The 144,179-nt window shown below is 36.6% G+C and overlaps 5 protein-coding genes across 9 annotated transcripts; 3 read left to right on the top strand and 2 right to left on the bottom strand.

Annotated features, from left to right (window-relative positions):
* Window positions 1–2,275: 2,275 nt before the first annotated feature.
* Window positions 2,276–27,076, bottom strand: LOC121372611 (splicing factor 3A subunit 3-like). Its single transcript, XM_041499033.1, has 17 exons — window positions 26,900–27,076; window positions 21,908–21,955; window positions 20,772–20,824; window positions 20,262–20,367; window positions 19,342–19,414; window positions 18,846–18,937; window positions 17,502–17,584; window positions 17,009–17,081; window positions 15,173–15,238; window positions 14,630–14,698; window positions 12,420–12,487; window positions 10,510–10,620; window positions 8,552–8,786; window positions 7,507–7,617; window positions 6,820–6,910; window positions 5,914–5,969; window positions 2,276–2,520 (listed from the first exon to the last, which is right to left on the bottom strand). Exons 1-17 carry the CDS (start codon window positions 26,993–26,995, stop codon window positions 2,443–2,445), a joined length of 1,509 nt encoding a protein of 502 aa, XP_041354967.1. The 5' UTR covers window positions 26,996–27,076; the 3' UTR covers window positions 2,276–2,442.
* A 6,008-nt stretch (window positions 27,077–33,084) lies between these two features.
* On the top strand, window positions 33,085–54,107 carry LOC121372610 (3-oxoacyl-[acyl-carrier-protein] reductase FabG-like). The gene is made up of 9 exons (XM_041499032.1): window positions 33,085–33,195; window positions 35,440–35,573; window positions 45,072–45,164; window positions 45,891–45,976; window positions 47,628–47,721; window positions 48,362–48,431; window positions 50,125–50,161; window positions 52,701–52,764; window positions 53,881–54,107. The coding sequence occupies exons 1-9, from the start codon at window positions 33,138–33,140 to the stop codon at window positions 54,037–54,039; spliced, it is 795 nt and encodes a 264-aa protein (XP_041354966.1). The 5' UTR covers window positions 33,085–33,137; the 3' UTR covers window positions 54,040–54,107.
* Window positions 54,108–56,653: 2,546 nt separating this feature from the next.
* LOC121372609 (adrenodoxin-like protein 2, mitochondrial) lies at window positions 56,654–81,570 on the bottom strand. The gene is made up of 4 exons (XM_041499031.1): window positions 81,350–81,570; window positions 71,380–71,492; window positions 65,413–65,545; window positions 56,654–63,259 (listed from the first exon to the last, which is right to left on the bottom strand). The coding sequence occupies exons 1-4, from the start codon at window positions 81,526–81,528 to the stop codon at window positions 63,163–63,165; spliced, it is 522 nt and encodes a 173-aa protein (XP_041354965.1). The 5' UTR covers window positions 81,529–81,570; the 3' UTR covers window positions 56,654–63,162.
* A 2,054-nt stretch (window positions 81,571–83,624) lies between these two features.
* LOC121372608 (radial spoke head protein 3 homolog) lies at window positions 83,625–109,145 on the top strand. 5 transcript variants are annotated; one of them, XM_041499025.1, is made up of 9 exons: window positions 83,625–83,853; window positions 87,814–87,901; window positions 88,447–88,734; window positions 90,105–90,308; window positions 93,304–93,466; window positions 94,586–94,833; window positions 99,633–99,647; window positions 101,565–101,594; window positions 108,442–109,145. In XM_041499025.1, exons 1-9 carry the CDS (start codon window positions 83,741–83,743, stop codon window positions 108,544–108,546), a joined length of 1,254 nt encoding a protein of 417 aa, XP_041354959.1. In that variant the 5' UTR covers window positions 83,625–83,740; the 3' UTR covers window positions 108,547–109,145. The 5 variants fall into 5 exon arrangements, with proteins under 5 accessions (XP_041354959.1, XP_041354960.1, XP_041354962.1 ...); XM_041499026.1 differs by lacking the exon at window positions 99,633–99,647; XM_041499028.1 differs by lacking the exon at window positions 101,565–101,594.
* A 22,297-nt stretch (window positions 109,146–131,442) lies between these two features.
* LOC121372272 lies at window positions 131,443–141,379 on the top strand. Its single transcript, XM_041498562.1, has 5 exons — window positions 131,443–131,616; window positions 138,040–138,091; window positions 138,557–138,588; window positions 138,764–139,046; window positions 140,154–141,379. The coding sequence occupies exons 1-5, from the start codon at window positions 131,443–131,445 to the stop codon at window positions 141,326–141,328; spliced, it is 1,716 nt and encodes a 571-aa protein (XP_041354496.1). The 3' UTR covers window positions 141,329–141,379.
* The last annotated feature ends 2,800 nt before the right edge of the window (window positions 141,380–144,179 follow it).

Below are 144,179 nucleotides of genomic sequence, written 5' to 3'. Positions count from 1 at the left end.
CTTTGGACATTACCTCAATAACACTACTTGACAGAATTTAGATGTTCAACTGATATACAGAATATGGTACGTGCAGACTTTTGGTTCCAAATGTCTCTTATACAAAACTGGTGGCCCCTTAAATTGACTGAACTTTTTGTTATGTTCTAAAAGTGGTGTGTTTAGAATGTGTTGACAACACATTGAATGTAGTTGAGATGGTATTTTATGGTGTCGAACTATAAGAGCATGTTAAAGATTGTGTATTGTATTGAAGCTTACACTGTTGGCAATGTTTGCTAGAAGAGCTGCATATGCAGGAAGCTGGTGGTTAGAACTATCTCTTTGCACAAATACATATTAATTTTATTGTGTTTCAGAATAAGATATTACACATTGTTATTTGTATTTATTATATATTATAATACGGACATGCAAGAAATTATCCCATTTTGCACCCTTTTTGCAATTGAAACTGTTTTAGCTGTTAGTAAACATGCAAGTGTATCTAAAAGTATTTATGAATGTTTTTAGAAGATAAAAAATGTATCTGCCACACTCTACCCCCATTATTTTGCATTTTTTCCAGCATTTAGGATTTTACAGAAAAGTATTCTGACCCAGTCTTTAGATGAAAAGATTAAAGCAATGTCTAAATTTTCAAGACACAAGTTTCTCAGATTTTCTTTCAATGTCATTTTCATCTCTGTTCGAAATTACTAGAATATTATAAATGTTATTAGTGTATTGGTGTAAAGAGATCGCTTGAATGGTTTTCTTGTTGTTGAGTTTGTAGAGAAACTTCATTAATCTGAACACAATAATATTTCTGAAACTATGTGATTTAACAAATGTATAAAGCCGTAAAGGTTGACGACAGTCAAGTTTCGCACCGTTTTTAGCTTCATATGCAATGAACATATCTTGCCATAATTTCACTCCAAATCCATATTTTTAAATTACATTTTCTTTAAAAAAACAAATTCAATTATAGCAATTTTTCATTAGAATTTTTCCAGTGTTCTGAAAACAGAAACATCATAAGATGCAAAGTGAAATTCAGATTCACAATGAGCTATTTTATTATAATGCTTCGAAACATTAAAAATAAAAACGTTCTACATGTACTTACCATGACATGTCATAATAGTTCAGTTCTATATTGAGCAGGCAACACTATATGTCCATGTTTTTATTTTTACAAAATATTAACTTTTAAAAGATGAACAGATAAAAAGTACCATTTGTCTATTATAAAAAAAATTATCATTGGATATGTTACATTTATTGTGTAGTAGCCAAAATGAGTGAAGAAAATGAATGTCATCAACTGTACTGTTTGATAAAACGGGGCAAATAAATTGATCAATTACTGAATTCAAGAGTGTTCTCATTAAAGAGTCCAGATATAATTTTCTATGAATATGCATACGGAATTTTGTTCCCATAAATATTCATAATCTCTGGTTCAGATTAATGAGGTATCACTGTGTTGAATGTCGGTTTTGACAAGTACCGGTACAAATGAATGTTTTAGAAAACATCATTATATTTCAAAGCTTTTTTCTGTCTTTCACTTTTTTTTGCATTTTATAACAAGATTATTATTTCTACAAAGTTTTGTTGGTGTGTGATGTATCTCGGAGGCAAGTTTTTGTGTTTTTTATATCTGCAATTTTATCTGAAGCAAATTGCACTCAGGTCTATTTTTATATGCCATTTTCAGCAACAATGCTAATAAGTGTGAATTTTATGGGGTTTTTCATTATTGTTTTGGATAATGAATGTTAAATTCATATAACTGTAATTGTAAAATGAAATCATCAACAAAATCTGCAGAATTATTCTCCCATCTAGATGTAGGTGGTGATTTTTTTAGTTTTGTTTCATTTCACCATTTTGCCTCCGAAGAGTCCGATGAGAACACCAATTACTGTTTTGGTTTTTTCTCAATAAACTTTTTTAACGTCATACATCTTTGTTGCTTTGTTACTTGCCATCATATTTAACACACTCATGATGTCCTAGATTGTTCAGCTGTTGCAGTTTAATTCATGTCTTTTGTTAATTTAAGAGGATTGCTCGAGATCCTTGTGTAAAAAAAATCTAACCTCTCAGCAAATCCATTTTTCTTATCCCAAGGAGAAGCAAACTACTGGTATGTCGATGTCTGTGGTATGTTTTCGTCCGTCTGGGCAAAGTCATATAGAAAATAATACATCAGAACACATTAGAGACAATTTATCTTACAAACAGTTGCCAAATATAGAGTGAGCTAAAAGAAAAGCCAAGAAAATTGAGGAAACAGTGTACTTTATTTAAAATGAATTTTAGTTTCCCGTGGGTGTTTCCAAGTACAAATGTAAATTCCATCTGGATACCACATAATTGTTTCTTGTATGAACGAACATGATGGATGAGTTTAAAATGACTGGGTCCACAATGACGTAAAGTCCACCAGGATCACAACAGACCTTGTCTTTTCAAATCTTCGTATGTTTTCTTGCTTACGACATTGCCCTGTGAGTCTTCATATTCTTCCTGGAAAGCAAAACAAACATGAGCGATGAGATATAAAGAGTCCACTTTCAAAGTGAATCCATTACAAACAAGTTAAAAGTTTGTTTTGTTTAGCGAAACCACTAGAGCACATTCTTTTATTAATCATCGGCTACTGGATGTCAAACATTTGGTAATTTTGATATATAGTCTTGGAGATGAAACCCGCAAGTGATTTTACGTATGTTCTGGCATGAAATATATTCAGTTCCATCAAATCTAATATATTATACTTTACCAAACCCTGGGGCAAGTTGGTTTTGGAACGAGTTGACCTGCTCCCTTTTGATATACCAGTTGTGGTGCACTGGCTGGAAGGAGAAATAGCCCAATGGGTCCACTGACCGGGATCAATCCCAGACCTGGCTAGTACTTTACCACTGGCCCCTTACTACAGTGAATCCTCTAAACCGGACATTCATGGGACCAAGTAAAATGTCTGGTTTTCAGGGGTCTGCATTTAGGGAAAGGGATAAAGTGTTTAAAAACAATAACAACAACAATGAAATATTGAAAACATTGTACATTTATGTGGCATTTAGAAAAATATTACACTTATTAACGTAAGAATAATTTTGAACAAGAAATATATCAATAAATCCACAAACTTTCAATCGATTGCTGAATTAAAATTACATGCATTATTAAACCGCCGCTTATTTCCACTAATGCTCTTTTTCAAACTCTGCCTTATTAACCTTTCTTTTCTTGATGATGTCTCCAACTGTTGATTTTCCGATAATAAACTTTTCACTCAAAGATCTTAACGTTGGTTTAGGTATACTTTTGAAACTTTTAATTATTTTAAGTTTATCATCAAGTGATAGTTCAACACAGCGACGTTTAGCTGGACGTTCCATCAGTAAATAAAACGTTGCTGACATCTGTTCGACCATGCAAAGCCAACGTTACTTTTGCTTACTCTTTATTTCGCTAAATAAACATTTTTAAAAGAACAACAAATTCATACAATAGGAAGACCGTGAATTAAATTCATTATTATTTTTGTTGATCTTTGAAGTATACTACTCAAAAGAATTTAAGGGTCAGACGATATTTTCGACATTATTTTCTGAATGTCAATTATATTAGCTAGACCATAATGTCACGCATGGTATTGTTCCATTTTGACGAAAGTGGGTCTAAGCAACCCATAAATGAATTAAAATCCACTGTCACTGACACTGTCGACTAGTTCTAATGGCGAAAACATGCTTACATTTGCACGTAAATTAGGGCGAAAGCGAAAGGTCTGCTAAGTGCCCATAACTTGCTTTTTCACAAAGCGCTTCATTTGCACACTTTGCACGTGTATTCCATGTTCCCAATGCTGAATTTCCGTATAATTGGAGCTTGCGTTCGTGTACGGTGCACACTCCAAATTCGACAATGGTACGACTTCAACTGACTATCGAAGATCGAGGAAGGGCTATTGCTTGGCTTCAGGATGGCAATACGCAAAGAAATGTTGCTCTGAGACTTGGTGTCAGTCAGAGTGTCGTTGGCCGACTGTGGCAACGGTAACAAGTAACGAATTCTGTTCGAAATCGTCCACGTTCAGGAAGACCCCGAAGCACTACAAATAAAGAGGACCGCTACATCACCAATATGGCTCTACGTCAACGCACAACCACTGCACGCTGATTACGTGACAATCTGCGGACTGTGACTGGAACTCGAGTGTCTGATCAAACCATACGCAATCGTCTGAGAGCCAATAATCTACGCTGCCGTCACCAGGCTGTTCGACTACCACGTCACAGAATGGCCAGACGTCACTGGTGCACGCTTCAGTGGGGTCGAGTGATGTTCACTGATGAGTCCAGGTTTAGTCTCCAGTTCAACGACGGGTCGGGTTCGTGTCTACAGACGTCCTGGGGAGCGCTTCGCTGACGTTAACGTTAGACAACGTCACCGGTTCGGTGGTGGCAGCGTCATCTCTATCCACCACAGGACCCCCCTTTATGTGGTGGATGGCAATCTGAATGGAATCCGCTATCTGAATGAGATTATCCGGCCGTTGGTTCTCCCAGGCCTTCAGCAGATTGGCAGTGGGGCAGTTCTGCAGGATGACAATGCCAGACCCCACCGCGCCAGGGTGGTAACGGACTTTCTCAGACAACAAGGTATCGCCAGGATGGATTGGCCAGCATGTTCGCCTGACTTGGCCCCAATAGAGAACGCCTGGGACGAATTAGGCAGGAGAGTTCGGGATAACCATGCCCCTCCGGCCAACCTTCATGTTCTGGGTCAACTTCTTATGGCAGAGTGGCAGGCCATTCCCCAAGAGTTCTTCAGACGTCTGATCAACAGCATGAGGCAACGATGTGTCGAGTGTATTCGCGCCAGGGGTGGATTCACACATTATTAAATGAATGTTCTAATGTGTAAAATCCATGTTTGACAACCTTCAACTTTGACAGCATGTCATGTGACTTTCTTGTATACAGTGACGTTTATTTGTGTTTTTTTGTAAATATGGAACAATAAATAACATTTTTGGTGTAGTTTACATCATCAATCTAATACACTCTGAAACTTATTTGGTTATAAATTTTTGACCCTTAAATTCTTTTGAGTAGTTTAAATCATGAGACACATTTGTGAAGGAACATATAGACCATATATATATATATGTATGCCCACATAAGACTGTCAGATCAAATGTCAGAATTTAACATTATTATATCACATTAATGTTCAAACATGACTCTGACTTGTGCCAGAAAATGTGTCTCAAATGAGAAAACGGGTTAGGGGTAAAAGAAGGCAACTGAAATTTGGGAAAAAGATTTATTAATGGATATATATTTTGTATAATTAATAGCCAAAAACTAAATTTGTTTGCGTATATCCAAATGTTTTATTTTTGTTTGTTTAAATTTTGAACCCGATCTAAAACTAGTCCGAATTTAGAACCTTTTAACTGCCCAATGGCAAGGTGTATACGAGATGAAAACCTGGCTCACCATAAATTCCACTATATATTAGATTTATAATTAATAATAATTAATTACAGACTGTAAATCACATTTGTAACTTAATAAAAACACCTAACCCAAACTCGGCCCATCTTAACCAAAATTACAACACAATGCGTGTTAATTAAATATCAAAGCTGGAGATGGGTCTTTTAATTGTTTATTGCCATGTTGCCAACCTTGCCTACTTAGCTGTCTACATATTCATGCAGGTCGTATGCAAATCAGCATGGCTACACAGGTTGATTCATTATTAAAGTGGAAAACAAAACATTCTTAACAGCTTGTTCAGAATGATTCAAATACAACACAATGACATGGGTTGAAAGACACGGACGGACGAACGGATGGACAGACAGACCAACAGACAGACAAACCGACAAGTATGCATTACCTCTGCTTCTGCTCGCCATCTTTCTTGTTCCTTTCCGTGTTTTATTTTCTGCCACACTAAAAAAACAAATCACAAACACTGTTTAGCTGAAACACTGTAGGCAGGAAGATGGTCAAGACAAACAGGCATTTTTCAATTTTTGTACATTTTGGTACACAATGTGGGAAATTACCAAGGAAATTAAAACAAAACTACACTATTGATCTTTATGCATTTTTCTGCTTTAATAATTGTATAAAGTATTTTTTTAAATGTCAACAACCCATGTTAAAACAATATAAAGTAAGTTGATGATTTACATGACAATGGCTAACTTAAAGCTCACAAAAATATATGACAAGTCTTAATTATTAAAACCGAAAATATATAGCATGAAAATCACAGTAACAGATGTATAACATGATTATAATATTCTGAGTAAATCCTAGTGGGTGTGGTAGGGTTATAAAGTGAAACCCTTTCCAAACCAGACCCTCTGTAAATACTAGTGGGTGTGGTAGGGTTATAAAGTGAAACCCTTTCCAAACCAGACCCTCTGTAAATCCTAGTGGGTGTGGTAGGGTTATAAAGTGAAACCCTTTCCAAACCAGACCCTCTGTAAATCCTAGTGGGTGTGGTGGGGTTATAAAGTGAAACCCTTTCCAAACCAGACCCTCTGTAAACTGGATGTTTTGGACAGTTCCTTTTTAAACAGATCAGGGTCCAAATTTTCGAAGCTATTTTAGCACTACTAAATCATAAAAACCATCGATGCTATGACGTCACTATTGCATGTGGTGTAGTGAAGTCATAGCCTACAATGGTTTTACGATATCCTAGCCTGAACCTCTCTAAACCAGGTACCCCTTACAACTGGACTGTTAGCGTAGTGCTATGGGTGTCGAGTACATACGACAAGGTACGTACAAGCGAGAGCGTCTTCAATGAGTGTGACGTTGGAGAAATGTGCCGTGTTGGGGATACTGAGACACCTCATTCCATGGGCGTGTCGCCACTCCTGAAAACAAATCATACAGTATTCATTACACTCAAGACAACTATTTGGTGTCTAACACACAGTTAGTTTGACACTTGGTCTAGACATCTACAGGGAAAATCCATAATTACCACATATTCAATCTTCAAATAATTTTATTCCAGTTTTTAAATACACATGTAGTATAAATTGTAAATACAAAATGTTCTTAGTTATTTTTCCATTTTTGTCTTGACACTGGCACCTAAAGAGTGCTCACTCTAATCCAGTGTACACCAAATGCAAATGGTCATCAGTGTTTTAAGGTTGTACATAACCATTTAAGTTTACAAAATTTAAATCTGTAAAATCGACAAACAAAACTGACATGACATGATCTCAATTATATTTATAATTAAAATTGTATAGTGAAAAGTTATTTACTTCCATTTACTGGCTTTTATTATAAAATTGGGCATGGGAATTTTTAAATATGTCCAGTGAATTTTCATGAAAGCAACTGTCGCTAATACTGACTTGTTCAAACAGAAGTAACATCAGCTATTGGAATATTAAAAACTTCAGCTATTGTGGTGTCAAAATAAATGAAACTAATACAACGCAGAGTGGTCACCTACAGCGAAGTGTCTCTGGAAGGCTTTTGGTCCTCTGTAGGTGAAGTTTCCACAGATCTCACACGTGTAGCTGATGTTCAAACCGTGCAGCTTGTACAACCAGTACGGAATGGGCTGGAATAAGATACAAAACAATTACAATTCTCACAGAGAAATAAATGAACTTATAGCTGCTATCTAAAACTGGTATCCAATGCTTTTGTATGGAAACATATACACCCTACTTTTCCGTCCCAGGTTATTTGGGTTGTAAGGAATATAAACTCTAAACCTCCCATCCCAGCTGAGTGGCAGGTTTTTTGGGTTGTAAAGAATATGAATTATTACCCATATGGGCTCAAATATACGGGGTAATATTGTTTCGATCTCTGCACAGTGTGCAGATTGCTTCTACAGCCACTGATTGGCTGGCTTATAAATCACGACGCGTGATTGGTTGCTTTCCATGGCTGGAACTTAACTTTCATTCATATAATGTTTCACTTACATTACGTCATGTAATGGGCGTACTATTACATGACGTAATGGCTGATGGCTTTGTTGTAGACTGCAGAGGAATTTTTACATTAAAAATCAGTTAAAACTGACAATGGGTAATAAAGAGAATAACCAACTCGCTACATGGAGTTATGAATTATCTGTCCCTCGTGAATGAATGTGTAACGCCCTTGCCAAAGGCTCGGGTTTACAACATTCATTCACGAGGGACAGATAATTCGTAATTCCTTGTAGCGAGTTGGTTATTCTCTAATTCAATACCTTTTCATCCTTGTCCCAGCCAATCAGCTTATTGTTCAGGTTGTAAGGAATATATAAACTGCATTCCCAGCCGAGCGGCAGATTTTTTGGGTTAAAACGAATATAAACTCTATACCTTCCCGTCCCAGCCGAGCGGCAGGTTTTTTGGGTTGTAAGGAATATAAACTCTATACCTTCCCGTCACAGCCGAGCGGCAGATGTTTTGGGTTAAAAGGAATATAAACTCTATACCTTCCCATCCCAGCCGAGTGGCAGGTTTTTCAGGTTATAAGGAATATAAACTCTATACCTTCCCATCCCAGCCGAGCGGCAGGTTTTTCGGGTTATAAGGAATATCATCTTCATCATCGTCGGAATCTTCGTCCGAGACCTCCTCATCGTCCGATTCCTCGCGCTCCTCACCGGTGCGAGCCTGTTTACGCTGCACATTGTCACGAGTCGCCGCTCGCTGTTCGCTCAACATCTCAGCGAGTCGGTAAACCTGGGCCTCCAGCGTCGCAATCTCCCTCTGTCGCTCCAAGTCTCTGTACAACACAAACAGAAAACATGACAATATATGACTATTTCATGGGGTTTTTTTAATACGATTTTTATGTCAACGAGTGGTGTGTGAAAATATGGTTTTCACACATCACGAGTTGACATAAAAATCGTATTCGGAAAAATACCATGAAATGGTCTATTTATTATATACATATTTCCTAATTTTTGACAATATCTTTCGCTTTTTTGTAATATCTTTCGCTTATCCTATCGAAAACACGTAACGTCGTGATATATTTCTTCCTATGGAACTTTGCCAAAAAAATTACTTTACCATACTTTTAAAAAGAAATTTGATTAAAATTTATCTTTATTAACATTTATTTAACAATACTGCGGTGCAAACATACCTGACAAAGCGATCCTCTAAAAACTCCCACAAAAACAAAACAAGTCGAATGCCGTTAAATTCTTACACTTACACTCGATGACACTACATTGTGTCATCATTATTTAGCTTCGTATTCAATTCGTTTTAGATATTTTATCGTAATTGCACTTCGTATCCCTTTTTTATAGGTACAGTTGTTTAAATTACGTTTTTTATTTTTCAAATACTATCAGATGCATTGGTAATCATCAAATTTAAATACGAAGAAGCGAGACGAAGGGAGATAATTTAATCATGCACTTTTACAAAAAAGTAAATACGACTTCTATATTTTCACTGTAGCTAAAATGCAGTGAAAATATGACTTTTCACCGGATATTACTTTTATGGTTTCCGTAGATCTATATATTTCATTGCTATGTATATAATAAATATATATATATATATAATATATATATGGTTTAAGCTGTCATTTACTGAAATGTCATCTTTTTAAAAATACAGGATTCAAGATGTTATTTACCAAAATATCATGTCTCTGTCAACATGAATAACAAACATGACAGAATATATATATATATATATATATATATATATATATATATAATTTTATATATACATAGTTCAAGCTAATCAAAATGTAAATAATGAGTTGAAGTTCAGGAATAAATTTGCTAATATACTTGTTAAGAGTTAATTTGAGGATTGTGTCATGAGCTCTTAAAATGGCTGATTTTGTATGATTTTCTTTAAGAAAAATGGAATTTAGCTGTGTTTTGAAAATTTAATCATCAAATAGTTCAGGTAAATTACTATTAATTTTCTTTAGCATTTCTTAAACAAAACATGTAAATAATTTCATTGCTTTCAAAATCCTGCAAAACATACATGAAAAGTATTTTAATGACGCTGAAAGAGGGGATGTTAACAAGACTATTATGTACAGTAATTGACAAATTTATCAAAATTCTCTTAATTTTTCTACATAATCTCTTCAAACTTTGATGATGGTAGCAATGTCATTTTAACTTGATTCAAATCACTGTTCCGGTTGTACTCATACTTGTATGTGTATTGTGTTTACTTGGTTGATCTATTTTTAAAATCAACAAATGTTGCAAACTGCATGTCACTTATTGTGTTCGCATCTACAAAATGGACACAATAACCTGCTTACAATAACCTATATCCCCCTCGGGTTGGATTGGTAGCAGATTAATAAAACAAACAACGAAATTGTAAATATAATACTATCTGCTCAAGAACCAATTTTTGCGACTTTCTTGATACACAGTAATCTGAACAACTATTCTCAACTTATTTCAATATCTTTAGTGGAGACACATGTCAATTTATGTGTTTAACAAACAAACCTGTTTTTGCCCTGTTTTCCGGGCTTGGACTTGGCAAACAGAGACGGGTCAAGATCTTCCAGATTTTTTCCCTTTGTGTCAAACAGTCTCTGGGCCCTCTGCTCAAGAGTCCTGCAAGAAAACAAACACATCAGAAGGGCTGATTTTCAAGTGAATGGTTTTTAGTTCATCGAATCCAGAAAAGAACCATATCAAAAAAGTAATCTTTTGTTATAATCAATAGCAGCATTTTTATGAGCAACGTGAAACAGGTCAATAAATCCAAACACGGAACTATACATGAAAACAGAGATGATACAATAATAAAAGTGGCCATATGATCAGTAAGTACTTTAATATTTGACTGCTCTATACTACTGAGCACAAATAAATGGTGATTTTTTTTATTACCAGGGTTTTAACCAGCAGAGAATGGGTGAGGATAGTTAAGGCTCTGATATGAAAAGAGTTTCCTCATAATTTTAGAAGCACCATGTTTATCTTGTTGAAGAAAACCTTCTATTACTGTGAAAGATGGTCACTTTACTAAACAACCTAGGGCTTAATACAGGTGTGAATCCAGGGGTAGATGTTGGAGATGTGGTTTCACCCAAAACTTTGTGAAGTGCTCCCAAAATTCAGTGTTTAAAAGATGAATATAATGAATTTATCTATTGTTGAAGGAGAGATAATGCTGGCTATGTGTTTCTGAGAAGGACTCTCCATCAGGGGTGGGGAAAAGCCCTTTTCTTCCGGTCTGGGACCGATTCTCGATCTCTGAGACCGAAATTATTTTTAAAAAACACGTGTTTGCCGGTCCCACTTTTGTCATTCTTGTCGGTCCGAAGCACCTGTCCATTTCTATTATTGGAACAAATTCTTATCCGTCAAGTGGACCGGTCTGCCCAGACATCGGTATTTCATGCATGATTTAAAATAATAAATAAATAGTGGTCAGTATAGCTTGTGTTTCAGACGTCTGTGATTTTAAAGACTGTCTAAGTATATATCGTCAGTCACTGAAGTTGGACCTACAGTAGTGTCAATCCACAGCCACTAGGCTAGACATTAATTTTGTCAAAATTGCTGAGCCAGTCAAGAGATAAAACAGACGTTAACAATAACACCATTCTTGGTGAGAGAGCCATCAAGGTATTACACTCCAATTAAAACAAAGGACCCAGAGTTTGCAACTGGTTACAATCAACATGTCAACACCTATGTACGAAGCTTTGTCGGGTCGAGTGTCCCAGTCCGAAGCAAGAGACTTTTGTGCAATACTAACTGCTTGAAATAGCATAAAATATACTGAAATAATCTATAAATGTATTTATTGTTGACTGTTCAATGTAGTCTATCCAATAATTATAGAGGATTTTAAAATTAATAAAAGGTTTCCACTTTTTTGTTAACAAGTGGGAGTAAGCAGAACAGCTACATGTACTGGTTATCTCGAGAGCCAGTAGAGGTCAAATGTCGTCCAATCAGTGATGATGTTATTAATCTCTTTGTCTAAACATGCTGGCTCAGGCTGTCAAACGCTTCAACGGTGCGATCTTTTATTAATTTTCAAGACACAGTACTGAATACTCATACTTTTTATACATATATGGGATTTAAATTCATAACTTTTATTCCTTTTTTATATTATTTATTCCATTATGTAAAATATATACAATTTGTGGGGTGTTTTTTTTCCACTGTGATAAAAAAAAAAAGTTTTTTTTTTTATTCCTTTCTTTTTTTCCCTGTCACCCCCCCCCCCCCCCCGTTAATGATGACATCAAGCGGGACCGATTAACAATTTAATTTTTCCCCACCCCTGCTCTCCATATTCAATGCATTTTGTTTTAAAGTTGAAGCCACTCCATAGACAAATCCTGCATCTGCATTTTGTTAACACATACAAAAATCTATAATTTGATACTGACCCACCACACTTGAGACCGAGAGCCATCAGCGCAGACTTGAGACGATCAAGACCAAGAGATGCCAGCTCCTGTCAACATAATCACAGAACATGAATAACACATCAACCGTTACTTGTCTTCATACTCACAGTAAATTACTTCTTATAACACTGATAATCACACAACATGGACAACACTTCAACCGTTACTTGTCTTCATACTCACAGTAAATTACTTCTTATAACACTGATAATCACACAACATGGACAACACTTCAACCGTTACTTGTCTTCATACTCACAGTAAATTACTTCTTATAACACTGATAATCACACAACATGGACAACACTTCAACCGTTACTTGTCTTCATACTCACAGTAAATTACTTCTTATACACTGATAATCACACAACATGGACAACACTTCACCCGTTACTTGTCTTCATACTCACAGTAAATTACTTCTTATAACACTGATAATCACACAACATGGATAACACTTCACCCGTTACTTGTCTTCATACTCACAGTAAATTACTTCTTATACACTGATAATCACACAACATGGATAACACTTCAACCGTTACTTGTCTTCATACTCACAGTAAATTACTTCTTATAACACTGATAATCACAGAACATGGATAACACTTCAACCGTTACTTGTCTTCATACTCACAGTAAATTACTTCTTATAACACTGATAATCACAGAACATGGATAACACTTCAACCGTTACTTGTCTTCATACTCACAGTAAATTACTTCTTATAACACTGATAATCACAGAACATGGATAACACTTCAACCGTTACTTGTCTTCATACTCACAGTAAATTACTTCTTATAACACTGATAATCACAGAACATGGATAACACTTCAACCGTTACTTGTCTTCATACTCACAGTAAATTACTTCTTATAACATGGATAACACTTCAACCGTTACTTGTCTTCATACTCACAGTAAATTACTTCTTATAACACTGATAATCACAGAACATGGATAACACTTCAACCGTTACTTGTCTTCATACTCACAGTAAATTACTTCTTATAACACTGATAATCACAGAACATGGATAACACTTCAACCGTTACTTGTCTTCATACTCACAGTAAATTACTTCTTATAACACTGATAATCACAGAACATGGATAACACTTCAACCGTTACTTGTCTTCATACTCACAGTAAATTACTTCTTATAACACTGATAATCACAGAACATGGACAACACTTCAACCGTTACTTGTCTTCATACTCACAGTAAATTACTTCTTATAACACTGATAATCACAGAACATGGACAACACTTCAACCGTTACTTGTCTTCATACTCACAGTAAATTACTTCTTATAACACTGATAATCACAGAACATGGACAACACTTCAACCGTTACTTGTCTTCATACTCACAGTAAATTACTTCTTATAACACTGATAATCACAGAACATGGACAACACTTCAACCGTTACTTGTCTTCATACTCACAGTAAATTACTTCTTATAACACTGATAATCACAGAACACGGACAACACTTCAACCGTTACTTGTCTTCATACTCACAGTAAATTACTTCTTATAACACTGGTTACAAACAGGGCTAGCTATGCCACTTAAAAACTTTAAAATTGGCAAATTTTATTTTAATATGGCAAAATAATTTTAAGCAATGATTGATGTTTTATTGGAAAACAACTCAATTTCCACCATTTTTTAAGTTTTAATAGATAATTTGGCAAAGTTTTCTGCTTACCTGAAAGCTAGCTCTGACAAGGAATCATGTTATTTCAGTATTTCAAAATTTACGTTTTTTATTATTACATTAAAAAAAGCCTGTTATGACTTTTGTCTTGATACAAGAGCTGTACTTAACCAATATCAATATATCAGTAATAAATTAACAAACATACAACAGGTACCAATTTTAGCTAAAATGTTATTATCACACAGGTTATGTGCTACATATTATACTACAAAAAGGTCCTACCACAAATTTAACTGAAGATTTTGATGACCAGTTACTATGATCACATGACTATGAATATCTCTGTAAAAATAGAGTGCATGTGTGTAAAATCTTACCTCCCATGATGAGAAAGCCGACAGATCAAGATGAAAATAGAGTGCATGCGATTTTGTGTAAAATGTTAACACCCATGGCGAGAAAGCAGACTGATCAAGATGAAAATAGTGCACACGCAATTGTGTGTAAAATCTTACCTCCCATGACGAGAAAGCCGACAAATCAAGATGAGCCCCGGAGTGTGTGAGTGCTCCAGTCGCTTCTTTCTGGAAGTGAATGAAAACTGAACATAAAAATGTTTTCTTAGCAGCAAGGGATCATTTCATTTGTACTTTCACTTCTTATATCAATTTTATGCACTTTCCCAAAGACATACCATGGCCGCTGATATATCAATCGTAGGTTACCGATTGGAAAAACATGATGAGTTTTGCTCTGGGGTTGAGTTTGCTGAGGGGTTCAATCAAGACTAAACATAATTTCAAACACAACAGTCCTAAATATTTTACTAGAACCAGTGGCGGAGCCTCAATGACATGGCCGAAGGAAACAAACATTCCTAAAGGGATTCGTCAGATTTTCCAATGTAAACAATTAAAAATAAATAAATATATAACTGTCAAAACATTTTGTGGCCCCCTTAGATTTGCCACTAAGAACACCTAACATCTAGAGGTGTACATCTTGATCCATTACCCAAGTTTAAAACATTACAACTGACACATGAAACCGTTACTGACCGGCCAGCCAGGAAACGAGCCTTCTGTCCACAGTCTCTCAAACTCAAGATGCACGCTATCCATCTCCTGAAATAAGGAAAACAAGAAGTAGCAATTAATATAGTGCTATGTAAAAAAATTCACAAATATATATAAAAATATCACAAAAATATGAATATTAATTAACAAAAAATTTAATTTAATTCATATATTATTATAAAGTTTAAGTTGTTTTTAACATACATTAAGAAGATCAGTCAACTAAAAGCTGAATGTAATTAAATGATGTCACCATTACTGTCAGAAAAATAGGAAGGTTTGTTTATTTAACAACGCACTCAATACATTTTACTGGAGCAAGAAATAGCCTAATGGACCCACTGACAGGGTGAGAAAAACAGCGTATATTTTGCTGGCTGACTTTGTCAAGGTAGAGGCGAGATGTAGCCCAGTGGTAAAGCACTCGCTTAATGCACGTCAGTTTGGGATCAATCTCCGTCAGTGGGCCCATTGGGCTATTTCTCAATCCAGCCAGGGCACCACGACTGGTACATCAAAGGCCGTAGTATGTGCTATCCTGTCTATGGGATGGAGCATATAAAAGATCCCTTGCTGCTAATCGAAAAGAGTAGCCCATGAAGTGGCGACAACGGATTTCCTCCTAAAATATCTGTGTTGTCCTTAACCATATGTCCAACGCCATATAACCGTAAACAAAATATGTTGAGTGCATCGTTAAATAAAACATTTCCTTCCTTGTCAAGGTAAGACCTTAAACACACAACTTCTCTCATAAATATCTTTTTAAAAACTATAAACAGGCACAAATAATACCTTCAGCTTGATTGAAAATACAGTGTACTGAATAAAGAACAAAACAATTAGGCCCAAATTTATGACTTGCTGTTAGTGATGATGCCAGTGGGAAATCAACTAACATTATGACCGTGTTGTTTACATTTATAATGACATACAATAACAAGTCTTACGTTCAGATTATAAAAAATATAAGATGTGCTATTTCCTAATACAACAGTCTTATTTCTGTGGACAAGTCCAAATTACTGTGTGACTGCTACTTGGAATCGAGGAAAAAACAGTAGCATATGTATAAGTCAATGTGTTTAACCTTCTGACTACTGCAGGCGAGATATCTCGGCCGACATCAAGCCATTCAACATACTGTACACCGTGCATTCCCCAATTCATATTTGCTGCTGTTTTGCTCATGACACTGACCGGAAGCGATTTATTAACCAGAAATGGACAAGTCAGCTTCCTGTTTCTTTAGATTTTGTTTTTTCAATGGATTATACTATAGAATTTTGAGTTGCAAAAGTGATTTTCGGCAAGTATTTTCGCTTGACAACAATGGCGGCACGTCGCTGTCATTTTCAGGGATCGATAGCTGATTGTGACAGCTAATTTGATAATAAATTTGATTGTTTTACCAATAACAAAAATGACCAAATATTGGGATATGAATCGTAGCTCTTTTTTTTCTTTTTTTTAATTCTGGTCAGAAAACCACTGTTATTTTTAATAATGGACATAAATACTGGACTGCTGGCCACAAATGCCCATAAGTAAAGGAAACTTTATTTTTTTTGCTTAATTCTAATCAACATCAATCAATTTAAAATATCATAAACATGAGAAAACCTCACGAAAATAATACTTACAGATTCAAATATGAACTTTATTTTATGTATTTATAAAACATTTAAGTGAATATATGTGAGTACAAATTATAAAATTGTACCCACTCAACGTGGTTTTTGTCAAAAATTTATCCAGTAGCCTAAAGGTTAAGCACAGAATATTAGGAGAAATAAAGACAATTAGAAAAATGCTGACGTCATTCAAGTCAAGAAGTGGCTTCACTCTGCTAGTGTAGTCTGCCAGATAGTCCAACAAAAACAGAAGGTATCTGGAAAAATAAAACAAAACACATTTTACACTTCTATAAAGATTAACAACATTTGCCTAAAATAGCATTTGATAAAATTTCAAAAGCAATGCATACACTGTCATGACTATAACATCTGATGAATGAATGCAATAACATTTATTTAGTGTTTGTCTACTTGAATAACCTAACGCTGTTAAGTTTTTCATAAACAAAACTACATCATACCCACAATTTATTAACCTCTAAATTAACAACAACTCTGCATGATGTATGAGTGATGCATACTGTGACCTATGTCATCAACCAAGAGCATTTTCTTAACAGATCTCCACAATAATCCTCTTGATACCATCACCAGATTTATTAATTTGCCAGTGTCAGATTTGCAAGCCATTCTCTCCAACATTATCAAAACATCTTAGTCTACTTCATACTTACTCTCTGTAGGCAGAATTTTTCCTGTCCTTCGGAGTGTCAAACAGTCGGTCAAATATTGTCAAGTATGTGATGTAGTCAAGTTTCTGAAAATAACCAAACTCAGTTTACTGTAAATGCAAATACTTCAGCACTACAAAGCAACAAGCATAAATTATGTAAGAAGTACACAAGAAAATTAAGGTTTGAAACTGACAGGGAGCAAGAGGCAATTACTACTCATAATACACAAAATGGCTTCTGATAATTAATTTCACAAGCTCAGCTTTTGCTTTCCATCTTAAGAATAAAAAAACCCTCAACTTTAATTGAATTTGAAAGCAGGGATTTTTACAGAGGGTGAAATGGTTACAAATCTGAGGGTATGGATCTATCTGTACCCTCAGAACTGAACGACTTGTTTGTAAAAGTGTTAAAAGGTAGTCTAAACATTCCCATAGTCTTTGCCAAGAGTCAGTGACATGCAGCAGAGTAACATCATATCATCATTTGTTTATCAGTAAGTATGCACTACCCATCTTCAATCATCATTTGTTTATCAGTAAGTATGCACCACCCATCATCATTCATTTATCAGTAAGTACATGTATGCACCACCCATCATCAATCATTATTCGTTTATCAGTAAGTATGCACCACCCATCATCAATCATCATTCATTTATCAGTAAGTACATGTATGCACTGCCCATCATCAATCATTTATCAGTAAGTACATGTATGCACCACCCATCATCAATCATCATTCATTTATCAGTAAGTATGCACTACCCATCATCAATCATCATTCGAATATCAGTAAGTATGCAACACACATCTTCAATCATCACTTGTTTATCAGTAAGTATGCACCACCCATCATCAATCATCATTCATTTATCAGTAAGTACATGTATGCACTGCCCATCATCAATCATCAATCAGTAAGTACATGTATGCACCACCCATCATCAATCATCATTCATTTATCAGTAAGTATGCACTACCCATCATCAATCATCATTCGAATATCAGTAAGTATGCAACACACATCTTCAATCATCACTTGTTTATCAGTAAGTATGCAACACCCATCTTCAATCATCATTCGTTTATCAGTAAGTATGCACCACCCATCTTCAATCATCATTCGTTTATCAGTAAGTATGCACCACCCATTTTCAATCATCATTTGTTTATCAGTAAGTATCAAAAGAAGAGGTGATGGAGGTTTTTAAGGGGGAGGGGGATGGATAGAACCACATAAAAACTAATTCCTGGCAACATCTTGGAAAAAGATTTGAAACAAATTCAGTTGTACACTTTTTCAAAACAATGCTATCATGTACATAGTAAACAGCCAACATACCTCTGTTCCTTTCAGATTCAAATACTTTTCATAGCACTGGTGTAGATCCAAATAGCGTCCGTACCCCTCTTCATCAGTGAACTCTACCACATCTGAAACACCAGACATGTGACACGAGTGTAACTACAAATAACTCGATGGCAGCAACATGTATGACTGCATTTAACAGAATATTTAATGGAAATAAAGTATTAAATTATGTTACAATTATGTTAGAAAAATCTCTTCAGTTCTATCAGAAGTGGTTCCCTGCTAGGCAGATAGACCATTCCTCTCTCGATGTAACTGGATCTATACAAAAGCACTAGTTATAATGTTTTTACTGTGCAATTTTCCGTTGCCACTCTCCGGTGTAATTTATATACATGTGTCAATAATAAATGATGTGGTTCTAAAACAGCAGTATGTATAATGTCTGCTAAACATTCAACAATAGAAAACAGGCATAAGATAAGAAGTAAACCCATTCTAATAATCTGTATCTTAGCTCACTAACTTTGCACTTCATCAGCTGAACTTTCCCGCTGTTTAGCAATCTCCTCAAATTCCATGGACATCGGAACACTGACCTGAAATACACGAAACAGTTTTGAAAGTGCCTCGTTGGAGTGCTGGTAGTAAAAGTGCTAAGAACCTCATGGTAAAGGCGGGGCGGGACGTAGCCCAGTGGTACAGCGCTCGCTCGTTGCGCAGTAGGTCTAGGATCAATCCCCGTCAGTGGGCCTATTGGGATATTTCTCGTTCCAGCCAGTGCACCACAAATGGCATATCAAAGGCCGTGGTATGTACTACCCTGTCTGTGGGATGGTGCATATAAAAGATCCCTTGCTGCTAATCGAAAAGAGTAGCCCATGAAGTGGCGACAGCAGGTTTCCTCTCTCAATATCTATGTGGTCCGTAACCATATGTCTGACGCCATATAACCATAAATAAAATGTGTTGAGTGCATCGTTAAATAAAACATTTCTTTCTTTTCATGGTAAAAGCAGTAACATACCTTGTTGGTGTGTTGGTAGTAAAAGTGCTAAGTACCTCATGGTAAAAGCGGTAACATACCTTGTTGGGGTGCTGGTGGTAAAAGCGGTAACATACCTCGTTGGGGTGCTGGTGGTAAAAGCGGTAACATACCTCGTTGGGGTGCTGGTGGTAAAAGCGGTAACATACCTCGTTGGGGTGCTGGTGGTAAAAGCGGTAACATACCTCGTTGGGGTGCTGGTGGTACAAGTGGTAACATACCTCGTTGGGGCGCTGGTGGTAAAAGCGGTAACATACCTCGTTGGGGCGCTGGTGGTAAAAGCGGTAACATACCTCGTTGGGGTGCTGGTGGTAAAAGCGATAACATACCTCGTTGGGGTGCTGGTGGTAAAAACGGTAACATACCTCGTTGGGGTGCTGGTGGTAAAAGTGGTAACATACCTCGTTGGGGTGCTGGTGGTAAAAGCGGTCTATGGCGGTGAGACGAGAGCGGAATTCAGAATACTCATTGGGGCCGGCCAGTGCCTGGATCTCCTCCTTCCTCAAACTACAAGTTAAACAAAACTAGTAAAACACTCCGACATGTGCCACATCAACTGCAGTTGTATCAACACTGACCACGGAATCTAAATATCTAAATGATTTAATGATTAAAACACACACACACACATAAATTGTAAAAGGAACAATACTGTACTTAATGATTCAAACTGTTCTAGACAATTAAAGAAATCCCACAGCTGAAAAATGCCACTTTTAGGTTTTAACTGAAAAAAACAAACAACTAAAATTTAAATTACTGCGTTGGGTTTTCTATGGGGCGGGAGGTATCCCAGTGGTAAAGCGCACGAAGTAGTTTGGTGTACTGTCACCATGACAGTATCAGTGCTAATTTAACCATAGATTATGGAATAAAGACCCGGACATTATCAATATCAATTTAATTCTTACCCATCTTTGTCTTCATAGAGATCCTTCAGTTCTGTGGTACAATCCATATATCTCTGAAACAAGTAACACAGAAACTTAATTCTTTAATTTCTTCAAATCACTGATGAGATAAATAGAGAATACTACATCAAGTGTCCATTAGATACAATCTATCTTATGCAGTTGGATACGTTTTTAAACAATGAGTTGTAAGATAAATGATATCTAATGGACACAAGTATTTGTTTCATATCTCCTCAAAAACCAGGTTTTAAACATATTTTTTGACAAAACCTTATTTACAGCTCTTGCGCATATAGGTAGCTTATATGTCACAAACATATCAATTTCTGGTTAACTTATACATCACAATGTACACAATATTAATTTATTGCATTTTATGGTACTGGCGACCTGGTCATCTCCTAGGAGTAACCAGTCATATGTTTTTAAACTGTTATCACACGTATATATGTGTTAACAGTACGTGTTATAACAAATAATGATCAATGTTCTCACCAATGGGTATGTAAGAAAATACAAGACTGAAGAGAACAAGTCAAATCATTCAACGTATAAAAATAGTACTCATAGAGTAGGGTTTCTGCCAGAGGGTAAAACGGGCATGGTGCCATACTCAAATGTTTTGGCAGATTTTACTTTTTTTAAGTTAACTGTTTGACAAAATTAATGACTCTTATCATTATTGTATGATTTTCTTAACCCTAACCCTAAACTTAACCCATTTTCTTTCTGGGAGAGTCCCCCCATATTCTCTGTTGACTGTGGTTGCATTCAAATTCCATAGAGCCAAACCCAAAAATTTCTTTGTGGCAGAAACACTGCATCTTTATTTCTTCCAATCACTAGTTAATCAGGATCTGATAGATGGAATAAACAATCAGCAATGTCTCTCAACAAGTGGTGGGAATCAGAACTTTGGAATGTTTTCATCGATCATCGGTTATAATCAGTTTGCACCAACAGTTCAACTTTTAATTATACATGTGTGAAAAAAGTAATATTAATAAATGATTTTTAAAACTTAAAAATCATCTTAAAAATATAGTGACATAATTTGTGATAAAATATTATGTTATATATATCAACTACATTTTTGACATTTGTTTAAAACGTGGGAAATATTTAATACTCACATCCAGTAAAAGTTTCAGACGATGATCAGAATTTATCTGTTCTCGTTGCTGAAAAAAAAGTGAATCATCTTGAACCATCAGTTTTACCAATCTGATTAAAATTAAATCAAAATTTTTTTAAAAGATATCCACCAGTTACCCTCATAATATTGATATAAAGAGGGAACCGTACCATAATTCTACAACTAACACTAAAATTAACTCAGACCTTGTCTTTGGTGCGCAAGTGCTATCACGCTCGTACAGCACACGTAATTTCACACGTAATTTCAATCTGGAGAGTGTGAAAAATAAAGCATGTTACACTTAACAAACAGCGCACGTAAAATACTTTTGTATATTGATTGCCTCTAGCTGATAGAAAGATCCGTTTAATAATACCAGAAAAAAATGTTACGACAATGGTAGCATCCATGCAAGATTTTAATATATGACTGGTACTATACAAATCAGAAAACACTGGTTTAATAGACATCTTCAAAGACGTACCAATCCGATAAAAACGTCTTTGCCTATTTAATTTATTATTAATTAGAAACAGTCCACTTTTGTAAGATAATAGATCACAACGTCTGATAAGGATAACTCATTTATAAATACTGTTAATATAGTTATAACAAAAAGAGAAAAGGAACTGAATTAAATAGTAGCCCACACAAATGAACTCGTTACGGAAATCCGTTAACGTCCCAAAAATGGCAAGTGTGTAACTTTCTACTTTCTTTTTAACAAAAAGAAATAAAATTTAGACTAAGTCAATTCAAAAGTATACGGAATAATAAAAAGAAGGAAAAGAAATGATAATAGGTATGTAGGAATAAGCCTAGGAATTTGTTTTTACGTCTATTATTTTTAATTTTTATCTTTAAAAAAATCAAACAATATTTCATTTAAATATCTGTATTTCAGCCAGAGGTTAATGAATGTACATGTTATTTATATATGTATATATGTACACAATATATAACAGTAATCAATGATCATAGCTGACTATTTAATTTCTGTTTGTTTCAATTAGAGCTGTCGGGGTCAGACTATTTGTACATTTGCAGGGTTTCTAGATTATGGTAGCCCCACTCCCATGGCTAGTATAATTCAATGTTGGGCTAGTAAATAAATACTATTGCCATGCCCCACAGCTAGTGAAAAAAAGAAGTTGTCAAATATTATATTTAAATGGTTTGTTTTTTGGGGTTTTTTTTATTATTTAAAGTTTTTTATTATCATTTTTGGTCACATTTTCACACTGTATATATATTTTTATACATACATACACTTATCAAAATTAGTTATCAGTGTTCTCGCTGCTACATTTAAGCGGGGCAGCCCGCCCTGCTATTGCATTTTGCCGCCCTCCTTTCACGTTATCCGCCCTCCTTTATTTTTCTGCACCCCTCTTTATTTTCCAGCACCCTACTATATTTCCCAGCACCTATCTCCGTTATTTCCAAATGCACACTTTTTTTCCCCACATAAAAAAAACCCACAATGATCAGTCTGCACACTGGACATCAAAGGAAACAAGCCACATTGTGTACAAAAAAGCAACTGACGAAACATTTATGACAGTTACCGTAACGTAATTTAATAGTATTTTTAACAGCCTCTATTTTGTCCCATACCTGTATCCATTTGTATGTTTAATATACACAATAAAAGTTATATTTTATTTGAGCAATGAAAACATTTTTATTTTTTATGGATTCGGCAATCTTCGACTGAAAACCCCCACTTATTTGGCGCCAAATTGGTCACGTGATCAGAACAGTCACATCTTCGGTTCAATTAAAAGATGAGTCTGCTTGTATTTCGTATACATTTTTTGTAATCAAAATAAGGAGTTTGTCTTTCCACAAAGTATATCAACACACAACAACATGGTAACCACCAAGCTCTCCCTCCAACCATTTTTTTTTTTCGTTTTTGTTTTTTTGAAGGGTGTGGTTCTGCGTGGCCACCCTCCTTTAATTTCACCCAGCGAGAACACTGTTAATATAAAATAAAACAACAAACCTCTTGCCAACACGTCATTGAACCTCACTCGGTACTAAACACTCAAAATTTCTTATACATGTATATATAGTAATAAATACTTAGATACTGTCAGTGGTGGATGACGTCAGATATTTATTCGAACAACTTAAGGTATATACACTCCATCTTTTAATAAATTCATTATATTTGATTTTACTGGAATACATTTTTTTTTGTAATATATAATAAGAATGTATATGAATTTTTAATATTTTAATATCTAGTGATTTCTTCAGAAATTTTGAACTATATATATATAAATTGCTTTGTCAAAAGAGCAATAATGTCAATTATGATATTGTTCTTTGAGTGACCAAGAAGAAAACTGGTACAAGAGAAGATAACTATAATGTCTGCAGCTTCTTTTATCCATTGCTCGACTTGTTTAATTAAATTTTGGATGTGTACACAATCAAAAAATAAATGAGTATACAGTATTTTAGTTTATTTAGTAACTATGAATATCCTCTCCCCAAAATCTAAGGGTTTTTAAGCTCTATCTTCCTCTTTAGGTGATATATCTGATTATTATTATGAGTAAAATTGTATGTACTTAAAAGTAGGACTAGTGAATTTTTAACCATGGCTAGTAAATGTTTAAAATCACTGATCCCATGACTAGTGATTTTTATAAAAATTCTAGAAGCCCTGACTTGTAACTCTAGACGTGTTACCCATTTATGATGGTGTCTACAACATTTTTCTATTTTTACTCTTGGAATTCTGGATGCACGCACACGCTGGTCTACTTGACAATTTGTTACGTATTGATGATGCTGTCTAAAATTATAGGGTTTTTTTTTATTACCTTTATTATGGCATCCCACATTTGGAATAAAATCCTCTGTAATGACAGATTTTGTCGGGGGTTTATATATTTTTTATCAACAACATTGGGGCCATCCTAGATCAATAACGTAACGTTGTCTTAACATACATGTAAGAGCTGTTTGTAACTTGAAGTGCTACGTCAAATGACATGTTACAAAATGTTGAGGGAGGGAGACTGGTTGCATAATTGTTGAATTAAAAATGTCATGTGAATGTCAGTGCCCCAACCAACACTATCAACTGAACTATTTGTAGGCATACGTTTCATTAATTATTTTTAAAAAATGTTTTAATAATATGAGGGATCTAATTCAGTCGGTAATGTACACCTGAGATGCTTGGGTCGTAGTTTATGAATCACCTCAGAACCAGTGGGTTTTCCCATCCCAACTATCCTAATCATGTCCGTTGTACTTAACAATGAAATTCAAGACAAGTTGATTCCTATACGTTTAGCTGCATGTTCATCAAACCATCTAACACTAAAAAGGTATCTATAATTGTCTGCATCAGTGTATGTCATAATTATATTTCTATAGCACAACTCCTGAAACTTTTTAATAAGTCAGACTACACTAATCTAATGATCCAAACAACATAAAAATTAGAAGAAAACATTATTGGTTTATTGGTTCATTTTTGCAACATATGTCTCTGCATTTACATGTACCAATTACTTCATAAATGAATAATGCTTGGTTTTCACTCGCCATAGCATTTTGATGAGTGCAATTTTTCTCTCGCCTAAGCGTTTTGATGAGTGCAATTTTTCACTTGCCTTTGTTTTTCAAAAGCCCAGGACTGTTAACTCCAACTCTAATCTTGCCTAGTTGCACAAGTTGTGATTAAGCTTGTTAATGAAAAACAAACGTACATGTACACAGCTTCAGATGTATTTTTAAATTACTCAAGACTTTAACATAACATGGTAATAAAGTAAATAAATGGAGCTCGAAAATGATCCATGTAATGTAAAGGTATATAATGGGGAACTAAGTCAAATATGAGCCATGTGTGTTGGAAATATGCATAATTTTAGATATATAAAAAAAACTTGATTATTCGGGATGCGCTGAATTCGTATGGAAACTAACTCGTATGAACGGAAAACTCGTATGGAAAATGAACTCGTATGTAAAAAATAACGGTGAACTCGTATGGGGATGTGTGGATATGCAGATATACTTTGATATTTCTCTTAAATGTGTATTTTGACACTTGTTTTGTATGCATGCTTCTTATTTATGTCACCATCACTCAACTATTTGCGTGTCAACCGCAGTTTGTGCATCAACAGCAGTCACCTATTTTCGTGTTACCCGTGGTTACCTATCAGTTACAACTGTGTACTTTACAGTTCTTGATATTACAATATATAGATATAAATATTTAGTGCAATTTAATTACTATAAACAAGTATAATTTGATATAGAAAATAAAAATTAAATTAGAGTTCCTTAGCCTAAAACATTATGTGCAAGATTAACTACCACGTGACTTGCCCAGCCAATCAAAACAACCATGTCATTAGACTAATTTTTTGCGACAGAAACCGTAAACAATGCATGCATGTTTTGCGTTTTTCACTAGCCCGAACTTAAAAACCACTAGCCACGGACGTCGGGCTAGTGGATTTGTCGAACTGTGCATAAAAACTACACACAAGTTGCTATACAGTATTGGATATATCAGTTTGTAATTTCCATACAAGTTCACTGCATTTTCCCCCCATACGAGCAAGTCGGAAAAATATCCGCCCGGTCCCCCCCTCCCTAACCCTAACCTTAACCTTAACCTTAACCCCAACCCCTAACCCCAAACCCTAAACCCTAACTAAAAATAATAATGGAGGGGACCGGGCGGATATTATAACCCTAACCCTAACCCTAACTAAAAATAATAATGGAGGGGACCGGGCGGATATTATACCAGCAAAGATTGCACAATGTTGATATAGATTGGTCTCCCGACAGTTAGAGAGCCTGATAACTGTCCAAATGTATGCCTGCCTAGCTTTTTTACAATCAAAGTACTCAGGCTAATATTATAGTTAAGGTAAGAAAAACGGATCCAATATTATTACGCCTTTACGGTAATAGGCTACGTCAATCTGAATTATAAACCTACAACTTTCTTTGGATGCAACATCTCTTTAGTCATTGCATCCATGAGTCTTTCTCGTTCTTCATGGTAACGTCTTTGTTGTTCAAGTAACGATTCCATTGCCTAAACAAAAACAGACAGTTAATCGACGTAAAAAGTAGTTGATCAAACGTTTCTGTATTTAGGAACCGGAAACACAAATATGACCATTTTTAATATCCGGTTCATTTTGAACCAGAGTAATTTCGCCCTTATCCCCAATTTTTGCCTTCCACCTTGGATTGTTTCGTCCTAGAACCGGGTCGTTTCACCCTTATTCAGGTCTCTAGTTCGCACTAAATTATAGGTCATTCAAATATTACATAACGCTCGAAGGGGTGGGTGGGTGTATTTAAAAGTGTCACATTGCTTGCTTCTGAAGTTGCGTTGCGTTGCGTGTGTGTCCGTCCGAGCGTTAAAGGGAGGGTCAACTCAAACAAGAGCCTTATGTGTTGGAAAGATGCATACACGGACCACCAACACATACTGACACTTTAACAAATGAAAAACGCGTAATTTTGGAGTTAATAAAAAAACCATGATTTAAATTATTCCTGCTAACTGGGGCAGCCATTTTGTTTCGTTTTTGTGACGTCCGGTGGTATAGCTTGGGGCGAACTGACGTCAGCTCCGTCCAACTCCTCTATGCACAGTGTAAACAAACGCTCTAATTTACGACAAGACGCTTCGCTTTCATTAACCTGACTTGCAAAACAGTATAAATGACTTGATAGCATAATAAACTATTTAACTAAATATATTTCAGTTTGCATCAATAGAACGAAATGGCGTTATAGTATTTTTCTCTTTTAAAAAATCCAAAGAAAAAAATGCATATTATTAGACCTATTGGTAGGATACGTTCGAGCAAAAACGACCACTCACGATACTCAAGTGATCATTTTTTTTTTCTTTGGGACAACGTAATTGGTCAGTGTTGTGATTTTAGATGGGAAAGTCTACTTAATCTAGGGTTTTACAGAATTACTGACAGTAATAAAGCAGGACGGCTGATAATGTCCATTACGATTTGAGGTGGTCTCCGCGCGGTTATTACACCATACCCTGTGATCTTAATAAAAGAGGCACGTCTTTTTAGTGTGTTTAGACACAGTGTCTAGGGACCGTCTAAATATACATCTGCCAATCAGGAATCACAGGTACAGGCTACAGGAAAAAAAGGACCAATTAACCAAGAAAACACTCCGATTATTATTCCAGTACGTGGGTTAATTTATGTATAAAACATAATACAGTTATTTCAACACTTTGACAATGGTGGTTTATTTTGTATTGAAAAAATATATTATACTTGTTGCTGGCTTACTGGGATGGATATATACATACATGTGTGTGTGTGTGTATATATATGGATGGATATATATATTTATCATATAATATCTTACATTTTCAGTGCAATCAAAGTATGTGATTCCGTTATACGTATAATATTACCAAAATGAGTTGCCGTATAAAATATCAAAAAAGGGGATGCTGCCTAGCAAAAATGATTGATTTTGAATATACAACACCCAATCTTAGGTAGCCTAACAATGCACAAACATAAAATACATCACCTTGAACACCAACATTACCCAGTCGGCGAAATTTGGTTAAACAGCTGCATTGAAACGGACGATTTCAGACGGTGCATGGTTTCACTCAATGTGGAATAGTTATTTGTGGAAGTGATCTAAAGCTTCCTATTTTCACCAATCTAAATGTATCCTTTCTGATGACTTATCCATATTAGCATCTAAGTCCCCAGGTTTATTAGGTTTAAATGCTTCAGGCAGAATTTTGACAACTCTTGCTTTTGTGACAGCCTGGAAAGGAAGGGGTCGTCAAATGAGAAGCAACCTTTTTCACTGCTGTTTCTCCATTACAATTCTTGCTAATAGCTCTATCATTTGGACAGAAATCAGGAGAAGCATTGCTGAAATTATGCAACTAAGTCGGTGTAGCTTCCAATAAAAAAATACCAACTTTTGAATGAAAGATGTAGCTGTCATGGAACAAATGCTAAAACAACCGCTGCAATCTTTTTAGTCATGTTAATAATTAGCCACTAAGTTCAACTGGTGATGTCCGATCATTTCCAGGTATAGCTGAAGCATACTAGTATCCTAGTAAGTGTCATGTTATGTGAGAAATGTTGGTGTCACACGATTATACATTTTGTGAGATAAATTGTCTTGGTTGACACAGTGCAAGGATAAAGTATATATCAATTATATAGAGATAGAAAATGGGAATGATAAAACTATAAGGGATGGCTGAAAGGTTCTGAGCCTAACTATGATATTTACGCTAACGGAGTTTGTTGTTATTCTTTCTTTAACAAAATCCTCTCCGTGGTCTACACACTGCTGCCAACGATGCTCGTGTACCTAGATCACACTAGTGTTGCAGGCTTCCTCCTGGTGGATTTAATGGTCATCCACAGCAGAAATGATATCATCTTTTGCATAATGCTTACCAGCTTTTTCTTCAAGTTTGGGAAGAGGTAGAAATCTGGTGGTGCTAAATCTGATGAATACGGATGATGATGATTAAGAAATTCAAAACTATAATCATACAAAGCAGCCATGGCAACAGGTGCATAGGTGTATTGGAAACAAGCGTGCTGAAACCTTTGTCATACCCAATTTATTCCTTAACTTTCTCGTGAGAAATGCCTACTGTATTGGCTATGTGATGTGTGGTGAGTTGTCGATCATCCTTGTATTTTATCAACATTTTCTTTGGTAGTGTCAGATGAAGACTGTTCTGGTCTTGGATAATTTTTGACGCTTTATTCTGCTCTCGGACTCCGTTACTAACCTCTTAATTGTTAACAGTGACAAAGGGAATGATAAGCATCCCTTAAAGTTGATACCAGTGCCGCATGGATGGCTGTTGGAGTTAGTCCTTTCAGTTGGAGATACTTGATGACAGCGCAGAAGCCAGTTTTGTCCATTTTGTTATCAACAGAGAATATCTAGTCACTTTGATGACTGTAGAGAGATGCTACACGATTATGTATTTGGTTCAAATGCAGCATATGAGCATAAAACATACTGTATTTAATACATGCAAACTGTATACATCATTCGTAATTAATACCAGAACCTTTCGGCCACCTTTCGTATAAACACTAGTGACTAGTGACTTGCGTGCATATGTCCAATTATCACAGCAATGTTGGCACTGTGAACTATTTAATTAATGTCAAGCAACTTATATGTACCCTTAAAACGTAGCAGTTGGTTTCAAAATGATTGTTTTAGGTAATACTAATACCATTTTGGAATCTTGGATTCATGCAGTGATAACATTTATTAGTATTACAAAGTGATTACTAGAATTAAAATGCTTTCCATACAAAAAAACAACAACCTTTGCTTGAAGTTTAAATTATTCATTGGGGAATATATGTAGAATATAAGATATGGCCACTTCTTACTCTTGGCGGCCATTTTCATAACCATATTTGATTGAAATGATAATGCAATATGTCAGTTAGCAAGAGGTTGTTATAAATTAATTCCTGGGTCCATAAAATTAATTCAATAACATAGAAATATCTTCCTCGTTGATGTAAAATGCGATAAATTACGATTTCCTTGTTATAAATTACGATTTGCTTATATATTTCAATGATGATGCAATGCCTTAATTAGCTGGGATAGTTCAAAATCCCGGTTATTGTTGCATTTCAGTTTGTGTGATTAAAATTATATATATATAATTGACAAACAGATTAATACAGAAATGTTTTATTTAACGACGCACTCAACACATTTTAATTACGGTTATACGGCGTCAGGCATATGGTTAAGAACCACACAGATATTGAGAGAGGAAACCCGCTGTCGCCACTTCATGGCCTACTCTTTCCGATTAGCAGCAGACAGGATAGCATATACCACGGCCTTTGATATACCAGTCGTGGTGCACTGGCTGTGACGAGAAATAGCCCAATCGGCCTACCGACAGGGATCGATCCCAGACTGACCGCGCATCTAGCGAACGTTTTACCACTGGGCTACGTCTCGCCCCAGATTCATGGGCGTACGACCCGGGGGGGGGGGAGGGGAGGGGCAATTGCCCCCCCCCCCAAACAGTGGGAAAACAGTGGGGAAAATTCGGGCAGTTTTTATCTGGGTACAATTTCGGGCAAATCAACCCCTCCAGCCCCCCGAAATCAAAGAGTCCCCCATACGCCCATGCCCAGATTAATATAGAGAAACGTTATTAAAATATAAAAAAATACCCCATCACTACTAAAACTAATTTTCTGACCTTAAGCTACTCTGCAAAAAAGTCCAGCATGCTGTTTTGAGATCCAGATACATACACCACAAAAGTATAGTTAAATTTGGTGCGATCGGATGGTAGGCCTACCAATTGGTAAAATTTGGGGTCTCTTCTCATGGACTATAAGACTAACTGGGCGTTCTCATTATGCGTTACGATTTTTGTAGAAACGACAAATCACATGAGACAAGTCGGTACGATTAATGGCATAATGACAACGTCGATTTACGTAATTATTGTTATTATTTATTATTTTTAAATTGGGGTGGGAGGGGGTATGCATTGTCTAAGCTTAGTGTTATGGAGCGTTATAGACGAGAATCTAATTTTTACATCGACATAAAAGGTTACACTATTTTATTTTTGCATAGCCCATTAAATTATTTTGTTGTATTTGTTGTTGTTATTATTATTATTTAATTATTATTATTATTCAGGCCTTACGCGAGGTCAAAATCATGGAGCGAAGTCACTTCTCTCTTAAACTTTAGAGAGGGCAAAGTTTTTAACCACAGGGAGACTTGAATTTTTAATCCAAAAATTAAAATACGCAAAAAGAAGTTATCTAAATACAGGTGTAACTTTTACAATTTGTATTTTATTTATTTATTTTTTGTTTACCGTCTGTACGGCTAATTAATGGATATTAAATCATCTTTCCACATGTCGCCTTCTTTAGAAATAATGAAATGTAATTGAACAGCACTAATTTAACCGTTTAGAATTCTTTCTCTCGTAAGTTTGTCTTCTCATTTCATTTAATAACTACTCAATGCAGAGTATTGTCCTGGTAGATTAATCTACCACGGTCAAGGGTGAAGTACCCAGAGGCGAAATTAAATACATTCCACAGTCACAGTTTCTTAACTGATACACTGTGGAGTTGTCAGACTTAATGGGTACTATATCCGTGAAGGTGTGAAAATTGCTTATCTGCTGCTCATTGTCACTGTTGTTTAAAATAAAAAATTTAAACTAGAAATGTATGTACAGTGGCCGCTTAACCCGGACACTTTAAGCGATGGATCCAGTTTAAGTGGCCGCTGGGTGTGTCGGACAGGTAGCCGCTTATTATGAGTACATAAATGAAAAATCCGCTAGGACGGTTTGCAGGTATTATTTCATAATTTCCACATCTGTTTTGTATGTTGAATTTATTCATTATGACAAAGTCTACGTAAAAGTAGTTAATTACTTCCCGCATTATTTTCACGTCGAGGTCTGCTGCTCCAAACGAATAAAAAAAATTCAAGGTATTTTCTGGTGGAGCATGACCCAAACTCTCTAAAAGAATTTCACTCGCCATAGTCTAGATCTCCACCCTTGTACAATTTCCAGCACATTCGCCTGACAGTACGCTTCAGTAGTCAGTAGCACGTTTAGGCCAACTATTAGAGCCTGACACAGGTGTTGTCTGAGCTAGACCGTCTATTCGTAAGCCTGTCGCATGATTTTGTGGCGCCAGTCTCTCTTTAAACTCTCAGACACTTAACACTTAATTATTATCTATGAATAGGTGTTCCTCAAGTTCTTCATCATTCATCATTCATCCGTGATTGTGTACATTGCAAGTGATGACTTTAATTTTTTTTTTTTTTTTTTTAAAGGCGACACAGATTTCGCCTTACGGTGACTGGCACGGCGAAGTCATGCTGGTCAGAGCCAATCTAATTAAAATTAGCTCCACTATTACATGTGGCAGACCCAGTACAGCTAATTTTAATCAGATTGGGTCAGAGCGAAGTTTGGGCTCACTTCGCCCGGTCGCGTGAGCCCTGGTTATTATTATGCAGGTCTCTATATACAGGGACAACCTGTTTGATCAGGTTTGATAGGCTAATGACTGACCCCGCCCCCCCCCCCCCCCACACACACACACACCCACACACACGCACACACCTAAAAAAAAAAGTGTGTCATAGAAATGGCGACGGGACATACAAGTTTAGGTCGCTTGGATGGCAAGATAGCGCTTGTTACAGGTCACTGCAGTTTTGTTTTTAAACATATGTGCTTGACTTTTTAACTGATCAATTATTGATTTTGGTAACATGTACAATACGTATAATATACTGCAGGTTCATGTTAAAAATCCGTAGTTTATACGTACGTACGGTACACGGTACACTGGATTTCGTACTTAGTGTTGATCCGAGTCGTGACACCCAAGTTATTTCGTCCATTAGTCCCCAGTCATTTTGCCTAGAGCTACGTAACATCATATTTTACTATTGTGTAGAGAACAGTCTCGGTGATGGAGCGGATCCAGTATTTTATAAAGAGGGTTCAAAAATTCAAAGTTTGAGGGATTTTTTTTATTGGATTAAGACATACTCCCCCATAATTACCAAATGTTAAACATCCAATGGCTGATAGTTAATAAATCAGTGCTCTAGTGGTGTCATTAAACAAAACAAACCTAACATTGGGGTCATTTGATTTAGCTCAGTCAGTTGAGCGCTCGCTTGAGGTGCTTGCATCGCAGGATCGAACCACCTCAGTGGATCCGTTCAACTGGAAGGGTTTTTTCTTGTTTCAACCAGTGCACCACAACTGGTCAAAGGCTGTGGTATGTGCTTTCCTGTCTGTGGAAAAGTGCATATAAAAGATCCCTTGCTGCATTAAGAAAATGTCGCGTTTCCTCTATTGACTACAAGTCAGAATTACCAAATGTTTGACATCAATTAATCAATGTGCTCAAGATTTTTTTTTAACTGTTACTGTGATTTTCCTTTTTTATATTTTTAGTTTTAATAATTAGATGTCATGTAATTTTTGGACTTAAATTAGTGGCCATTGTCATGTGACACATCAACTTAGTTTGTCAAATCCACCAGCCATATGGCACTCATCAAAGCTTCTTGATTTAACATTAACCAAACATAACCCATTGTTACTGTTTAAAAATAGTACAAAGTATTATTTTAAACAAACCGGGCCTCGGTGACATCATGGTTAGGCCATCGGTCTACAGGCTGGTAGGTACTGGGTTCAGATCCCAGTCAAGGCATGGGATTTTTAATCCAGATATCGACTCCAAACCTTGAGTGAGTGCTCCGCAAGGCTCAATGCATGAAAAGGTGTAAACCACTTGCACTGACCAGTGATTCATAACTGGTTCAACAAAGGCCTGTGGGAAGCGCAAATAAAAGATCCCTTGCTGCCTGTCGTAAAAGAGTAGCCTATGTGGCGACAGCGGGTTTCCTCTGAAAAACAGTGTCAAAATGACCATATGTTTGACGTCCAATAGCCAATGATAAGATAAAAAATTGATGTGTTCTAGTGGCATCGTTAAATAAAACAAACTTTACTTTTTTTACTTTATTTTAAACAATTAATAAAAGCAGAAAAATGCATAAAGACCAATAGTGTATTTTGTTTTAATTTCCTTGGTAATTTCCCTGATTATGTCTAGCAAAATGTACAATTTCAGAGCTGTTATTCCGCTTGTATGTAACAATAATTTGTGTAAAAAAATCTTCCTGCCTACAGTGGTTCAGCTAAAGTGGGATTTGTTTTTTCATTATGGCAGAAAACAAAACACGGAAAGGAACAAGAAAGATGGCGAGCACAAGCTGATGATTAATATATCAGTGTGCTCTAATGATGTCATTAAACAGAACAAACTACTTATATGAAACACATACCCCCCTCGATGTATTATGCATACCTGAAAAATAAGACGAGGGCCCAGTTGTTTAAAGCATAATTAACCCTGGGTTAGTCTAATATTTACCTTTCAATTGTCGCACAAATACAAAATAAACTAGATTTGTTTATGTGTGTAAGGCTTCTAGATTATGGTAGCCCCACTCCCATGGCTAGTGATATTCAATGCTGGATTAGTAAAGAACTACTATTGTCATGCCCGATGGCTAGTGAAAACAAAATTATCAAATGTTGCAGTTAAGTCTGTTTTGTAAATATGAATGTCCTGACCCCACCCCAACCCCCAATGTTAGTGTTCTTAAGCTTCATCTCCCTCTTTAGATGACGTCTGATTATTACTATTATTTAGTAAAATTGTCTTAACTTAAAGTAATGTAGGACTAGTGATTTTCTAATCATGGCTAGTAAATTTTAAAAATCAATGATCCCATGGCTAATGGATTTTTTTTAATTATAGAAGCACTGATATATGGATACCTTTGATTGTTCTGAAACATTTTCAACATTATTTTTTTCAATTATTATTTGTATGTGTTTATTTTAAATTGGTTTTGTAGGAGCAAGTTCTGGGATCGGTGCAGGAACTGCCATATTGTTTGCTAAACTCGGTGCCAGACTTGCAATCACTGGCAGAAATGTAGACAATCTCAGAAAAACTGCCTTGGAATGCCAGCGTCACGGACAAGAAAAGGTAACTCAGTATACATGTATTCATACTGTACATAGCTAAGCCTAAAATAACTATGTTCCAGAAAAACAATAAAATTATTTTTAAACTTAAATTTAAAAACGAAAGCATATATTTTTTAAACTAGCCCTGTTTGCATGCATATATGAGTAAATATGTAATTTTAAATAATTTTCAGCTGAAAAGAAAGAAAGAAAGAAATGTTTTATTTAACGACGCACTCAACACATTTTATTTATGGTTATATGATGTCAGACATATGGTTAAGGACCACACAGATATTGAGAGAGGAAACCCACTGTCGCCACTTCATGGGCTACTCTTTTCAATTAGCAGCAAGGGATCTTTTATATGCACCATCCCACGGACAGGGTAGTACATACCACAGCCTTTGATATACCAGTCGTGGTGCACTGGCTAGAATGGAAAATAGCCCAATGGGCCCACTGATGGGGATTGATCCCACACCGACCACACATCGAGCGAGCGCTGTACCACTGGGCTACTTCCCGCCCAAGGTAAAAAGAGGAAGCCAGGACATATACAGGAATTTAACCAAAACGTGCTGGATATCCAAGAACATATACAGGAATTTAACCAAAACGTGCTGGATATCCAAGGACATATACAGGAATTTAACCAAAACGTGCTGGATATCCAAGGACATATACAGGAATTTAACCAAAACGTGCTGGATATCCAAGGACATATACAGGAATTTCACCAAAACGTGCTGGATATCCAAGGACATATACAGGAATTTAACCAAAACGTGCTGGATATCCAAGGACATATACAGGAATTTAACCAAAACGTGCTGGATATCCAAGGACATATACAGGAATTTAACCAAAACGTGCTGGATATCCAAGGACATATACAGGAATTTAACCAAAACGTGCTGGATATCCAAGGACATATACAGGAATTTAACCAAAAAGTGCTGGATATCCAATGAATGGAGCATTTATAGTGGGGGGGGGGGGGGGGATACCCCTCATAGAGAATTTTCAAATCTCAGATGATATTTCCTGTATATCTGCAAGTACATTTCAGCATCATAAATTTTCTTCTTGACCATTTTGACAGGGGGTGGTGGGACATAGTCCAGTGGTAAAACACTTGCGTGCAGTTGGTCTGGGATCGATCTCCGTCAAGTTTGACTTTCAGAGCAATTTATCCACTTTTGACAGTTATGGCCTTTAAAATGTGCAATGATAGCTGAGGTATGTATCCAGGACAGCGTGCTTGAACCTTAATTGGATATAAGCATGAAAATAAGTTGAAATGTGCAATGTCTCAAGATACTGAGCTGCAATTTGTTGTATAGCTTTATCATGTTCTGTTATAGACCATGTTTGAATTTTGTAGTGATTGACTCATTTTTTCCACAGAGTTTATGGCCCTTAAATGTAGGAGATAAGAACATTTGTTGAGCCCAGTAGGGGACACGTATTGCTGTGGCAGTACCCTCAGAATGCTTGAATGGATGAATGTTTAATGATACCACAGCACACAAAATACAGTGGCTATTGGTTGTCAAACCCTGTCAGAATGCTTGTTAAGATGTCGACCACTGACACAACACTGTACATGTTCACTTGTAGCCGCTGGAGGTGGTCACCCATACATATGTCTCTGTGAGTGGTATTATTAAGATGTCGACCACTGACACAACACTGTACACATTCACTTGTAGCCACTGGAGGTGGTCACCCATACATATGTGTCTGTGAGTGGTATTATTAAGATGTAGACTACTGACACAATACTGTACACGTTCACTTGTAGCCGCTGGAGGTGGTCACCCATACATATGTTCCTGTGAGTGGTATTATTAACATGTAGACTACTCACACAACACTGTACACGTTCACTTGTAGCCACTGGAGGTGGTCACCCATACATATGTGTCTGTGAGTGGTATTATTAAGATGTAGACTACTGACACAATACTGTACACGTTCACTTGTAGCCGCTGGAGGTGGTCACCCATACATATGTTCCTGTGAGTGGTATTATTAACATGTAGACTACTCACACAACACTGTACACGTTCACTTGTAGCCACTGGAGGTGGTCACCCATACATATGTTCCTGTGAGTGGTATTATTAAGATGTAGATAACTCACACAACACTGTACACGTTCACTTGTAGCTGCTGGAGGTGGTCACCCATACATATGTTCCTGTGAGTGGTATTATTAACATGTAGACTACTCACACAACACTGTACACGTTCACTTGTAGCCACTGGAGGTGGTCACCCATACATATGTTCCTGTGAGTGGTATTATTAAGATGTAGATAACTCACACAACACTGTACACGTTCACTTGTAGCTGCTGAAGGTGGTCACCCATACATATGTTCCTGTGAGTGGTATTATTAACATGTAGACTACTCACACAACACTGTACACGTTCACTTGTAGCTGCTGGAGGTGGTCACCCATACATATGTCCCTGTGAGTGGTATTATTAACATGTAGATCACTCACACAACACTGTACACATCATTTGTAGCCGCTGAAGGTGGTCACCCACACATATGTGTCTGTGAGTGGTATTATTAAGATGTAGACTACTGACACAATACTGTACACGTTGACTTGTAGCCGCTGGAGGTGGTCACCCATACATATGTTCCTGTGAGTGGTATTATTAACATGTAGACTACTCACACAACACTGTACACGTTCACTTGTAGCCACTGGAGGTGGTCACCCATACATATGTTCCTGTGAGTGGTATTATTAAGATGTAGATAACTCACACAACACTGTACACGTTCACTTGTAGCTGCTGAAGGTGGTCACCCATATATATGTTCCTGTGAGTGGTATTATTAACATGTAGACTACTCACACAACACTGTACACGTTCACTTGTAGCTGCTGGAGGTGGTCACCCATACATATGTCCCTGTGAGTGGTATTATTAACATGTAGATCACTCACACAACACTGTACACATCATTTGTAGCTGCTGAAGGTGGTCACCCACACATATGTGTCTGTGAGTGGTATTATTAAGATGTAGACTACTGACACAATACTGTACACGTTGACTTGTAGCCGCTGGAGGTGGTCACCCATACATATGTTCCTGTGAGTGGTATTATTAACATGTAGACTACTCACACAACACTGTACACGTTCACTTGTAGCCACTGGAGGTGGTCACCCATACATATGTTCCTGTGAGTGGTATTATTAAGATGTAGATAACTCACACAACACTGTACACATTCACTTGTAGCTGCTGGAGGTGGTCACCCATACATATGTTCCTGTGAGTGGTATTATTAAGATGTAGACTACTCACACCACACTGTACACGTTCACTTGTAGCTGCTGGAGGTGGTCACCCATACATATGTTCCTGTGAGTGGTATTATTAACATGTAGACTACTCACACAACACTGTAATGTTGACTTGTAGCTGCTGGAGGTGGTCACCCATACATATGTTCCTGTGAGTGGTATTATTAAGATGTAGACAACTCACACAACACTATACATGTTCACTTGTAGCTGCTGGAGGTGGTCACCCATACATATGTTCCTGTGAGTGGTATTATTAAGATGTAGACAACTCACACAACACTGTACACGTTGACTTGTAGCCGCTGGAGGTGGTCACCCATACATATGTGTCTGTGAGTGGTATTATTAAGATGTAGACTACTGACACAACACTGTACACGTTCACTTGTAGCCGCTGGAGGTGGTCACCCATACATATGTTCCTGTGAGTGGTATTATTAACATGTAGACTACTCACACAACACTGTACACGTTCACTTGTAGCCACTGGAGGTGGTCACCCATACATATGTTCCTGTGAGTGGTATTATTAAGATGTAGATAACTCACACAACACTGTACACGTTCACTTGTAGCTGCTGGAGGTGGTCACCCATACATATGTTCCTGTGAGTGGTATTATTAACATGTAGACTACTCACACAACACTGTACACGTTGACTTGTAGCTGCTGGAGGTGGTCACCCATACATATGTTCCTGTGAGTGGTATTATTAAGATGTAGACAACTCACACAACACTATACATGTTCACTTGTAGCTGCTGGAGGTGGTCACCCATACATATGTTCCTGTGAGTGGTATTATTAAGATGTAGACAACTCACACAACACTGTACACGTTGACTTGTAGCCGCTGGAGGTGGTCACTCATACATATGTGTCTGTGAGTGGTATTATTAAGATGTAGACTACTGACACAACACTGTACACGTTCACTTGTAGCCGCTGGAGGTGGTCACCCATACATATGTAACTGGATGTTTTAAATTGCATATCATACACTACAATTTTAAAACAGTTTACATATATTTTATTCCTTCTAACTCTTAATAGTGCAAAGCTGTCTCTTATTTTGTTTCTATTGTTTTCCTGTGTCTTTGGAATTGTCAGCTTGGGTTGTGTTCACCCTCAACTCAGTGTTCAGGCCAGGTAGTCATTCAATAGTAAGCCCATCTATTGTTTCTTTTGTTACCTGGTGTTCTCTGGAGTCAGAGACTTTTAAACGTTCAAGCAAGACAGAGTGTAATGAATTTCGCACTCAAGTAGGAAACGAAATCATGCCACTTGAAATTTTACCCGGGTCCAGCTACCCCTTTTAGTTGTAGACTTCAATGTAATTAACACTTGACATACCACGTCTAAATACTAGTATCAGACAGACTACATAACAATAGAACAGATTATATATTTATTCAGGGGGGTCAACACAAAAAACAGTTCACAACATTTCGCAATACAAAGACAGTTGACATTTAAATTTTAATAGTTATTTACAAATAAATCTAAGTTCCCTTTTAATTAACACCTCCCCATCACAACAACGTTCACCCATACTAAATGAGATTGAGATATCCGCTAGCTCTTCTCAAAACACGGAAAAACAACTCCCTATTATAGTCTAACGGCACCCTTTTCGTTAGCTCCGTTTTGCTAATTCGGAAAGCGTTTCTTCAACAAGTCAAACCCCGAATCCTACTTCCTATTATAGTCTAACGGCACCCTTTTCGTTAGCTCCGTTTTGCTAATTCAGAAAGCAGATTCCTTGACATGCTGCCCTAGATGGATAAACTCCCAACCCACTCAAAATGTGCTGGCATCATTGTTGGGAAAGGAATTTCCTTCAGCCAAATACAACCATTTAGTTAATTAATCTCTTCCCCACCCATAATAATATTTAAATACGTTCTAATGATTTGGAAGCAAGCACAAATTCAATAAAAAAACATCCTACAAAACAAAACACGACTTGCTTGTTTGGAACCCAAAAACCAAGTAAAGGATAATGCCTCGGCCCGATCTGCAAGGACTTTCATACCCTTAAACCTGATTGGCCAGATAATAACGAAGCCCGTAACCTACCGACAACCCCCGAGTAATTTTCCACCACAATATAAATTAGACTGGTCTCATACCATACTTTATAACATGCACAACGTAACGTTCCTGGCATTCCCTTATTAGTACGGTTAATATTAGAGATTAATATAATTAATAAGAAGAATAATAATAAGAAGAACCAAATAAAAATAATAACCAAGGAAATATGAAATGATAGATCGACAGAAAACCAGGAACACTACAAGAGGTGGTTTTCTGCATTGCAAGTTTTCCATTTGATCAAGTTCTGCACGGCACAGTTATTAAAAGCACAGGTAAATACAAACATATATTTTAAGATATAACCATGTGTTTTAAGTAGTAAAGTAGATTAGTGTATGCAGATTTTATGATAAGCCTTAAATTAGAACTTAGCATGTGTAAGCAGTTGATTAAACTTATTCTATAGTGAACGAGTTAAAGTAGTGTTTAATAATGTTTATAATTAGATAGGGATATTTGCCTTCTAAGACGAATATTTGATTAGGTTTGATAATACAGATAAGTAAATAACTAAATCAGTTATTAATCTACTTTATTATTAAGTGTCTATATGGATATATTCTATGTGTATATTTTATGTGCTCCTATTTATAAGTGGTATTTTGTTCACAGGTTATCAATGATGTAGCACAACCAGCATCATTATTCAAACGACCTGACCCACAGTCGGTAGATTAAATATTTACTTATATGTGATGTTGTGATTCTGTGTGTTATAGAATATACAGACATTTATTTATATAGTTTTATGACGTGCTGAGCTCATGCTTATAGCAATGCTGTGATAATTAAATTAACCTTTGAATTACATTTGATTTGAGTCTGAATTGAAATGTATGTGTGTTAAATGTACATTAGTAATACAATATTGAAGTAAATTGTACTTAACCTGGAAAATGTAACTGATTTTATGTTGTTTTGTTATTCCAGGGTCGTTATAGAGATATATATTTGTGTGAGAATGTTTTTATAAACATCGGAATCTTCACATCCCTCCAGGTGATGCCTGAATAAAGACCTTAAAACCCAGCTGAAGTCTTCTGTGCTATATATAGAACCTTCGGTAACACATATGTCCCTGTGAGTGGTATTATTAAGATGTAGACTACCGACACAACACTGGACACGTTCGCTTGTAGCTACTGGAGGTGGTCACCCATACATATGTGTCTGTAAGTGGTATTATTAACATGTAGATCACTCACACAACACTGTACACATCATTTGTAGCCGCTGAAGGTGGTCACCCATACATATGTGTCTGTGAGTGGTATTATTAACATGTAAATCACTCATACAACACTGTACATGTTCACTTGTAGCCGCTGCAGGTGGTCACACATACATATGGTATATCTCTGTGAGTGGTATTATTAAGATGTAGACTACTGACACAACACTGAACACGTTCACTTGTAGCCGCTGGAGGTGGTCACCCATACATATGTCCCTGTGAGTGGTATTATTAAGATGTAGACTACTGACACAACTGTACACGTTCACTTGTATCCGCTGGAGGTGGTCACCCATACATATGTGTCTGTGAGTGGTATTATTAACATGTAGACTACTGACACAACTGTACACGTTCACTTGTATCCGCTGGAGGTGGTCACCCATACATATGTGTCTGTGAGTGGTATTATTAACATGTAGACTACTGACACAACACTGTACACATTCACTTGTAGCCACTGAAGGTGGTCACCCATACATATGTTCCTGTGAGTGGTATTATTAAGATGTAGACTACTGACACAACTGTACACGTTCACTTGTAGCCGCTGGAGGTGGTCACCCATACATATGTGTCTGTGAGTGGTATTATTAACATGTAGACTACTGACACAACTGTACACGTTCACTTGTATCCGCTGGAGGTGGTCACCCATACATATGTGTCTGTGAGTGGTATTATTAACATGTAGACTACTGACACAACACTGTACACATTCACTTGTAGCCACTGAAGGTGGTCACCCATACATATGTTCCTGTGAGTGGTATTATTAAGATGTAGACTACTGACACAACTGTACACGTTCACTTGTAGCCGCTGGAGGTGGTCACCCATACATATGTGTCTGTGAGTGGTATTATTAACATGTAGACTACTGACACAACTGTACACGTTCACTTGTATCCGCTGGAGGGGGTCACCCATACATATGTGTCTGTGAGTGGTATTATTAAGATGTAGACTACTGACACAACTGTACACGTTCACTTGTAGCCGCTGGAGGTGGTCACCCATACATATGTGTCTGTGAGTGGTATTATTAACATGTAGACTACTGACACAACTGTACACGTTCACTTGTATCCGCTGGAGGTGGTCACCCATACATATGTGTCTGTGAGTGGTATTATTAACATGTAGACTACTGACACAACACTGTACACATTCACTTGTAGCCACTGAAGGTGGTCACCCATACATATGTTCCTGTGAGTGGTATTATTAAGATGTAGACTACTGACACAACTGTACACGTTCACTTGTAGCCGCTGGAGGTGGTCACCCATACATATGTCCCTGTGAGTGGAATTATTAAGATGTAGACTACTGACACAACTGTACACGTTCACTTGTATCCGCTGGAGGTGGTCACCCATACATATGTGTCTGTGAGTGGTATTATTAACATGTAGACTACTGACACAACACTGTACACATTCACTTGTAGCCACTGAAGGTGGTCACCCATACATATGTTCCTGTGAGTGGTATTATTAAGATGTAGACTACTGACACAACACTGTACACATTCACTTGTAGCCGCTGGAGGTGGTCACCCATACATATGTTCCTGTGAGTGGTATTATTAAGATGTAGACTACTAACACAATACTGTACACGTTCACTTGTAGCCACTGAAGGTGGTCACCCATACATATGTGTCTGTAAGTGGTATTATTAACATGTAGATCACTCACACAACACTGTACACATCATTTGTAGCCGCTGAAGGTGGTCACCCATACATATGTGTCTGTGAGTGGTATTATTAACATGTAAATCACTCATACAACACTGTACATGTTCACTTGTAGCCGCTGCAGGTGGTCACACATACATATGGTATATCTCTGTGAGTGGTATTATTAAGATGTAGACTACTGACATAACACTGTACACATTCACTTGTAGCCGCTGGAGGTGGTCACCCATACATATGTGTCTGTGAGTGGTATTATTAAGATGTAGACTACTGACACAATACTGTACACGTTCACTTGTAGCCACTGAAGGTGGTCACCCATACATATGTGTCTGTGATTGGTATTATTAAGATGTAGACTACTGACACAACACTGTACACATTCACTTGTAGCCGCTGGAGGTGGTCACCCATACATATGTCCCTGTGAGTGGAATTATTAAGATGTAGACTACTCACACAACACTGTACACGTTCACTTGTAGCCACTGAAGGTGGTCACCCATACATATGTTCCTGTGAGTGGTATTATTAAGATGTAGACTACTGACACAACACTGTACACATTCACTTGTAGCCGCTGGAGGTGGTCACCCATACATATGTTCCTGTGAGTGGTATTATTAAGATGTAGACTACTGACACAACACTGTACACATTCACTTGTAGCCGCTGGAGGTGGTCACCCATACATATGTTCCTGTGAGTGGTATTATTAAGATGTAGACTACTGACACAACACTGTACACATTCACTTGTAGCCGCTGGAGGTGGTCACCCATACATATGTCCCTGTGAGTGGTATTATTAAGATGTAGACTACTGACACAACACTGTACACATTCACTTGTAGCCGCTGGAGGTGGTCACCCATACATATGTCCCTGTGAGTGGTATTATTAAGATGTAGACTACTCACACAACACTGAACATGTTCACTTGTAGCCACTGAAGGTGGTCACCCATACATATATTTCTGTGATTGGTATTATTAAGATATAGACTACTGACACAACACTGTACATGTTCACTTGTAGCCGCTGGAGGTGGTCACCCATACATATATTCCTGTGAGTGATATTATTAAGATATAGACTACTGACACAACACTGTACATGTTCACTTGTAGCCGCTGGAGGTGGTTGCTGATCTTGTGAAAGAGGACAATGTTAAGAGAGTTGTTGAGGAGACTCTCAAGCATTTTGGAAAGCTGGACATATTGGTAAGCTGTTTTACTTTGTTATATAAATATTGGTAAGCTGTTTTACTTTGGTATATAAATATATTGGTACACTGTTTCTCTGAGGTATATATAGACATATTGGTAAGCTGTTTTACTTAGTTATACAGACGTATTGGTAAGCTATTTTGCTTAGTTATCTATATACATATTACTATTATCAGTAATATGTTTTACTTATTGTAAACAGGAAAAAAATCATGTGCATATTAATTTTGCATCATTCGTGCCCAACCTCAAGTTGTGAAATTTATATACACACATTATTTTCACACACATTATTTTTTACAGATGCCAACAGTAATTCTCGAAATTTAAACATCACAAACATGCGCTAAGGTGCTTATTTGCACAAAAAAACCATGTTACAATATTAATCCAGTTTACAGTAGTTACATACAATATATACATATTGGTAATAATTATAAATTCATGTATATTGGCAAGCTGTTTTCTTTCGTTATAGACATATTGCATGGTAAGTTGTTATACTTAGTATAGACATATTGGTAAGTTGTTATACGTAGTAGAGACATATTGCATGGTAAGTTGTTTTACATAGTATAGACCTATTTGTAAGCTATTTATGAACCCTGATTAATTATGTATTCAATGCTTATTTTGTTCTAAGGTTTTGTTTTATATGAATACATGTATATTAATATATTAATTTTTATTTATATTTACTTGAATGTGGTTGGTGTGTAGGTGAACAGTGCCGGCATTGTTGCAGTGGGAGGTATAGAGACGACATCGCTACAGCAGTACGACAACGTGATGGACATCAACACCAGGTCTGTGTATAGACTAGTTGGTGGAGCGGGAGACCCAATATGTCATGGGATCGGTGCCTGATACCCGTCTCCCTGTGGTTAGACCCATAAGCTTTTCCTGTCTTCCAGCCAGCTTTCTATGACTGGTATACCAAAGTTTGTGGTATGTGCTATTTCATCTGATGGAATGTTCATTATAATGACAGCTTAAGTACACTCTTTTCAAGTCTTCTAACCTGTGTTCTATGACTGGTATACCAAAGTGGTGGTATGTGCTGTCCTGTCTGTTGGAATGTTTATAATAATGACAGCTTATGTACAATTGACCAAATACATCGTTCTGATATGTTAGATACCCAGTACACATTACTGTATGTCGTTAAACAAACTGTCCTTTCCTTTTAGCTCAATGTTAGAGTGCTCACCTTAAGTTCATTGCAATGCAGGATCAATCCTCACTCCCTACTCAGTAGGTATAGAGCGCTTAACCAAGGTGTTTGGATCAAAGGATCAAGAATCCCCTCAGTGGACCCATTCTCTGATTGTTTTCCCCCATCCCAATCAGTGTCCCATGACTGGTATATCAAAGGCTGTGGTATGTGCTGTCCTGTCTATTGGATAATGTATATAAAAGATCCCTTGCTGTTAATGGAACAATGTAGTGGTTTTCCTCTATAAGACTACATGTGTGTGTGATTCAATAATCAGTATGCTCTAGTCATTAAGAATGACACCAAAATTGTATATTAACGTTTGCTTTGAAATAATAGTTGTATTTTCAACTATATGTCCATAAACAATTACAACCAAATAATTTAATTTATTACCATAGTAACAAAACAATTTGGAGAATAGTTTGCGGATGATCAACAGCATTGGGCATGTTCAGTTGCTGCAAACACTCCAAAATGTTATGCTAGTCAAATAATGCCAAGTTTGCTGTCTTTGTGCAACTCATCTGTCTTTGACAGCCCTATCTATTTGCCAACAGTAAACTTGCTAGATTTGGTGCAATCACCGAATTCAGTTTTGTGATAAGATGGGATCTAGTCATACTGAATGTGACTTTGTCTATACGGCTTTAAGCACATTAGTATTTTAATATTTCTGAGTTATTTTTGTCAAAAGATAATGTGTATGATTGATCAGTTAATATAAAAACAATGAAATATGATACTTGTAAGTGTAATAAAGTTTGTTTTGTTTAACAACACCATTAGAGCACATTGATTAATCAATCTTCGGCTATTGGATATAAAACATTTGGTAATTCTGACACGTAGTCATCAGAGGAAACCCGCTACATTTTTCCTAATGCAGCAAAGGATTTGTTTATATACACTTTCCCACAGACAGGAAAGCACATATCATTGCCTTTGACCAGCTGTGGTGCACTGGTTGGAACGAGAAAACCCCCAGTCAGATGAATAGTTTGATTCTGCAACACGAGCACCTCAACCGACTAAACTAAATCCCGCCCTGTGACTATAATACTGCACCTTTAAGGAGTGTGACTAAAATACACTGTTTCTTATATCTGATGCCACAGACATTTTATTTGTATTAGTTGAAAGTGAATTCACTCATAACATTAAAAGTTATGTTTTCAACTAGTACAAATGGCACAAGAGGAATTTGTCAGCTGGTGTTTAGTTTTGTTTTTAAATTTCAGATCCATGTATCACGTTACTATGCTGTGTGTTCCACATCTGATCGAGACTAAGGGCAGCATCGTCAACGTGTCCAGTGTCAATGGCATACGATCTGTAAGTGTATTTCATACGGATGTTATTATATGAGCATTTTATATCATGGTATATTGGATATACATGTTCGTGAACTGTAGAACAATACAAACCATAATATATTACTGTTAATCATAAAATATTAGTGATCTCGAAATTTAGCAAATTCCAAAGTCCCATATTAGCAACATAAAAATTTTGCTCGGTTGACATATAAAAATAAATTAAGCTGAAGTTATAGGATCTGCTGAAAGAATACTTTTGATATATTTTGACGTTGTGCAACATACAGACAACTTAACCATCTTCAGTTCAGACACCCATAGGTCCAAGTAAAAAGAGAGATTGTTTTCTTTACTGATATTTAAAAAGGGACCATTTTGTTTTCAGGGGTTTTACTGTACCCAACTCTCAATTACACTGTACTGTTGCACAATTCTGTTCATTGTGTGATGTTCCATAGGTTTTGAACCATTTTACTGCAATTACTCTTCTTGTAACAGGGTGGACAACCCTAACAATGAAATAAATAAATAAATACTGCAATTATTAGATTGTTTTAAATATTCAATTTGTTTTTGGTTTGTTTGTGTTGTTTGTTTGTTGTTTGTTGTTTGTTTTCTGGCTCCTGCTTGTTTTAATTCTTCATGTTATTTACCAGTTTTCAAATGTACTGGCCTACTGCATGTCTAAGAGTGCTGTCGACCAGATGACTCGATGCACGGCTTTAGGTACGTCTTGACAAATTGCTACATTTATCTCAAGGTATGGGGCGGGACGTAGCCCAGTGGTAAAGCGTTCTTTGATGCGCGGTCAGTCTAGGATCAATCCCTGTCAGTGGACCTATTGGGCTATTTCTCATTCCAGACAGTGCTCCACAACTGGTGTAACAAAGGCCGTGGTGAACAATTAATTTCTAAAATTAAAGGTAACCTATCGGAAGTCAAATTGAAAATCAATTTTGTTTTTAATACATCTGAACCACCAATGTAGCATAGAACCATAGTTCAAGTGTTTTACAGTTATGTAAGTCTAACTCATCCGTTACTAGAACTATATTCATGTAACCGAACAATCGGTTACCAAAGTAAAACTTACTTAAACAGACTTCCGGTTACCTAAGATTTTGAAATATTGTCCCCTGCATTACATATATATACTGCACAAAATGAATTCAGGGTCAGTGGACTATTTAGCCCTACAGTACTGTACATATAATGCATTTAGGCCTATAGTTTTCCAGGATGGTGATATTCATTGAAGGGCTTATTCTTTATAATGCAGACTAGTAGAAGCTACACCTGTAATGAAAATACACTGGATATATTTTCAAAAATATGTGACATGATGACAAAGTGTCTAGGATACGGAGTACCTCCACTTCGCAGTCCTTTTAAAAGCAGCCTAATACCTGAGAATGATATAGCAATGTAAATTAAAGATTGATTAAATGTTAACATGAATGTTTGCTTAACTGGGCATTTACTTCAAATGGAAATCTGTTGTGGGTTTTATTTGTGTTTATTTTGTGTTGTTGTGATTTATTGGGGTGGTGGGTGGGTATTGTTTTATGTTTAGGTCAGGTCAGATCATAGGGCTTTACGTGCACATTCTGAGCAAGTTGTTGTAGTGCACGCCTGTCCAGGACAGGAAAGGTGGGGATGGGAAGGAGGAGGGACCACCTGTACTGTCAGGTGCAAGGGAGCATCAGCAGCCCGACCGTGGTCGGTAACAGGCGGGGGAAGAGGGGTAGTGGTGCTATGGAATTTTGAAGGAGCAAAAAAATGCCAAAGAGAAAAGGTGTGCAATTTTGATTGAGGAAATTTTGCGCAATTTTGAGCGGTCGGTCAAAAAAAGAGAGTTCAAGAGCTAACATAGGTTTTGATTTTAGTGAGTCGAGAGTGGCTCGTTAATTAGACCTCTATGATGCTGGGGTGTCTCCCTAGGTTGCCCATAGGGCCTGACTGCTTCTGGTTGTGGCATGACAACCCAGGGGAGACTCATGCAGTTTGTGTATATACACCGGTAGGTAAGGCGCTGTGATGTTGTCCCGGGGTTTTTATTGGTCTTGTCGTCTTGAAGGCGTCCTCCTCTTCAGTGTCACCCAGTGCCCAAGTAGTCCACCAGCAGCAAGTATTTGGGACTGGGTTAGGGGAGGCCGGTATTCTTTTGTCCAGCTTCCCCTAGCTGCATTGCAATTGTGCTTTTATGTTTTAGATATTTTTTATTTTATAGTTTATAGGTGGGTTTTTTGGTGTGGGTGGATGTATTGATTATATTTTTTAAAAAGGGGTGAGGCTTAAAACTGACAGCATGACAGGACCTATTGACTCACTGATCTTGTACTGTTGTGATTCATAACTAATTTACATGTACTAACTTATTCTTATTGTTAAACCTATTTAAATCTTCTTCTGTTTTCAGACCTGGCTGGAAAACAAGTGCGGGTAAATTCAGTCAAGTGAGTAGATCTGTAATGTTTAGTGATGTTTAGTGATAATGTTTAGTGATAATGTTATGTAATAATGTTTAGTGATAACGTTTAGTGATAACGTTTTGTGATAACGTTTAGTGATAATGTTTAGTGATAATGTTGATAATGTTTAGTGATAATGTTGATAATGTTTAGTGATAATGTTTTGTGATAATGTTTAGTAATAATGTTTAGTGACTTGTTAGTAAAATATCTATGGAGTACCGTTTGTGTGTGAACCATTACAAAATCTGTGGAATAGTACATATAAATATACAGTCATGCACCATTGTTTTGATCATGCTTGAGTCGGTCCAGACCAAAACGTGTATTAGCTATCATGCTTTTATCTCGGTTGAGTTGATCCATTTGAGTCAATATTACAATTGTGTCAATATATTTTTTGGTCCAAGCATAGATTTTTTAATGGAAAAATGTCTGTGTGTGTTAATATTAATATTATGTGTTAAAATAAATAAAATATTTGAAAAGGTAGATATTAATTGCATGATCTGCAATCAATGCCACACCAGTATTGTGAGCATGTAACCAACCATCAAAAGAGTTGCCAACATCTGACTGTAAACACTTGATTTGTACATGTAGTTACTGTAACAGTTCATGTGTAAGATGAACAAATAAAATTATCTAAACAAGGTAAAAATGGTCTTCTGAACCTTAAAAGTAAAAACTAGCAGACAACGATTGTTACAGAATGTAATTAGTCATGTGACTTGTGGCTTTGAGAATTTGTTGACTGGTAAAAGTAGGAATAAATTTGTCTTGATAGGTTAACTACAGTAGTACTTAACCTATCAAGTCATATTTATTTATCATCTTTTTCAATAATTAATTCAGCAACTGTCTTTATAAAATACTCAGAAAATGTATTGTTAATTAATAAAATATCCCTGTTATATATTTTGGCATTCATTTAATAAAGCATGCGCTTTAAATATATTATTTATTGTTATTTCAATTAATTTTTTGTCTCTAATGGGGGAAAAAAAGTGAACTGAAAATGGTGAAAATGCCCCAAAACATTAATTTATATATACCATTCAATACATTTTGTCATATTCAGTCGAGCACCATTGTGTCAATATCGTGGGGGCCACATATAAATATCGAGTTCACCAAATATCGGCTCAAATGTATAAAAAAATTGTTTACACTTAATAAATACTGATATCGCTGCATTTTTTATCAATTAACTACTGTGTACTGTGATATTGACACAATGGTGCTTGACTGAATATGACAAAATGTACTGAATGGTATGTAAATTAATGTTTTGGGGCATTTTCACCATTTTCAGTTCACTTTTTTTCCCCCATTAGAGACAAAAAATTAATTGAAATAACAATAAATAATATATTTAAAGCGCATGCTTTATTAAATGAATGCCAAAATATATAACAGGGATATTTTATTAATTAACAATACATTTTCTGAGTATTTTATAAAGACAGTTGCTGAATTAATTATTGAAAAAGATGATAAATAAATATAGACCATTGAGGCTTGGTACAGCACCATGCTAAAACAAGCTAGAGAAAACACTATAAATATAGGTGACAAAATGAAATGGCTCAATGATCATGTAGATATTAAGTATCAAGGCACTGGAATCTTTTCTCACTGTAGAATGTATGAGAGGAAAAAAACAGAAGTAAAAATTGATAATATAGATAAAAATACTCATAAGTACCATAATACACCTTTGTGACATACTAGATCAAAATATACAAAAGTGCATAATATTAAGTTAGAATTTGTAAAAGTTGTTATTTATTTTAAAGATTCATCAAAATCAGCATTAGCCAGCAATACTGTTAAATGTCGGATTGTTCTTTACAAGTGATTTGTGACAGCCAAACTCTTAGTCTTAATTCACTAGAAACTAATACTGTTAAATGTCGGATTGTTCTTTACAAGTGATTTGTGACAGCCAAACTCTTAGTCTTAATTGACTAGAAACTAATACTGTTAAATGTCGGATTGTTCTTTACAAGTGATTTGTGACAGCCAAACTCTTAGTCTTAATTCACTAGAAACTAATACTGTTAAATGTCGGATTGTTCTTTACAAGTGATTTGTGACAGCCAAACTCTTAGTCTTAATTCACTAGAAACTAATACTGTTAAATGTCGGATTGTTCTTTACAAGTGATTTGTGACAGCCAAACTCTTAGTCTTAATTCACTAGAAACTAATACTGTTAAATGTCGGATTGTTCTTTACAAGTGATTTGTGACAGCCAAACTCTTAGTCTTAATTGACTAGAAACTAATACTGTTAAATGTCGGATTGTTCTTTACAAGTGATTTGTGACAGCCAAACTCTTAGTCTTAATTGACTAGAAACTAATACTGTTAAATGTCGGATTGTTCTTTACAAGTGATTTGTGACAGCCAAACTCTTCTTAATTCACTAGAAACTAATAATATGTAATAATAATACCTACTTATGATTTAGTACCGTACTATAGTTTATACATGTACACTTACAAGTGAACTATGTTTCAGTCCTGGTGTCATAGTAACGGAGATCCACAAACGTGGGGGGATGAATGAAGAACAATACCAACAGGTAAGAATACCAATGAAAGGAATATTTCTTGAACATCTTCCCACATCTTTAAAAACTACTGTATTGTTTGAAACAGCATTCTGAATGGTCATTCACCGTGACTTTATAAAGTTTGTTTTGTTTAATGACACCACTAGAGCACATTGATATGTTAATCATCGGCTGTTGGATGTCAAACATTTGATAATTTTGAGATATAATCTTAGAGAGGAAACCTGCTACATTGTTCCATGAGTAGTAAGGTGTCTTATATGCACCATCCCACAGACAGGATAGCACATACCATGGCCTTTGATATACCTGTTGTTGTGAACTGGGTAGAACGAGCTGTACTTTATAAGTACATGCCTCTAGACATGGAAATTGTCTGACCCGTGTTAAGCAACCACAAAAGGGAGTATCATAAAGTGGCCTTTTAAGACAAGTGGCTGCTTGATACAGGTCAGTTTATACTACATTAGGTGATTTGGATGAATAAAAATGTGGCCTTTTAATAAAGGTGGGGCAAGAGCAGGTTTGGCTTTATATAGCAGAAGAGAACTTGAAGAACCCAGTGATTCTTGTAAACAAGAGGCTTGTTTTTCATCATGCCCCTTAGACTTGTGGGTGGGGACAACAAAGCTTCTGAAACATGTCAGTGGCAGTCAAGTGCATTTGTGTCAAGCTTTGTGATTGGTTTAATCAGCTCATACATATTTCATGCAAATTACAGATGTCCAGTTGGTTTGTGTTTTTTAAATCCCATTGATGTCTGTCAATTATTTTATTTTTCAAAAATAGCTGACAATGATACTAAAAATATTTTAAAAGATAAAATGGATGTCAATATAAATGCCAACTCCCTGCATGGCGTTCCCTTTCTCCAAATGAAATAATTCTGTCTTTTTAGCACCATCCAATTTTCAAATGGCCACTCATTAAACACATTTTATATAGAAATCATAAATTCTTTGTTTCAGTGTATTATACTATGATTCACATATATAATATCTTAATGGTGATGGGTTGTTTTGGGGGTTTTTGAGGATGTGTTTGGCAGGGGAGGTAATTAGTTGCTTAAGAAAGGTACCGTAGTATCAGATGATGATTTTACTTTTTTCATTTATCTTTCTTTAGTTTCTTGAACGAACTAAAACAACGCATGCTCTTGGAAGGCCAGGTCAGGTGGACGAGGTTGCCAAGATGATTGCATTTCTAGCCTCAGACGATGCGTCCTTCATTACGGGAGTCTCAATACCTATTGACGGGGGCAGACACGCGATGTGTCCGCGATAAAACATTTACAGTTATAAAAATAAACATCTGTAACATGAGTCGGACAGCAATAAAGATCTTACAGTGAACATGGTCTTCTCTCCATTCATATATCTGACTAAACCCAACATTGTTTCATGTTTTGGTGACCTTTGTTTTATCCGACCAATCAAAACACTGCTGATGTCGATCTGACAGCAGCTTGATGAATTTACATAGCAACAGTCACAAATGCAAAATATTATTGAATATGTATACCGTAGATTGACAAGTGCAACAGTGGTAGGTAGTGGCCTCTATACTGTAGATTGACAAGTGCAACAGTGGTAGGTAGTGGCCTCTATACCGTAGATTGGCAAGTGCAACAGTGGTAGGTAGTGGCCTCTATACCATATGGAGCGGGATGTAGCCCAGTGGTAAAGCATTCTCCTGATGCACGGTCGGTCTAGGATCAATCCCAATCAGTGGACCCATTGGGCTATTTCTCGTTCCAGCCAGTGCACCATATCAAAGGCTGTGGTATGTGCTGAAAAATGCATATAAAAAATCCCTTTCTGCATTAGGAAAAATGTAGGTTTCCTCTGATGATGTGTCAGAATTATCAAATGTTTGACATCCAATAGCCGGTAATTAATTGTGCTCTAGTGGTGTCATTAAACAAAAAAAACTTGAACTATACCATATGTGCCATTATAAAGATGGATGTGGATGGAACTGGTACCAGCCTCTATGTATCATGTATGTAGATGGACCAGTGGCCTCCATAGGATATGTGCCATTATAAAGATGGATGTGGATGGAACTGTGGTACCAGCCTCTATGTATCATGTATATAGATGGACCAGTGGCCTCCATACAATATGTACTGATATAAGGATGGATGTGGATGGAACTGTGCGCTATCGGCCTCTATGTAGATGGACCAGTGGCCTTCATACGATATGTGCCATTATACGGATGGATGTGGATGGAACTGTGGTACCAGCCTCTATGTATTATGTATATAGATGGATCAGTGACCTCCATACAATATGTACCGATATAAAGATGGATGTGGATGGAACTGTGGTACCAGCCTTTCTGTATCATGTATATAGATGGACCAGTGGCCTCCATACAATAGGTTGGATTACTACAAACATTAGAACAACCAGAAACACGGTGAATATACAGACATTGAAATTTAAACAATACCATTGAGATGTAGCAGTAGTTGTTAAAAGGCTCTACATGTTACTATAGCAACAAATGCAGGACAGTCTCTTTAAGGCTGGTAGTTACTACGCTCGTATCTCAGTACCAGAGGGTGGGACATAGGCCCAGTCGTAAAGCATTTGTTCGATGTGCAGTCGATCCAGGATTGATCAGTCAGTGGGCTCATTAGGCTATTTCACTCTCTAGCCAGAGCACCTCTGTGCTATTCTGTCTGTGGGATGGTGCATATAAAAGATCCCTTGCTACTAATGGAAAAATGTAGCAGGTTTCCTCTCTAAGACTATGTCAAAATTACCAAATGTTTGACATCCAATAGCCGCTGATTAATAATCAATAATCACTGTAATTCTAGTGGTGTCATTAAACAAAACAAACTTCAATGATTGGTTGTTAGTAATTGATGTTGTGGCCTTCCACCCCTCCATTACAACTACTTGTATACGTGTACACCATTACAGCCAGTACCAACTTTTTCTCCCAGTTACAATCAGTTTTGTGGCCTTGGTCAAGCCATATAGAGAAACCTCTGTGTTTGATTAGTCTTTTTCTTATTTGTCCATAATAGTTGCAGACCTGTCAACTTTCCCAGATTCGCGTATTAGATCAAGTCTTCGGTTATCCTGCTGGGAGGGTGTTTCTCCACAAAAATCAATAATTTGGAGTGATGTACGATTGAACACATAGTAATTGTAATATAAACAGTCTCCTGAAACACGTGTGTTTCCTGGTACATCACTGCAACCATTAGGGACAGACGAACAAAAGAATATTAATCAATTATAGTTGTCTAATAACAAGCATTCTGAGAGGACTGCTAAAGCAATACATGTCCCAACACATTTTCATATTGCCTAAGTTCAAAGGCCATATCTTTGTGGAAATGGGTAAATTGCTATGAAAGTTAACTTTTATCTGTAACGGTATATGATAAAGCTATATACAATACTTCATTTTCTTTTCCATATCTGCTAAGTTCAAGGGCCATACATGTAACTGCAAAAAAAAGGTAAATTGCCATTAAAGTCAAACTAAAGTCAAAACAATACACACAATTTCAGCTCAATAGCTCGAGGCATTCTAAAAAATAAACGAACTGGAAAACTATATGTGGGGCAGACAGATGGACTGACAGACCGACCGACAGAAGGATTTCAATGAAACCTAAAGTTTCCTCATGTTGGACTGGTAGGGGACTAATAAAGTCAAAATAATTGAAGTTTAATTTCATTCTCCATTCAGTCAACATTAATTCTTCACCAATTTATAATTTATTTGTCAAGCTAAACTAGAGTTACTGGGGATCGAATAAACCTACATACGGCTGGGGCAGACTATAAGTAAAAAGTTGTTAACAATAATAGCTGCCAACTGATTAACTGTCTAATTTAATTATAAAATGCATTGCACTAACAACATAAACCACTGTATTTTTCTTTATTGCTGATGAGTATATACAGTTCTGTACATGAGTGATAAAAATCAAATTAAAATACTGTAGCTATTTGATAAACAAAACTGGATGAACATGTCAAATAAAGTACAACCTACAAGAAAAACAATACAATTTAGCCTATAATAAAGAGTAAAGCTGTAATGTTATTTTAAAAAGGAAGAAGAAGAAAGCTATTTCAAAATACATACATGTATAACAGGTCTTATATTCATAAAACTCAAATCGAAGTCTTCCCGTTTTTAGTTAACCTTGACCCATACACAGACAGGTTCAAACATCTGTGCAAATTTTCAAATCCATTTCATTAACGTTTGTCATTGGGTATAAAATGCAAAGTTTATGAAACTAAAATCACAAACACCGATAAATCACTTAGTAAAATAGTAGTTACCCAGGAATTTGGAACTGTCTAAGGTTTTATTTTATGTTAGTTCTCAAGATTCCAGTTTGAAGACTAAAAATAAGTTTCGATTTTGAGCATTCTTGCAGAAAGCTTCAGGAAATCCTCACAGATTCTCATTAAAATAACTAAAGGTTTAAACGTGAAATGTGAGAAGAGTTTCAAGACATGAGTTTCGATTTTGAGCATTCTTGCAGAAAGCTTCAGGAAATCCTCACAGATTCTCATTAAAATAACTAAAGGTTTAAACGTGAAATGTGAGAAGAGTTTCAAGACATGAGTTTCGATTTTGAGCATTCTTGCAGAACGCTTCAGGAAATCCTCACAGATTCTCATTAAAATAACTAAAGGTTTAAACGTGAAATGTGAGAAGAGTTTCAAGACATGAGTTTCGATTTTGAGCATTCTTGCAGAAAGCTTCAGGAAATCCTCACAGATTCTCATTAAAATAACTAAAGGTTTAAACGTGAAATGTGAGAAGAGTTTCAAGACATGAGTTTCGATTTTGAGCATTCTTGCAGAAAGCTTCAGGAAATCCTCACAGATTCTCATTAAAATAACTAAAGGTTTAAACGTGAAATGTGAGAAGAGCTTCAAGACATGAGTTTCGATTGTAACATTTTATATGCACAGCCCCAGCAGTCGTTTTCTCCATCACTCCAAACCTAGGAATCTACACTATGACTGGAATCATTTTAGCAATTGTACCATAAACTTAAAAAACCACAGAAAATCCAGATCAAAACTTTAAAGTCACAAACCCTAGTCTGAACCCATGAAAACTTTGGTTAATCTACAAACCAGTACCACATCTGGATAAAGGTACAACCCATGAAAACTAACAGTAAATTTGGTTAATCTACAAACCAGTACCACACATCTGGATAAAAGTACAACAGAGTGAATAAAGAGTCTGTAATGTTGAACAGGAGAAATACCCGTAAAAATAAATACACTTGAGTTGGTCTCCATAACCATGACTCCTCACCATGACTCCTCAGAAGTATGTAGGTTTTAAGAATATGAATATTTCTTGGTATTAGATACACCAGGATGACCAGAAACACTTCAGATGAACGGAAATGGAGAATCTAAACAATAATATCTAAGTAACGTCTGATTTCAATTATCAAAAACCATTCTAAAAGTAAAAAATATGCCTTGGTTTTTAAAAACTAGGGTCTTTAGTGCTTAAATACAAAAGTTTTCAGTACTAACAGAGTTTCTTTGAAGTCAGAGTGACAGAATAATTTCAATGAAGAAGGCAAATATTTAATTATCTGATCTGGTTCATCTATAACCTCACAAAACGGACATAAAACAATCTTCAGCAATTCTCCATGTTAGCCGTGAACTATTCTTGTTCTTGATGTTTTATGAAATGCTCATGAGGACTCATTACTTTGAAGACTTCAACAAAGGTTTCTGGATTTTGTGGACCAAGGTCATTTTCATTGTTTTAAGAACAATTCAACAAATCCCTTTCTTTTATAATAACAATTGAAAAACAAGAAGAAACCACGGTGTACAAACCAAATTTTGAAACATTATCACTGGTATTCTCATTTTACCATACCTCTTCAACTGTCCAAACACACGGACAAGGCAACTTCAAAAAAAGTGAAGAAAACCTAGGGGTGAAAAGGTTAATGCTCATACAGTAAAACATTAATGCTTATACAAAATATTAATGTTTTACCATTTAATACACGTGATTCTCAAACAAGAATGGCTTAATAAGTAAAGTATCTTGAAAAAGTCATGAAATAATGAAGATCAATGAATAATGAAGGTCAATGAAATTAAATGTATTTGAATTTAAAAACAACAAAACAAATTAGTTAAACTATGTCTATTGTATGCTAATGTAAACAACAACAAAAAATAAATTTCACAGCTACATGTATTTAGTACAGTTAAATTCACAAAAAATATATTAATTAAATAAATTAAATATATATATATATATATATATATAAAACTCTGACTATTATTAACATGCCAAGTCAATCACACCTCAAATCAAAACTTTAGAATTTCATAAAGATTTCACATGATGCTGTCAGCATTTCTCCAATATTGCATACCGGATATTCAACAACATGTGCCATATATATACAAATTAAACACTCAAAGAGTTTATAAATGGGCGTGTACCAAGACAGTAATTCAAATTAAATCAACTCAATTAAAGCAATGCATGTCATAGGAGTATCAGACTAGGGTTAAATTATGGACAGTAGCCTATATTTTTAAACCTTGGAGGGGGTCATTGGGCCATGCCCCCAACCTCATTTTCCCTTCGAATTCAATGTGCTCAGAAGGTAGGTAATACCATATTTGTAATTTTAAACTTTCATGGGCCAATTTTTCTCTCTCAAGCCATCACACTGAGTCGCCCCCTCGCTTTCAAATCACACCGGTAGTGACCCACTCATACACACCTTCAAAAACACTGCATCACAATGTTCATAATGTTTAGTATTAATTAACAGTGAAATAATAATAATACATATATTGTTGTTAGTTGTGTTTTCTATAAATGCACCCATATTTTTTTATCACACAGCAAACCACATTTGTGGAAATCAATATAAAGACATCCGATTGGTTGGTTCAGTGATGATCTGCATGTCAAAGCCACACCATCCTCCAATGAAATTAACACTACAAAATCTGATTTCTTTTATACTTGGCTTTTGAGTATACATGTATTTTTTTTAATTAGATTACTACACTCTTGAACGGTGATAAAAAATATTAGAAATTTTCATTTGTCCACTGGACAAATATATCTAAAAACCAACAAGTCTCACAATATTTTCACTTGACCAAATAAGAGGAACATTGTTGGGCTGGAGGTAGAGTTAACAGAAAAAGTTCAAGCCCAGGGCATGTAAATTGTTAAAGTGAATATTTTTCATGGGTTAAGTCAACTACAACAAATTATATACAGATGATGTCATATTTAGTACCGGCAAGGTCACTGGTTTGTAAGCGTCAAACTGTCCAATACTATTGTTCGTTAGACCAATGCTGAATATTTCTCACCGAGAACATATGGAAAATATTTTCCCAGTTATGAGTGACTGCTGGTGTAATATATATATATATATAAAACCATGTAAAAATATATACAAATAAAACTCTACTCACAGACTCACAATGTTAATATATTTGGCCTTAAATGTTTTTTCAAACATGACCTTTAATGTTTATTGCAAATTCAATCCACCGATAACTACATATACTCTGATCTGAAAATCCTCCCCCACCCCACCACAAGACATGGGAAATGTCAGCAGCTGTACCCAGTGTGGACATGCCTGAACCCTAAAGTCTAAAGACCCTAGTTTCAACCTGTGGAAATGGACACTTAATCTACAAACAGGTAACACATGTGGATAAGGTTATAATAAAGTGAAACAAGTGTCCGCGATGTTAAAACGGGAAAATACCCTTACAGACAGCTTAGAACTAGTATCTACAACTATAACTTTTCACATGTGCGTTTTTAAAAATATGTAAAATACATTTCACTGTAAGGATATCCTAAGCAATACAATCTAAGTAATGTCTGATTTCACATGTCAAAAACGGCTCTAATAGTGAAAAATATGCCAGTGTTTAAAAACTAGGGTCTCACTTTAAATGAATACAGACATGCGGAAATTGTGTGGAATTGGTTCTTGAATGTTGTCTTGTTTCCAGCTCATACCATTATACTGAAGGGACACCACTTATTTAGATAATGCAAGTACTGTAGGGACTGAAGGGACACCACTTATTTAGATAATGCAAGTACTGTTATACTGAAGGGACACCACTTATTTAGATAATGCAAGTACTGTAGGGACTGAAGGGACACCACTTATTTAGATAATGCAAGTACTGTAGGGACTGAAGGGACACCACTTATTTAGATAATGCAAGTACTGTAGGGACTGAAGGGACACCACTTATTTAGATAATGCAAGTACTGTTATACTGAAGGGACACCACTTATTTAGATAATGCAAGTACTGTAGGGACTGAAGGGACACCACTTATTTAGATAATGCAAGTACTGTTATACTGAAGGGACACCACTTATTTAGATAATGCAAGTACTGTAGGGACTGAAGGGACACCACTTATTTAGATAATGCAAGTACTGTTATACTGAAGGGACACCACTTATTTAGATAATGCAAGTACTGTAGGGACTGAAGGGACACCACTTATTTAGATAATGCAAGTACTGTAGGGACTGAAGGGACACCACTTATTTAGATAATGCAAGTACTGTTATACTGAAGGGACACCACTTATTTAGATAATGCAAGTACTGTTATACTGAAGGGACACCACTTATTTAGATAATGCAAGTACTGTAGGGACTGAAGGGACACCACTTATTTAGATAATGCAAGTACTGTAGGGACTGAAGGGACACCACTTATTTAGATAATGCAAGTACTGTTATACTGAAGGGACACCACTTATTTAGATAATGCAAGTACTGTAGGGACTGAAGGGACACCACTTATTTAGATAATGCAAGTACTGTAGGGACTGAAGGGACACCACTTATTTAGATAATGCAAGTACTGTAGGGACTGAAGGGACACCACTTATTTAGATAATGCAAGTACTGTAGGGACTTCAACATAATGTAAATCATAAATAATAGTAGATAAAATTTAGCGAAATCCAAAAAAGTTACATATTAGGGACATAAAAATTTAATGAGGTCATATCAGAAACTAAAAAATGTTTTTAGCTCAAATTGTAGGATAGCTTTTAAGTTAGGCAGCTTAAAAGTTAGTCAAAAATTGTAGTAATGTGCATGCTAACTAACTATTGTTGTTTGCTATCATTTGTTTTAATACATAACATGTATCTATTGTTTTGGGTGCAGCTAATCACTGACAAAACAATCGCATAAAATGTTTTTAGAAAAATCTGTTGAATTTAGCATCATAAAATATTAGTGTTTTGATCGCTAACATTTCCCCAATTTACAGTATGCCAACTTCTTTCAAACAAAAGGTTCTGCTATTGTTTCACCGTCAGCTAGTGACGTTTTATCAGTTTCTGAGTCACATGACATTTATATACACATGGAAATTAATTAAGCATCATCTGAATTGAATGGCAGCCAAAAACACGTCTAGCAGTAGTTGTGCATGGCATGCCGAAGGAGTTTAAATCTCATGCTGAGGTTTTTACATACTCTGCTTCTACAGAGTATTTACTGAGATGTCATGAATAAATTATTTCTGAGAAGCACATCAGTGTAAATCTAGCTCCATAGTTAAGTGCATTACATTTTTAATGCATATTTACAAATTCTGTGTTTTTCTCTGGAATACATTAAATATTGATGTCGCAACAGTGTCACTTGCTGTTACCGGTAATCTTTTCCAAAAAACCCTGTATGCACAGGATATTAATGTCAGTGTTTTGCATCCACCAACTGGCCTTCCGACACCATATAACTGTAAATAAAATGTGTTGAGTGTGTCGTTAAATAAAACATTTCCTTCTTTCCACCAATTGGCCACAATTATTTGCGAAGTACAAGGCATATGATCAAAACTAGGTGGTGTTCAATTCATTTCCTGGGTGCATATTTTCAAAGTTACCATAGCGCTACGAAATTGTAAAACCATCTAAGTTATGACATCACTATGATGTGTGCTGTAGTGATGTCATGGCCTATGATAGTTTTATGATTTCATAGCCCTAAGACAGCTTCGGAAATCCCTAGCCAGGTGTATACTATAAATAGATCTGTTTTTTCAAGTCACTATTGAAATTAACCCAGTGAATCCAACATATTTACAAACAAATTTTAACAAGTGTATTGAACTACAATAAATATGTGAACAACCACAAAGATGTGGGGATGTGTAACAAGTTATATTACTAGCAAGACATTTTCCGTAAAACGATACTGATTTTTTAATAAAATAATTTATTAAAATTTACAATCTACAATGGTAAAAGTATGAAAGTTCGGTGAGACTGATACAAGATTTCTGACTGAATACTATAAATATGGAGAGGAATCTATGGGATGGGGTACTGGGCATTAAGAGTCTCCCCGGGCATCCGCAACACCAGACGGAACACGAATCTCAATACCATCCATATCTTTTGAGATAATCACCTGGCAGCCCAGTCGAGACCTGCAAACAATAAACAGAGCAATCAAGTTTTTACATATGATCACCTGGCAGCCCAGTCGAGACCTGCAAACAATAAACAGAACTATCAAGTTTTTACATATGATCACCTGGCAGCCCAGTCGAGACCTGCAAACAATAAACAGAGCAATCAAGTTTTTACATATGATCACCTGGCAGCCCAGTCGAGACCTGCAAACAATAAACAGAACTATCAAGTTTTTACATATGATCACCTGGCAGCCCAGTCGAGACCTGCAAACAATAAACAGAGCAATCAAGTTTTTACATATGATCACCTGGCAGCCCAGTGGAGACCTGCAAACAATAAACAGAACTATCAAGTTTTTACATATGATCACCTGGCAGCCCAGTCTAGACCTGCAAACAATAAACAGAGCAATCAAGTTTTGACATATGATCACCTGGCAGCCCAGTCTAGACCTGCAAACAATAAACAGAGCAATCAAGTTTTGACATATGATCACTTGACAGCCCAGTGGAGACCTGCAAACAATAAACAGAACAATCAAGTTTTTACATATGATCACCTGGCAGCCCAGTCTAGACCTGCAAACAATAAACAGAACAATCAAGTTTTTACATTCTTTTAATTGTAATCAGTATATTATTCTCTGTGAGACAAAAAGAAGCAAATTAACAGTGAACTTAGTTGAAAAAATCTATAATTTTTTAATATAAAGATTGTATATCTGGACAATATTTTACATCTTCTACATCACCAGGACTCATACTCTTAGAAATCCACCCAGTAAACTACCAATTGTTGGTTTCACAGCCAGACTTACACAAAATGTAGCATTTTTTGTCATCAATATATTTAAATTGAAAAAATTAGCTATTATCAGTAGCTCTTTTCCAATACATTAACTTTTCAATATAGGAGCCACATGGTGCCTACTGGTACTTTTTATATAGATAATATGAAATATTTCAGTCGACAAATATAGAGGCCTGAAACGTGAACCAAATATCAACTCTCACAATTTTTGAAGTAAAATCAATTAATGTTGGCCATTTAAAAACTTTGTCAATGTATTTTAGCTGAAGTGAACTACTTTTGTCTCAACATTCGTTTTCATTAAGGCAGTTTTCTGAAATGTAAAGGTTGAACATGCTTAAAGGGACATTCCTGAGTTTGCTGCAACTTTTAAGATGTTATCCACTAGCAGAGACTTATTGACGAATGTAATTACATATCAAATACCGGTAAATTTTTCTGCATAAGATATTAGTGGCTGTATATGTTTCTGATCGTTCTAATATCTGTACTAGGTTAAATTTCATTTTATTTCCTAAAAAAGATTTTTTTTGTATATACGAAATTATCTGAAGACAAAATCCAGTTTGGACTTCTTATAAATACTAAGATGACCAGACGCTGATATTCTAAACAAGAAAATATATTTAATATGTAAGTAAGCTTAATCGTAGAACTATTTTATTAGTCGGAAACATCTTACAATGCAGCAAACTCGGGAATGACCCTTTATTAATGTTTGAAATTCACACCCACACAAACATGTTTAACCATTATTAATAATCCAGATCCCGCCACTTAGGGGAGCTATCACTCCTGCTCCCCATCACTCCCCTGAAACTAGCACAAGAAGAGTGATTTGTAGCTCTCCTCAGCATGTGGAGTTTAAAACAATCATATATTGTACTACAAAAGGATTAAATTAAATATCTTAAATGGCTCCCCATAATTGAAGCTAGGGGAGCAATTAATCACTCTCCTCAATTTATTTTGACGGCAAAGTCTGATTATCCCAAGCTATGAAAGTTTGTTTGGTTTAACATCACCACTAGAGTACATTGATATATTAATCACCAGCTATTGGATGTCAAACATTTGGTAATTTCGACATATAGTTTAAAGAGGAAATTAACTACATTTTTTCCATTAGTAGCAAGGGATCTTTTATATGCACCATCCCACAGCCTATGATATGCCAGTCGTGGTGTACTGGCAGGAACGAGAAATAGTCCAATGGGGAGCAATTAATCACTCCCCCTAGACTGACCGCGCATCAAGCGAGCATTTTACCATTGGGAACGTGTCTGAGAGATCGTAGGCCAAATCGAGTGTGATTACCCAAAAGCTATGAATGATTTTAACTTATGTAACATACGTGTCTGAAAGATCGTAGGCCAAGTCTAGCATGTCAAGCTCCTCATCTGTGGGTTTCTCTGGAAGTCTGTCGTAATCAGCTTTGTTGAATATCAGATGACAGGTGGAGCACGCCAGGGTTCCCTCGCACGCACCTGTGACAAACACAACCAGAGTAAAGCTTTTTGTTTACAGCACACCACTCATACAGTAATACACAGTGCAGCTACAGCTGTTCCATAAATGATCACACAGATGGGGTGGGGCAGGTTTTTGGTATATGTACCACGCACAATATCAAATACAGTGAACCCCCTCTAAACCAGACCAGGGAACATTTTGATCAGTATCGCATTGTGATTCACAACACAAATTTAAAACACTAAACAAAATCTTCCCTGCAGACACCCACACATGATCACACAGATGGGGTGAGGCAGGTTTTTGGTATATGTACCACACACAATATCAAATACAGCGAACCCCCTCTAAACCAGACACCCACAAATGATAACACAGAGGGATGGGACATGTTTTTGGTATATGTACCACGCACAATATCAAATACAGTCAACCCCTTCTAAACCAGACACCCACAAATGATAACACAGATGGATGGGACATGTTTTTGGTATATGTACCACACACAATATCAAATACAGTGAACCCCATCTAAACCAGACACCAACAAATGATAACACAGAGGGATGGGACATGTTTTTGGTATATGTACCACACACAATATCAAATACAGTGAACCCCTTCTAAACCAGACACCCACAAATGATAACACAGAGGGATGGAACATGTTTTTGGTATATGTACCACACACAATATCAAATACAGTGAACCCCATCTAAACCAGACACCAACAAATGATAACACAGAGGGATGGAACATGTTTTTGGTATATGTACCACACACAATATCAAATACAGTGAACCCCTTCTAAACCAGACACCCACAAATGATAACACAGAGGGATGGGACATGTTTTTGGTATAGGTACCACACACAATACCAAATACAGTGAACCCCCTCTAAACCAGACACCCACAAATGATAACACAGAGGGATGGGACATGTTTTTGGTATATGTACCACACACAATATCAAATACAGTGAACCCCTTCTAAACCAGACACCCACAAATGATAACACAGAGGGATGGAACATGTTTTTGGTATATGTACCACACACAATATCAAATACAGTGAACCCCATCTAAACCAGACACCAACAAATGATAACACAGAGGGATGGAACATGTTTTTGGTATATGTACCACACACAATATCAAATACAGTGAACCCCTTCTAAACCAGACACCCACAAATGATAACACAGAGGGATGGGACATGTTTTTGGTATAGGTACCACACACAATACCAAATACAGTGAACCCCATCTAAACCAGACACCCACAAATGATAACACAGAGGGATGGGACATGTTTTTGGTATATGTACCACACACAATATCAAATACAGTGAACCCCTTCTAAACCAGACACCCACAAATGATAACACAGAGGGATGGGGCATGTGTTTGGTATAGGTACCATGCACAATACCAAATACAGTGAGACCGCTCTAAACCAGACACCCACAAATGATAACACACAGGGATGGGACATGTTTTTGGTATATGTACCATGCACAATATCAAATACAGTGAACCCCTTCTAAACCAGACACCCACAAATGATAACACAGAGGGATGGGACATGTTTTTGATAGATGTACCACACACAATATCAAATACAGTGAACCCCTTCTAAATCAGATTCCCACAAATGATAACACAGAGGGATGGGACATCTTTTTGGTATATGTACCACACACAATATCAAATACAGTGAACCCCATCTAAACCAGACACCCACAAATGATAACACAGAGGGATGGGACATGTTTTTGATAGATATACCACACACAATATCAAATACAGCGAACCCCCTCTAAACCAGACACCAACAAATGATAACACAGAGGGGTGGGGCATGTTTTTGGTATAGGTACCATGCACAATACCAAATACAGTGAGACCGCTCTAAACCAGACACCCACAAATGATAACACAGAGGGATGGGACATGTTTTTGGTATATGTACCACACACAATATAAAATACAGTGAAACCTCTCTAAACCAGACACCCACAAATGATAACACAGAGGGATGGGACATGTTTTTGGTATATGTACCACGCACAATATCAAATACAGTGAACCCCTTCTAAACCAGACACCCACAAATGATAACACAGATGGATAGGACATGTTTTTGGTATATGTACCACACACAATATCAAATACAGTGAACCCCATCTAAACCAGACACCAACAAATGATAACACAGAGGGATGGGACATGTTTTTGGTATATGTACCACACACAATATCAAATACAGTGAACCCCTTCTAAACCAGACACCCACAAATGATAACACAGAGGGATGGGACATGTTTTTGGTATAGGTACCACACACAATACCAAATACAGTGAACCCCCTCTAAACCAGACACCCACAAATGATAACACAGAGGGATGGGACATGTTTTTGGTATATGTACCACACACAATATCAAATACAGTGAACCCCTTCTAAACCAGACACCCACAAATGATAACACAGAGGGATGGGACATGTTTTTGATAGATGTACCACACACAATATCAAATACAGCGAACCCCCTCTAAACCAGACACCCACAAATGATAACACAGATGGGGTTGGGGCATGTTTTTTGGTGCATGTACCACGCACAATATCAAATACAGTGAACCCCATCTAAACCAGACACCAACAAATGATAACACAGAGGGGGTGGGGCATGTTTTTGGTATAGGTACCATGCACAATACCAAATACAGTGAGACCGTTCTAAACCAGACACCCACAAATGATAACACAGAGGGATGGGACATGTTTTTGGTATATGTACCACACACAATATCAAATACAGTGAACCCCTTCTAAACCAGACACCCACAAATGATAACACAGAGGGATGGGACATGTTTCTGGTATATGTACCATACACAATATCAAATACAGTGAACCTCATCTAAACCAGACACCCACAAATGATAACACAGAGGGATGGGGCATGTTTTTGGTATAGGTACCATGCATAATACCAAATACAGTGAGACCGCTCTAAACCAGACACCCACAAATGATAACACACAGGGATGGGACATGTTTTTGGTATATGTACCATGCACAATATCAAATACAGTGAACCCCTTCTAAACCAGACACCCACAAATGATAACACAGAGGGATGGGACATGTTTTTGATAGATGTACCACACACAATATCAAATACAGTGAAACCCCTTCTAAATCAGATTCCCACAAATGATAACACAGAGGGATGGGACATCTTTTTGGTATATGTACCACACACAATATCAAATACAGTGAACCCCATCTAAACCAGACACCCACAAATGATAACACAGAGGGATGGGACATGTTTTTGATAGATATACCACACACAATATCAAATACAGCGAATCCCCTCTAAACCAGACACCAACAAATGATAACACAGAGGGGTGGGGCATGTTTTTGGTATAGGTACCATGCACAATACCAAATACAGTGAGACTGCTCTAAACCAGACACCCACAAATGATAACACAGAGGGATGGGATATGTTTTTGGTATATGTACCACACACAATATAAAATACAGCAAAACCTCTCTAAACCAGACACCCACATAACCCAGTAAAAAGTCCACTTATAAGGGGTATCTGGTTTAAATAGGTTAAGTCCTGTACCGATATTTAAACTTGGGGACAATAAAAAATATTCAGTTTGAGGGAATTCCAGTTTACTGAAGGTCTTGTTTTGAGGGGTTTTACTGTATTATTTAAAGTAAGTATGCATATAGAGTAGAAATTAAAACAGTGGGTAGAGTGCTCACTTGAGGTGCTTGGGTTGTAGGATCGAATCCCCTCAATGACTTTTTTCCCCATCCCAATCAGTGTTTCACAACTAGTATATCAAAGGCCATGGTGTGTGCTGCCCCGTCTGTGGGAAAGTGTACATAAAAGATCACTTGCTGCTACAGAAAATATAGTGGGTTTTCTTTAAGACTATATGTTGGAATTATCAAATGTTTGACATCCAACAGCTGATGATTAATTAATCAATGTGCTCTAGTAGTGTCATTAAACAAAACAAAATTTAACTTTTCTAAATAATAATGTAAAGCAGCCTGTATGTGGCACAATGATTAAAAAACATTTGTTTTGTTTAACGACAACACTAGAGCACAATGGTTTATTAATCATCGGCTATTGGATGTCAAAAATAATTGGCTAATATATAGTCTTAAAGGAAATCTGCTACATTTTTCCATTAGTAACAAGGGGTCTTTTATATGCACCTTCCCACACACAGGATGCCACATACCACAGCCTTTGATATACCAATCATGACACACTGGCTGGAACGAGAAATAGCCCAATGGGCCCATTGACAGGGATCGATCCCTAACTGACCTCACATCAAACAAGCACTTTACACTGGGCTACGTCTCGCCCCAGCAGTGATTAATGCACCCAATGAAACAAAACTCCTGCACGTACTGTTACAAACAATTTGCTTCAATGAAACAAAACTCCTGCACGTACTGTTACAAACAATTTGCTTCAATGAAACAGAACTCCTGCACGTACTGTTACAAACAATTTGCTTCAATGAAACAGAACTCCTGCACGTACTGTTACAAACAATTTGCTTCAATGAAACAGAACTCCTGCACGTACTGTTACAAACAATTTGCTTCAATGAAAACTAGCCAAATACAGATTTCATTATTTTCAACACACCCACCATACATGTATACAAGAAAGCATATTTGCATGACTTGCGTTCTCTGCCATACACATATTTGATTATTTCTGGAATGGCCCCAAGTGAAGCTAACATGAAACATTTCTGGATAATGCTATCCTGGGAATTGGGCCACATCATGATGAACACTTCTGTGATTATATCCATAAATATTTGAGAACTCCTGAGATATTGTAATGTGATAAGCAGAGTGCTTTCCAACACTCGTGTCGCCACAGAGCTTTCTTCAATAGTCCCACTGGACTCTCCTTTGTTCTGTACGTTTGAGCTCACTGTACCATACTTGTGACTGATTAACTCATGGGGCTCACAGGGATTTTAATGTTCAACTAGTTAACACCCCCTCACTCTTTCCACTATCAACTTGACTACATTACATATATACATGTATAAATATAACAAGAATTCCGACAGTACTGTTAAAGCAAAACATATCTGCAGGTTTTAACTACTTTAGGCTGCTTAATACAGGTGGTTGTTGTGAACAGGTGTTACTACTTGTGATTGCTTAATACAGGTGGTTGTTGTTTTTAGGTTTAACTATTAGCGGCTGTTTAATACAGGTGGTTGCTGTGAACAAAGGAAGGTAATGTTTTATTTAATGACGCACTCAACACATTTCATTTATGGTTATATGGCGTCGAATGCTGTGAACAGGTTTCAATATACCTGTCAAGGTTTTTCACCAAAGGGACTGAGGGTAATATAATTGGCAATTAATGGACATATAGCCTCTGTGATCACTGTAATATTTAGGTGCCGACAAGATCACACTTTGAGAACTGCTGTTCCAAAAATGTCAAAAGTTCTTGTAGTGTCCACTATCAAAACATTTCAAACTCAGATCCATTTACGGTCAGTTTCACTTTTATTAAGAAGCTTCAAATTAATATTTAGTAGAAATTTATTAGTATATTAAACTGTCCAGGAGGTGCTAAAGAAATCCACGTACTATGTTCATGTATTTACACAAAATGATTTTCAACATGGTTATAGTTAGTTAGCAATGGCCATTTCAATCCCTAAACACAAGAGAAAACAATCCCTAAACACAAGAGAAAACAATCCCTAAACACAAGAGAAAACAATCCCTAAACACAAAAGAAAACCAACTCACCAAAGCCATCTATATCAACATCATTTTCAAGAACAACATCAAGCAGGTTATCTCCAAGTTTGGCTTTAACTTGATGCTTATCTCCATCTTTGGTAACAAAATAAATGTTAACTCTGAAAAGATAAAAGAAAACTGTCTACTACATGTAAATACAATGTCAGGTACTACATAGAGATTATTGTCCGAGCTTGTGTGTCGTACTGATTTTACAAAACGAGTGTCACGATGTTTGTATTGCCCGAGCGAGAGTGAGGGTAATACATTAATCCTGACACAAGTTTCATAAAATCAGTATGACACACACATGAGTGTAATAAATTCTTTATTATCCATATTATTATTGTAATTATTTTTTATGAATAACAAGGCCCAAGGGCTGTCTTAAAATGTTTCAACAATGAAATAGGGGACAATGAAATGATGTCATATTTCACATGCACAGTCTGAGCTAGGACTGGGGAATCTTACCAAAATTATGTCATTACACTTGTTATTGCATGTGTGCTTCGTATGATTATTATTAACCCGGTTATGTTGAGCCATGTGGATAATAAATTCAAATATTAACTCTGAAAAGACAGAAATTATACACCAGTACATGTAAATACATCTGTACTACACTGTGGTGGATTTAACCCCAACCCCCACCCCTCTGACCCATCACCTGGCACCAAAGACATGTAGATCAGCCAGCACACACTGATGCTGTAGCACCCATTTTCAAAATTCTACACCACAAACTGTTTTTTTAAACAATACCAGGTGATAAAAAAAAGCATTGCACTTTCTTAAGTTGAATACTGAGAAAAATATGTCATGCAGGACAGTGAAATTTTCCACATAACATGCTTATAATATTGTACATTGATAGCACAATAATACATGTATTTCTTACTTTTAAAATGACATGGATACAAAATGTGATGTCAAAAAATGCTATACTAGTAAAAACCTACTCAACATCTACTATACACTGTACGGTACATTATAATGTATCCATCTAAAAATGATGGTTGATTGGCCCACCATTTTCTGTTCTTAAAACCCATAATCTTACATTACAGGATAAAATACACAACTTTATTAATTTTATCTAGAGTGTTATTTTTGCCTCCATCATTTGCACAAATTACATGTCAATTATTATATAGTGATCATAAAGCATTTTGGACATATTTGGGTTTTGTTCTTATTTTATAAATGTTGAGTGTTATTAGCATACAAATGTATAGTACAATGTCAGGTTTCTTCTAGAGGGTACGAATGGGAAAATTCTGTTACCTAAAATCTTGCAAATTAATGGATATATTTTTAGAAAGATTATATAGTAAAAGAACTGCTGTTTAAAATTTGTCAAGTACATAAAATGAATTGTCCAATTTAAAAATATTCCAAACCCGTAACCATCTAGTAAAGGCACTGAAGATCAGTTTTATTGTTATTACGCACCCTCAAATTATTTACTGGCAGAAAGCCTGAATGTACACAGAAGTACGGTTAGCTATGGCTGGCTTGTGGATTTTTGGAAAATTCTTGAAGCCATAATAAAGCTGAATAAATACTAATAAATCCATTAATTTTCTATCAAAAATAATTACCACCACCCCCACACTCCCCAGCATTGATAGATTGCAGAAATCTATATTAGAGCTTTTATAATATTGATTGCAGAGTTTATAATATAAACAGGCTGGTTCTTACACTTCAAATGAAAAAAACAAGACACTTATGAGAAAAAACATGTCACTGTGACAAAATGAACATGACTTTATTATTATTGTTATTTACATTGATTTAAGTCAAGGTATCAAACATGGTACTTTCGAAGTCAAAGAATAGGATATTTTATACACAAAGATATTGCACAAGCTTTTAGTTGTCCTATTACATACATGTATAGTTTATTTTTATGTAAGGTCATTCAATTTGATGTCATTTCCATTCAAAAAGACACCCCATATTCTTATGTCATTTCAATATAGAGTAATGGCTGACTGGAATTAAAGTTGCGTATACAGTTTACAAAAACATGCTGTATTAAGCTTGAGATTATATCATAATCAGATTATTACCCCCCCCTCCCCCCTCCCTCTACCCAATCCCAAATCACTTTCCTTGGACTGCTTGGCAACACGGAGGGCACATGGATGGCAAGAAGGATGGGAAACATAGAGGAGGAGGAATAACACCAAAGGAACGAAAGACAAGAACAAGGACCAACACAGTCACAGACCATACCGTCCAGACATATTATATATTATTTACAAGGACTCTCAACAAGACTCCCATAGGATGCCCCCCATCAAACGGTCGTGCCCTTTAAAGGGCATGTTTGAAATACAATCACCCATCATTTTCCCACTTCGGCTCCCGATTGCAGAAGGTGACCCTACCAATTAGGAAAATGGAACTCCATAGCTGCACTGTTGATCTCCCCACTACCCTGGGAATGATGATCCAGTGTTTCAGCCAGTTAGCTGAATTCTGAGTGTCTTATACCAGGGATAAAGCATACATCATGCTGATATGCAGGACGGCTCAACAACCTATGACCAGGGCAAAGAGGAGAAGGTAGAGGAAGAAGAGAGTGCCAGAGATGGCACAGGTGGGACCAAACCCGGCAGCTACTCTGTCAGCGGAAGGCCTTTCACAGCCAGCTCTGCCTCCAAGCAAGATGGCCTCACCTCACTATATATATTGAGGTAGACCCACCTGTCAGCCTAGATCTTCCATCACCCAAGACGGTTCAACCCCCACAAAGGACCCTTTAAAAGGCCGGGGTGGGGGCTAAACCGACGAAGGTCGTCAGTAAAACCCACAACCAAGTCGGTTCAATCCCCTCGGGGGAGGAAGGGAGCGGCAAAACAGCGAAAACTGTCACCAAACCAAAGATCAAGATATCCTTGGTTAATGAAACCAGCAAGATGGTCCAACACTTCTTTGAAGACACAGGACCGATCAAACAACAGCTGATAGTAACAAGCCCCATATATGAGATGTTGCTAAACAAGCCATCCATGAAGACGTTCCTGCACCATTACGACAAACTGCTGGGCAACTTCATCCTGAGCAGCTTATCAGGCAGCCTATGGGGGCATGTGATGATCACCACCCATCACCTGGATTGATACCAAGGCCAATACCGATAGGCTTACATCAGAAGCAATGCCATCAATGTGACAATCCACAAGGTCTTGCACAGGGTCTTCACCAACAACTAGGTTCGTATAACGTTCAAACGTTTAGGCTAAATTAAAAAAACATTAACTTTCGGCCAAATAGGTAAAAATTAGTGTTCAATCACCAGACATTTTTCAGACATAATGCAAAAAAAATTTGGCTTAATTCTCCTACTGAAATTTTTTTAAATTTAACCTCAGCCTCTTTCGTCTCAGCCACAACAACCGATCTTCGGTACTCTTTAAAGTGAAAGTAAATTCAAACATGAGCCGTATGTGTTGGAAAGATGCATACTCGGACCACCAACACATACTGACACTTTAAGAAATGAAAATAGCATAATTTTAGTTAATAAAAAACGTGATTATTCCTGCTAACTGAGGGCAGCCATTTTTTTTCTTTTTCGGTACATCTGGAATTCTAGCTTGGGGTGAAGTAACATCAGCTCTGACCAACTCCTGTATGCACAGTGCAAAGGCAGTCATTTACGACAAGGCGCTTCACTTTTATCAACCTGACTTGGGCAATTCCACGGTAACGGAATTACGAGTTGGAGAGATATTTCAGGCATTAAACTCAGCTAGTCCACATAAGAAAAATTATCATAATGATGTAACTATGTAATACATTAGTACTGCACTAGTGCTTATCATGGGCAAAAGTGAGACTCCCTACTGCAAGGTGTAGTGCATGAGTACTTAATTAAAGTTTGGTAACGGAATTACGTAAAAACGGACACCATTTTTACGGGCACCGCAAAACATCTACAAACTCTGTGAAGTATGATGAAATAATTATTTATCTTTATGATGGAATGATCTCCTAATGACTTGTGATTGACAAAATAGAAATTATATTACAAATTATCTTTTCATAATTTTGTTGTACAACATTGAATGCCGGTAACGGAATTACACAGTTCGGTAACGGAATTACCGCTCTGAATTTACTTCTGAAAAACAATATTTATTTACTTTAAATTTGATTTGCAAATATGTTGCATAATTTTATAAGTTAAATAATAATTCAGTATACTTGTTTTAAGCATTCATACTAATATTTCAAATGATAACTAGTTTCAATATCGGTAAAATGTACACGTACATGTATATGAGTGGATTTTTAAACTAGCACTAAACTGTGTACATATTACATAGTAAATGTTTAAAATGTTTGATAGCAATTGAAAACAAATTCTTGAACAGTGACATTGTGAATAACAAAGAGAATTACACCAGGTCAGAGGAACACAGGCCAATTAAAATTATATAAACTGACTGTCAAACATCTAGATTGTATTACGGTAAGTGAAAGATATTATGCCTAATAATAAAATTCCTCATCTATCTGAGGTTATGATAACATACATGACAACATTCAAAACACCAGTATTTTCTCTTTTGGCCAACCAAACATGCCATGTTTCCATTTTAAGAATTTTACTCCGATTAGATTTCCTTGTAAAGACAGCATTAACACTATAAAACGGTTGCTTTTTTTTGTCCATTATATACATTTAAAAGCATAATGTTGGTAATTAGAATGATACTTTCCATTTTCTGGATATCCTGTCATTTAAATATAAATTATTAAATACATGTACAGTCAATAAAGTAAAATTAAAGTTTCCTTCAAGTAAATATGTTATGTTACATTTCCACTTTCTGGACGCTATATATGTTTAAAGATCTATACAGAGCTTGAAATAGTGGCCTGTAAAAAGTGAAAAGAAGTCTATTTTTAAATCTTGCAAGTGAAATAAACATTCACCTGCTAAAATTAACTTAAAATCGCATCATTTGTAAAAAAAACCCAGATGTACGTAAGATCATCTCATCTTCTATTTAGCTTAGGCCGAGCTCATAATTCTGTTACATTTTAATTTTATAATGCTCTAAACTACATATCAGAGGTCCTAATTTTCCACACATTGTCCCAAACCCTACATTCATGTTGTGCTGTCTTATTTCCAGCAGGCCATTTTTGTTTCACAGCAGGCCATATTTCTTTTGGTCTGCTATTTAAAAAATAAATAATGGCAGGCCATATTTTGCTTCATATTTTGAGCCCCGATATAATTCTAGTAGGTTTCGATTATAACTTGAATTTTGTCATGGATTTGCAGAAGTTTAGTCATCATAATGAAACTTTTAAGTAGTACTGTTTGGTTAAAGTGTATCAGATTTCCGTAATTTCTATATTGTTAATGGATGACATTTATATTTGCTATGGGTGTTCCGCAAATGCATTTGGAGCCACTACTAGTACTATTACCATATGGATTTTTAAAAAAGATTTTGTATATCTTCTTATTGTTACATATGGATAAGAGTGTAGCATTTTAGTACTATGTACGTTTATATTAAAGTGTTTCTTGACACTATATACCAAAGACGGTAACGGAATTACAAACCTATGGTAACGGAATTACATATGTTTACAGCTATATAATTGTACTAATAATGTATGAATTTGAAAGTAAATGTGTCTGATTATGTTCATTAACATATACTCAGAGAATATGAGTTGATTCCTTGATTACATATATATGAATAATACAATCTAACTTTTTGTTTGTTTTCGGTAACGGAATTACAAACTGATTCTATGTTTTCTAATTTCCCCTAAATCTAAAAAAATTTTTAGTTTTCATTAAAGTGGCTATGAAGTATAGTACTTTGTTAGTGGTAAAACAAAAACACTAATAAAAAGAATATTACCTTCAATTACATGGCTGCTGTACATAAATTCATAGTGTGTATTACGGAAGTGTCATATTTTTAGTGTGACGGTATCCTCATAAAATAGCTAAAGTCAAACACATCCATTTATTTTACAATATTTTACTTATCAGATTTGGATTCTCCAGACATTTTTACATTAAAAACAATCTTAATATATAAGGAATAACATCATTTGATTTTTTCACTCCATGTCCACTTTAGCGTGGAATTGCCCACTTGCAAAACAACATAAATGACTTCATAATATAATAAACTATTTAACTAAATATATTTCAATTTGAATTAATAGAATGAAATGGGGTTATACTGTAGTATTTTTTTTCTTAAAAAATCCAAAGAAAAAATGCATATTATTAGGCCTATTGGTAGGGTATGCTGGAGCTATAACAACCACTTATGATAACCACATTCCGAGCTATGCCTTCGATGAGGAAAGACGTGTCGCTCTGCTCTCTCGAGTTGCCTCCCCACCTGGGGGTACTTATTGCAAGCTAAGGCTCTTTGTTGGAGTACTGCGTCGCTTACATTGGCTCACGGGCAACTGTGACTTTGGTGTAGGAAGAGAAAGAGGAAACCTGCACCAAGGACAGCTCAGTGGGGACGTAAACTGACCGCTCAACCGCCAGCAGCGGTCCTGTCTGCGTCGCCAGCAGCGGTCCTGTCTGCGTCGCCACCCCCATCCCCAGACGCAGATACGTCTGAACAGACTGAGCCAGTGGACCAGTTGACGCCGCAGTTGGACACAGTGATCTGCAAGACTCCATGGCGTGCATCTCCCATTACAACCCCTTCGAGGCGGTCGCCTTCGAGTCCCCCACCCAAGGGGGGCTCCGCCAAGACCCCTATGGATGGTGCTGCTGCGAAGTGGAAGGCCGTCACCCCAGCGAGTAGTGACCAGCCAGCCAAGACCCGGCCTTCCACGACCACCCGGGGCAGGGATGCCGCCTGGAGCCTAGTCATCTCCAATATCACCTTGGGCCAGTACGCTTGATACTTGGTCGGGGACATCTCGGACACCAGCTCACTGCCGGGAGGCATTCTTGAGGGCAACTTTAAGAATTTCCTGATGGAGTTGAGTGTGCCATCCACGCCATGGAACTACGAGACGGGAAGTTTGGACTTGTGGTGACGTCGCGCCGAGCTGATCTCTACAGACAGGGAATACTCTTCGAAGACATGGACAACTACACCGTCCACAGAGTACTGAAGATCATCGGCGGCGCCCATTACGTCAAGCTAGCTAAGACCTTGCTAGCCCACCATTGGAGGAAACTGAGTTTATTACTGCACTTTTCCCCTTGTTTGCATACTGCATAAATAGTTTCGACCGATATTTTTTTTTTTTTAATCAGATTGTTCAGTTCTAAGACTAATTCCTGACGTGTCATGTTAAATATTACGTAACCACCAGAGGGTGTATTTACTGGGATGGTACAAAATGGCTGCACCCGTTACATATAATAGCTGTCACATGTAACTGTTTTATTAATTAAATAAGATTATACTTGTTGATATTAAGCAGTAATGTGCATTATATATCAATGAATATACATACCAGTTGAAAACCTTGCTAAGCATTTCTTTAAGGACTCAAGTCATATGTGAGAATCCCCCCCCCCCCACCCTCCACTCCTTCCTGTGACAGATGCAAGGCTTGCTCACGCAAGAACTTGTGTCCACGACAGGCATGCGCTACAACAGCTTGCTGTGAATGTGTACTTTAAACACTATGACCTGACCTGATCAACTAACCGATCAAGTCAGGACTCTGAAGGGCTAAAACATTGGACATCTATAGAAGATCAATCACAGCCCCCATTAGGCAAGGAGTTAATAAGCTAATAAGGCCGAAAATTTATTTTACTTGTTTCCTATTACATGCTGGAAAAATATAGGGTAGGTAGGTAGGAAAAACATTTTATTTTGGAAAATAATTTTATTTATGGATATTAAATAAAGGTGTTGACTACCGGTATCCAAAATAACCTCTGCATGTATAGAAATGCATTATGCAAACCAACAATACCATTCATCAGTGTTTTCCATAGAAATGAAGTAAGGCATGGTAAAGTGACGTTTTGGGGGCATATTTTATGTGCAGTTTTAAATATAATGGCTTTTTTTTCCATTATACAATTTTCAAAAGGACAAAAGCCGTATGGCCATTTTATTTTCTATATCTATTTCATAACTTAATTTAAAAAAGGAAATATGTAGTACTATCCACATAGGTGTGTTTAAAGGCTTCTTTTTACATGGGCAACTTATAAATTTATAAACGGCAAGGCATTTTGATTTTGAGGACAACATGGTGCTAACCTATCTGTGGGAGAGTACTTACAAAAGACCCCTTGCTGTTTAATAATATGCAGAAGGTTTACTCTCATACTAACACTTAACTTCTGTACTGGTCCAGGACAGACTTGGTTGAACCTTAATTGGATAGAAACCAGTAAATAAGGTATAACAATTTCTTTTAATGAAAACTGAAAAGAAGGGTTCTTAGCTTCTATATATATCTGTCCAACAATGACATTTTAAAAAAATGTTATGAATATTATCTTTCCTAGTGTATCTAAGAAATGGTAGACTTATCAATTTTATAATTTGCAATGTTAGTTTTATTCTGTATGCATCCAGTATTAAAGTACACACTTGGTTTGAAGCAATCAATTGGTCCAATGAATAGAAATGCGGTACAAATGCTCAGGATGCTCAAACGAATGTTGAAAAGTAAATTTTGTTTTATTTAACGACGCCACTAGAGCACATTGATTTTTATCTTTAATATCATCGGATATTGGACTTCAAACACATGGTCATTCTGACAGTTTTTAGCGGAAACCCGCGAAGTTCCCAGTGACCACTTACAAAAAATAACGAAACGCATCGAGATCTTACTGACATTTAATCATTTGATTTGGCAGTAAACTCCATCAGTATCGGTAAACATTCCCTCCCCTAGTTTATCAGAAGGTCTCTAAATTTCTACAAGGCCAGTTTGTCGCTGGAGTAAATCATTAAACATAGTTATTATTATTATTATTATGATTATTATGATTATTATTATTATTATTATTATTATTATTATTATTATTCGGAACACCTCGCTACACTAAATGTAGAGTAAATCGGAAAAGATCGCATATATTCGTGAAAACTATTTTCCGACTCTTCGCCCGATATCTCACGAAAGTTACTGAACTTCAATTTGAAGGAAAGTAACTCCATCAATCAATTGTTAGAAGAAAACATTTCGTGGCTAACGGGTCGCCAATAAAACTAAATTTGCGACAGTAAAACCACTGATATGCATCCGCAAATCGGAAAACACAGTAGGGTTATCCCCCAAATGACACCAAATTAGTGCTTGTGATAGTTTTGGAATGTTTTCGTGGAAATCATTGTTATATTAAAAAAACATTTTTGGATATACAAAAAAAAAATTAGGGTCGGCAGGTTCAAATTAGGGTCGGTCGGGTAACCGGAAAACAACAATATTTTATGATACGCCTAAAGGTCCTTGTTTCTTTTCTTTTTGTTTTTTTGAGCGGGTGGGTGGGGGTGGGAGTTTTTTCTCATTCCTAAGTAAAATAAATAATGCTGTTAATTGTTGTAATATGTCTATTCGTAACTATTGGTTGTTTAAATTGACAAATTGATTAAACATGATCTCAGTATGAAAAATGGACATTAAAAAGTTAATTATTTTAATTTACTGATTTCTTGTTTTATCAACAGTTAAAAAAGTTAATTATTTTAATTTACTGATTTCTTGTTTTATCAACAGTTAAAATTGGGCATGTGAATTTTCAAATCCACTGGCCCTATCATCCTATGGCAAATGAATTTTAAAAATATTCTAGAACGCCTTGTCTGTGCGAGAAAAATGTATGCTCCCCTGAAAAAAAATGTAATGAAAAAATAGAAAATGTGCTTCAGCACACACGCCTGCTATTTTGAAATACGCACACGCTGTACATCTACTACAAGTTTGTAGAGGTGTAGGCCTACTGTAATGTATATAAACTAGTTTAACTACTTACGTCGCTTTCTGGAGTTTGGGGGCAGAGGACGATGAAGAGAACCTTTCTTTACACAACGACAGACGATGTCTGTGAAATTCTGTAACAAACGTCGGCGCCGTCACACTGGTCGTTGTCCTCGATATGTTAGCAAACTGGGGTAATATACATCTAAACAGATTTCGACTTAATCCTGCCATTTCTAGTGACCTGCCAAACTCGTGTGCGAAAACAAAACTCACGGTGACACGGGTTAGGGTAAAATGTGGTTCAACAATTAACACGAAATGATCTAATCCGTAGTGGTAGCAGCTGGTTAATTACATAGGCTACATGTCTCTATTATGTTTAATAAAATGATGTTAACCTGATGTTACTTAAAAGGTTGTATGTGTTTATAACTAATTTATTCCACACATATTAACAAAATAAAACATTCGCCAAATATCTACAGACGTACATATTATCTGATTATAAATAGTAAATTATAGTTCGCCTTTGAATGTTCATCTCCGTGGCTTCAGAACGCAACAGAAGGCACGTGTGCAGGATATTATGCGTGGGAGGATAGACATGTGGATAATTGCGAACCGACCTGATACCATATTATGCAAGAGGGGGTTTAGATTGGCGAGAGACGTTTCTAATGTGGGTTCGGGTCATGCTTCCTTGGAAAATCTATCTTTTATTAAATATATGTAAAAAACCAAACAAAAAAATCGCTTTGAGCACGGAGAGGTTCAACCCCCAAACCCTTCTCTACACACGCGCCTAAAAATTGGTTATATTAAATTCATTATTAAACTAGCTGGTTGTCTTTTAAAACAATTATAATAAAAACAAGAACAAGAGAAGAAAAATAATATAATGTAAAATGTATACATAAAATGAAGTAATTTAATCCATTGGTTTTTTCACAAATTAAACGTAAGGTTGAAGCCAAACTTTTAAGGTTTAACATCCATCAATAATATAGGCTTAACTATATGTTGTTTTTTTAATTTTAAAATTTAATTTAATTAACTTTTTTTTTTTAATTAACTTTTTACGAGGGTCGCTGATTATAGTGTCAACTGCCTCCCCACCCCGTATAACGTATTGGGCCTACCATGTATTTTCATAATTTTACTCTCGACATTAATTACTTGTAATTCATGTTAGAAATGTTAGTGATTCGTTTAAAATCCTATAGATTTATATAGCTGTTCTGTTATACATAGCCTAATGGAAAATAAACGTACGTTGTTATTCAAATTCGGGCCACAATTAGCCTGCTCCTTTACAAAAGTACAAAAGTGGGAGAGAGAGAGAGAGAGAGAGAGAGAGAGAGAGAGAGAGAGAGAGAGAGAGAGAGAGAGAGAGAGAGAGAGAGAGAGAGAGAGAGAGAGAGAGAGCGAGAGAGAGAGAGAGAGAGATGGGGGGGGGGGGACACGGGGCCCATGCCCCCAATCAAACTTCTTTTTTGGTTACTGTATTAAATTTTATAAAATCATACGCATAAATATGAAATAATCTCCCTTCCCACATTTGAAATGTAAATCAATCTAAATATCACCCAATATTCAACCTCCCCCCCCCCCCCCTTTCTGTCCCGATCATACAATCATTTGTCGGAGGTGGCAATTGGAATGGACGTGCTTGAACCCTCAGTGGATATAGACACGTAAATAGAGTTTTGGTTGGTTGGTTGATTGGTAGACAGACAAACAGACAGACAGACAGAGGGAGATGGATTTAAAGACGAGACACGACCCTGAACGACATTGGTTGTAGCTGACTGAGATCGATAGTACAAATAAAAGCTTCTAAGTTCTAGGGAGCTCGGAGATATGCTCCCCCGTACAATTTTGATAACTTGATGTCCTGAAATGTAATTTCCTGCATTCTACGAATAAATTCATCTCTGCCTTAAGATTTACTACCAATAATATTTTTGATTTAGAATTACTGGGGCGCTAGACCCCCAGCCCCCTGCTCCGCCGTGACTGTATATATATATGACCCATGATCACACCCTGAGCACTATTGTGTACTACGGATCCTATATTTTCGGATGTGCTATCTAAAAGGTTTTTATAATAACTTCCATTCGGAAATCTTCGGTTTTGTCCGTTAGTGTACCCGAATGAAATTACAGAAGTCACATTTAATTTTATGTTATTAAAATATTTAACATGGAATGTTATTTATTGTAGATATATTAATTGTGTTTATTTCTAAATAACAACTCTTGTTTTCATCAATATATTTAATTAATTTGTTCAGTGCGGTACTTGTGTTGCTCAGCAACAACATATCAATATTTTGCTGGTTGGTGACAGCATTTGTTAATATATTTACTTTCATTGTCGATTACATCTTAACATAATTATTCTGTGAACATACATCTAGAAAGCACAACTAGGCCTAAAAATGAATGCCGTTCTTCCTCAAAAACCCGATGCCGGGGGTACATATACGTTTGCAAGTCAACCAAGAGCAGTTCAACAGAGAAAAAAATACCGGGATCCATTACTGCAACAACAGTAAGTGGACGTTGTTACCAGGTTTTTTGGGTAACACTCTTTTTGTTTTGTTTTATGATTTGTATATTCTACCATCATTAAAAACTACAATACCACATGGTTGAATGCATAAAAGGAAATGTATATCTGAAACATTTTGAATAGATGGAAGTGTTGAACTGTATCACCAGGCAGATGAATAATTTATAATCCTTCCTAGCAGAGTACTCTGTCATTGAGAGCTAGATGGACATTTGTATGGTTATGATGCTCTCTCAGTCAGAGGATATTCTATAGCTAAAATATTTAATGGCCGATTACCACAGTAGACAAAGATTCAGGCTCAGATTATTTTTTATTTTTTTTTAAATCAAGGTTTGATGCTATAAATTAAATACCTTTACATTGATAATTTTTCGGTAAAAGCTTATTTACCACTAATACACACACTACAGGAAGAAATCCGTCAGCACCTATGTATTAAACAGGAACATTATTGAAAGGGGTTGCTGTTGGATGTTTCTTCATGTAGTGTTTATATTAATGGTTTCTGTGTAAAATATTTGTTAACAGCAAACTCGAAAATAGTCAATGTAAAGCTATTGGCATCAAATTTAGAATTTTTAATTTTTTTATTAGAGTGCGGATCTTTGTCTACTGTGTGGTAGTCGGCCATTCCGCATTTTAGCTACAGAATAACCTGTGATTAAGAGTGATCATAACTGAACAAATGACCGTTTAGTTTTCTAACGGCAGAATACTCGGGCTAAGTCCTTCCCAGCAGTGAATGTTGATTTCTGACTATGGTATTCACTACAATATATTTATTTCTGAACCAATTGTTTTACAAACTTTACACAAAATTATTCGGGTGTTTGTTATTACCAAAAGACTTCTACTTTTCTTTCAACATCAAATGAAACTGCAATTATTACAAAACAAATTTCATGAAGGCTGGGAAGAACTATATAATGTTTTGACTAGCTTTAAGCTATGTTTCTATATGTACGTTTGTCCTATTAGTTTTTTTTTCCCGTTAATCTGTGAACACAAATCCATGAATTATCAAAATAATATGCCTGCCGTGTTTGTGTTTCCATTGTATCCATGAACTGTGCATGCTATCTGTGTATGTGAATTTAGAATCATTTTTCATGGCTACACATATCACAGAAGTGCAGAATCCCACACAAAATGATGTCATATGGAAGAATGTACACTCATGTCACCTTAGTCTGCGCGGCACAAAAGTCTGCGCACGTTAATGACGTTACATTATGTCTTGAAACAAGTGTCGGGGTATGTTTGTAAACAAACAAACAACGTTAATTTAATTCACAAAACCGTTGTTAAAACAACACATCTTGATTGTGAATATATGTATAAAACTGGTCGATAACACTTTTATTGAAAAAACCTCTGAATTAATGCACTAAAAGTATACTTTTGCCAGCCTCGATCAACATGTTTTTCTATCACCTATCAACACGTGTCTGTCAACGTTGTAATGATCAACCTTGCATATCAACTTACATAAATTTACATAGAAGCTTCAATATATACCTTATTTTAATTTATGAATCCATAAATGAAATGAATGTCTTATTTTATCTGTTGACGTAAACATCCAAGCATTCTTTGAATTTCCCTCCGAGTGACACAATGCAAAATGCTGCACACAGACTTTAAAGACTGCACTTACAGCATGGCCTATTTTAGCTATAGTCTGTTTCAAAATTATCATTGATTGTCCTATATGTCTAACACACACTATTTGTGCTCATTTACACAGTTAGTAACAGACAATTTTTGTTGAATAATGATCAAATATTTTTACATTGGCTTTTTTTATATTGTCATTTTGTGTTGTCCAAACTAAGGAGCATGGAACACCATTTATATTTATCTCATTTGCACAATCTAAATGTTTCTGAAACAGACTATAAGAGAAAGTGTTTGTTATTTAGAACTTATAAAAGTCGGATCCATTGTTTGTTGCTGTTTTATGTAAACATTAGCGACAGAAGTGGTTGTTTTACTGTTTGCTGTGCAGACTTATGTGCCGTCATGCAGGCCAGTAATTGCAGGGGGGGGTCCCACTAAAAATGTGCTCATTACTTGAGTTTAAAAAACATTAAAATTAAAATAACTTTAGTTGTAACACGTTTATTGTTCCATTGTACTGTGGCAGTGAAACAAATATTTTTAAAGAAATATTTTAACTTTAAAATATAACACAAATGCTCAGGTGCGCAGACTTAGGTGCCACCAGTGTACTCATCATGTCCTTTTTGAAATTAATTTCTGTCATTCTGTTTTTACGGATGGGTATGGAAACGATCAACATGGACACAGATTTATGACTTCACGCATTATATACACCAAAAAGATACATATGGAAGCGTAGCTTTAGGCCCATTCATTTTTAACTATGCAGAAGGGAGATTTGCTTGAAGTATTCTGAACTTTTGCAACAGGGTAAACATTTAATTTCTTCTTATACTAAAAAGCAGACAAAAAACACAGAAAAAAGTTAAAAGTTTGTTTTATTTAACAATACTACTACTAGAACACTGATTTAATTTAATCATCAGCTATTGGATGTCAAACATTTGGTCATTTTTGACTCGTAGTCTTAGATGAAACCCGCAACAAAGAAAGAAAGAAAGAAATGTTTTATTTAACGACGCACTCAACACATTTTATTTACGGTTATATGGCGTCAGACATGGTTAAGGACCACACAGATTTTGAGAGGAAACCCGCTGTCGCCACTTCATGGGCTACTCTTTTACGACAGGCAGCAAGGGATCTTTTATTTGCGCTTCCCACAGGCAGGATAGCACAAACCATGGCCTTTGTTGAACCAGTTATGGATCACTGGTCGGTGCAAGTGGTTTACACCTACCCATTGAGCCTTGCGGAGCACTCACTCAGGTTTGGAGTTGGTATCTGGATTAAAAATCCCATGCCTCGACTGGGATCCGAACCCAGTACCTACCAGCCTGTTGACCGATGGCCTAACCACGACGCCACAGAGGCCGGTAAAACCCGCAACAAGGGATCTTTTATATGCACTATCCCACAGGCAGGTTAATACATACCACAGCCTTTGTATACCAGTAATGGTGCACTGATTAGAGTGAGAAATAGCCCAGTCAGCCCACCGACAGGGATCAGTCATAGACCAAGCGCACGTGAGGCGAGCACTTTACCTCTGGGCTATTCCTAATTGACCAGAGCTCTGGTGTTTGACATGTTTACGGTGCATAGCTTTCAACTTTGACATGACCATGTGATAAATAATGTCCTGAGGTAAAATATTGGCTCATCTCATCATTACAAGATTTTTAATCTATCCATATGACATCTTAGGCCTAAAAAATTTGTTTCCAGTTTCCCGACCTACCCTAATTTTCTGTAGCAACCCTGGAAGTTTCTGTTAAGCAAAAACAAAATAAATAATACTAAATTTTTTTAAATCATGATCCCTGATTTTTTGCAATTGGCAAAATAGATTCAGAACTGCTTGGCTGATTACAGTTTTTCCTCAGTTTGATTTGATTTTAAAAAAGATAAGAAAACATTTCCTACCTACCTACCCTATTTTTTTCAAGGATGAAATCTGAATTTATTTTTTTTTGGTATTAAAAACTAAGACATTATTCATTCTGTCAACACTAATATTGCTGCTAAAAACTATTTTTGTTTCATTTCAATCACTCTGTGAATAAGGGGTGGAAGGGAGGTTCCAGGCAGAGATTCTTCAAAATTTATGAAGAAAACGAATGAACATGAATGGCTATATAATTATCATTTCTATCTAATTGATGAATTTCCATACTGTTGTCTAACTAAACATAATTTTTGTTTGTTTGTTAGGTGGGGTTTTTGGGGTTTTTTTTTGTTTATTTATTTTATTTTTTGTGGGTTTAAAAAAAAAAATACTGGTATATAATACATGTCCGATTCTATTTCCAGGAACCAGAACTGCTATCAGTATGGAAATATTATGTATGATAGAAGAATTGTCAGAGGAAACACATATGCTCAACACACATTACCAGCGGTAAGTATTGATTTCTCTACCTCCGTTGGTGAAGCACTCATTTGATATGAGCTGCTTGCATTGGCCAGTGGATTTATTTTTTCCATGCAAGTTTAAATGAAGTTTACGCAAACAATACTGCAAACATATTTCTATGTATATTGTTAAATTATACAGTTACACTTAGTTATAAGATTTGACTGCAATTGGATGATTTCATATGACATCTTATATGGAGTAATACACTGTGTGCATTGGTTTTTAAATTCATACTTATATGAACCAAAATATAATTGCAGTCAATTCTTAAATATAGTAGAATCTCATTGGGTCAAACTCGGAAGGGATGAATATATTGCAACGCTCGAACCAAAAACAAAGTCCTGAGTTACACTTACACGATGTTGACCGAATGGTTAGGTCGAACTACCTGATGGGTCAAACACATTCTCGAGCACCAACAGGGTTCAAGCCAATGGGATTCAACTGTATATGTATATATTTATTAATTTTTTGCATTTGTATCTGCTTACTGAATCTGAAGCATGTTATGTCTTCATCCACAGAGTGCACAACCAGATCCCATTGAGATTCAACGACAGCAGGAGAACAGACGGCGGGCACTTGCAAAGAAACGCGCTAAGGACCAGCTGCGTCCGAGGTCCCCGGACCCTGTGGAGGGCCGTAAACACGTGGATGTCCAGACAGAGTTGTACCTGGAGGAGCTAAGCGACCGCGTCGAGGAAGCAGACGTCGACTGCCAGACGGATGCATTCCTCGACAGACCGCCCTCGCCCCTTTTCATCCCAGCATGCACCGGCATCAGCGTGGAAACGCAGATTCTCGAAGGAGATGTGAGTTGGTTTTTATATTTGGCACTTAAATTTGCTCTATGATGGTCTCTGTTACATATCCTGGAAGATGTGAATTGGTTTTTATATTTGGCACTTTGCTCTAGAACTGTAATGGTCTCTATTACGTCATCAACAGCTGTTAGTTATGCAGCTAGGGCTCTTCAACAATGGTAAACATGAAGATGTTGGGGTGGGTGGGGGTATCTTATTATTTTTTAGTTTTATATTTTTATATTATGCATCATTGCTGGAACGCATTTACAGACCTGAACATGAAAACACTTGAGGGCAGTGATTAATTGCTCTCTAACTTAGATTATGGGGAATCATTTAAGGTATTAACATGTTGACACCATATAAATTCACATGCTGAATGGAACTAAAAATCATTCTCCTTGAACTAGTCTCAGGGGAATGATGGGCAGTGAGAACGTTAACTTGCCTTAAACAGCAAGGTCTGCATGTACATTTACAATGTAGTCTGCTGTGTGAATTTTCTTTTAAATCCGATTAGCTTTAAAATAGTATGGTGAATTCTACAACTAGAGGCAACTGCTTGAGGCAACTTTTGTTACAAAAATGTACCATTTTACTCGCTAGATTAGTGTCTTGTTTTGTTGTTTTCATCTTTTTAACTTTGACCTGGATGTGAAATTAAGCCATTGTTAAAGGAATGTGTTGTTTTCATCTGTTTGACTTTGACCTATAGATGAATATGAGGCATTGTTAAAGTCATGTGTTGTTGTTTTCAACTGTTTGACTTGACCTGTAGGTGAAGTTAAACCATTGTTAAAGTCATGTGTTGTTGTTTTTAACTGTTTGACTTGACCTATAGGTGAAGTTAAACCATTGTTAAAGTCATGTGTTGTTGTTTTCAACTGTTTGACTTTGACCTATAGGTGAAGTTAAACCATTGTTAAAGTCATGTGTTGTTTTCAGTTGTTTGACTTGGGAGCTGAAGCTGAGGCATTGTTAAAGATATATGTTGTTGTTTTCAACTGTTTGACTTTGACCTGGATGTGAAGTTAAGCCATTGTTAAAGGAATGTGTTGTTTTTATCTGTTTGACTTTGACCTATAGGTGAATATGAGGCATTGTTAAAGCCATGTGTTGTTGTTTTCAACTGTTTGACTTTGGCCTGGAGGTGAAGCTGAAGCCTTGTTAAAGCCATGTTTTGTTGTTTTCATCTGTTCGACTTTGACCTATAGGTGAAGCTAATGTTTGTTAAAGCCATGCATTGTTGTTTTCAGCTGTTTGACATTGATCTATAGGTGAAGCTGATGTTTATTAAAGCCATAGGTGAAGCTGATGTTTATTAAAGCCATAGGTGAAGCTATGTTTAATAAAGCCATATGTGTTGTTGTTTTCAGCTGTTTGACTTTGACCTGGAGGTGAAGCCAATCCTGGAGGTGCTGGTGGGTAAGACGGTGGAGCAGGCCCTGCTGGAGGTGATGGAGGAGGAGGAGCTGGCCAACCTGCGCAAACAGCAGCGCGAGTTCGAGGAGCTGAGAAACGCAGAACTCGTCGAGCAGCAGAGACTGGAGGAGCAGGAGAGGAGGCACCGTGAGGAGAAGGTCAGTTGGTAGTCAGGGGCAGTGGTAGTCAGTCGTAGTGGTAGTCAGGGGCAGTGGTAGTAAGATGGAGGGTTACACTTGTGATTGTTGTAGAGTGAATCGGATCTACTGGAGAAACGGGAGGTTTGTAGTCAGTGGCTGTGGTAGTGATAGGCAGTGGGAGTGATAGTCAGTGACAGTGGGAGTGATAGTCAGTGGTAGTGATAGTCAGTGGGAGGGTTACTTCTTACACAGGATTCTTGTAGAGTAAATCGGATCTACTAGAGGAACATGTTTGTAGTTAGTGGTAGTGATAGTCAGTCGGAGTGGTAGTGATAGTCAGTGAGAGTGGGAGTGATAGTCAGTGGGAGTGGTAGTGATAGTCAGTGGGAGTGGGAGTGATAGTCAGTGGGAGTGATAGTCAGTCAGAGTGGTAGTGATAGTCAGTCGGAGTGGGAGTGATAGTCAGTGGGAGTGATAGTCAGTGGGAGTGGTAGTGATAGTCAGTGTCAGTGGTAGTGATAGTCAGTCAGTGGCAGTGGTAGTGATAGGCAGTGGTAGTGATAGTCAGTGGGTGGGTTACTTCTTACACAGTTTTGTTGTAGAGTAAATTAGAGCTGTTGGAGGAGTAGGAGTGGAGGTACTGCTAGGAGAAGGTTTATTACAAGTAGTCAGTACTGCTACTTAGCAGAGGTAGTCTGTGGTAATTGTAGTCAGTAGCAGAGGTAGTCAGTGGTAGTGATAGTTGGTGATAGTGGTAGTCAGTAGTAGAGATAGTCAGTGGTAGTGGTAATCGGTAGCAGAGGTAGTCAGTGGTAACGGTAGTCCGTGGTAGTGGTAGTCAGTGGTAGTAGTAGTCAGTGATAGTAGCAGTCAGTGATAGTAGCAGTCAGTGGTAGTGGTAGTCTGTGTAGTGGTAGTCTGTGGTAGTGGTAGTGGTAGTCAGTGATAGTAGCAGTCAGTGGTAGTGGTGGTAGTGGTGGTAGTGGTAGTCAGTGGTAGTTGTAGTCAGTAGTAGTTGTAGTCGGTGGTAGTGGTAGTCAGTCGCAGTGGGAGTGATAGTCAGTGGTAGTGATAGTCAGTGGTAGTGATAGTCAGTGGGAGGGTTACTTCTTACACAGGATTCTTGTAGAGTAAATCAGATCTACTAGAGGAACATGTTTGTAGTCAGTGGTAGTGATAGTCAGTCGGAGTGGTAGTGATAGTCAGTGGGAGTGGGAGTGATAGTCAGTGGTAGTGATAGTCAGTGGGAGTGGTAGTGATAGTCAGTGGGAGTGATAGTCAGTGGGAGTGGGAGTGATAGTCAGTGGGAGTGATAGTCAGTGGTAGTGATAGTCAGGCAGTGGTAGTGATAGTCAGTGGGTGGGTTACTTCTTACACAGGTTTGTTGTAGAGTAAATTAGAGCTGTTGGAGGAGTAGGAGTGGAGGTACTGCTAGGAGAAGGTTTATTACAAGTAGTCAGTACTGCTACTTAGCAGAGGTTGTCTGTGGTAATTGTAGTCAGTAGCAGAGGTAGTCAGTGGTAGTGATAGTTGGTGATAGTGGTAGTCAGTAGTAGAGATAGTCAGTGGTAGTGATAGTTGGTGATAGTGGTAGTCAGTGGTAGAGATAGTCAGTGGTAGTGATAGTCAGTGGGAGGGTTACTTCTTACACAGGATTCTTGTAGAGTAAATCAGATCTACTAGAGGAACATGTTTGTAGTCAGTGGTAGTGATAGTCAGTCGGAGTGGTAGTGATAGTCAGTGGGCGTGGGAGTGATAGTCAGTGGTAGTGATAGTCACTGGGAGTGGTAGTGATAGTCAGTGGGAGTGATAGTCAGTGGGAGTGATAGTCAGTGGGAGTGATAGTGATAGTCAGTGGTAGCGATAGTCAGTCGGAGTGGTAGTGATAGTCAGTGGGAGTGGGAGTGATAGTCAGTTGGAGTGATAGTCAGTGGGAGTGGTAGTGATAGTCAGTGTCAGTGGTAGTGATAGTCAGTCAGTGGCAGTGGTAGTGATAGGCAGTGGTAGTGATAGTCAGTGGGTGGGTTACTTCTTACACAGTTTTGTTGTAGAGTAAATTAGAGCTGTTGGAGGAGTAGGAGTGGAGGTACTGCTAGGAGAAGGTTTATTACAAGTAGTCAGTACTGCTACTTAGCAGAGGTAGTCTGTGGTAATTGTAGTCAGTAGCAGAGGTAGTCAGTGGTAGTGATAGTTGGTGATAGTGGTAGCCAGTAGTAGAGATAGTCAGTGGTAGTGGTAATCAGTAGCAGAGGTAGTCAGTGGTAACGGTAGTCCGTGGTAGTGGTAGTCAGTGGTAGTAGTAGTCAGTGATAGTAGCAGTCAGTGATAGTAGCAGTCAGTGGTAGTGGTAGTCTGTGTAGTGGTAGTCTGTGGTAGTGGTTGTGGTAGTCAGTGATAGTAGCAGTCAGTGGTAGTGGTAGTCAGTGGTAGTTGTAGTCAGTAGTAGTTGTAGTCGGTGGTAGTGGTAGTCAGTCGCAGTGGTAGTGGTAGTCAGTCGCAGTGGTAGGTAGTACGAGGGTTACTTGTTACACAGGGTTGCTGTGGAGTAAATCGGATCTACTGGAGGAGTAGGAGAGGAAACACCATGAGGAGAAGGTTCTAGTCGACGTACATTGTGCACACATTTCTGTAGGTGTGCATTGAAGTTTAATATATTGGTGGTTGTTAACACACCTAAAATTCAATTTAGGTGGATGATATCACTTGTTAGTGATCACTCACCCTATAACACAAGGGCCATAACCAGATGTTAGAAACGTTACTACCATGGTTAACAACAGTATATAACTAACTAAACTGTTGAGTACCTGGTCTATTAGAGGATGTGATATATGGTGTCATTTCTATAGGAAAGTACATACGAAAGATCTTTTATCACAATGTAAGAGTTAATAATGGCTTTTAATAAACAGATTGCATACATTTGTGAAATATCTTTTAAAGGATGCGTCATTGAAAAATACAGTAGCTGTAAGTAGTGTTATTGATAGATATTGTCTTCTGCTGTCTGCAGGAAAGAAGAATGAAACAACAGAGAGAAGTTTTAATAAAAGAAAAAGAAACTGCCGAAAAAATAGCTGCTCGTGTATTTGCCCAGAGTTATTTGGCAGATCTTGTGCCTTCTGTATTTGGAACCTTGTCAGACAATGGGTACTTCTACGATCCGGTTGAAAGAGGTGAGTTTTACAAATAGCATTTACTTCAGGTACAGTTATTACGTTGAATGACAAGCGAAGATCTCAATAATTATTTAATCTATGCTGCATCAAATGACCTTGAAAGACTGAGTTACTGTGTAAGCCTGTGGTTGTGTATAAAGTACAAGTGGGATATAAGTCACTGAACCAAACTCATTAACACAGTGGTTAAGCCTTTGACTGTAGGGCAGGTAGGTTCTAGGTTCTAGGTTCACATCCCTGAGTTTTAGTAGTGGAGACGTACAAGGCCACCCAATATCATTAACAACTAACCTTAAAGTTTATTATTAAGTCATTTTTGGATAACGAAAAGACCCAGTCAGAGAGAGAATTCAATTCTTAAATGCAAACACCTCACGCGATCACAAAACACAGCTAGATTCTGCCCATAATCTGTGTGTGTGTGTGTGTGTGTGTGTGTGTGTGTGTGTGTGTGTGTGTGTGTGTGTGTGTGTGTGTGTGTGTGTGTGTGTGTGTGTGTATTTTAACTTGTAAGGTGTTTGGATCACACTCAATGTATTGTTAAAATGTTAGGATTACTGTGTATAGTTACAAAGTGTTATGATCACAGTATATGGTTACAAAGCGTTATGATCACAGTGTATTGTTAGTGTTATGATCACCATGTATGGTTACAAAGTGTTACGATCACCATGTATGGTTACAAAGTGTTATGATCACCATGTATGGTTACAAAGTGTTATGATCACCATGTATGGTTACAAAGCGTTATGATCACAGTGTATTGTTAGTGTTATGATCACCATGTATGGTTACAAAGTGTTATGATCACCATGTATGGTTACAAAGTGTTATGATCACCATGTATGGTTACACAGTGTTACGATCACTGTTTATTGTTACAAAGTGTTGTGATCACTGTGTATGGTTACAAAGTGTTGTGATCACTGTGTATGGTTACAAAGTGTTGTGATCACTGTGTAGTGTTACAAAGTGTTGTGATCACTGTGTAGTGTTACAAAGTGTTGTGATCACTGTGTATTGTTACAAAGTGTTGTGATCACTGTGTATTGTTACAAAGTGTTGTGATCACCATGTATTGTTAAAAAGTGTTGTATTCACTGTGTGTTGTTACAGATGTGGAGCAGGGTTTCATGCCGTGGTTGATGGAGAGAGTCACTGACCAGCTGGAGAAGTCAGAGTTGGGCCGACTCGTGCTGGACGGGATGCTCCGCGAGGTCACCAGGAACCGACTTGACCTCTACGAGAAGCTCGAGGAGCGGCTTCGGCAGCTGACACTCAGCAACGAGACGCCACAAGCCGTCGCCGACGAGGGCGACAATATGACGTCAGAACAGCTGCTGGCACCCGCTACAACAACAGATGTAAGGCGAAAAGATAATTAATGGGGTTTTTTAAATATATAATTTTAGACTCAAACAGTAAAGGTTTGATTGAGTATTCGGGTATTGAATTTGGGAATATTTGTTTTAGGATTCCGTGGAATTGTAAAAAATTATATAATATAGATATTTTGGGATTCCGTGGAATTGTAAAAAATTATATAATATAGATATTTTGGGATTCCGTGGAATTGTAAACAATTATATAATATAGATATTTTGGGATTCCGTGGAATTGTAAACAATTATATATTTTGGGATTCCATCTAATAAACTTAGGCTTTTGATTAATAAATCAATGTGCTTTAGTGGAGTTGTTAAATAAAACAAACAAAACAAAATCTGGGATTTGAGGAAGCACAGAGTTCTGCTGAATTCACAGCATGATATTATTTGATGGGTTTCTTTGTCATTCAGGCAGATCAGGTTCAACAAATAGGTTTTGCTTCTTCCACTGTGTACAGAGGAGTAATCTTTTTAATTGTGCACATGGGTTACACCATTTACATTCTCCACCTGGGGGTCACCTTTACTAGTGTGTATGTTAGGTCACCTTGTAATTGTTCACATGTGGTTCACCGTTATATACCATTGTGTATTGGATCACGTTTACCCTTGTGTACATAGGTATCACCTTTATCATTGTGTACACTGCTGCCATTTTACCACTGTGCACATACTGTAAAATACTCTTTTTTTCGCATGGAAGTTATTTTCACGTTTTTCGCGAGTGAAGAAAATTCGTGAAAATAAATTCTATGCGAATATAAAGGTTGATAAAAATTGGACAAAAAAAATTCACTGTAGTCTCATTAAACCAAATCTCGTTATTTTCCCCTGTATGAGACTATAATGCAATGTTCGCCATCTGTTACAGAACATTCTAAAAACAATACTTAAACCATTATATCAAGAAAACGACCTTTAAGTACATACGTACCTGATAATAAAACAATACTAACATTAACACTAATAATGTATGGGTTACTTTCGCAAATCATGGCGATTAGTTCAGACAGAAACAATGTCTTAAAATGACAGAAGTAAACATGCTTTATCACAGTATATTCAAAATATGGACGTGAAAAAATCCGGTTTGAGTTCATTATTTATTAATAATGTTCAAAGATAAATAACATGAATACGTTTTACTTCAAACAATCGTTAAAATGTTTTTAATCATCGCAAAGACCTGCCAGTCTAAAACCTGTACAAATTAAAGCTTTCTTTCCTTTAATTTCATGGCATTATGTGCTCAAATGAGCCACTGGGCATGGAGGGGTTTGATTGTACTCAGACACAAATCAACTTGCACTTTCTCCACAGAGGATTCTGAACCGCTATCCTCCTGCTGTTCCATCCGAGACACTGTTTCACCAGAAAAGCACTCCTCAAAACACTGTTTTAGTTCCAACTTATTATTTTTGTTAAAAGTTAAATCCAGCGGCTGCAGCTGATGAGTGCATGCAGTGGGAACGAACACCACTTGAATGTGGGCTTCCTTCAGTCTGTCTAGCAATGTTTTACACTGGTGTACCATGTACACATCAAAAATAACAATGCACCATCGATCGTCTGTAAGCTTAAGATTTCTTCATTTTGTGTCCATATATGGAATTACAACTTTCTCACAGAATTCCAATATTGAACCTTCGTTACCCCAGTGTAATTCGGTGTGTGTAATGTCCCAGTCCTCTGGGAAATAGACACGTGGGTGACACTTGTCTGTCTTTTTGCCATATATCACCTGTGGTGGGAGAGTTCTCCTGCCATCAAGACAGCAATTAAGGCGGTAATCTGGCGCTTGTCTTCTTTGCCGCTAATGGTCACTTGTTTGGGCCTCTTTTCTTCAAACGTCCAGTCGCCCCCAGGTACAAGATTGACACCAATCTGGTCCCAGTTGATGATAGGTTTGTCAGGAATGTTATTTTTGACACCAATCTGGTCCCATTTGATGATAAGTTTGTCAGGAATGTTATTTTTGCCCTTAGCTTTTTTTCACGCATTCAATAAATTGTGATTTTAACATTTCAAAATCACCTGGCACTTTTTTTACTCCTTTTGTTCCTGTACGTTTAAAGTAGCCCATTCTGGATGAAAACAATTTTGACCAAGTTTTAGTGGTTTGTAGTGAGCCTCCAAACTCACACAACTTGGATTGTTCGAGCTTCTTCACAGTGCCAATCACGGCAGCGGTGACAGTGGCAGTGTTGAGGACACCCCCATGAATCTTGATGCTTTTAACCCATTCCTTTACCAAGCAGTCATACTTGCCAAGCATTAGGGGCTGCCCACGTTGACCTTTCGGCAAAGACTTTAATGAACTGCCGTCATTCGTGATCCTCGCCTTTTTCAAATAGGTCGTCCTTTAAACTTCAAACAGTACTTTCGTTCAGTTTTTTTACCCAGATCATCTGTAAATTTGCGAGCTGCTCTTGTTGCTCCATGGTCGACTGCATAACGGGAAATCTTGGCCCAAGTTTCTTCATCATATAGCCCGTAATCACCTCGTTTACGTTTTCTTGGATTCTGCTTGTTAAGTGGCGTTATTGACAGCTTCAAAGGACACCACTTGTTCTGCAGACGGACATTCTTTAGGATTTGGTAAACCAGATAATTTTGGTTTCGGAACTGTGTTCAGCCACTTCAGCAGCAACATTTTAGAACTTTATTAATGTAGAGACAATTTCGAAATGTGGTATACTCGTGGTACATGATACACAAAATATTTTGCCAGTTGGCCAATCACAAACCATACTGAACAAGTGTTTTGACGGCAATAATTATTGTTTAAATCAAACTTGAGCTATCATTGCGCCTTCAAAATTTGTTTTGTTTTCAGGTTAAGTTTTTATAACAGTTTTGAGGATTACGAAAAAGCGCATGCGATAAGCACCTAGCGTAAGCTTATTAACCTTACTAAAGACCTTCATAGCTTCAAGCAGGAAAACTATTGTTCTGTTAATTACACTTTAAGATCTGCCAATAAGCTATTGAATACTGATTACAGCAGGTCTTGACCGTGTCTACTTGGCGTGCTGTTAGGATTAGGCCAACATTAACAACTGTCAAAACAAGGATTTCCGATGGGTTTTTTTTTATTATTTTTTTTTTTTTTTTATCAAAACTTTATTTTATATTTTTAGGGTGAGGGGTGGGGGGATTTGTGAAAATAAATGCTTGCGAATTTACTAATTTTCATTAAATAGCTAAAATTTGATCCCACGAAAATTAAGTAATTTACAGTACATGTTTGCCAGCATTGTATTAATAGAATCTTATCACCATTGTCAGGTATAGATATGGCAATTCCAACCCATGGGGCAGAATGTTTGTATGTGAAGGCTGAGGTTTACAGAGGCCTTTAAAGAACTATTTTGTTCCGAGGGATGGAATTGATCCATCTACACCTTACAATGGTGATTGATTCTTTGTCTTGCCAATAAATTACTGTAACAAAATATCAATTTAGTAAGCTAGGGTTTGTTTATTCTGGAATGATTCATAAACATTTCTCTCATGCGGAAAAATAATCTACATTATATGACATAAAAATGTAACAATTTAATCCTAAATATAAAGTTAAAAATATTAATTTGTTTAAATATTTTTAAAAGAATGATGCAGCATGAAATGGCAAATTGGGAAATAAGTAATTTGAAAGAATTCTGAAGAAAAAAAATGTTGTGACATCCGGCATATTTAGAAATCGTCTAGAAATATTTATCTAGCACCATGCTGCCTAATTCATTCCAAGTGGGCAAGAAATATGGATATTGCCTTTTCCAATGTTTAGTGTATTTATGGTTATCATATATATCTTGTTCACAAGAGTGTCACCTTTTCATTGTACGCATGGATGATTGAATACCTCAAGTCCCCTTGGTACAAATAGTCTACTCAGGTTATAAACATATATATGAAATACTCTACTTAGGCTGGGTGGCAGTGGCATTGACTGAGTTGAACAACATCAGTGTGATTACAGTTAATAGATAAATCTGGCTACAGTTATATTGAATTTGTGTAGAAGAAACTATTAGTGCACAATGTGACATTTTTCTACATTCAGCATGTTTACAAAACTGAGGGCGGGACATAGCCCAGTGGTAAAGCATCCACTTGATGCACGGTCAGTCTAGGATCGATCCCCACTGGTGGACCCATTGGGCTAATTCTCGTTCCAGCCAGTGCTCCACAACTGGTATAACAAAGGCTGTGGTATGTACTATTCTGTCTGTGGGATGGTGCATATAAAAGATTCCATGCTGTTAATCGAAAAGAGTAGCCCATGAAGTGGCGACAACGGGTTTTCTGTCAATATCTGTGTGGTCCGTAACCATATGTCTGACGCTATATAACCGTAAATAAAATGTGTTGAGTGTATTGTTAAATAAAACATTTCCTTCCTTTTACAAAACTGGTTCCGCTTATTAGCTACAGTATGACTTGATTATAGCAATAAACCAGCTTACATCCTTAAATACCAAATAAAACTAAATACAAACACAACCACTGATTTAATAAAGTCATATGTTCTTCCTGTCCACTGGTATTTAAAACATTTCTGCCATATCTAGCTGTTTAATACAGTCATTAATAATAAATCAGACTGTTTAAGTTGTCCTCGTATTAACACAATTATACTACTGTAACATGATCATTTTATCCATAGATTGACAAATTTATTAAATGTTTTGTTGTAGAATATTCCATTTATCATAGCTGTGATACAATATTTCATCCATAGATTGACAAATTTACTAAATGTTTTATTGTAGGAGTTTCCATCTATCGTAAGCTTTTATTCCTTGTTCCATTTGTTTTGTTACATGTTTCAGTGTTACATAAAGCTATTTTCTTTACCTGTTAAAATGGGTGTTTTTGTTTGATGCTAACATTAGCATCCAGTCAAAATGGGTTTTTTTTGGGGGGGGGGGGAGGATTTCCAAATGGGAGATTTCACTTAAGACATAAGTTTAATAATATTCTAGTTTAATAATATTCTCTAAGTTTAATAATAATCTCTAAGTTTAATAATATTCTCTAAGTTTAATAATATTCTCTATATTTATGGTATCATTAGACTTGGCCCAGTGGTAAAGCACTCGCCTGATGCACAGTCGGTCTAGGATCAATCCCTGTCGGTGGGGTCATTGGGCTGTTTCTCGTTTCAGTCAATGCACCACACCTGGTATATCAAAGGCTGTGGCATGTGCTGTCCTGTCTTTGATATGGTGCATATGACAGATCTCTTGCTACAGTGGAAAAAGATCTCTTGCTACTAATTTAAAAAGACTGTCAGACTACATGAAAAATATTCATGTAGCTTTCTAGTTTGTTTTTATTGCTGATGATATCATGGGGAGTTTGTTACACTATTACTTTCAGTTTGATTTGTGTGTGGGTTTTTTAATTTTTAAATTGGGGGCGGGGGTTTGTTATTTTTTTTGCTGTTTAATATTCTGATCCTCAAGGAAATACAATTTCTCTCATACCAAATTTAATATATAAGACAGCCATGTTTGGAGTCCACATAGAATAAATCTTCTTTGTAATACCATGTGATGTACCAGCTGTGTTGTGCTACCATGACCAGGAAAAGTGAATTGTCCTCACTGCAAACATATATGACGTCCCTGTAAATTGATTAGACAGATTTATTTTAATCATTTTAAACAAAACCAGATTTAATAATTGCATAACTCTTCAAATTGTTACACTTAGTATAAACCATTTTGATGTACTGGTATGATCTAATAATAATAATAATGTATTTTCATTCTAAAGTGACAAACAAAATATTTAGATTTTTGATGTTTTTGTATAAATTTTGTGATTTTCATCATATTCTTGGGGAAAATATAACATATCATTGTGTATCCATGGGCATATCATTGATGCTAGGAGGGCAGGATTTAGCACAGTTGGTTGAGTTCTCACTTGAGGTACTTGTGTCACAGGATCGAACCACCTAGATGGATCCATTCAACTGATTGGGTTTTTTCTCATTCCAACCAATATGCAACACAACTGGTCAAAGGCTGTGGTATGTGCTTTTCTGTCTGTGCGAATGTGCATATAAAAGATCCCTTGCTGCATTAGGAAAATTGTAGCAGGTTTCCTCTAATAACTACATGTCAGAATAACCAAATGTTTGATACCCACTTAGTTAATCAATGTGCTCCAGTGGTATCATTAAACAAAACAAACTTTGATGCTAGGAACTCAGCCCAGTATATAAAAAAATCGTTTAATTCTAATTTATGCTTAATGATAATTCTTTTAAGCAGGATAAAGATCTTTATTTTATTCATTGGAAGATGAAAATTAAAACATTTAGCATAATAATGTTTGATGTTCATGGAAATAAGAACCATAGAGCTGCTTTACACACTGTATGTTTGGCAAATACATTGCAAAGTAAATGAGTGGTTAAGCTTATCAATAATAAAACCAGCTTTAAAATACCATTCAGCCAGCGAATGTTTCACTAACATTTGTGAACCATTTTATTGGTTCCTGACATGACCATTTGGTTTACTATGAAGTGCATAAACCAGTCTAGCGGACGTTTTTCTGCTCGGGCTGGCTGGACGTAGCCCAAAACTGACAATGCATTATAGAGGAATACGGTTGAAGGGAGGTAGTTACTCGACCAAATACTTACATTTACAAATCAAGGAGTAAAATACTAGTACACTTATTTTTAGATTTCTTCTATTGAATCAAAACTGGATGAGGTCTGTATACTGTTCTGTTAATTTTACATATTTCACTTTCATTTAGTTACGTTTAATTTTCACATTTTGCTTGGGGGTTTTTTCCAGCTCCCTTTAATTGCTGCCCAATCATGGGGTTGTCACAGCTCCTGTCTTTCGGTGTTTGTGCCAGCCAACTCCACATCCCAGTCTGTGTCTCCCGTTGTGTGCCCCTGTCAGGTGGCTGTATTTTATTTTATTGGGTGGGAGGTGGCAGGTGGCTAGCCAACTCCACATCCCAGTCCATGTCTCTCCAGTTGTGTGTCCCTGTCAAATGGATATATATTATTTTACTGGGTGGGAGGCAGCAGGTAGCTAGCCAACTCCACATCCCAGTCTGTGTCTCTCCTTTTGTGTGCCCCTGTCAGGTGGCTGTATTTTATTTTACTGGGTGGGAGGCGGTAGGTGGCTAGCCAACTCCACATCCCAGTCCATGTCTCTCCAGTCGTGTGTCCCTGTCAGGTGGCTGTATTTTATTTTACTGGGTGGGAGGCAGCAGGTGTTAGGAACCTCCTTCAGAACATACACACTGGTTCTTGAGTATTTTCTGATTACTACAGACCATAAAGTAGAATTGAAAAAGTAGAAGTGATTTCTCCCTTCCCAGAAGAAAGGGGAAAAGTTTGATAACAATAGGCAAAGTGAACATGTATTGGTGCATTTCGTAACGTTTCACCATGTTCTGCTTTCATTTTGGAAAAATTCCAAATTATACACTCGGTTCTAATCAAAATAATCAATGTAAAATACTAATGTGTTCAGTAATAAAATTTAAACAAAACAATTGTATATATCATTAAAATTGTGATATTATTAAATAGGCCTAGTTCATAATGTGATTTTTTTTTTTTTTTTTTTTTTAAATTTGGATTTGATAAAAAATATGACAGTGACAGTGTCTTGTCACTACTGCTAATAACTTGGCAAATTGAGCCGAAATTCACCGGTTAGATTAAGGCCTGTTACTGCTATCTGTCACTAGGTTCTGATTGGATATTTTCATTGAGATGTTTAACTTGATACACTAGTGTGTGCTAAGAGTCGACAAAGATTTAAAAGATATTCTAATGTTACTATAATTAATGTTAAAAGTCATCTTTATGTTATTCAGCATGTTTTACTGGGATTCAGTGTTTGATTGGTGAGCAACCAATGCTGACTGTCATCAGTTTGATATTATATGGTTAACATGCATGCTGTAAGGATATAGGGTTGAATTTTAATTTTTAGGATGCATTGCAGGTATATAGTAAAAATTAGGGCATCAAGGGTCAATTAAACGTTTTCTTCAAAAGAGTCATATTACCAATGATAACTTAATTATTTCTTACATATACAACATGGAATGTGTGGGAAGGGCATGTTCAAATTCTGATAACAGCAATCATGATAGCAGTTGGAATCATCAGATTATAATCGTTGTTGGAAAATGCCAATGACAATGTTATATTAATGTACAACTGGCTTGGGTTAATGAATAATCTTCAGTGCCCATTTGCCCTCCCCTCCCCGTTGAAGACACATTTAAACAGACAGCTAAGCCTATATAGACTAGTAAGACCGGTCACTGGAAGTACATGTATATTTGCCCTCCCCTCACCGTTGAAGACACATTTAAACAGACAGCTAAGCCTATATAGACTAGTAAGACCGGTCACTGGAAGTACATGTATATTTGCATGACAAACTTTATATTCTTTTGAGGTGTTTGCTTAGTTTATAAAACTGATATGTCACTAATAAGTGGTTCTGTTAAGTGCCTTCTAGTAAGTTTTTTAAAAACAATATGCTCTAGTTGTGTCATTAAAGAAAACAAACTTTAACTTTACCTGTAAGTTTCTTGTTCCAGTTCATTGCAGGTTTAAAATTTATTGTTCATTTTCATTACAAGTTCAACTTTTTTCTTCTTTTTTTTGTTGCAGGTTTAAGGTTTTTTGGGGGGTTTTTTCATTGTTCTTGCATTGTTTTTGTTGCTTTGATCTTTAAGAACATAATGCATAAATTGTTTGTTTATTTGTTTGTTTTTAAACTTCATAAATTTTAAATATATAAGATAAAACTTAGTGATAAATATTTTATTAGTGTTGTTGGAATTTTTGTTTTCCAATTTATAATTTCTACAGGTCAGACTTTCTAAGTCGAAACATTTTATAAAATGTTTACTTTTTAAGATATTTATTTAACCTAGTTTTAATACACGGTTCTGTATGTGCTTTAAAAAAAATTATATATATTTTTAAAATCTTTAAAGTCCAGACAAAAGGCATTAATAGAGTCTCACTCATACAAATAACATGTAGTGAGGGTCTGGACACATTACTCAAGTCCTGTAACTAGACTTGTTTTACAAACACAGTGCTAGAAGATACATTTTCTCATACTTAACATTTACATAATCACATGAGCTGCTCGAGTAACTATAAACTATTTTGACACTGATAGCCGGGTGTAAATTAAACATACAGTGATTACCCCATTGCCGCTGGAGTGCACTGGATAAATATGTTTGCATTTCTGGTCGCCTTTTGAACACTGCACTTTAGAGTGAGATTTATTGAAGCCCAAAACATCACTTGTTTGGTAGTGGGCCACTGGGGCTGAGTCACCTGTTCATCGCCATTAGCACTGGGCCTCCTAATAACATAAGCTGCATTCACAAGACATGTGCAGGATGACAGCCTCTGGTGGGGCTCGTGGGAACCCCACATCTGGCAGAGCGGCGGAGACTTGTGCAGCTCCCGCCAGCCCCTGAGCAGGGCCCGTTGTTCCCCATTAAACTAGCAAGTGAAAGCAGTCACGGTCGTGTGGCCACTCTTGTTGTGTGACGCTCAGCTGGGTGTGGGTCATTGTACCCAGCCCCCCCAATGGCCCGGGTAGGTAGGACATCATGTGACGGCTAGGGGAACAATGGTCTCATTACATAGTGTGTTGTCACACACACATGGACAGGTTTAACATCTACGGCAGTTGTGCTAGCTCTCGCCAGCAGTTGTTACAAGATTAATGGCCAAATGACACCTAATCACAGTAATATTATTGTGTCACGGTAACACACGTGACTGCACATTTTGTCAATTTACAGTACTGTTTTATGTGGGAAACTATAAAACTTATATCTAACTGCATGGGGTGGGATATAGCTCTGTTATACAGCAGTCGCCTAATGCGCAATCAATCTATTATCGATGCCTCTCGGTGTGCCCATTGGGCTATCTTCTGTTCCAGCTAGTGCTCCACAACTGGTGTTACAAAGGCCGTTGTATGTATTATCCTGTCTGTGGGATGGTGCATTTAAAAGATCCGTTGCTACTAATCGAAAAAGAGTAGCCCATGAAGTGGAGACAGCAGGTTGCCTCTCTCAATATCTGTGTGGTCCTTAACCATATGTCAACACCGTATAACCATAAATAAAATATGTTGAGTGCATCATTAAATAAAACATTTCCTTCCTTCCTTCTATCTATCCAGACCAGCTTAGCTGTAATGTGACACAATGCAGTGTTGACAATATACTGATGGAAAGAAATAATGGATCACACCAACTCTTGAACAGGAAAGAGTGACTGCATGCAAGCAAAATCCTCATCCATAGTGTCATGAAGTTTGTTTCTGATATTCAATCTGACATTACTGATATTCAATCTCACATTACTAATATTCAGTTTCACATTACATCTTTGTACTTTATCCTGCAACCACTGATTGATTATGATGACCAATTAAAGCAAAGTCATAAACGTATACTAGCAGATTATGACTTTTGATTATGTACATTAAAAAATGGCTCTTTTGACTTCTAAGTCATTGTACAATGTAGGAAAAATAACAGAAATAATAGCTTTTCACCTTAATTTTTATGGACTGCAGGATAAAAATAACAACTAGTTATCCTGTGCTTTATCCTGTTCAGACCGGATGGAAAATTTTAATTTCATTTCAACTTATTTTCATGCTTATATCCAATTAAGGTTCAAGCACGCCGTTCTGGGCACACACCTCAGCTGTCTGGGCTGCCTGTCCAGGACAATGTGTTAGTAGTTAGTTAGCTAGTAGTTAGTGAGAGAGAAGATGGTGTATAATAGTCATACACCTACCCATTGAGTTGTTAAAACTCACTCTGGGTGGGAGCTGGTACCAAGCTGCGAACCCTGTACCTACCAGGCTTATGTCCGAAGCATAATTTTAATTCTTACCATCACAGGATAAAGCCAATATCCTACTTCATTAACTAGTTATTCTCTATTATACAGACATTGCAATGTTAATACTGACTGAAATTTGGTCTCCAGTACTAAGTGATCCAATATTTGTTTTTCTCAGTGTCAGGCCTGTGGAAATTGCAGAACATTTGTGTTCGTTTTGTGCATCACTCGTGCAAGTGTTGTTTTACATAACCCATTTTTCGTTCACACATTAAATTGAAGACATTATTTACATGGTCATATGACAGGTTACACAAAAATGGAATGGGTTACCTGAATTTGTTTTTGCGTAACCAATATATAGTTCACATAAATTAAAAAATTTCACAGGCTTGCAGTCTGCATTGCCCAATTGTTACTGTAATATTTATTGTAGGGTAACTTGACCTCAACTAAGGGCTGAGCTAATAAAGGCACTATAATATCAGTAGTAGGGGTTGTGTATAGACCAGATTTAGTGATCCATGAAACTAATGTTAAATACTCTGGATTTTAGTGGTCTTTGGTGGAGAGATAAACTTCACTCACTTTATGAAGAGAGGACAATGTTAGCCATAATTAGGGAAACTGCTATATGATAACTGTTTTTTATTCATAGCTGCATTATTTAAATGGTGACTTGTCTTTCACAGAGAATGTCCTTACTGGTTTATTTGCATTTTTTAATTAATAAATTCACTCATTTATTCCATCCATTACCATAAGCAAGATTTTAATCTCGGTCAGGCCTCTATCTACACAACCTTGTTACTTAATAGCACTAATCTTTTTTAATAATGGTTTTAATAATTGTTATCACAGACGTGTTTGATACTGTTAGGCATTGGTGTTGCCGTATGAATGTAAGAGCTCAAAGACTGCCAACTGGTTGTTCCCAGTGAGACCATCAACAATGTTGTTTTCCTTTTGTGTGACGGCCTATTGAGGTTTTTATTGCTCTTCACATGAATATGTAATTTATTCATGAATACTGGTGAAATGCATTCATTGCAACATCAACTAGTGTGATGGTGTCGGCTTTCTGCAGGTGAAAGAATCACAAATGAAACTTCACAAGTGTGAAATGTTTCATAATTAATAATGGGCTAAATTATCAATTAATTAAGAAGCTGTCTCTCTTCTAAATATATATTTTTTTAAAATCCAGACTGCTGTCCTATGTTAAGAAGTCAACTGTTGTAAGGGGTTCCCTTCAAATGACTTTTTACTGAAGTTTGCAGAAATTACATTCTTATTTGTGTTTGAGATGCTCCATTATATTGACCATACTGGGAAAATCTGTTTTATGTACCATATTGAAGGAAAGGAGTAAGGGAACACTTGGTATTTAAAACCAAATTTAACTTACTATTAGAGTAGTTATGTCCTTATATACGAAACATCTGTGAAATGAGGGACTAAATGACTCTTCTTTGGCGTTGACTGCCAGTAACAGATAAAATTCCTAATACTGTGGATGAAGGTTGTGGTGTCAATCATTATTTGCTGCTATTATTTATATGTTCCCTTATCCATCAGTCTATAACTAACGACCACTTACAAAATAAAACATACAGCAAACTGACCAGGCATAGAATAATTATTTTGGTGTCTCCACCCCACCACCCGACTTCATATAATCAAACCCTTAAGTTTAAATCTAGTATGTCTGTGTTATAAATGATTCCATCTGATACCAATTTGGAAATAACCACTTGTCTGTCCTGACAAGTGAAATTCTGCTCTGACAAGCAAAATGTATCTCTATGGTTGTTCAGTGGACAAGTAAAAATATAATTTGCTGTTTCATTTTGAACAATCAAAAACATTGTCCTTGCACTTGAATAACACTAACAACTGATTTGGAAAAGTGAAAATATTGGTGAACAACTTGTCGAGTGGACTAGTGAAACCTTATGTCTATAGCTGTGTCGCGGTCTATAGTCCTTCCCACAGGGAACGCTTTCTTCATACTGTGGAATTTACTGCAAGTTACTGATTTCATAGCAGATTGTTTTTCTAAATTGCACACAAAAATAGTGGGGGTTTTATTATTTCCAAAACACTTTTACTTTTCCATTTATGTCAAATCAAACTGAAATTATTTACCAAAAAAACCCATTTTGTGGGAGGATGGGATGGATTACAGGTTGAACAATTCATTTTCATAACATTGGTTTATTTGAAGTGTAACAGCTTGATAAGATAATCATTTCACGTTTAACAGCTTGAGAAGATAATCATTTCATATTTAACAGCTTGAGAAGATAATCATTCATGTTTAACAGCTTGAGAAGATAATCATTCATGTTTAACAGCTTGAGAAGATAATCATTCATGTTTAACAGCTTGAGAAGATAATCATTCATGTTTAACAGCTTAGCTTGAGAAGATAATAATTTCAAGTGTAATAGCTTGAGCAAATAATCATATGAAGTGTAATAGCTTGAGAAGATAAACATTTGTCATGTAACAGATTGAGATGATAATCATTTCAAGTGTAACAGCTGGAGAAGATAATAATTTGAAGTGTAATAGCTTGAAAAGGTAATCATTTGACATGCAACAGCTTGAGAAAATAATTATTTAACGTGTAACAACTTGAGAAGGTAATAATTAATCGTTGCAGTGATGATGATGTTTTTCAGGGCGACCAGCCTCCGGTGCCGACGAGCGAGCAGGTGGAGAAGAAGGAAGTGGGCGAGGAGGGAGAGCAAGCCGCAGATGACGATCCTACTGGTACCGAGGATTGAACCAGCTCACCTTCATTGCTCACCTAGTGAACAAACACTGACACTTGCACGACCATACAGTGGGGGATTGGCTGATGTCAAACGTAGTGATTGGGGGGACTTGTTACTGTCATTTATTTCTCCTATATGTCAGCTCCAAAGATACTACTTATACCAATAATTAATATCTGATATAATATATATAACGGTTTTTAGTGGGGGTTTTAAAGACAGTTTTGAATGTGTAGTGTGTTGCCATTTACTTAAAGTATGTTATTATGCCTAGAGGAAGGAGGGTGTTCAGCATTTCTTACGAAGTTTGTACGGGGGAAGGGGGTGTGTATGGAAGGGGGGGGGGGGGTTTCACTGACAGCATACATAAGCCAGAGTATTATAAACTAAAGCCAGTATGTACTCTAGATAAACTTTTAAATCCCAATAAAATGTCAAGTCTGTTCAAAACATTTAAATAAACTTGACATGTCTCAAAATTATTGGTGTTAAATATATGTAATCTAAGGTCCTAATTGTGTCCAATGTAATTTTTAGCATGGAAGATCAATACATGGGGAAGGTGCATAATGATGAAATATATAAAAGGTGGATGTGGGGGTGTGTGTGTGTGTGTGTGTGTGTGTGTTAAAAAGTCTGAGATACAATCAGACCTCATTACAACGACCACGTTCGTACCTGGGTCACTTTGTGGTGATAACGAAATTTTCGTTATAAATATTTGTTTTGTTTAAAACACCACTAGAGCACATTGATTTATTAATCATCGGCGATTGGGTGTCAAACATTTTGCAAGTTTAACATATAGTCTTAGAGGGAAACCCTCTACTTTTTTTCATAAGTAGTAAGGGATCTTTTTATATGTGCCATCCCACAGACAGGATATCACATACCATGGCATTTGGTATACCAGTCATGGTGCACTGGCTGGAATGAGAAATAGCCTGAATGACTAAAGGCTTATTTTCAAAAGCAATACACGTCTACAGATTTAGCTGACATTGGTAACTGAGACATCATGTGACACTGTCGGCTCGAGATCAAGGATGCCAAATGGCTGTGTGTACTGCCAACATGCTATGCATCTGTGATTATGTAATGTCACTGTAAAGAGGTTTTTTCAGACATCAGATGCAGGTTTGTTCCTAATTTAGTCTGTAGGTGTTGGAAGGTGTGAATTCCAGTGTAATGAACAGAATAACACTGATGTACATTTGTTCTTGACAATTTGTGGTCGGATGGTGTAAATGTAGTAACGACGGTCGTTGTAACAAGGTCTGACTGTATTGCCTCTACATACTTTATGGCTGGCCCAAATCTCTACAGATAATAGGATTTTTTTGTGTGACAGTGTATTGTGGGTTATGGTTGGGATGATATACCAAATTACCTCTACACACATTATGTGGATAATACATTAAACTATCCACTATATAGACCACAGGTTATTCTTTGATTTCAGTCCAGTCTGTTGAAAATAAATGCTTAGCTGGGAGATAGGTGTGATTCCACATCACTTTGTTCAGTCTTATACAATCTTATTTTATTATTTCATAAGCTCTTCGAGTATAAGCCAGTCTACATGTTAGTCAAACTATAATTTATGAGATGTATTCATCACTTGGCTTTGATATCTCTTTGTCTTATCTCATTGCTCTTTGTTGGACTGTACAAACGTGCTATATTTATTCCATGTCATCAGTAGTCGCCAGAAAAGAAATTATGTTTGTCCTCTTGAAAATAGATAATGGAAAGTTTGTAGAAAACGTAAGCTGTTTTTATAGTTTGTCTTATTTCTGTGTTTTCTGTACCAGTTCACCTATTATACTTCTTAAATATTTAACCACTGAAACCAACTTTCACATGATTAATTATTTCTTTATGTCAATTAATATACAAGATTATTGCATGGACGTGTGTGCAGTACAGATTACTGTCAATCTATGGAACAGAGAATGTAGAGTAAATTTATTCTCAAACATTTTTCAGCACACATGCAAGTGTGATAATTTACCATCAGAACACGAATATGCTTTAAAATTTAGTTTTAATACATTCCTCATACACATGTTGGTAACATGGAGGTATGTCAAAAAGCTAAAAGTGAGAGGTGTGTCTGAAAGTGTCATAAAGCTTTAATTAAGATGGTTATAATACATGTGTTACAAGGAAATCAGTTTTATGATATCTCCGTGTCTTCTAAAAGATAATATTATTATCAAACATTAGCACAGCTGAGTTTAAAACAAAAATAGAAATAATAAGTAAAATATAATACAGTATTATTTTATTGTTACGACCAGCAGGCGTAGCAAGTATAAAGTATAAAATGTAAATAAAACGTAACTTCCAAGTAATGTAGGTTTTGTTATTGTTTTGTGTGTGTGTTTGTGATATGTGTGTATGATTATCATATGAACTGATAAAATGTACAGAGAAAACGTTTATGTGAAAGAAGCCACATATCCCTTGTAAATTATATTTTTCATAATCCAACTCATTATGTTAATTGTGGCTAATTACCACAAGGGGTTGGGTGTTTCTTGGAGGTGGGGTTGTCACCAGATACATTAAATTTCAGTATGAGAAATTAAATAAGCCAAACGTGACATATACGCGTAAAGGCTGTTTTCAGGATTATACTTAAGGGGATGGTGGGGGGAGGGAGGTAATATGATGGTTGAGCTAATACAGAAACAAGTGTTTGAGTTCTTTTTCCAAAACTGAAAGACATACATATACATGTATATATATATTTATATTGTGATTAGTAAACATTTGGATTCATCTGTGATATTTGGTCTGTTTTTGTATTTCTCTTTGTGAGGTGTATGAACTATTCTACAAAGTGTGGCTTGATCAGTATTTGTATATTGATCTGTGTATGTGTATTTGGTGACCGTCTGTATTTTGTTTGTGTTTAGTCTTCACTTTGAGAAGACTAGAGGACAGTCACAAACTCTCAACAGTGGCTATAAGGCTGGTCCTGTGACCAGTTCATCATTTTGAAGAAGTACAAAGATATTTTTGAATAAACTATATAATGTAACAGTGAACACATGTCGTCTTGAGTTGAACTTCTTTTTGCTGAACAAGCAGAGCTTGTGTTTAATAACAAATTAAATAGACCGTCAAACCTGCATCAGTGTAATTGGGATTTCTGTATAAACTGCCATCTTTACAAAAAGAAAGAATGAATGAATGATTAATGAATTAATGAATGTTTAATGACACCCCAGCACGAAAAATACATCGGCCACTGGGTGTCAAACTATGGTAACCACCATACAGAGTCCCATTCAAGATGGAAGAAGGTAAAATATCACGAGCTTCTATAGACAATAGCAGGTGCGGATCCAGGACTCTGTGTGTGTGTTGTGTGTGTGTGTGTGTGTCGCTGGACGTGGTAAGAGCTGTTTTTACAGGCTTTTATTTTTATTTGGTATTATTTTTGGACCTCTGCGAAAAAAAAAGGAAGGCGCCATCCTGTCAAAGACGCCCCCCCCCCCCCCCCCCCCCCGATTCGCACCAGAATATAACCAAGACAACACTGGGTGTAGAGAAAAACTGGAAAAGGACAATAACCTATAGGTAGTACTAAACCAAATAACTTCCGGCTGGGTCAAAGTTCGAGGTGCACCGAACTTTTGATAGAGAAGTGAACACCACAAGTCCTGTGATTAGTTATAAATGTGAGTGTGTTGGTTGTAAAAAATAATAGTTTCATCTGGGTAAAAAAAAAGTGCAATTTTATTTCATCTAGTACCAATGTGTCAAGTAGCCTTGTGCTTGAAACATGTATGGGGTACCTGTAAAATAAAGTACTCGAATTTTGTGCAAAACTAGGGTAGTCATAGATGCTACCCGTTATCTCAGAAACGAGCAGCTTGACTCCCATTTGTTTCTGATTCACTTTAAGTGTAAGGGGTGGTAGTATTTATATCCGTGGCGTTTATGTCGGTTGATACGTTACAGGTAGGAGTTTTAGCCACATATGTTACTATTGTCGTCAATGGGATTTGATTTGGTAGTATACACCCTATAGCACATATTCAGTGCATAATAAAAAATATGATTTTGTCATTTTATTTAATTAAACTATACTGGTTGATTAATTAGCCATCACTCGATCATGCAAGTTCACAATGACCTTGACCTTGACAATAATATCTGTACATGGCTCTGAATGGAGTTTGAATCAAAGTTAGCACTGAAGAAAAGTTGGTTTTGGCCTAAAATTCATACTGTAAAGATTTCAATAATTTCTTTTAACATGGTATTTGACTTGCCATATACAACTGCTCTTAAATATGGTATTATATATAGGCAACCTGAACTAAGATTTTAATAGCAATTTATTTTTATATTAAAAATAGCATGTGCCAATAGTGGGTTAATGTCTTTAGTTTCCATTAACATTGTTAATTTTTTTATGTATGAAATTCTGAAAACTCAAATTTGTAAAGAAGTTGATTTTTATTGTCATTTTGACATATTTATAGGGTGCTGAGTTATATTTTAGACAAATTTGTAGTTTTATGCAAAATTTTAAGTAAATTTGAAGAAAAACTTTACCAAAAACATAATTAAATTTGTTGTCACTATTGTGCCTTCTGTTCTTATTTGTACATAACAATAAGGTTGTTAAACATATCCTTAGATCTCCAGATCATTTTTCTTTCTTAATAATCACTTAGTTACCTCTCATGAAAAGCATTTTGAGTTTATACTAGATTCAGAACCAATTTTTTCAGATTTGATTATCTGCCTTGGATTAAGTTGATAATTTATTTTATTGTTAAAGCTGTATTACCTAATGTTACTAGCTAAATAAAATGCTGGATTACAGATTGTAGGAATACATCTAATGTACATATTGTATTCATCCGGATTAGAAAATAATGGAAGAAAATAGATGTTCGGGTAATTTTGTCATTTAAAAATAGTTTTTTTTCAGTAATTAATCAAAAATAAATGTGTTAAAGCTGCATGATTATTCCAGATATCACAACTATTAAAACCTCCAACTACAGTAGGCTATAAATAAAATATAGTCAGGAATATTGGTGGCTGCCAATAGTTTTGATGGTTCATTATGAAAATCAGCATGGTCGATAGATTTGAATTTCCCCCACCTGGTAACTTGAAGACACCCACACCCAGCATACAGGATTTCCTCCCAACACTAATGTTCAGGACATTAAGTCATTACTTCATACAGGTACAGTCATGTTTGTGTTTCCTTCATCAGACAGTGTATTTTTTTAATACTGATATTTCTTTGATGTGCCTGTTAAGGTCTTCATAATCTAGGGGTCAATCAAGTGCATGTGTTTTAATGGAATTCTTTAAAGGGGTAGAGGTACTCTGACTATCTGTTGTCTCTACATATATACCTGAGTACACACACCCAACTGAAAGTAAATATCTTCAGGAGTGTTATTTTAAAACATTTTGTTGTTTAATATGACATATTGCATTTGTTGTTAAATAAACATTTTGTTGTTTAATATGACATATTGCATTTGTACAAAACTATATGCAATATATATGCTTTTTTAGGTGTACATTATATTAGGTTGCACTGTAGAAACAACAGTTTCAGTGAGGTTGTCGGTTTATGTCAGAATACACCAGATCCTGGTTGTCATAAAGACACATAGCTGGACACTTTTTGAAAAATGTATGTTATCAGTATAGGTAGTACTAAACCAAATAACTTCCGGCTGGGTCAAAGTTCGAGGTGCACCGAACTTTTGATAGAGAAGTGAACACCACAAGTCCTGTGATTGGTTATAAATGTGAGTGTGTTGGTTGTAAAAAATAATAGTTTCATCTGGGTAAAAAAAAAGTGCAATTTTATTTCATCTAGTACCAATGTGTCAAGTAGCCTTGTGCTTGAAACATGTATGGGGTACCTGTAAAATAAAGTACTCGAATTTTGTGCGAAACTAGGGTAGTCATAAATGCTACCCGTTATCTCAGAAACGAGCAGCTTGACCCCCATTTGTTTCTGATTCACTTTAAGTGTAAGGGGTGGTAGTATTTATATCCGTGGCGTTTATGTCGGTTGATACGTTGCAGGTAGGAGTTTTAGCCACATATGTTACTATTGTCGTCTATGGGATTTGATTTGGTAGTATACACCCTGTAGGTTGAACCAGAAGTAGGTCTACAATGTGAAACCTGCAACGAATCACGCTGCACCGAATACAGCGTTTTCTTGACTATTAAATGTATTCTCAAGTTTTCTAAATACTAAACTTGTACAATGCAAATTAATGCTGAGAAAAGCAGTACCCTTTTTGAACGTTCAGTTTGCTTCCTTTGTCCATGTTTGGCTCCCTGTGAAAAATATTGGCTCAATTTTATCCCACATCGCCGCCATGTTGCATGTTTTCAGCTGTAAAGATACTGCAAACATCCACTTTAGGAACAAATTAATAGAATTGTTTACTTTTTCGTTCTACTATACTCTTCAAAAAAAGTAGGGGAACCTGAAATATTAATGTTAATATTAACTATTAGACCGAAAATACGTTTTGACCACAGACACCTAGTAAAGAACGTTCAGGTCTGTTTATCAACACCGAAACACATTCCATAGTTTGCACGTGCATCACGCTGTTGCGCCGTAAAGTGCCTGGGGTGTCATTTTGACAATTTCCAGGAAGGTCGATTAATCACTGTGGAACATTAGTTCTGTCAATCTTTTTCATTCTGTTGATCATACAGTTGTTATTGTTTTGTTTTTAGTATTTTTTATTGTTTGAATTTGCGATTTACTGATAAAAAAAACCCCGTCAACTTTCAAATTTCACTTCTGAACCCAATCGTCCTTTAAGATCTTTGGTGGTCATAAAACATACTGTAATACTGAACTACCGGTTGTAATGTTTGCCCAATTAATTCACTATTATCATATAACCATTCCCCACAGCTAATATACCTTACAGTTTTGGCAATTGTAAATTCTTATTAGAGTTCCCCTACTTGTTTTGAAGAATATATATATATATATATATATATATATATATATATATATATATATATATATATATGAATGATATATGTGAAAACCAAAAACGTGTTTGTGTTTTCCTACCACACCACACCCTACCCCACCCCATCCCACCCCATGCCCAAACACACACTTTACCTATCGCATTTGTGGGCCTACCCTGGCTTTCGGACCTATTTCATAATTTTCACTGCCATCGGTGACTTTTTCTTTTCTTAAAATCGTAACCCCGCGGTCCGTGCAAGAACGTTGGAACTCTTGTTACGCGCATAATTCTTACGTGTACGTATTCGCCGCCTCGATAAGTGTTATAGGATTGTTTTTATTATTCCTCAATAAATTGATTGAACATAAAGTGTATAAAACCACTTGCATTTTTCACTTGCACCAGACCAAGGCCAGTAATAATAGCGAACTTCATTGAACATTAAGTGACACGCAAGCTCCGATTTTTGTAGTTTCCTTCCATTATATTCATAATTCTAGGTTTGCCCTACGACTTACGGCTACAGTGATTTTGTAAGCAAGATTGTCGATGCATGCAGTTTGTGTATGTAATATTTAATAACACACCTCGCAGTAATTACAATCCTGGTACTTCCATATGAACCAGGAATAGAGTGAAAACAAAAGACGACAATTGATTTCTTATTTCTGTTTTTTGTTTTGTTTTGTTTTGTTTTGTTTTTTTTAAAAACACTTGAGTCTAATTACGACTGGCAAAAAGATGTCGGTTATGACCAGTTCTGCACATGCGCCCCAAGCAACTCTAATCGTCTGCCATCATCTTCATTTCGTCTCATCCGTCCCCTTTATCTGAAGTTAATGATTTGCTGCTAAAGTTCTGGTTTAATTTGCTCAATAAACATGTGTCTAAGAAAAGAATAATACAGAAGTTTGTAAGTCACACGCGACGAGCCGCGATAGTCACTCGGGACAACTGAAGAGTGCCCTGGCGATTTGCTTGGCTGACCAGAGCAACACTTTCAAAAACGACACGGCACGTGCTGACACTGTTATGTCCGAGCGCGCACGCGTCGGTTTTCATCCACGCGTTTCGCCTGTTACTGTTATCCTTTGTTTATCTGTGTGTTTTTAGTTGTCTGTTGGCGCTTCAGATTCAAGACAAATACGAACGAGGCAATATAAAATAAAGATTTGCCACTCACCCACTAAGAGTTTTAAAATGTGGTGATAAACAAGAATTAGGATTCAGGTTTTAGTAATAAACGTTTCAGCCAATGTTTATTTTGGCTTGTAACTTTTTTGTAAAATTTATTCTATTAACTTTTTTACTAATTGCTATTTTCAAAATTCTGCCCATTTTCAACCCCCCCCCCCCCCCCCCCCCCCCATCCCGAGTCAGGTCACTGATCTTATCGGAGGTCGGACTCGGGATGGGCGTGTTCGAAACCCTAGTGGTATATGGGCACGTTAAACAAGCTATCATCATCAATGTTAAAATATGCGAATTTATACAATAAAATGAAATAAAAGCAGCTGATCTTGGTTTCCGTACCTTTTTGTTTTATATACAATTAATTTTGAGCTACTACAAACACAGCGACGTTCAGAAATTAGTTGAATAAATTTGCGAATAATTTAAGCAAACAGTCGTACAAAAAATGTGTAAGCGGTAAAAAGAAGAAAAAAACTATAATAGCCTAAACGATATTATTACACTAGGCCTACCTGCCTACCTGCCTATTATTATTATTATTATTAACTAGAGAGCAGCTTCAATCCAACAGAGAGTATAGGCCTATAACAGGCCCGTAGCCAGGATTTTGAGAGGGTGGTGGTGGTGGTGGTGGTGGTGGGGGGGGTCCTTTAGACTTATGGTGAGGCACGAAGTGCTTCACACGAGTTGCTTAGGGGGGTCCGGGGGCAAACTGGGAAGAAAAAAAACGACCCCCCCCCCATTGACTACGGGCCTGTATAATATATGGTAGCCGTATCCAGAATGGGGCGGGGCGGGGCGGGGCGGGGCGGGGGGTACAATAAATAACTAAAAAAATAAACGAATAAAATAAATAACATGTAAATGTAGGCGCATGTGCAGAAGCGGGATGGGATTTCTTGGGATAAAACCCCTCTGCTCGAAGCTTTTTTTTTAATATATATTTTTTGTTCGGGGAACTTGACCTGAACCCCTTAGAAACTTCACTCGCCACAGTCTAGACTCTCCTTCCCCTGCATAATTTACTGCACACGCGCCTCCAATGTGCCTTTTAGTTTTGGAAGTGACCTTAGTTGTCTAAAGGGACATTAAATTTACATATTAAATATATTTTCTGGTTTAGAATATCAGCGTCTGTATATTCAATGTGTTTCTGGTCGTCTTAATATTTGTAAGAAGCCCAAACTGGATTTTGTCTTCAAATAATTTCGTACGCACGAAAATAAATATATTTTTGGAAATAAAATGAAATTTAACATAGTACAGATATTAAAAAGATCAGAAACACGTAATATACAGCTACTAACATTTTATGCAGAAAAATATATTTGACATGTAATTACAATCGTTAAAACGCCTCTGTTAGTCGATAACATCTTAAAAGTGCAGCAAACTCAGGAATGTCCCTTAACTGGAGGGTTTGTATTACTTTGTCCTCGTTAGCTTTGATAGGCTAGGTACACCCTGACTATCCAAATCGGACAAAAACCAACCCTCCCCCTTCAACTGACAGTTATGTTGTAACCGGAACTTTTTAATCATGTTTAGATAATATATTTATAACATTAATATCGCCAAAGATGATTATTCTTAAGCTCATTAAGTTATATTGTTCTTTACATAGGCGTACGGGCTCCCATGTTTGAAGAGCAGCATTACAACGTTTATTTATATTAGCATTACAGGCAGACATCTATATAGGATTGCAAACGAATCGCCACGCATTTTTACATGGATTACAACTAATATTGTGGGTTGACTGATGGAAATACATGGTGAAAAGTATTCAGGCCAGCTAATTTTCCCTGAATGTTTCTATTTTTTTCTCGGATTTGATCACACACACACACACACACACACACACACACACACACACACCCTTCCGTCTCGTACGCCTATGATTTTTTTAGGACATTGCGGAACTTGAAAGCTTTAAATGTCTTGTATTGGACAAAATGACCGTGCTATACACTACACAAAAGAGAAAATGTTGCTTTTAAAAAAATAAAAATAGTCACATTATATGTTCGCGCTTCTATCCAATTAAGATTCAAGAATGCTGTCCTGGATACATACCTCAGTTATCTGGGTTGTCTGTCCATGTCAGGGGTTAATGGTTAAATGTTAGTGGTTAGTGAGGGAGAAGTCGATGTAGTGGCTTTACATACTCCAATTGAGCCATTAAAACATACTTGGAGAAGAGGTCGCCAAGATGCGATCTCAGTACCTAAAGTCGATGGCTTAGCCAATACTTCGCTGATGCAGGTAATATTTCATCTTCAAACGTCTTTATTACAAATGGGCGTGCTTGACACGCGCGGCTTCAAGATCTGTTATATTAGTTTCGTATGTCAACCTCAAAGAATGACCCTTATCGCCGCCGATATTGGCTTTATGTAATGGCTTTCAGTCACAATAAGTGTGGCGGATGGAGGTAAGTTTTTAAAACGTTTTATCTCGCCGCTGCTTCTGAATAACATAGCAACGCCTTTTAATGGTTTTGTGACAGATGAAGATGATGCGCAAACAACGTCGATGAAGTTGCAGTGGTTTTATTCTCAAGAGTTTTAAGATGTCCGTCTATCAAAGCGGCAGATATAACACCTAATGTTGTTGTTTTGCTACTTTGAATCTCTGAAAATAGGTTCTGTACAATCATGTGATGGTGTATAATATTTGTTTTGGTCAAAACAGTTCAAGCTAGTGAGGCGATTAGATTGTGAACAACTGTTGCAAACGGAACAGCCTAAACCCCCTCCCCCTGCACAATTCCCTGTAAGTTACGCGCTTCTGTAGCAATCGTTCCAATAGCTAAATGGAACAATATCATACGACGGACAAAAAAAAAGAAAAAAAGAAAAGAAAAGAAGATATTGTTAAACATGCCCTCGAATTGTTCTTGTCTTAATAATAATTATTACCAAGTATTGAAGTAACCGTGTGTTAGCCAGTAGCTGTTTCTCGCTCCAGCTAGTGCACCTTGACTGGTACATCAAAGGCCATGGTATGTGTTATCCTGTCTATGGGATGGTGCATATATAAAAAAAAAAAAAACCTTGCTGCTAATCGAAAAGAGTAGCCCATGAAGTGGCGACAACGGGTTTCCTCCCTCAATATTTGTGTTGTCCTTAACCATATGTCCGACGCCACATAATACATGTTAAATGACCTATACTATATTTGTGATTATTATTCTAAACAATAATTGCAACTGATGGAATCCCACGATCATAGTGTATATGTTAAAGATATACAAATTAATGTGTTATGAAAAGTTAACCTCAACCAATAATAATAACAAACGATGGGCAAGTACGTCACCAAAAGACTGAACACCGTCAGTACCGTGTCGATTCTAAACTTTCCTAGTGTTAGGTATGGACTGACAGTTATAGACATGTCGTTGTTTGGGATGAATGTGACGTAAATGTGATAAATTTAACCTAATAATTACAAATGATTTGTCGAAAGATTGCCTAATTAGAAATAAAAACCTATCATCAAATGTCAGTTGATGAATCCTCACTAAAATCGTATGATAAATGTGTCACTGTTGTGTTTTTCCTATCTTAATTGACACCTAGTAAAGTATGAATATCTAGTTCTTTCTTTCCGTGTCCCCACCCCCCCGTTTCCTTTTTCCCTACCCGATTTTGTTTCTCGTTATTTCGTTGCTTTTGTTTTGTTTTTGTTTTTGTTGGTTTTTTGTTGTTTCCTTCTTTCCATTTGTATTAAGCTGGTGTCACTTAGAGAGGTATAATTAAATTTTTAAGGTGGCACACTTAAAGGCGCAGATTCTAGTTTCAGCCTATGAAAATAATCTACAAAAATTTAAAATAACAAAAACAGCTTTAATAGTGAAACATATGTCGTAGTGTTTAAAAACTAGTGTCTGCCAGTTTAAGGGACACACTTAGTAGCAGATTACAGATAATTCTAAGGGGGGGGGGGGGGGGGGCGGGCACAAGTCCGATGTGCGTGATATGTAAATGACAGGCGGGCATTAATACGCGCGGAAGGGGTCAATATTTTTTACAGAGCGGGCGCATTTTTTGCCCCTTGAATAGAGGCCTACATACCTAAAATAAAGGCCGGGAAGGGGGGGGGGGGGGGGGGGAGGGCAAGATTCAAAACAAAAATCGTAGATCAGTAAATTATGATCTTGTCCGGACACTTATAAACTGAAAAGGCCTTTCAACTTTCTCAGTATGTAACGAACATGCACATGTATGTGTTAGTGAAATCCACATATATACAGAATCAAGTTTTATTTTTTAAAATACGTTTTATAAAACACCATTGTGTTTCTTTATTGTCTATATTACATTTTGCAAGATTACAAATATCATTAGCCGTCCGTACCAGTACATTGTGCCACTAATTAACAAACGTGTGTGGCTCAGAATCTTTCGAATTCCAAAAACCCCACCACTTGACCAAAATTGACCATTATAGTGTGTTCCCAGAACCGACCTTGTTGTTTGTAACAGCTCGCTGGCTGACCATTCATAATGGAATCAAAGACACGCAGAAGACAACCAATCTCGGAGGCGTCAAGCAGCTCAAAACAAATGCAATTGATTTCAGACGACACATTTTTGTTTCCCAGGCCCTATATCCTTTAGCGGTTTCACGTATATCATTAAATCAAAATATCCTCATTTTATATTTTTTCTGTCAACTGACGTGTGTTAATTTTGTCAAAAAACACCATAAACTTGACGTCTCCGGTTTCCGCAGACAATCTAGTGAAAAGAAATTTGATACGGCGTCTAAACGATCGCTTTTTTGGCTAGTCGGGTCTACATTGCGTGATGTTTAATTATTTCATTGTACGCTGCCTGCCCGGGGTTGTGTTTAAAATGATAATGATAAGAGGTGGTAATTTGCCTGGAAACTGATCACAAGTCCGGTGTGTGTGGTGTGTAAATGATAGGCGGGCATTAATGCGCGCGGAAGGTGTTCCGGCGGAGAACCCGTTAAGATGGCGACGCATGAGAAGCCAGAGTCCCGTGTAACACATGCTGCTAGCTACACGAGACTACAAGATGGGACGTGCTGTCAATTAAACGGCCACTGGAAATTAATTACTCGTAAGAAAACTTGTGAGAAAAATGAAGGTGTTTTTTTTTTTTTTTTTTTTTAAAGATGTCTAAAAAGATTCTAGCATTCTACTTGAATGTGTGTCCGTACCCATGGCAAACTAGCTTGGATTCCGATCGTACTTGACCTCCGCTAGATGAAAGTTAAAGGTTGTTTTGTTTAACGACATCAATAGAGCACACTGATTAATTAATCATCGGCTACTTTATGTCAAACGGGGTAATTCTAAAGAGGACACAGTAAACAAGGTTCTATTCCAGTAAGACACCACTACTTAATCATTGGCTTTTGGATGGCAAACACTACACTACATTTTTATTAGCAGCAAGGGATCTTTTATATATTATTTCCCACAAACAGGATAGCACATACCTCGACCTTTGACATACTAGTCGTTGGGTATTGGTAGGGACGGAAAACTAACCTGTGGTCCACCGAGGTGGTTCCATCCTACGACGCAAGCACCTCAAGCGAGTGGCCTACGGACTGAGCTCGATACCATATCCACCACCACCATCACCACCACCACCACCCGTTAAGGTCAAGTCATACTTTGATTTCCGACCTTATGCGCAACTGAAAAGTTTTAATTTTTTATTAGATAAATAAAACGCGTTGAACGAACGCACACTAAACTTTAATATGAACTGTTTTAAAATCACACCGAATTGACTGAAAAATAAGATTAGGTTTGAACAGAAGCAGGACTGGGCGAATGAACTACTCGCTGTCAAGAGTCGGCGGTGAAGTATGAATCTAGCTATAGATCATGAGACATTCGAACGTCATTATCTTCGGTCGCGAACTCTCTCTCTGAATTTGTTTTATTATTTTTATTATCAATATTATGTAGTCATCTGGACATGACAAAACTGGCCTGAATTTTATATAGTTAGAATTTACCAGATGTACAAAGTATGATAACGAAACTACATTCAAAGATTCTATTTTCGAACAACACAAAGTTAATTCTTCAATCTCGATGATATTTTAAAAGGACTATCCTCCGTTTTTAGCCCTAGCTATTATACGAATAAATACATTTCGAATAACCCTTGGTTGAATTATTTCAAGTTTTGTTTGGCTGTTGAAAAACATTAAAGATAAGTTGTGTGTATGAAATTATTAGGCAAATTAAAGTCGATATTGAGCTATTTTAAAACATGACAATATCCAGATATGGATTGGTTACAGATATTATAGATATCTTCATATTCTAAGCAAGAAAATGTAAGTAAGTTATAATTTTAATAATGAAAAAATATTGTATTTGTAGAAAACCTTTTAAAATGGCTACAAACTCAGGAGAGTCCCTTTAATATTAAATCGTTTAGAATAGTCCATTCATTGCAAAGTACCTGTTTAGAATAGTCCATCCATAGTAAAGTACCTGTTTAGAATAGTCCATCCACTGTAAGGTACCTGTTTAGAATAGTCCATCCACTGTAAGGTACCTGTTTAGAATAGTCCATCCATTGTAAAGTACCTGTTTAGAATAGTCCATCCACTGTAAGGTACCTGTTTAGAATAGTCCATCCACTGTAAGGTACCTGTTTAGAATAGTCCATCCACTGTAAGGTACCTGTTTAGAATAGTCCATCCATTGTAAAGTACCTGTTTAGAATAGTCCATCCATAGTAAAGTACCTGTTTAGAATAGTCCATCCATTGTAAAGTACCTGTTTAGAACAGTCCATCCATAGTAAAGTACCTGTTTAGAATAGTCCATCCACTGTAAGGTACTTGTTTAGAATAGTCCATCCATTGTAAAGTACCTGTTTAGAACAGTCCATCCATAGTAAAGTACCTGTTTAGAATAGTCCATCCATAGTAAAGTACCTGTTTAGAATAGTCCATCCACTGTAAGGTACTTGTTTAGAATAGTCCATCCATTGTAAAGTACCTGTTTAGAACAGTCCATCCATAGTAAAGTACCTGTTTAGAATAGTCCATCCACTGTAAGGTACCTGTTTAGAACAGTCCATCCATAGTAAAGTACCTGTTTAGAATAGTCCATCCACTGTAAGGTACTTGTTTAGAATAGTCCATCCATTGTAAGGTACTTGTTTAGAATAGTCCATCCATTGTAAAGTACCTGTTGTAAATCAGTTTGATTGTCTACCCACTGCGGTACATTCTACGGTGCATCATGGCAAATCTCAATCACGACAGTGTATCATGGAAATCTTGTTTTTTTATGCATCCATAAGCAGGAAACTTGTTCATGGAAATATGAACCACAAAAATAGTTTTCATACATACACGCATGTACACGCATATATGCACACATACCCACATACATACACACACACACACATATATGCATGTAAAGTGATTCATTCTTAGATGGACGTCAATAAATTATCAAGCTCAGTTTCTACAATTCCAAGTGTATAACTATTACCTGGATATTTTACAATATCATCAAATAACAATCGAACATTTTCTTTGTGAAATTAAAGGGAATCCTAGGGTACGCCCAACCAGCTGTTTGTCTTTAACGTTTGCTAGACTGGTTAAACGTAAATCGAATAACCATTTCAGGAATCATTCAAATTAGTTTGCAAACGTTTAGCGAAAATCGGCTGACTGAACTTAGGCCTGGTTCCACGTTTCGGATTATTCCGTCGGCAGCCGAATGAACGAATTGTCACATTTTACAACAAACAATGTTTAAATAATTATGTCTGCATGTTACTTCAATAAACAATAATATTTTCTGATTCATCATTAACAGGTGTCTTATTAATTTTAAGCAATACCCCCCCCCCCCCCCACCCTCCACCGACCCAGCTAAATTGATCTAATATTAAGTTTTTAAGTGTTACCGAAAAAGTTTATTTTGTTTCACGACACCACTAGAGCACATTGATTTATTAATCATCGGCTATTGGATGTCAAACATTTGGTAATTCTGATATAGACTTAGAGAGGAAACCCGCTACATTTTCCCGTAGCAAGGGATATTTCATGTGCACCATCCAACAGACAGGAAAGCACATTGCACGGCCTTTGATATACCAGTCGTGGTGCACTGGTTGAAATAATCCAGTGGGCCCGTCGAAGGGGATCGATCCTAGACCGACCGCGCAGCAAGCAATCGCTTTATCACCGGGCTACGTCCCGCCCCGAAAGTACCGGTAGAGCAAAACTGAGATTTTTACAGTTATGAACAGTTCGTTTTTTAGTCACATAATATTACGTGGACCAATCCAAGCATTTATAACAAAAGAGTATTACAAATTGGAATTATGGAGAAATAGTATAGCGAGATTCAGAAGAAAAGTGTTAAAACAAGTAATTATAAGTATGATTACTTTTGATATAAATGTTCAAAGGTTGATAAATTAAAGTTACTTGTTTGATTTCTTCTTCTTCTTCTTCTTCTTCTTCTTCTTCTTCGTCCTGCTTGCACTTGCCTATTTAATTTAATTATTTCTGTATTTATTTATTAATATTAAAAAAAAAAAAGTTATTCTATTTCATTTCATTTCAACTTATTTTCGTGCTTATATCCAATTAAGGTTCAAGCACGCTATACTGTACACACACCTCAGCTATCTGGGTGTTTGTCCTGGACATGGGTTAGTTGTTAGTGGTTAGTGAGAGAGAAGTTGGTGTAAGGGTCTTACACCTACACATTGAGTCGTTAAAACTCACTCTGGGTGGGAGCCGATACCACGCTGCGAACCCTGTACCTACCAGCCTTATGTCCGATGGCTTAACCACAACACCACCGAGGCCGGTTATTTAATTTCTTTTTATTTTATTATTTATTTATTTGTTTGTGTGAGGTTTTTTTTTTTTTTTTTTTTTTTTTTTTTTAATTTATTTATTTATTTATTTATGTATTTATTTATTTTGTTTATTTGTTTCTTTATATATAAACAGTAATTTATGGGGGGGGGGGGGGTAAATCCATAAATAAGTTCGCAATTTGTTACACGAAAACAACACTATATATACCGGTACAAGAAGAAAATAAATGAAGACACAAATAAACATTTAAAGTCGCAGACTGCAGCCCTCCACGTTAACTTTTCTGTCCAGGAGCCAGATGGCGCCTACTTCTAGGGTTTTTAGGCGCCAAATAGCAAAATTAGGAACCATGTTTATACACAGATAGAGTGTAGGCCTATGTATAAATTATTATGTATGTATGAATGTATGTATAATGTATGCATGCATGTATGAATGTATGTATGTGTATTTGTGTTATTTTTGTGTGCGTTTGTGAGTGTCTGTAAACCATTTGTGCAAATATTAAAAGCATGAGATGTATTATAGAAAGTATTGTGCAGTTTATATATGTACTGGCTGACTTTAGTATGGGAAATTGTTTGTTGAGTATTACATCAGAAAGTAAATTCTAAGTCTCTGCCATAACATATTGATTGTAATAATTTTATTTTAAAACACTTTACTAAAATGAAACGCTGGAGAGTGGCAGTCCTCCTGTATACAAAAGTCAAAACAGTATTTAAATGTATTGATGTATGCTGTTATACAATCTGTGATAAGCAAAAATACAAGTTTGAAAATTAGTTTCCTCTGCATTCATGCATTAATGACACATTTTATTTATAACAAATAAGATTTTTAAAATATTATTATTTAAAAGTACCAAGTATTTTCGATGGAAAAGGGAAAACAAAGTTTCTCATAGCCGTAACATCGCAGGTAAAACATTTGGAAATCTTTGTATAGTTAATTGGTTTTCTTCCTTAGCCTGTAGTTGTGTTTAAGTGCTACATAAAAAAGGTTGACAGAGATTCCAGTCTATATTAATCACGTGATCGACTTTCCATTTGTTTTTTTAAATTGTTCATACGATTGTTACAAACTTTTATTTTCCTTTTAAATAAAGTGTTTCATAAGGTATACCAAGAAACATTTTATAACTATTTAGATATCTATAATAATATATACAAGTTGAAAATTGACATCCATCGTTTGGCGAAAACGTGGTTGCGGCCTCTTTTCGTGGTGATCATATTATCGATGATGTAGTGATTTCTTTTTATCTCCGCGAAGTGGATTTCGCCTATGCGCTTAACAGAGCGAAGTTTAGTGGTATACAGAGACTATTTCGCCAGAATTGTCTCCTAGCATGACTATTGCTGATCTGTTTATATGAACTTTGGTTCGGTCGCCAGAGGGGTGACAGAACAAAATGTTTTAGTCGCCAAACGAAATAAATGGTCGCATATGCGACGAAATCGGTCGCAATGTAGAGGCCTGCGCAGACTTTAGTTTCAACCCGTGAAAACTGACACTACGTATGGTTTATCTACAAACCAGCAACACAGTCTGTGTCGTTGAAACGGAGAAATACCCTCCAAAATTAGACAGTGTATACACACACACACACACACACACACACACACACACACACACACACACACACACACACATACATATATATATATATATATATATATATAGTTCTCTTCAAGATGTAATATAGGCCTACCGTACGGATGCGTATTACTACATAAAAAACTTTATTGCATAAATAATTCCAAATAGACTAGGAGTCATCTCAATAAATGTTACTTCTCAGTGGTACGTGCGATCTTAGAATTATGAAAAAAAAAATTCCTTGTATTACAAACACCAGGATGACCAGAAACACTTCATATGTTCGGAAATGAATAGTCTACACAATAAAATGTAAAGTAATGTCTGATTTCTGACGGCTCTAACACGCCATAATTCACTTATTCTCCATAAACGAGTGAATTTCATTGTAAAAATTTTGGTAAAATAAAGGTGTTCTAAATCAGAAAATTATTATTGTAATATAATTTACAGCATATGAGGAATATAAATCTAGTTGGGTTTTAGCATCATCAAAGTACTTTTCACTGGAGACATTTATAAAAAGTACTATTCTTTCTAATGTTTTAGCGCATATGAAATGTTCGTTGCTCTTAAAACTGTGTGTTATAAACTGGCTAAATATAAGTACATTTGTTGTAAAACCTGTTGAGAAGTAGAAGTGAATCGGCTTGAACACAGTTGTAATGTATATATAATAAATTTGCATGAAATGTCCTCTGCGGTTGACGCTTTCTACTGAAGATGAACATGCAAGACATATCGTAAAATGTGTATATAATGAATTTGCATGAAATGTCCTCTGCGGTTGACGCTTTCTACTGAAGATGAGCGTACAAGACATATCGTAAAATGTGTATATAATGAATTTGCATGAGATGTCCTCTGCGGTTGACGCTTTCTACTGAAGATGAACATGCAAGACATATCGTAAAATGTGTTCAGAAAAGAAAGACCATACTATTTTAATTTGTAAAACAAAAATAATCAGTAACATTGATTACTACTTCTAATCAGAGGGCAACATGATTATAACTGAACGCATCTGCAATAGTGTAGGTGATGTGTTGAAAATGTTTCAATTTACTTAGATGTCGAATATCCACCACCTGTTAAATGTAACGGATCTTTCAGAATATTATATGAAAACCAATTTATATTTTAACTAACTCTGGACAACTTAAAATTGTACACACAGCTATAACAATGCTAAAAACAAACTGTAAAATATCATAAACGACAATGTTAGTATGTTTTGGAGTATTTAAAAAAACTCCAAAATGGTTCGTTACGTATCCCTTGTTTAAACGCACATCTTTGTCAGTTCTCTCTGTATCGAGTTATATTGAAGACCACACTAACATATATTAGTGGCACATTTCATTCATAATTTTGAGGATTTATTTTTAAAAAAGGTTCACATTAGTGTTATTACAAATAAACGACCGAAAAAAGTATTAAAGTTACCAATCTTTTCTTTAAAAATATTTCTACGAACCAGTCGCTTTAATAAACTGCTAAAATGGCAATTCGAAAAGAATATCTACATATTTGACCATATAATGATCATTAAAACATGAAACAATATATCAACAAACAATTTCCAATCATAACTGACACTCTGAGTTAATGTAAACAAACATCTTTTAGCAGTGCGTTTTTAGTTGTTCTCCATTTGGGTTAAACATAACGCGTTCTTCTCCCCTCCTTGTTTGGTATGGCGGTTACGTCGAGGAGGGTGTATAAAAATGCTACTTTTTGCATTACGTTATAGTCTAACAGTCTCCAAGACTGCTATGTTGGAAAAATGGAGCATAAAATGTTTTTGTTACTGGATATTGGGAATTATCAGTTCTGAAACAAAAACTTTCAACGTCACACACACAAAAGTAAACTTATTATGATTTGCGCTAACAACTTATTTTGGTAAAATAATTCTCACAGTAAAATAATATATATATGATATATGATGAAACTACTGAACGTATTAACCACTAAACTTAAAAATCATTCTTTATAATGACGTCTGTTTTAAACAAGTAAAGTAAAGTTTGTTTGTTTTATTTAACGACGCCGCTAGAGCACATTGATTTTTTATCTTATCATCGGCTATTGGACGTCAAACATATGGTCATTCTGACACTGTTTTTAGAGGAAACCCGCTGTCGCCACATAGGCTACTCTTTTTACGACAGGCAGCAAGGGATCTTTTATTTGCGCTTCCCACAGGCAGGATAGCACAAACCATGGCCTTTGTTGAACCAGTTATGGATCACTGGTCGGTGCAAGTGGTTTACACCTACCCATTGAGCCTTGCGGAGCACTCACTCAGGGTTTGGAGTCGGTATCTCGATTAAAAATCCCATGCCTCGACTGGGATCCGAACCCAGTACCTACCAGCCTGTAGACCGATGGCCTGCCACGACGCCACAGAGGCCGGTTTAAACAAGTAATTACAAATGCAAAATGTGATGGATTTTTCCATAAATTATTTCATTTCTCTGTATAAATATACTTCGAATATTTTATATTGAAACTAATTCAAATATAGCGATCTCAGATTTATCAAATATAACTTTTAAAATATGAAAGATTCGTTACCAAATTTAACGAACATTAGTCAATTTTATTTTGAATAGACTGAAAAATAGCATAAATATAAGGTCTATAATTTTTTTGACTGAATATAATTTAAAATAACCAATTTAGAAGCACATTCGTGCATATAATAAACAAATCATACTCAAAATGTGTTTAACTGGAGTTTCATTTACAAAATGTGCATAAATGTTCTTCCTTCCTTGCAGCCATATATTTGTTTAAAATAGTGAAAGTGTTGGTGACACATGGTTTGCTACAAAAATTGGAGTTGGTCCTTAACAAATTTCGTTTTATATTTTATTGTAACGAATCTTTCTGTAACGAAATTGTTTTTCCGCTAATGTAAAAAATTGTAAAAATAAGCTAATATTACACATCATTAAAATCCAAATATTACCACAATAACAGTCTAATTAAGTGGTAAATGGTTGGATTACCTCAATTATTAGTATGTCTTTTTACCATTACAACAGTATGATCCAATCAAATAATGTACAGTAATAATCAAAGGCAGTGTTTGTAATATTTCTTTTGAAAACAAAAATTATTTATTTGTTGTCATAATCGTTTTCACGGCTCAGTGTAGCGTCCCCACAAGTACTCCCACGAGTATTCGAGTACTCGGGGCCCGGGCCAAGTCTAACAAGACTCCAGTCCGTGCACTGGACTCGAGTACCCGTGACAGGAAAAGCACTCTCATTTATTTTATTATTTTTTTTTACGTCGTTTTGCCATATACTTGCAGCCGATTACATTATAGGGTTATGAGAATGTGTGGAATTCAATCCAATGGCATGATTTGGCATTCATATTCAGCGCCGGAATTAAGATCCATAATGCTATTCTACTTAGTCCTTAGTCTCATTTAGTGCAAGTGTCGGGTACTCGGGTCAGGGTCGAATTTCTTCTCTCTTTTTTGTTTTTGTTTTTGTTTTGCGGGGGTGGGAGTGGCGGACATTTTAGAGAGGAGCGGAGGAGCCATGACGTTTGAACACTAATTCGATATAAAAACGAACATAACTTTAAAATAAAAGTAATAATAAATAAACAAACAAATAATTAATTAAAACCAGCGGCCTAATTCTCTCGAGAGTCCAAAATACTTAACATCCGCACCTGGTTATATTTAATTGTTAATTAACTTTAATTAAATTTCAAGTTATTCCGTTGTGTATTTTATTGACGAAAGAAACATTGGAGGGAGAGAGAGAGAGAGAGAGAGAGAGAGAGAGAGAGAGAGAGAGAGAGAGAGAGAGAGAGAGAGAGAGAGAGGGGAGCGATACATATGAAAGATATCTAAAACGTCTACAATAAAGCCCACTCTCTTTCATTGGCACGGAAACAGAAATTTATGCGTTATTTCAAACATGAATTTCAAAACTTATTGTTTAGTCGTTGATTAATTAGATACACCGCCCCTGCACGCGCCATTGGTCCTCAGTCAGTTTTTTCTCCTTCACTGCGCATGCTCGCACGCGAGTAGGCAGCGCTCGAGTTATCCTCGAGGTATGACTAGAGTTAAAATTACAAGATGGAATTCAAGAGATGGCTGACAGCTGTAAACGGCAAACTTTTTCACACACATATACAAAAATAAAAGTAGTTGTAAAGAAAATACGACGGCAGTCGAGATTTTCTTCAGTTTGCTCTCGACTTTGACAATGACGGCAGAAGCCACCCGTGTTTGCCGGGTACTGTCAGGTACCCCTCCAGGCCACGTCGGGGTGATTGCAGGGACGGATCTACCCACCCTGGCTAGTACCGGACCTTACCCAGCCTATGTGCCCATTGGTGTAAATACACGCGATGAGCACGATGTAAAATACACACTTGAGGTGAGTGATTAGTATTATTTTGTATTTATTTAATTTGTTTAAAAAAAAAAATAATTTTACATTTAATTTTTTTTTTTTAAACATATTGTAACTTTTTAAATCCGGTAGGTCATTTGGCTCCATTGCCTTTGGTTTTGGTCAACATAATTTTTTTAAATTAAATGTTAGGTAATTTTTAAATATGTAATATTATATATAATATATTTATATTTCATATTATATTGTATAATGCACATAAATATATTAAAAAGGTACCAAAATATTTTACTATTGTACTTTCAACTTGGCAGACCATGTTGCTTTATAAAATTATTTATTTTAAATAATTAAATTTCGAAAGTAAGGCCTAAAAAGCAATGTTTCTGGGAAAGTACCGAAAAAAGTTATTTAGGGGTAGCTCAGCTTTTTTTTTTTTTTTTTAAATAAATTTTTAGAAAATATATTTTTACTCTTTTTACCTACATAATATAGGTAAATCGGTTTTTTAATAAATTGGAAAAAAAATAGGGTTGGCCCTTTTTTCTAAATAGAGTTGAGTTCCCGTAAACACAATTAAAAAAAAAATTCGCTTAGCATGTGTGGGGGAAAGTTAGAAATCATACCTTTTTTTTATGCACATTTAAAATTACAAACTAGGTTGCAAAAGTAATAATGATTAATATATATTTAAAACAGTTTAAAAAAATTTAAAATGTTTAATTGAATATTTCTAGAATAAAAATATCGCTTCACCAATGGAAAATTTGAACATGATGAACATAATGTGAAAAATTAATAAACCAATTTGCTGTATATTCATTAAACTAACAGGGTTTATATAGGTGAACATTTTTATTTAAAATGTTTTCTCAAGCGTCCATACATTTAAATTCCCTATTTAGATTCATATACTTACGGTGCATGTCGACACACGAATTTAAGTGATGGGCTAGTGGCGGATCCAGAAAATCCATTTTGGGGGGAGTGGGGGACAATGACATGTTTCTGATGACCACAAACGTTTTGAAGGGAATTCTCGGATTCTCCAACGTAAGAAATGGAAAAATAAAACATAACTGTCGCAAAATTTAGGGGGTGGGGGTGGGGCGGGGAATCCCAATTGGGACGCCGAGGAGTCTCGATCTTAATACCCAGACACCTAAAACAAGCGCTCTACCGACTGAGCTACATCTCGCCCCATTCACGATTGTTCCACACTTGGATAGTGGCAAAAAGTCATTTTCATTTTAACTTATTTTCATGCTTATATCCAATTAGGTTTCAAGCACGCTGTCCTGAGCACACAGCTCAGCTATCTGGACTGTTTGTAAATGACAGTGGGTTAGTTGTTTAGTGCCAGTACCCGGCAAACACGGGTGACTTCTGCCATCATTGAGCCCTTAAGAACTCGCTCTGGGTTGGGCTGCGAACCCTGTACCTACCAGCCTGTAGTTCGATAGCTTAACCACGATGCCACCGAGGCCGGTGGCAAAAAGTCAATTAAACATGATTAGAAGATGAATTCAGGCGTGTGATCAACGTGTCTCCGTGGGGTGCAAACCAACTGACTTTACGTGATTTTGTTTCCTTTCTTTATTGTTAAGTTCTTTGCTTTGAAAATATTAAGTATTAGCCATAAAATGTACTAGTTCACTACAAAAATAAATCCTTTTAAAGGCGTTTTTGGAGATCCGCATAATAGTATTGGTGTTTCTGGGTGGAGTCAGTAAGGAAGTCACTGTTTAGACAATATAACTTCTAATTTATTACTCATCAAATAGTTTTGTCAGAATCACTGAGATAGCTACCGACGTATGGTATGTTTTTATCTGTTTGTATGTCCGTCCGTTCGTCCATCTGTCTGCTTTTCTGTCTCTGACATGAGGTTATAAACATCAAGAATCATATAATATTAAATGTTTTGTAAAGTCATTTAATTGATTTAATGTTAAACTACTGGCTTATAATAACATTTTAAAAACGTGACTTAAGAAAACAAATTCCGATTCATAAATTAATAATAAATCGATTATTTAAAAAAAACCCAAAGAAACACCATTTACCTGATTAAAAAGATCAGGAAGAAGAAAACTCGTCACACGTGCATTGCAAAGACTCGTTGTGGGGATTAATGTTTTATTTACTGTAGGTACGCCGTCAAGATGATAGCTTCTTTGGATAATTTGAAAATATTTCGAGTTAATCAGCTTGACGCTGGTTCCTAGCAGCGGGATCGTGCCGGCCACGTGCGGTTCGCACCAGGCGTCCAATCACAAGGCAGCGATGCTCGCGCAGGACATGATAAATCTGTTGTGATCGTCCACCCATGTGTAAACCAGATCGGGATCCGACACTTCCCATAATGAACACGGGCTGCTTACCGATTGTCATTGAAATCACGTCGAATTAAATGCGTTCAAAGGATGACATAGAAACATTAAACCAATTTTACAGATATTTGTCCATGTGAAGGAAGTCACCGGGTTGGGTGTTTGTTAGTCAACTCATAAACAATAGGTGAAAGTGTGTAGCCTTGTCGCACTCCGACTGCTCATGTCCAGGTGAAATCACGAAGGCAGTACGTAGTTTTGGCGCCACGCCGCTAACACAAATTATTCAACATGATCTTTGACTCGTATTTTAAAAAGTGATGTTCACTACAATTGTATTTTTACAATGCTATTTTGAAATCATTTTCGATGCTATAGAAAGACGTCAGTGTTGAACGATTAAAACCGGTTGAGTTATATTATTGAAACTTATGATTATCAACTTAAGTGTTCATTCTTGTTGAGAAGGTTAAATAATTTTGACCAATAGCTATTAAATAAATAGATGAAGAAGTACCTATATGTAGGGGGTGGTGTTTAGGTATTATTTTACTTTTTTTGTTTACATATCTAAATGTACATGTTTTGTTACGATTTTTTAATTTGTGTGGTACGGTACTTCAGTTTTATTATTCACACAGTGGGTCGTACATAATCATTGCTTTGCACCCTCTGTCCCCTCCCGCGCAAGTCAAAATGGTTTCAAAAAGTACTTGCCAGTGAGACTAACTGCCTAACTTTGTCTCTCCCTTGTAAATAAAAACAGTTCTCATCAACATTCCTACTTGGAGCTGACGAAATGTGACACAATCATTTCAATTTCAACCTGAACTTAATTTAAAATACATGTTTGTACAAGACACTAAATTTGATTATAATTTGTAAATATACCGGGTCCACGGAACAGGATTGAGAGGGTCGTGCACCCCCACATAGACCTTTCTGAGTTATCAGACGACTGAAAATATATTTAAACACCTGACATTTAAAATTGCCATTGCACCGACAGTGGAACCCTACTTTTAAATACACCCCGCGGGCCATTAGTAAACCTGAGATACTAGTTTGTTTGTTTTGTTGTTTTTTGCACAGCACACTGTGTTTTAACTTAACTTTAATTGTTTTTGTATGGTTGTTGATCATCAATTCATTCATATGATTACCTTTATTTAACACACAATAGCCTATGTGTCTTTAGTGCTGCGATGTTTTGAACATTCATTCATTCATTTATTCAATCATTCATTCACTCATCACTCACTCACTCACTCACTCACTCACTCACTCACTCACTCATTCAATCATTCATTAAAACTCCGGAGCTTGGTTTGACTGTTGGTGACCCTGGTTCTGACACTGTGTTTGCCAATTAGCTAAGGTTTGACATTGAAAATGATGTAAACATGAGCTCCCTTGAACCTAGTTTGGCTTTATATGAATATTACCCTTTTTTCTCCCTTAACAGCTGGGCACCAAGCACACTTTGCAAAATAACGTGAGATATTGAACGACACGTTTGTTATCGCGTGTCTCGATAAGACCTGTATTAGACCAGTGACATGTGTGATACGAGTACTTGTCTCTATGCGAAATACCTAGCGGCAGAGCATGTTATCTGCGCTCGGCGGCATCATGAAACACTGGAGTGAGACCCTCTGTTGGAGGACTCCAGGAGGACTTTTCCAAGACTCTTCAACAGTAACTCTTTGTCCTCCCTGATGGACTTAATGACTGACTTATGAGCGGCGGGGGCGAAAAAACTATTTTCTATGTTTGCTGAGAAATTGAAAAGCTGATGATTTCTGCCACTGTCCTGCAACAATAACCTCTTAGAAAAAAGGCTTGACCACCCGTTACCCCGGTTACTAGAGCCCTCGTGCGCGCGTGGACGGGTATTGTGCCGTCTGCTTGATAGGCAGACAGGGTGTAAACCATGTTGGCCGAATGTTGGGTTCACACACAAGTAGTTCACACCATTATAGTGACTCATTAACGGGTTTGCTTTTTGTATCGTGTATCACGCCGTGGATAATGGGATAAACTGTTTGGTGGCATTACAAAGCCACCCGGAGTGAGCATATTTATTGTGTTTAACTCACAATTAGACTGATTTGAGAATAGATATTGTTTGGTATTTTGAAAACTACCAAAAAGAAGGCTTTTGTTTGGTGTATTAGAAGTTTGAATCAGTAAATAATGTAGATATAAGATAGATTTTTTTCAGATCTCTCTTTTTATTAAAAAATGTTTTTACATAGTGTAAAATGGTGCACGTTCTTCATTCAAATCTCATCTGGGCTGGATTTCTGGTTCATCAGACATTACCACGACGGACATGTCTAAATCTTAACTGGCAATGTGAATCATAAAGGGTATCCATATTTCCATCCATCCCTCGTCTATCCATCATTCTTCCATCCATCCATCCATCATCCTTCCATCTATCCATCAATCCAGCCTATTAATTTATTTATTCATACCGAGTATGTGTGAAAGGATGTTTTTAAGTTTTTAATTTGTTTAATTACTTGCTGTGCTTGAACTTCTATTTAAATATTTAATATTTCAATATCACTTCCTGCCATTTAAAGTTTCTTTCTAACGCAAAACACAAACGCAACTAGTGTTTAAATAAACTCGTGTTATCTTTGACAACTTCCTTTTTGCCTCGTTGCCATGTTAATTTAAGACAACCAATGTAAAAATAAATTTCCTCTTAAAATCGGTATGGTGGAAACTGTTTATGATTATGTTCACAGGGAAGTTCAAGATATTCAGGGAAATATAATTCCAATCTCTAAAAATCCCTTTATTATAAACCCTTGGATTGGTCAAATTCGTATCACGTGATGATAAAAACTGGCATTCATAGCACCATGCATCTCAGTTTAGCACTATTTTTGGCTATACAGCCGAAACTACTTTATGAATTATGTCAACAAAGGAATCCCCGAGGAATTTCCTTGAGATTCTATTTTTAGACATCAAACAGTAATCGTCTGCTGTCAAATTTGTAAACATCTAAAAATCTTCACATATAAATTATACCATACAAAATAGGTCGCTTCAGACATTTTTATTAAAGGTTAAAAGTTATTGAAATTACTTACGTTACATGTTTATAGTGAATTTCAAAATCCCACAGCTAAAAATCTATTTTGTCGATCCAAAAAAAGTGTATAATTCCAGTGGAATTTGGTCTTTTACAAAAGCGATTTCAAAAACAAAATTCAGTCAGTTCATGCCAACCATTAGCAGTAACGCGCATTCAACGGCATTGTAGTATGACGTACACAACACATAGCCACTGCGATCCAATCTTTAAACGACTCGGGTTTTGGAACTAGGTATATCATGTACATGTCGGGACACAGGAACGAAGCTTCAATTCGAAGCTACAACAGAGAATGTTCCACTTTCCAAAAACGAAACATCAGCATGGCACTGTCAAATGTCACGAATACTTGTGTCGCACCACTTGAAGTCACACGTGGCACGTGCCAAAACCATCCTGTTGCCACTTCCACAATTACAAGGCCAGTAAACACAGAAACTCGCGACACACCTGTTTCATCCATTTCCGGAAACATTGAAACCACTTTCTCCATGTCAAATCTATCAACACATGGAATTTTCACGCACTCAAACATTTTATAACTGTAATTTCAACGTCATAATTGGTAAATCTGGACAGTAATCAAAAAATGGCGCCCATCCACAGTTCGTAGTTAAATATTCGTACACCAACCGCTTCACATATAAATGATACCATACAAAATAGATCGCTTAAGACATTTTTATTACAGGTTAAAAGTTATTAAAATTACTTACGTTATATGTTTCTAGTGAATTCAAAATGTTTCTAGTTGGTATTGATATTTAATGCAAAAAATTAATATGAATTGTATTAATGATTGTAACATTGTCATTCTCATTCGGCTATTGACAAAAAAGCCGAAACCACCATAGGGATTCCGCTAATGTTGAGTATGAATTTCGTGTTAATAAAATAGTAAATAGTTGGAAAATAGAGTTCACTTTTTATTTTAAAGAGGTTTACATTAATGACATGGTTTTGGAATGTTTATTTGAATTCATTTTGCTGGTTTTCAAGTTGAACGTGAATATTTTTGATTTCGCGCTAACGCGCTACGCCATTCATACTAGTATGAAACATGAAACTCAAAAATTTCACGTTCAATTCTTAAATAACCAGTATGAGTCACTTCGCCCCAAGCTAATCCAGTATGACCTACGTGTGTCATAATGATTTCACGTGCACAACGAATGACGTAATTTTGTGAGCGACGTCATAACTTAATGCGGCTTTCCCCAGTGTAAACGTTTATCAAAATGACGTCATTTCGGAAAATGACGTAGTTTCGTTTTAGTTACATTTGAAACGTTTTGACATTGTCTAAGCTTGCTATTCACGAAAATAATATTTCGGTTAATGTGGACAATAAAGAAATTATTACACTCGTGTGTGAATCGTACTTATTTTACAAAACTCGTGTCAGGATTCATGTATTACCCTCGCTCTCGCTCGAGTAATACAATTATCCTGACATTCGTTTCGTAAAATCAGTACGACACACAAGCTCGTATAATAATCTCTATTTATTACATAGGCCCTAACGGTTTGAAGGAGGCTTCGTTTGCAGTAGGCTATAATTTATACGAGTGGTTTATAGTCTATAACATATAAGCTAATGGTGTATTTTCCATACCAGTTGCCATTCTACAATACGTGTATAATACTTATAGCTAACACTTGTGGTTTAAATTTGATGTAATTTGTGAATTACACGATGTATTATTTGTCTCTTAATTGACAGGTCCATTACGAAGACGGTCGACTCCTGATAAAGCATGACGTCACGGGTCAGTGGCCCCGCCCTCTTCAACCTGCAGTTGACGTCACGCAACACTGGCCCCAGTTTATCCAGCCTGCACGTGACCGGCACGAACAGAACGTGGAGGCGTACCGTGACGAGAGGGACAACGTACACCTGCGCGTGCAGCGCCCCATCCGGAGGAGGGAGGAACTACTGGTGTGGTACAGCGACGACCTGGCTCGGTGTGTGGGGATCCCATTCCTCACCCCAGACAACATCAGAGGTAAGACATGTCACATAAATCTGGACGACAAAACCCTATTCCATTATCAAAATCGTATCACTGCACAAGCAGAGTCGAAAGGATGTTAAGCAAAGTCGTGATTGCTTCCACGATCCACTATCAGGTGTTGGTCTCAGGCATGTTCTGGAGGCCGAGCGTTCGCGGTTACTCACAATATTTTGTTAAATTAGTATAATAATTAGGGAAAGGTAGACACCAGTCAGTTTGTTCGCGAACGCCAGGTCCCGTGCTTATAATGTAAAACGTATAGTCTAGACTCAAGACTATAGAGTCTGAGATTTCAATGCCATGGCAACTCCATACAAATGGCATGCGTGTGACGTCATTAGAGATTTGAGTCTAAACTCTAAAAGTTTCATATGAACGGGCCTAGGTCTCATTGTAGACATAAAATGCTATATTCTTTCTTTTGTAAATATATAGATTGCTGTCTTTTAGAGACATATATACATATACAATCGTGAATTTTAATTTCATAATAAAATTGCTAAAATCAAACTTAGAACTTAATATTATAATATTATTGGAAAGTATATAACAACAATCTTCATATATGATCTATTCATTGGAAACAATAACCACGCAGCTGCTGATTTTACTAAACAACAATTCTTAACATCTTCTACAAGTATCAACTAACATTTGATAGTTTTTGTAGCTGGAAGGTCTTTATCTTAATTATTAAACAGATAGTTGTTCTGGATGTATTTTCAAAACTACTTCACCACTCTAGTACGTTAACAGATACAATGTACCTGCAATATATACTGGTCAAACGCCCAGGTCATTTGTAACACGAATTGTACCTGTGTCAGTCGCGTCCATCAAGAATAGGCTCTCATATTTAGAGTTTACGTCTTCAGCTAAGAATCTCGATATGTGACTAAACAACTTGATTTGTGTAGCTATGGAATTAACACGCAGTTCGTTATATGCGTACATAAGTTCTTGGACCTACGGAGACAAGATGATGGTCATAACACCCCTGCCACGAGATAGCTCAGCTGGCACCACATTTAATATAGTTTCCCTGTTTTAAAATGAATTAAGAATCTTTGTTTATCAAATATTATTTATACATTTCAGGAAACCAGGAATACATGTGCTCCAAGTGCCGGAAAACCTACAAGTATCCCAACACCCTGAAAGCCCACATCAGATTCCGATGCGTCATGAACCAAGCTGACAAAGACAGGTTCACAAATATCCCTATCTCGCCCCTGAGGTCAGTGTTGGGTCTTTCGCGTGTGTGCGACTCCAGGCCCCTCCCACCAGTGGGCGCGTTTCTTCCCAGACGATGCACAGCGCTGTCTCCGCCAGGGCCAGACAGCTGGTACAGAATGAGGAGGAAGACAACCCCTCTCCAGCTGTCCGAACTGTCTGCCTTTAAACCCCACATCACTAAAGGAGAACAGGCGGAAACTGAACCGGACTCCACCGTACAGAGTTCCACTTCTCCGGGCAGTGATTCGGGAGTTCTGAATCTGTCGACAGGAGAGCAGAACGCTGCTAACCCCTTGTCTTCGACAGTGTCCGCCATGCCACTGGCTCTCCAGATCTGGAAGCCATTCCACCAACCGGCGATACCCATCACCATGGACGCACTGACGCTGTGTTACCCGTATTTCGAGAGCATGCACAAACACAGCAGACTTCTGTGTAGCACTGAACAAACGCCATCTTTGTCCAGCTTGTCGGCGCGATCTCTCTCGTCATATGATCGTCTGCTGACCATACCGGAAACCAACCTCACTTCCGGTACCGGACGACACGGTTACCATGGTGATTTTAGCAAAAATTGTGCTCATGCGCATTCGGCAGCCGACCATGGTTTCGGCTTTCCTCTTCCTTCTGAACAGGAAGGTGAACCGTTAGACCTTCTGCCAAGGTCGTTGTATTTGAGTAAATCCAGAAAAGGACACCTGTGTATATACTGTGGTAAGCTATACTCTCGCAAGTATGGCCTGAAGATCCACCTCCGTACACACACGGGCTATAAACCCCTGAAATGCAAAGTTTGTTTGCGTCCGTTTGGTGACCCCAGCAACTTGAACAAGCACGTGCGCCTGCACGCGGAAGGAGACACGCCATATCGGTGTCAGTACTGCGGCAAGGTTCTGGTTAGGAGGCGTGACTTAGAACGTCACGTGAAATCCCGACACCCGCAGGAGGTGGAGCTAAATGAGGAGACGATGATTGACAGCGTGGACACGACCACGGACAATGTCGATTCAGACCAATCACAGATTATTGTGGCGTGACCTAATTTCGCTGTTTTAAACGTGTACATAATAAAAATATATGTAACTTCTTGTATATGTTCTTGTATTTTATTTACTTTGTAATTTCATAGGTTGCGATTTTATAACTTTTTTCAGATTTCAGCTTTTTTAATTCATATCTTTCTTTAAATCTATTGTTTGCATGAATATGCTATAGGGTTTGTTTGTTTGTTTGTTTTGGGGTTTTTGTTTGTTGGTGGGGTTTTTTTGGAGGGGAGTGTCTTAAACATTCTTAATTTATGAGTACAGGCAACTTTAAAAACAGAAGTTAAGTATTTCCAAAAATTATATCGGTTCGATACTAAGGGTTTTTGTTTTGTTTTTGTTTGTTTTTGTTTTTTTTTAGGGAGGGTGGGGGGGGGGGGGGGGGGGGGGGGGTGTAAATTTACTTGAATAAATACCAAACAAAAATAAACAGATTATTATTTTATTATCGTAATACTAGTCTGCATGTCTATACGATTACAGTTTTGTTTGTACTAATTAATTAACACTTGTGTCTTGTAGTTACTTCTATTTAAAATTGTAATCTTGAAAACCCATTTACATGGTACACTAAAAATGAACAAATGATCTACAATATAAACTAGTGGATACATTTTTGATACATGTATATACAACAAAATAAATTCATTTCATGATACTCTATGTTACAGTTTAGATATATATGAAATACCAATATTCAGAGTATTTCCATTATAACTGAATACTTACGATATACATACATCGTATAAAAGAGCATAAATATATTATTATTATTATGAAATTTCAATATTTAGAATATTTAAACTATAACTGTCAGGGCCGTAGCTAGGATTTTATGTTTGGGGGGGGGGGGGGGGGGGCAACCGAGTAGTTAATAGTCTAAAACTCCTTAAACGGTTAAGAAGAGAATGTTCTTAAGTTTCTATAATTTGTTCCGGATTTTTTTGCCCCCCCCCCCCCCCCCCCCCCCGCCGCTAGCTACGGCCCTGACTGTGTACTTATATTTCATATATGCAAAATGAAGTATTGTTTTTATTCAGGATATTTTAGTTACAACTGTGTACTTACGATATAAATATATTTCATAGTCTGACAGTATTGACGTATATTATGGATTAATATTCAGAACACACCGGCCTCGGTGGCGTCGTGGTTAGGCCATCGGTCTACAGGCTTGTAGGTACTGGGTTCGGATCCCAGTCGAGGCATGAGATTTTTAATCCAGATACTGACTCCAAACCCTGAGTGAGTGCTCCGCAAGGCTTTTCTGATCAACTTTGCAAATTAGATGTGAATTAATCGAAGGATGGAAGTGTTTTATTTAACGACGCACTCAACACATTTTATTTACGGTTATATGGCGTCGGACATAAGGACCACACGGATACTAAGAGAGGAAACCCGCTGTCGCCATTTCACGGGCTACTCTTTTCGATTAGCAGCAAGGGATCTTTTATATGTACCATTCCACAGACAGAAAAGTACATACTACGGCTCTTGTTACACCAGTTGTGGAACGAGAAATAGCCCGATGGGTCCAACGACATGGATCGATCCTAGACCGACCGCGCATCAAGCGAACGCTTTATCACTGGGCTACGCCCCGCCCCTTAAATTAATCGAGCAATTTTACACTGAAAGCTATCCAGCGTTCAGAAAACCAAAAAACGTTATGCACTAGTTTATTTTGATGTAAGGACATCTATTCAAAAAGACACTGCGCCATATATTCTTACGTCACTTGAGATTATATGATAAAGAGATTATTACCCTCGTGTGTTTCGGTATCGTCAGTATCATATATATATATATATATATATATATATATATATATATATATATTAGGAATAAAAATAATGTATTATGCTTGCGCATAATTATATATATATATATATATATATATATATATATATATATATATATATATATATATATATATATATATATATATATATATATATATATATATATACATGTGTATATATATAATATATATATACATGTATTTATATATTACTAGTATATATATCCATAAAATAGTATAGGTGGCAGTTTTCTCTCAGTTTTTCTTGTGAGAAATATACCCAACGTAATTAATTTAACTTTGTGTGTGTGTGTGTGTGTGTGGGGGGGGGGGGTCACTTCTGCCACATCAAATATATTAAAATTACTATAGTTTGTATTAAAATATCCCGGTGCACACATAAATTTGTTCTGAAATTCTTCATGGCTTTTTATTCAACATTTTCTTTTCGTCTATTGAGATGTACAGAACAGTTATTCTTGTGTTAGTGGATTTCAGGCGTTTATGTTTATTAAAACACGGGATGCAGTACATTTAATTTGTTAACTTACTCACACACACATTCCGACGATAAAGTTGTGTTCGGCAAACGTGCAGCTTTCTCTGCCTACCCCACCCCCACCCTCCACCCTTGTTCAAGTATTGCGTCTAGCACGATGGGAATTCGGCCATTGTCACGTTAAAGGGACATTCCTGAGTTTGCTGCATTGTAAGATATTTCCGACTAATAAAATATTTCTACGATTAAACTTACATATTACATATATTTTCTTGTTTAGAATATCAGTGTCTGTAATTCAATGTGTTTATGGTCGTCTTAACATTTTCAAGAAGCCCAAACTGGATTTTGTCTTCAAATAATTTCGTACGTACGAAAAAAAAGTATTTTAGGAAATAAAATGAAATTTAACCTAGTACAAATATTAGAAACACGTTTAATATACAGCCACTAATATTTTTATGCAGAAAAATATATAATTACAATCGATAAAAAGTCTCTGTTAGTCGATAACATCTTATAAATTGCAGCAAACTCAGGAA

Source organism: Gigantopelta aegis, chromosome 4, assembly GCF_016097555.1.
Source record: "Gigantopelta aegis isolate Gae_Host chromosome 4, Gae_host_genome, whole genome shotgun sequence".
In the NCBI taxonomy this organism is placed as follows: domain Eukaryota; kingdom Metazoa; phylum Mollusca; class Gastropoda; order Neomphalida; family Peltospiridae; genus Gigantopelta; species Gigantopelta aegis.
This window is presented reverse-complemented; position numbering and strand designations above follow the sequence as displayed.

Coding starts and splice junctions, on each gene's coding strand:
- LOC121372609 (XM_041499031.1), bottom strand. CDS start 81,528: ATGGCAGGATTAAGTCGAAATCTGTTTAGATGTATATTACCCCAGTTT. Junction 65,546..71,379: donor TGTTGATATAGATGGCTTTG/GTGAGTTGGTTT, acceptor TGTTTGTCACAG/GTGCGTGCGAGGGAACCCTG. Junction 63,260..65,412: donor GCCTACGATCTTTCAGACAC/GTATGTTACATA, acceptor TATTGTTTGCAG/GTCTCGACTGGGCTGCCAGG.
- LOC121372610 (XM_041499032.1), top strand. CDS start 33,138: ATGGCGACGGGACATACAAGTTTAGGTCGCTTGGATGGCAAGATAGCG. Junction 35,574..45,071: donor AGCGTCACGGACAAGAAAAG/GTAACTCAGTAT, acceptor GTTCACTTGTAG/CCGCTGGAGGTGGTTGCTGA. Junction 50,162..52,700: donor GTGCGGGTAAATTCAGTCAA/GTGAGTAGATCT, acceptor ACTATGTTTCAG/TCCTGGTGTCATAGTAACGG.
- LOC121372272 (XM_041498562.1), top strand. CDS start 131,443: ATGACGGCAGAAGCCACCCGTGTTTGCCGGGTACTGTCAGGTACCCCT. Junction 131,617..138,039: donor ATGTAAAATACACACTTGAG/GTGAGTGATTAG, acceptor CTGGTTTTCAAG/TTGAACGTGAATATTTTTGA. Junction 138,589..138,763: donor TGAAGGAGGCTTCGTTTGCA/GTAGGCTATAAT, acceptor CTTAATTGACAG/GTCCATTACGAAGACGGTCG.
- LOC121372611 (XM_041499033.1), bottom strand. CDS start 26,995: ATGGAATCGTTACTTGAACAACAAAGACGTTACCATGAAGAACGAGAA. Junction 20,368..20,771: donor CTCTATGAAGACAAAGATGG/GTAAGAATTAAA, acceptor TTTAACTTGTAG/TTTGAGGAAGGAGGAGATCC. Junction 19,415..20,261: donor ACCACCAGCACCCCAACGAG/GTATGTTACCAC, acceptor CGTGTATTTCAG/GTCAGTGTTCCGATGTCCAT.
- LOC121372608 (XM_041499025.1), top strand. CDS start 83,741: ATGAATGCCGTTCTTCCTCAAAAACCCGATGCCGGGGGTACATATACG. Junction 83,854..87,813: donor GATCCATTACTGCAACAACA/GTAAGTGGACGT, acceptor TTCTATTTCCAG/GAACCAGAACTGCTATCAGT. Junction 101,595..108,441: donor TTGAATCAAAACTGGATGAG/GTCTGTATACTG, acceptor GATGTTTTTCAG/GGCGACCAGCCTCCGGTGCC.